General features: G+C 38.9%; 2 protein-coding genes across 2 annotated transcripts; one reads left to right on the top strand and one right to left on the bottom strand.

Moving 5' to 3' along the window:
- Nucleotides 1-33961: 33961 nt before the first annotated feature.
- On the top strand, nt 33962-83934 carry LOC129775913 (protein borderless). The gene is made up of 8 exons (XM_055781162.1): nt 33962-34832; nt 70591-70813; nt 70881-71165; nt 71223-71371; nt 71429-71689; nt 82700-83135; nt 83198-83425; nt 83495-83934. Exons 1-8 carry the CDS (start codon nt 34614-34616, stop codon nt 83731-83733), a joined length of 2040 nt encoding a protein of 679 aa, XP_055637137.1. The 5' UTR covers nt 33962-34613; the 3' UTR covers nt 83734-83934.
- Nucleotides 83935-93836: 9902 nt separating this feature from the next.
- Nucleotides 93837-97217, bottom strand: LOC129773321 (uncharacterized). Its single transcript, XM_055776923.1, has 2 exons — nt 96860-97217; nt 93837-96601 (listed from the first exon to the last, which is right to left on the bottom strand). The coding sequence occupies exons 1-2, from the start codon at nt 97215-97217 to the stop codon at nt 93837-93839; spliced, it is 3123 nt and encodes a 1040-aa protein (XP_055632898.1).
- Between the last annotated feature and the right edge of the window lie 46962 nt (nt 97218-144179).

Below are 144179 nucleotides of genomic sequence, written 5' to 3'. Positions count from 1 at the left end.
AGAAAAGTAAGTTATAACAGCTTCTCGGAAAATCATCCATCGTACACACAGCAAAAGTAGGAAGGTTTCGATGAGCAGGACATGTCATCAGGATGCCGGATGTCATCAAAATGATTGTTCTCTACATCCCAGATGGCACCCGACGGATAGGATCATTGTGCGTTAGTTAGCTTGAGTCGGATCCTACTCCGCCTATGCATTTGGCACGACCACGGCACGCTGAAAGTGAAATAAAGTAAGATCTCCCGGTGGAGCATTTACTGTAGCCAATTTTGCCACATTTTAATCTGTACCAGAGGGGTTAAAAATCTGTACCATCGAAAATATTCGTTGTAGAAATTTATCATGAAAAACTACTCATTTATTTACTACAAATACTACATTTCCATTTGTAAGTCCTTTGTGTGTTTTATAATGCTTATACATTGTTTTTTTTAATCTACACCCAAAGTTAATTTTTAGCACAAGCTATGGCATCTCGATTTATTACATTAAATGAGCTGGAAAATAACAGAAAATGTTCTACTCCCCAATACATGTATATCATTAGTATAATATATATGCTAGAGCCAATATGAGCGAGCGAAACAGGAGACACATTTATATGAAAGCATATGAAAGCTTTTCGTATAGTTTGCCAAATACACGGACCAGACAGAGAAAGGTATATTCTCGTTCATGTTCTTGTTTATCCTCTTATAAAACACCTTCCAACTTCATTTTATGATGAGGTGTAATATTATCACGCTTTCATATAGCAGCACTGGCAGCTATACGGATAGCTTGGTTGTGTGAAATATCTTTGAATTCCAGCCGGCCTTGGTTCGATTCCCGTTGACGTCGTATGGCCTTTTTTCTGGCACAATCCCAATAGAAAAAGAAAAGAAAACAGAAAGAGATGTCTGCTCGCATACATACAAACCATTTTGAAGCTTTTAAAACAGCTCATTATTTGCGCATTTGACTCTCCAGCACACGAAATGGCATCATTTCTGCCAAATATGAAATGTTTTCTGCCAACGCTAGTTTGACTGTAGATTGAGTACTATCATGAATTAAAATTTAAAAAATCGCTCCAAGCGATACTGCGGCGTAAAAGTCGTCATGTACCTTTATGTTGCTTTGTTCGAATGTAAGAAATTTCACACGCGGAAATAATCTGTACCAATTTGTTCTTTTTGAAGAAAATCTGTACTCTGTACCGTACAGAATCTGTACCATAAATAACGAAAAAATCTGTACCTTTCCAGAAAACTCTGTACATGTGGCAACACTGACTGTAGCTGCGGAATCCCAGAGACCCAGGTGAGGAAGTTGTCGACACTTTTAATAATAATAAGTTATCTTAACCATTCCCTTAAGAACCTTGCTTACGCAGCTCAGAAGCGTGTGAGCTGTCAGGAAAAAACGTTCTTTCCGGGTTTCGAGATGAGAGCCAGTAGTCCTTTTTTCCAGTCACTGGGGATTTCTCTCTGGTCCAATATTTTGTTGAAAACTATATAATTCCGGATACTTTAGTGTAAACGAATTTTGAAGTTGGTACTATCGGGCGATAGTCTATCTAAGTACCACTCACACCAAACCGTGATAATACGGTTCAATAATTATCTCATATTTTGTATAACAAAGGGCAGTAGTAGAAGAGCAAGCATCCGCGCAAGACCTCTTTTACCGCGTATCCGAAACTTGGACAAGGTGTCTATTCCGCTGGTTGGTAATCGGGAAGTGAGTCCGGAAAGTAGTGGGCCAATAGTGGAGATTGGCCAGAATCCGAAAACGGACTAAGTTTATATGCAGTAGACAGGATATACAGCCGCGCGAGTTAATAATCCGGAGTGAGATACTGCACAAAGAACTTCTGCTTGACAATTGAAGGAGTAACAAAAGGACCGCATGGGTGTGCACGCAGTTGCCGAAGGTTAAACTCTAAATTGTGTGTCCTGGTGATTAATGATCCAAGGAGATCAAGGTTCAGAGGAGTACGAAAGTGGTTCGAAAGTGGTTCAGATTCACCACGACCGGTAGATCAATTTGTGACGGTGCAAAAAACGGAAAAGATGGTGAAAACTTCAGATGAAGGGGAGGACGCTGCTCGACTACGAGAGGAATTGGCCACAAAAGAAGCTGAAATTACACAGTTGCAGCAACGCCTAGCACTGACTACCAGTAGCCATGTGAGGGCGGTAGACCGGCGGTCTGATTTTCGAGAGTTGCGCGAACTAGTGAGTAAATTCGATTCGAAACAAGCCACGTGTTTTTCTGCAGAAGAATGGATAGGGGAGATCGAGACTACCGCTGAACATCACAGATGGGATGGGCCGACTAAATTTCATTGTGCTCGTCTGAATTTGGAAGGGTCCGCTAATTTATGGTGGACTGGTGTGCAGAATGAAGTAGCTACATGGGCACTGTTTTCGGCGAAGTTGACGAGAGCTTATCCATTGGCTCGTGATCCAATCTACTATCACACGCAGATGAACAAGCGTGGGAAGCTGAGAGATGAGACAATCAAGAAGTATGTCTACTCTCAGGGGGCTTTGGGGAAAAGAGCTGGATTTGATGAAGGTGTAATAGTAAAATACGCGATCGCTGGATTGGGAGAGTTCGCATCCAAATCCCGAGTGCAATTGGGTGCTCGAATTGAGACTGTGGAAGAGTTAATAGCGCAGTTGAAATGGATGGAGAAAATGAACAGATCTTCGTCAGATCTGGGTGGAGTATGTGTACCTGAAAGAAATAAGGAGAAGGTGCTATAGGTGTAGGCAGACAGGGCATGAAGCAATATCTTGTCCGACGGTGCCTGAGAGTTGCTGCTACATTTGTGGTGTTAGTGGTCATATGGCGAAAAGTTGTCCGAATTCGAAGCCGCCGAAGGCCGGACTATCACGGATGCAAGTAGTGGATGAAGAAAACAACTTCGTGCGAGTCGTGGAATTGGGAGACATGAAATTGACTGCGCTCATCGATTCCGGGTGTAAAGTGTCCACGATTCAAAGTCGACTCGCGGAAGAAGCTGGCAATATTGAAACGACCAACACGACATTAGTTGCTTTGGGGGAAAGAAAAATGTGGATCAATTTGTAAAAACGGTGGTGAGACTCGATGAAATAGAAGTGCCAGTAAAGGTAAACGTAGTTCCAATTGGGCTAAAAGGCCGGATTTTTCCGAAGATTTGTTCCGCAGTTCAGTGTGGTTGCAGCTCTATTATTCTCGCTGTTGGCAAAAGATGCCAAGTTTGAGTGGAAAAGTTACCAGACAGACGTGTTCGAAAAACTGAAAAACGAACTCAGTGAGCGACCAGTATTAGTGTTGTTTGACCCGAATCGTGATTTGGAACTCCATACAGACGCATCTCAAGAGGGCCTGGCTGGTATTTTGTTAATGCGTATGGATGAAGGTTGGAAACCGATCAGCTACTATAGTAAGCGTACATCAGGGGCCGAACGAAAATACCACAGTTACGAATTGGAGGTGTTAGCAGTAGTGGCCAGTGTTGAACGATTTAGACATTATTTGATCGGGAAGTTTTTTGTGCTCCGTACTGACTGTAGTGCAGTGAGAGATACTTACGTGAAACGTGATATAAATGCCCGAATCCTGAGGTGAATTTGAAGTTGACGGAATACGATTCTTGCATGGAACATAGGCCAGGGAGCTTCATGAGGCACGTGGACGCTCTGAGTAGGAATCCTGTTGGAAATGGTGAAAGTATTGAACCCCTTTCTTGTGGCACTACAGAGACAAGATCCCCGACTTTGTGACACTATTGATATGTTAGGGAGAGCCCCGTTGACCGATGAAGAGAGACAAATTCAGCAGTTTTATCAGTTGGATCGGCATCGTCTGATAAAAGTGGTTGACGGAGAAAAATGTTTCGAGGTCCCAAACCGCGTTCGTTGGCGTCCAATGCATGCAGAGTATTGCAGAGTGAACACTATTGAACACATTGAAACAGCAATAGGATCGCCTAGATCGAATGGACAGGTTGAGAGAGCGAACAGAACAGTGCTCTACGTAATTCGTTGCATGGTGGGCGAAAGAGTACGCGTTGGGAAGCAGCTTCCGAAGATTCAGTGGTCGATAAATAACATGCCGAGTTCGACCACAAACCTTACTCCAAGTGCGTTGGTGTTGTCTTATCAGCCACGTGATTTACACCAAAACATCATCATACTGACTCTGCAGGACGAAGCAGATAACATGGTGGGGGATGATTCTGAACAATGTCAGCAAGCGACGAGAGCGATCGAAAGGAAACAGCAACTACAAAAGCGTTATTTTGACAAACGCAGCAAAGAGCCGGTGAGCTACGAAGTCGGCGATATAGTATTAGTAGAACGGTCTTATAGCGATGGGTCATAGTCGGAAATTAGAGTCAATGTTCAAAGGACCATATATAGTGAAGACGACACTGGGAAACGATCGGTATGAGTTGGAAGACATGCCGAATTTGCACGGATCGCGCCGAACGAGAACGGCGGTGTGTGCAGCAGATCGAATCAAGCGTTGGTGCCAACTTGAAGCTCGAAGAATACGAGGCGACGGTAGATGAGACGTCAGGCAGTGAAAGGCAGTGATTTAGCAGTTTTTGATTGTTTTTGAATTTTTCATTGCATTATAAATGAATTGTACCTAATTTGAAATCAGGTTGTTCAAGTCTATCACCACTCACACCAAACTGTGATAATACGGTTCAATAATAATCTCATATTTCGTATAATAAAGGGCAGTAGTTGAAGAGCAAGCATCCGCGCAAGGCCTCATTTATCGCGTATCCGAAACTTGGACAAGGTGTCTATTCCGCTGGTTGGTTATCGGGAAGTTAGTCCGGGAAGTAGTGGGCCAATAGTGGAGATTGGCCAGAATCCGAAAATTGGACTAAGTTTACATTAGGTTTTGCTGATTTGAGGAGTATATTTGAGAAGAAGATAACCGACATCACCAGGGTCGACGGAAAAACCATGCATATCGCGAGAAGCCCACTTTAGCTTCTTTTTTGAGTATCTCTTATTATACTCAGCGTCATGACCTGTATCAAAGGAAGAGGGAGACCTTCTGTGGCACCGCACCATTATTGCTACGCTCTCCATCCATCCCGCATTACAAGTTAGATAATAATGAGAAAAATTAAAGTTAAGTTATCCCACCCACATCCGAGTCTTGAATGTCAGCAATTGGCCTCATGTTCGAGCCTCCAATAAAGGAGGCTTTGAGACGTCAATCTCAAAGATTTCCGAGACTCAGACTAGGAACCAAGGTATTGCGGAAGGTTTGTCTGACTCCCGAGGAGTAGCAGGAAAAGTTAGAGAATTCCTTCAAAATCGTGAAAAATAAAATCGTTTTAACTTTGTTGTGAACATAGAAAAACATCCTGCATATGGGTGAAAAAATAATTTCAAATACGAATGATTACGTTTACCAGAAACTATTTTTGTGTTGTTTTTTTCGTCTCGATTCTTTCAATGAATGGAACATTCCATTCAAATACATTCAAAAACCAAGTATTGAACTGAACTGGGTATTCGTTTCATCCACACGAATCGCTGGGCTCCATTCATTCCCACCGTGGTAGCTGTCACCATCAATTGATCATGGGTGGATAGTAATCCGGTCCTCTTTCAAGTTCTGTGGACGAACAGCCTCGGCTAGGGCGGATGAAACACCCAAATCACCCTTTCATCCAGCGTACCGCTCCGGTTTCAGAGTTAAACGCTGAAACGCGAACCAAACGACCGAAAATGTTTTAATAACAAAAGCCAGGTTATAAATTTTGCGGTGTGACACATATAACATGTTAGCGATTCTGCATAGTTTTATGGCCGCGGATGTTTTATACAATTTTTTTCCAACTTCGGGGACACTGAAAATACATTGTTTTACTGCAGCTTGACTAGTTGATGTGCGGTGGATGTGAGCGGAAGAGTTCGTGTGGCTGCTGGTTAGAATAGAAAATGGGGATTAATTTCCCGCAAAAATGTTCGACTGAATCGTTTTGGTTTGCATGTGGAACGAAGTCATTCTTTTTTGTCGGCTGCGGAATTCCGTAGGGGCAAAAAATTGAGAATGAAATTGCTGACAATAACCATAAGAAATATGGCAGCTTGAATTGGTTTGTTTTGTTTCGTGGCCTGGATTTGCGATCTTTCAAGTCAGCACAATAGACGCAAGAGTTAATAGAATTAATTCAAATTAGCTATCCGCGAAATGAGGCTATGAGCAATTGTAAGCTTTAAAACTGCCAGGGTCAACCAACCAAGTGGGTGTATGTGGATGAGCATACGCATCCGAGACCGCTAATCAAATCGGCCATCTCGCGGTTCCTGTCTCAACAGAACACGATCAACCGTTATACTGAAGATACACGATTGCGTCACTACGAGCCAATTGCACTAGTAAGCAAAATCGTTCACAATAATAATTGAAGGAACATCCAAAGGGGCGAAATGTATTGCATTTAAGCACACGTAAATTAAGCTAAACAGTGGAGCAGTTTAGGACAATACCTCGGCACGATCCATTCATGACTGCGAACACAACACACTCATTGAGGAAAAATTCTGTGCAAACCGTGGAGCGATAGGGAGCCGTCGAGAATGCTGATATATGCTGCTCTAGCGGCTTGGGCCGCGGTGGAGATGATCTAAGCGAGCACTTTTCACGACCAAAACTATGTACAGAGAGCTCCGGTACCAATTTAAAGTTGTTTTCTAGAAATTGAATTCAATAATGATAAATTATTCAATGCGAAAGATGTACCAGAGTACACATCTGGGGGAGGATATGATAGTTACTGGAAGGAAAAGGTGAACGGCAGCCATATCGTAGATGAAGTGTTGAGAGGCTGGTATGAATTTTACAGCAGGGCTGGCAGTCAATATTGTATAGTTTGTGATGTGTGATAGTTTCCAAAAAAAGGTATAGTCAACGGAATTATGCTGTTCTTCGAGTGTTTACAATATACCATTTAATGTAAATCCATCGGAAGCAGTACATTTCCCCATTGTATCCAAAACCCACATTAATTTCGCGAAAAAGTACCATTTTGAGTACTGAGACACTGTTTTATGGCCAACAAAGCTTAAGTGTTCGGAATTTGAGACAAAACGGTAACTCAATCGTTTCCTTGACCAGTCATGCTCGGTGTGACGGGGCATTGTCTTCAAAAAAAATTCATTTTGTATTGTCTTTTCTGATACTCCAGTCATTTTCGAGCAAAGAAAAAGCTCAATTCGATTATTTTTTGACGTAGGATTACGTCTTTCGGGAACATATTGGGGTACAAATTGAAAATCGAAAATAGAGCACATCGTGAAAATTGTCCAATTTCAAACACTTATTGCTCAGTCATTTCATGATGGATTGTTGGGATTTTTGTGTCAATCTATTTCGGCACCCCATAACAATTTTGTACATTTAATAAAATTATATATATATCATGAAACTAACCATCGAAAAATTGGAATACTCAATCCCTATCCTAACGGAAATACCCACTTCTGATTGGTCGTAATTGACGACACATGCGGTGGCTTATGTACTTACAATTATTGGTCAGTTTTTTCTTGATGGGTTTACGAGACATGTGCATCAATTGATCTGAGTACTCCATAATAATTCATCACAATTGATTATATATTAATATCATATGAAACTAACTAGCAAACAATCAAAAAATCTCCAAACGGAAATACCTCTTTCTGATTGGTCTACATTGAAGATACGGAGAAATCGGCACATCAAAGTAGAGGGAACTTTTGTTCCCTCCGAAGTGTATTACCTAACAGAGACATCAAAACCAAGCTGCCTAGGGGAAATCGGTATTGCAATTACATGAAAGTAGGGGGAGCTTTTGTTTCCACCGACATGTATACCCTAACAGAGATTTCAAATCCAAGGTGTCTGGGGGAAATCAGCATGTAGATACCCTCGTGGTCGATAGTTGAACTAACGACGCGCATAAATGGATAGTGCTCATTGCAACTAGCATGGGCATTGCTGATTGCATACGTGCTGGCGAATATATAGGGAGCGATGAATGAGTGTTTTTTTAAATTTTCGTTCCAATAAGAATCTTTCGATGGATTAATTGAAGAATGATATTTCAATGAACTTAATAGAACTTATGTTTGATAGAAAATAAATAAAATTTAAATTTGGAACTTTTATGTTGGTTGCTTCGCGAAATTTTATATCAATGACCGATATCAATGTCCAATTGAAATTCGCATTGAAGCATGTGGCATCGTATTCCGTTGGGTTTAAAGCGAAAATTGAAATGCGTTGAGTAAACACTCTGAAAGTAAAAATTATAAATGAAATTACCTTTTCCACTTCAAACATATTTTCCCTATAAAAAAATAACACTTTTTTTCTGGTGAGAAAACTTGATAATTGTGTTCGATAATAAAATTATCTTATATTACATTGATGAGGTTTTTTTTTCTTTATTTCATCCATACATAACACAGAAGCCACTTCGTCCGTGCCACAAAGGGCGGCTTTCATCATCTCATTTCATTTAGGCATCTTTTATCGTAATACGCACCATCAAATTACTAATCACCATCTTTCTATCATTATCACTCGGTTATGAACATTGGTGGAGTGAACAAACAATACCTAGCAACTAGACAAAACGGCCTTTTTCAGGGCCACCAAATCACTATCGAAGAGCTTAACAATGTAATTTTTCAAACATATCCAAAACCAGCATGTAACAGATAGTCTAACGAAATCCTACGTCAACTATGCGGTCGTGTCTCGGACACAACTCTCCTGTGACTTTTTAGGTAACGTTCATTATTAACAGCTTGACTAGTTTTAGTCCCATAGAGCATGTCCACAGATCGTAGTTCGTAATATTAAACTATTATCATATTGAACACAAAATAAATTGTGGCTGCATGAAACTTTTAATAATTGGATATTGTTTTCACCCTATATTTATATAATTAAGCTCGAGTGAATAAAGAGCCATCACCTAGCAATATTATCCTTGTGTGGAGCAGTGTTGCCACACGTACATATTTATCTGGAATGGTACAGGTTTTTTCGTTATTTTTGGTACAGATTCTGAACGGTACAGAGTACAAATTTTCGTCAAAAAGTACATATTGGTACGGATGCTTTCATTTGTGATTTTGACGTAGGATTACGTCTTTCGGGAACATATTGGGGTACAAATTGAAAATCGAAAATCGAGCACATCGTGAAAATTGTCCAATTTCAAACGCTTATTGCTCAGTCATTTTATGATGGATTAATGAAATTTTTGCGTCAATCGATTTCGGTACTCCATAACAATTTTTTATATTGGAGAAAATAATATATGTCATGAAACTAACTATCGAACAATTGAAAAACCTCAACCCCTATCCTAACGGAAATACCCACTTCTGATTGGTCGAAATTGACGACACATGCGGCGGGTCCCTAACAGAGACATCAAAACCAAGCTGCCTGGGGGAAATCGGAATTGTAAATACATGAAAGTAGAGGGAACTTTTATTCCTACCGAAATGTATTCCCTAACAGAGGTAACAGAACCAAGGTGCCCGGGGGAAATCGGCATTGCAAATATATACAAGTCGGGGGCATTTTTATATTGCAAGTAAGGTGAGTTATACGATTAATTTTAGCAAATAAAATTTAAATTTGGAACTTTAATGTTGGTTGTTTCGTGAAATTTCATATCAATAACCGATCGTGGATTTTGATTAATTTACCACAATTGTAAGTGTAAAATTATATATGGTAGCACTTGTGTTAAAAATGACTTGATGTATGAAACGATTTATTCCAATTTTCAGAAATAAAAACCAAGGTGTGTTCCCGCTCGAGAACGAGTCGTTTGGTTTAAGCTTTCTGTTTTGTTGTGTTCATTTTCACCCAAGAAAAGTTTATAGGGCGAGAAAAATTGGAAAAGTGAAGAAATATTAGAAAAAGTGATTTCCCATATGCTCTACATATAGTATTAGTTGTTGTTAGTCCAATTAAAATCCGCATTGGATTGAATAAACACTCAGAAAGTGAAAACTATAAAAGAAAATTACCTTTTCCATTGCAAATATGTTGTCTCTGTATTGAAGTAACATGTTTTTACTGATGAGAAAAATAGATAATTGTGTTCGGTATTGGTAATTATCTTATATAACATTGGTGAGTTTTTTTTTACTTTGTTTCATTCATACATAACACAGGAGGCATCTCGTCTAGGATCACAGAGGGCGGTTTTCATCATATATCGTTCCATTTCGGTATATTTTATATGATTCGCACCATCCAACAACTGTTTACCGTCCTTCTGTCATCATCACTCGATAAACACTGGTGGAGTGAACAAACAATACCCAACAACCAAACAAAACGGCCCTGATTCATAGCCACCTAATCATTATCAAAGAGTTGAACGATGTAATTCTTCAAACATATGCAAAATCAACAGATCGCCTAACGGAATCCTACGTCGACTATGCGGTCGTGTCTCGGACACAACCCTCCTGTGACTTTTTTTTACATTTGAACGAAGCAACTTTGAGCTACATGACGACTTTTACGCCGCAGTATCGCTAGGTGCTGCTGATCATAAAAGCAGTTACAATGCAATTATTGATCAGTTTCATAAGTACCGTTTTGTCTCAAATTCCGAACACTTAAGCCTTGATGGCCATTAAACAGTATCTCATTATTCAAAATGGTACTTTTTCGCGAAATTAATTTGATTTTTAGATACAATAGAGCCTTCTTTTCCATTTGGCTACAAGGAAATTAATTTACAAATAAGATAGAAGTACCTATCATCGCAATAGTACCTATTATGGTAATACGATTGAGTTTTTTATTAGTTTAGAAAACATATCTTTTATAGGCTCAAATATGATTTTTAAACATCAGGAATCTCTTCTTTGTCGATTTTGGTACTTGATTTCATGTGAAATATTGTTCTTTTGTTGAAAAATTTAGTTTTTAGTATTTTGCTAAGGAATATGCGGTCAAAATAATTAGATTTTTATGCTGTGAAGTGGCTGTTTTGATGCAAATACAGTGTAGACGCATGCATTACAATCTTCTTGATGTTGTGATCCGACCAATTTATCGATTTTATCGAAATAAACATGTATATTTGTACTACCATAATTGGTACAATTTTACATCTGCGTGCCAATTATCGCAATATTGAAAGCTGCCTTGTTCCTATTATGGTTGTATGTTGTTATGTTATGGTTGTTATGCTTTTCAGGGCTCTGCATAGTCATAGTCAACTGAGGATAGTCAGCTGACTATCTGACTGGCTATCTCCCTCTACCGACTCGACTATATCATTTCATTCTTCCCAGTCAAATTGTCCTCATTGCATTTTAAAGCGGCTTTCCCCCAAAATGAATTCGTTCCTCTCTTTCTCTACTGTCTCTACTCTCTACTCCCATGTACGTGTGCATACCAGCCGGGTGCTATGATTGGTGCTAGGATCGTTAGCAAAATCTCAAGCAGAACTGTCAGTGGATAGGCAGATTTGTATTCATTCGTCGAGTCAGTTAAAATAACCACTGACTGGACTAGTTCATCCTCGCTAGTCAACGCTAGTCAATTCATTATCTAGTCATGTCACTTTTTGTTGTGGACGACTGCCGAAGCAGTTCTAGTCGAAGCGAAGCTACTGAGAGTAGAGTCGGTCTTCATTTTTCACCTTCAAAGATTTCGGGCCCTGATGCTATTATGGTTGTACCTCACGTTTTCACGCTGTGTAATTGCATATCATAGGGCACTTTTAAACTCTCAGTAGTGTTGTGGAATAGCACTATGCGTGTCCGATCGAAGCATAGGTTAAAATGAACGGTTAAAATGAACACCCTAAAGAAGGTGCCCGTTTACTGCATCCACATACCGCTACAATTTCCTTTCGATGAATATCTTCATATTCCTCGTGAACGGGCACTTGTATCTTGGCAGTCAAGTTGGAATAGTAGTGATAAAGGCCGATGGCTATATTCTATCATTCCTAGGGTTTCTCTCAAACCATGGTTTAAAGGATATAATTTTTCTCGTGATTTTATACGGGTAGTGTGCAGACTCATGTCTAACCATTATTCTTCGAATGTACATCTTTTTCGTATCAACATCAGTGATAGTAGCCTATGTGTGTGTGGTATAGGATATCACGATATTGATCATACTGTGTGGTTTTGTTCTGAGTTTCAAAATGACAGGTTATCTTTAATAGAAAATTTTCGCAATAAGGGAATGCCACCTAATTTTCCGATTCGCGACGTTCTGGCTACTCGTAATATCGATGCTATTTCTTTAATTTATGATTTTCTCATGCATACACATTCAAATATGAATATATATGTTTATTTTTCCTTTATTGTTTTGATTTTTATTATTAACGTTTCCATTTCTCTGTTTCAACTTTTTCCTCAGAATTCGAAAAGTGAGCAGATTTTCATTCCTTCCCAAGTCCCAAGGATATAACTAGTTCCAAGGAGTTGGTCATCTCTGCAACAAGAAGTCTATAATATTATCTTATTGTGAATTTTGTCATTATCTACATTGTAACTTTTTTTCGAAAAGATAATAGGGTTTTTATGCCTTTTTGAGAAAGAACATTGGAATTGTTCTACTCACAGAGGCTTTTCCCTATTCATAAACACGGATCATTGTTACTTTATGTTGCTGAGCCATTTGAAAATAAATTTAGAACAAAAAAAGACGGGTGGGTAATGTCGAGGACATAACCGGAGTGACGTAGGACTATACAAAGGGGACAGCTTTTGTTAAATATATATTTTAAATATATTGTTTTATTTTCTTCTCCTACGTGAATGCCTACCTATCTACCTGAAAAATGGATTTGTTTACTGTTTACTCTTTATGAATATGTTGATGGTTCTGAAAAGAACCTTTGGTGTTGTGTTTTTGTTATCACTCAATATTTCCATCTTGTTCGGTTAAACCTTCCTGTTTAGCTATTGCGTTTGCCACTCGCCACAGCTTTCACAGTTGGAAAATTCCCATCCAGCTTGTGACATGTTGTTCAGTAAATTACATTTAATGCGACGTGCCGGAGAAACACTTTGCCACTCACTGAAACTAATTGTTGCCTTGATGAGCGCCGAACCGAAGCTGGTCTGTTCTTGATGCGGGTTTTCTGATTGTCGTGAGCAGCTTTGCAAGCCAACTCGAGCACTCCGACGGCCGAAACTCTATAATCGCTGTTAGGTATACTGGTGCTCCGGTACCAATCCGTTCGGCCTAGTTACCCTTGCGGAGCAATCAGTGAATGCGACCAACAGGGAACTGGAGACCTGCACGGCTCGAGTGAGACTTTGCCTTTCCGTTAACTTGTCCTCCTTTGTTACGTCCACGATGCCGATGCCGTACAACCACACGGGTTTACGGTTTGAAAGAAAATAAGATATTTTTTTGGGGTCCGCATGTTTTATACTCTAGCGGTACACACTCACAGGATAGAGACAAATCGGCAGACTCAGCCAGAAGGACGAGTCCAACGAGACGAACGAATGAGCCTTAAAAGGGAGCGATGGCAAAAAAATATATTCATTACGATTTGTTCGCTCGTTGGATTCACATGCAGGCAAAAAGGGTCCTTTTCAGGATCACAAAATTATCTTCAATCTAAAGAGTTTATTGTTTTGTTATCACTCGATATCCCCATCTTGTTCGGCTAAACCTTCCTGTTTAGCGATTTTTTGCCACTCGCCACAGCTTTCACAGTTGGAAAATTTCTTCCCATCCAGCTTTGTGACATGTTGTACAGTAAATTACATTCAATGCGACGTGCCGAAGCGCCACTCAGTGTCGCATTGGAGGCGATTTTAACCTGTAATTGAACATTTGCGATGACAGTGGTACAGTGTCGACTTTCAATGTGGGGTCATAATTTGGATCTCTATGTTTACAAAAATGTCCAACTAAATATGTCGCATTACATGTCCGTCCAATTAGCTAAATGTCGAACTAATTGTAAATTACTGTACTTTCAATCTGGAAACAATTTAAGGAAAGTCCCTAACTATCAATAGGCTCAGAACAACTGCCAAATTCACATACTCATCAGATTCTGGCAAACAAATTATGAAAAAATCAATTTGTGTTTTATTATTATTTTGGATATTGTTTTAGAAAGCATTGAACTGTATTTCCTAAACTCTTTTTTGGAAGGTTTAATGGCCCTGAAAAGCGCCTTGTTTTATGGAATGGTTCCAATTTAGAAAACTTAGTACTCGTGGTTTTGAAAAAAACCATTTCGAACGCCCTCGATGCCGCCTTGTTCTGGATTTGCCACCAAAGCAGTTTGTATAAAGAACAAACTTTTTTCTTCTGCTACCTGATGCCGTTTTGCGATTGCGTTTGCCACTCTCTACAACTGCCTGTTGTTGTCTTGATGTATTCTGTTCTGAATGCGGGTTTTCTTATCGTCGCGAGCAGCTTTACCAGCCAACTCGATCACTTCGGCGGCCGAAACTATATAACGCCGGCTAGGTGGACTGGTGCACTGGTACTAACGCGCTCGGCCTAGCTACCCTTGCGGGGAACTCCAGATCAGCACGGTTCGAGCGGGGTTTTGCCTTTCCCTTCACTTTTCCTCCTTTACCATGTCCAGACATTGCTTGGGTTGGTTTGTTGATGTGTTGTGATGCGAACCGATGTGGTGTACGGTTTGAATGAGAATGATCGTTACGGATGGAAGGAAGGTATTGTATTATAGAGACTTTAAACTTTTGCAGTTCATTCGTCTCTAGCCTTGAGAAAGGCCCTTTGAAAACTCTACTCTACTTTACTCCAGCGCTACCACCTCCGCCCTCTTGCCTTGAGAAAGGCACTCGATCTCTCGCCGTCCAGCCCGTCCAGCAACGATGTTGTCCAGTCGGTGTCCACACAAAGAATGATCGTTACGGCAGCGGAGCGGGGATTTTTAAGCTGACTGGCTGGCTCGAGAATTATGCATGTGTGAGACTGCGACCAATGTTTCGTTCATTTTTTTCTTTTTCCTTTCCAACCGTGCTTCATTCTATTTCGCTGCTGCTCTGGTTGCCCGTTTTGAGGAGCATAAAATGGACCAATCAAAAATGGGCACATAGTGCATTTTGACAATGCTTGATATTTCACAATTATTCAATTATTTATCTCAAGAAAAGTGAAATGTTATTCGTTATGATAGATGCGTAGATATATTTCCTATCAATTGATGCAAAAACCTTTGCGATCTATTGAGAAATGCTCGAGTTATAAGCGTTCCAAATCTTGCATTTTTTCCTACTTGTTCAGTGCCTAGATTTCCATTTCACCCCCTATATCTTCCGGTTAGACGTAGTCCTACGTCAAAAAAATATACCGCTACAATCTCCGTTCTTCGAAGAATATTATAGCTTAACTAATTGTTGTTCTAGACACCAAACGGATTTTATTATACAAAATAAAAATAGTACATATTTCATTAGAAGAGAAAAAGTAGTAAAATCGAACATTTTTTAGCGTGCGGTTCAAATGATCACCTGGTGGTGGTAAAATGAACCACTGTACATATTATGCTAATTGTGTCGATTTTGCAGTCAAATTAATAAAGATAGAAGTTGGGTGTCAAAGAACAAATTGTAGAGCGGCTAGAGAGCTTCAATTTAATTGATAGAAACAATCTAGTTTAATATAAATTTTTAGGATGAAATTAATAATAACATATCAAATTATCAACTTTTAAGTTTTTCACTTCCAAAATGTTATTAAAATCCACTAATTTAGATGTTCCACTACTATATCCTGTTCTAAATTTTCTCATCTTTCCAATGAAAGCAACAAATCGACTTCCGTAGCGTACTTTGTAATGTAGATACAGTTTGAGGCAACAGAGTCCGAAAACAAAAAAAAAAGTTCAAAACTCTGTCATTGTTGAAATTTGAACATATGCGTAGAAGGTTTTTTTTCATCAAATATGATCGCCTATCATCTCCTGAGAGAATCTGGATAAATTTATTTTTTTCATATGAGAAAGGTGTTTTCTGACTTGAAGGGGATGGATATTTTTTGACTCGATTATATACAGGATTCGATTATATACAGTGAAAAGAAAACAGTAATCGAGTCCGCGCTGTAGTAATAGTCTAATCTAGAGATGAAACAGATATTCGGTATCCTGCCTATCCGGTCAATATTTGGTATCCGGCCGGATACCGGTTATTAGAAGAAAAAAAAACAATATTTTCTCATTAACAGAAGATAAATCATAACCGGAACTTGTGATGCTTGTTAATTCTTTTTTGATTTGTAGTTTATTAAGCGTACTCTCTCAGATAATCATCCCGGAAGTTCTTATTTTTTTAAATTTTGAATACAAATCATTGGTTGTATTCCATTGTATTCCATATGCAAAGATGCATATGGAAATTATGCGGCACAAAGTCTGTCTGGAAGACCATGGTTATCGTAAGAGCCAGAGTTATCGAAAGAGAATCGATCAAACCAAAATTATTAGAAAATAAGAAAAAAGGAAATTTTTCATTCTATCAAAACTTTTTCCTGTAGTAAAATGATCTACAAAAGCGTTCTTGGAATCAAATGAATGCTGATTGATAAGGTTAATTGGATTTACCATTGACATGGTTAATAAAGCACTGTGTTAATCTACAAAATCTTGAAAAAAATTGAAATAATCGATTTTTCTTTCCAGTATTGTTATCCACTAAACCTACACACAAAAAGATAGAAGCAGTCAAGTACCATATCTCGAAACTTGAAGGTTTAAATGAAGTTTTAAAATGACGTCCCATCTTGGTGCGTTGGTTTTTCACAATGTTACAGCGTTTCTGAAATCAGTTAAAAATTTCGACTTCGCGCTCCGTTCCCATAATTTTTGCCGAGTGTGGAATCAACGACATAGTATTGCATACTAGGAATAAGATTCAGAGACATAGTTTTATTTAAAAATAATTATTGAGGTATTATTTTAATCATATTAACACTTCTTCCATGTGACACCAACTATTACCATAATAGGTACACTTATTACGAAACTCCAGAAACACTATTACCATAATGGGTACATGGAAGTGGCATTTTCAAACATGGTTTTTATACAATTTAGTCAATTAATCATCAGAATATCAGTGAGAATCTTCAAGAACAGAGTTCGAACTGCTAAAAAAAGTATACTTTTGTATACTTTTGAACTAAAATATAGTATTTATTCGCCAATTTCTGCAAGTTGGTGACATATGTCCTCCTTATTCATGGTGAAAAACTAAAAATATGTTTAATCACATTTGTCTCATATTCCGAACGGCATTTTTGTCACTGACTCATATTCCGAACACTTTTGTCTCAAATTCCGAACAGCGAAAATGCAATTTAAAAAAAAATTAAAAATTTTGAACTACTGAATCGATTTATATGATCGATATATCAAATTGAAGCCAATTAGCTGGTCTTTTTTGAAAAAATGTTATACTCGCGAGAAAAAAATGGATTTTGTTTTCGTAATTATTGATTGTATTTGTTTTTTATAGTTCAAATGGCTTAGAGACCAAGGGCGCTGTATTTTTTATATTTTTTCTTGAAACCATAACATAACTCATCCTAAAATCAGAGATGGTTTTCTGGTTTTTGAGTTATGATTTTTCAAAGTTAAGATGTAGCTTATTGGACAGAAGATAGGAACATGGGAAATCTAAGTTTCTTGCAAGTCTAATATTTTTTTTTTCAAAAAATTAGCCGACTAATTAGCTTCAATTTCATATGTGGCTGAATCGGTCCAGTAGTTCAAAGGATATGAATTTTAAGAAAGTTCATTTTTGGAAAAAATATTTTTCGGATAAAAATCATAATTCAAAAACGATAAAAATCACATCTCTGATTTTTGGATATCTGATCTGAAAAAACCTCAGCTTACAAGAAAACCATGGACCGTTTTGCCACAAATTCAGAACACCCAAGCTTTGTTGGTCATTAACACTTTCGTCGCCCCGGCGCCCAGATATGAGTGACACTTTCTTCGTTCAAATTGAGTAGGATTTTTAAAAGGAATTTGATAGAATAGGCAGCCAAGCGTAACTATAGGATATGCAGGAAAAATAATAAAATTATAACCATATCATTATAATGTTTATACTATACTTTTCATTAATTTATAGTGCGGATGGTTTGCATTGCAAATTTTTGCGAAACTCATATAATATGAATTTGGCATGTATTATTGTTGTCAATTCATCTTCAAATTGAATAAAATATTGCTATATCATGTAAAAGTTGTCTACAAACTAAATTTGATCTTCATTTAATAATTTGTCCGCAAGTTGGGCTCCGCAAGAAACTCATGAAAGTCGTTTTGGGCGACGAACGTGTTAAACAGTATCTCGTTACACAAAATTGTACTCTTTCGCGAAATTAATTTCATTTTTGAATACATATATATATATCCACCCAACTCCACCCAACAACTAGACCCAAGCGCCCTTTATTAGGTGACTTCCAGGTCCGAAGTCTTTGGGAATCGAACCGCTGACGATTTCATACGTCATTCCACACAAAACCTGACCAAGAAAATCAATTTTACTCTCGTTGATTAACATCTTCTGTTCGGAGTTTGAATCATGCGTTAAAACTTGCTTCAAATTCCGAACACTACTTGAATGCTTATTTTAAGTAATTTTCTGCATAAAAGAATTTTTTTTCATCCATTTATAGTAGATTCTTACCTTTTCTAGCGCTTAACATGAAAACAGCAAACAAAATAAAAAAACCTACAAAAACTGAAAATTTTTGACATGCTTGTTTTTTATGTAAACTTTTTATCACTGATTGACAGTCACATTTTCTGCAAATGCTTGGTATTATAATTTATAGGCTGTATCGATACCTGTAAATGATGCTAAAATGAAGCCTATAAGCCAAAGAATGTCAGGGTTTTGATTATTAAATTATTTATAACATTAAAGTTCATTAAATTTTCTTTAAAAAATGAAGTGTTCGGAATTTGAGTCATGCGTGGGAATTAGATTCATATTCCGAACACTCCTTTAATACTAGTTTTAATGAAGATTCCTGCATAAAATATATTTTTTTCATCCATTGACCGTAGATCCTTACCTTTTTTGGCACTTAACATGAAAACAGCAAACAAAATAGTTGAAACAACTGCAAAAACTGAAAAAATGACCGATGCTCGTTTTTTAAGGAATTTGCTTACACAAACATTTTATCATTGGTTTTGACTGTCCCTTTTTTGCAAGTGCTTATTATCATAAATTATAGGCTGTTGTCGATGCCTTTGAATAATGTTAAAATGAAGCCTCTACCCCAAAGAATGTCTGGGTTTTGATTATTCAATTATTTATAACATAAAAGTTCAGTAAATTTACATTTGAAAATGAAGTGTTCGGAATTTGAGACAAAACGGTACGAAATTCCTTACAAGGATCGTCTGAAAAGATTCATGCGGACGGTGCAACGTATGTTTTGCCTCAGATCAACAGATTGAATCGTTTGTTCTAGGCTGGAAAACCTGAATTCAGGCTACAAGAAGAGCTGAAAGATTTTCATTTGATCATTCTCACTAATATCTGCAAGGAATCTCACGTTGTTTCAATGTCCAATGCTATTAAATATGAAGATCATTTGAAAAGCGACAGAAATATTTAAATATTTGGTTGGGCAAATGAGAAAAGGATTCGATTTTGATGATTCGACGCTCAAGAGAATTAATTCCGTACTATTAGGTGTACCGGTAAGTTTCTTCGGTTTTACAACAGATGGCGTAACTTAAATATTATTCCAGAGAATCAAATTTCTAGAAATTCGTTGGAGAGCTACTGTCGTTGCGCGTCTTTTTCAGTGTATGCCAAAAAGTTGAAGCGTAAACAACATAGTTTTTTGCCATTTCGAATATGTCGAGTTTCGTACCAATGAGAGTGTTTTGCGGGGATTGTTACTCCATTACTTCAATATGAAGAAAAAAGCTGCGGAAAGTCATCGCATTTTGGTGGAAGTTTATGGTGACCATGCTCCAATTGAGCGAACATGTCAGACGTGGTAGTGGTAATTTTGACTTGGAAGACGAAGAACGTTCCGGACCACCAAAAAAGTTTGGAGATGAAGAATTGGAGGCTTTACTCAATTAAGATCCGTCACAAACGCAACAAGAACTTGCACATACACTTGGAGTAGCTCAGCAAACTATATCCGAACGTTCAAAAGCAATAGGAATTATCCGAAAGACATTGAGTGCCGTATGAAAAACGAAGAGCGTTCCGGACCACCAAAAAAGTTTGGAGATGAAGAATTGGAGGCTTTACTCGATTAAGATCCATCACAAACGCAACAAGAACTTGCACATACACTTAGAGTAGCTCAGTGAACCAAATCCGATTGTTTGAAAGTAATGGGAATGATCCTAAAGATAGGACATTGGGTGCCGTATGAATTGAAGCCACGAGACGTCGAACGCCATTTTTTCAAGTGCGAACAACTGCTCCAACGGTTTTTTGCATCGAATCGTTACTAGTGATGGAAAGTGGGTCCATTACGACAATCCTAAACGTCGGGCAACGTATGAATACCCCGGCCATGCATCAACATCGACGGCCGCGCTAAATATTGACGGGCAGATGGTTATGCTGTCTATTTGGTGAGACCAGCTGGGAGTGGTGTACTATCAGCTGCTAAAACTGAATGAAACCATTACGGGGAAAACGAGGATGGTGGACAAAAATTCGATGATGATGTCTTGTTTGTAACGTTCTTACTATGCCTCACTCCTCGGCAACAGTCGAGCGATTTTTTTCTGAATATAATCAGAACAGCTTCAAAATCGGCTCAGCAACGCCACGATGAACGCTATTTGAGATCGAAGAATTTGATCAAACATCGTAGCAGCAGCTCGAAAATTTTGATAAATGATAGTATGGAATCTAGATTCAGAATAAAAATATGTACAGGGAAACTTCGATATAACGTACCCTCGTTATAACGTACCCTCAATATAACGTCACTCGATATAACGTACATTTTACCTCGATATAACGTACATATTTCCAAAGTGTAAAGGATTTTTTTTTCTGATAGAACAATGAATTATCTGTATTGTGATGCTAAAACAAGTTTTGTACTTTCAATCAATCTCGAAATACAGCTGGTTTTTTGATTCCGGATTCTAAATGAATCAAGCTTTAATCACCAGTACGAAGGGAAACATCATGAGAAAGGCTGGCTTCGTCTTCTGATTGAAGTTATTCATTAACTTTTACTAAAACAGCAACACAATAATGTCTTATAGACTACGTTTGTGAGTACTTTATTATGCTTCGATATAACGTACAATTCGATACAACGTTCAATTTCGAAAGTGAAATGTACGTTATATCGAAGTTTACCTGCATAAGCATCATCAAACATACGAATGACTTGCAAATGTAAATGTAGTATTCGTAATAAATGAATGAGTATTTTTTCATGCTAATAAATTAGTTTTTTCTCTTTAATGAATATTTTCGATGGTACCGATTTTTGGTATAGATTTTTGGAAAAAAAGTACAGATGAGGAAGATTTTTAACCCCTCTGATATAGAAAACAGACATGTTAAGAAGAACTTCAATTATATCTTTGGAAACTCATGTTTCCCAAAACTTCGATGCAGTATCTTGCAATTCAATATACTGTTCTTCTACCTAATTGGCCAAATATTTTACAAAAAGTTGTTTTTCAATGTTTTTTACTGAAAATAAAACAGACCGAAAAGTACAACATTCTTTTTCGATGCGGATAATATGGACATATAGTGGGGGTAATATGGACTGATTCGTAATATATAAAGCGTAGAGGTTTATCGATCGCGAGAGGAATGATTTTATTCAACCAAGGTCTGAACTCATCACGAATGTCCGTTAAATGATGAAAAAATCGAATTAATCCACCTAACAGTGATATCGTGCTTTTCAGCCTCAACTATTCTACTTTTGGTTCCAGTCAGCTTCTAAACAGTCTACATTTGGTGATTTAATCTCCGTTTATAGATGCAGGGTATTCCTTAGGAATAGATTAAACAGACTTTTCACAGTCTATCTCACTCCCACTGGCAACTGTTCATTTTACCCACCAGTACAATTATTTCAATAACTTTAATTTTCCATCCAAAAATGAATTAACTTTTCCGTACATACCTTATATCGCTTCTCTGTTAACTAACAAACCGAAATATAACCATCAGCGAATTGAATTTTCATATTAAACCGCTCAAAATGTTTAATATCGAAGCAGCTAAAATTGCATCCTCACGCGAAATCATGTATGATTTTCGGTGTTTGTTTCCCTTTTCCGCTTTCGATCTGTATTCCTTGCCATAGGGTGGCTCAAATATTATAGAATAACATGTAGAAGGTGTTCTCATTAACAGAAATCTGAAATTCAAAATTAAACTATACAAATCAACCACCTGTCCATATTACCCACATTGTCCCACATTGGATGACCCGCGGTTCCCCAACATCTAAGAATGTTTGATCGATTGGTTTTCTTCTCGGATTTATTCACTCAACAAAATTTTCCAAATAAAAAACTATAACCGTTATCCTCCGTTTCTTTTTTTCGTTTTACTTGTCCCGTTTTTATCTCTGAACTATTTGGTCAGCCTAATTTGATATTATAGTAAAAAATCAATGATATCCGCAGAATGTAATTCGTAGGCTCAAAACCCATTTAACCCCTTCGCGTACAACATCGAGTCTCACTCGTGGTGTACTTGCATAACAAAGGGCGCTAGAACGCTCAGCAAAGTAGTGAAATTACTTGATGTGTGACGTATTAAATAATACGCTAAGGGGTTAAACATAAAACAAAATGACTGCATGCTCCATATGCATGCATTTAGTATTGTATCATTGATCAATACAACAAGTTTCGTAAAAGATGCGAAACAGCATGAGTACACCTAAAAGATCTGGCACTCCGGCCGCACCGATTACAGCTTCTGGGCGTCGCATGATATGCAAAACTTTCTGCACGAAGCTTATTTACATGCAAATTATTGATTGTTGAAATGCAAACGATCGTCTGGGATGATTTTTCTGACAAACAGGCTGCGATCCGATACGTGGTGTAGAGGCCGTCGTGGCAGAGGCAATTACATATCATCTATTAGTCTCACTCGTGGCGGGCAGCCGGCCGGCCACCAACTGCATAGGAACTGAATTAGACAAATGAAGCCGGAAATTATAAAACCAAACCGATTTGCATCACATGTGAACACACGTGTCACCCGTCAACTACCGTCACACGCATATCGTGTCCTGCTGAAATATATGTGAAACCACTGCCGCCATATGGCGTAAGTTTGGCGAATGTTTGCCTGACATTCGGAGAGAACTCTGGAACGAATGCTGTGTATGATTTATGGGAACAATATTGGGCAGAGTTGTCTCTGTTATGCTGTCATCCCTCGAGACACAACGAGCAACGAACATAAAAATGGAAATAACATCATCAAAATTTCTACACCTACTATGGATTCAACATACATCCAACTGCTGTCTGTCTGCTAATAACTGCGTACGCAAATGAGCCGTGATGTCGTCGAGCTGTTATCTTAATAGAATAATTTAAGTAATGGTGGTCCACCGATGAAAACAGTTCTCGTCGCCGTCGTCGTTACCGTCATCGTTGTTGAAGTTCGGAACGAAAATGATTCGCTTTACCAACCGACCGAAGCTGGATAGACAAAGCCCTTGCTGTCTCCTGCCAATTGGGTTCAGTCAGAAGAGTCTGAGAGTTAAACTTATTGACCGAAATTTAGGCTAATTGACAACATAATTACATACGTTAATTGGTTCAACACTGAATTTTGGGTGGGTTAACGGATGTCCACCCGTCCACAGTATCGATATCCAAAACTCAATGATGGAGAGTGATGATCTCTACAGTTGAACAGTCGGAGGAAACCTAATACTTTAAAAAATCGACAGTATATGTTGTAAGGGCAATGCGGAATATGATTGAACTAAATATCTACACTACGTATCATAACGTTATGGCGGGTTTACATTAGGGAGATCTATAGCTATAGATGGATTTATTCACGTGAAAATAGGTGTAAACGGGTGAGAATAAATATGATACACTTATTCGAGGTATATATAACTTGAATAAATTCAGCATATGTATACGCTTGTGAATTTCTCACTGGTGAGAAATCACTAAAGTTGGGTGCAGTTCTACTTCAGGTGAATAAATTCACCGAAGATATGAATATATTCATTATAGAAGTTCACGCTAGTGTAAACGGTTGATGCTCATCATATTTCTTCACATGAATATATCACTAGTCTAAACCCACCCTTAGAACCATACGATTTTTTTGAGTTCCATGGAGGTGTAAGGGATCGGTTTAAATGATGTATATAGTGTATGGTATAACTACTATTTTCATTTTAAAGACTGGTCATTTGAGCTTTATTGTTTTGTTCAGACAAGAAACTTTCAAAAGAAGAAAATTCCAGTGTTTCATAATCATAATTTTTTTTCAATTCGTAGGTCATCCTTAGTTCTCAATCAAAATCAGTCCCCAAGAAAAGTCACAAAAACCCGGAAACAGCTCCTCTAAGCGAATTGGCTCCGCTATAAGCGTCTTTACCCAGTCCTGGTGGTACTCGGGACGTAAAGCCGCAGTATCACGATGGTCCTCCTGCGAGATAGTGAGGTTAGTCGCAGGCCTTGCAAGCCGCACCACTGAAACACTAAGCAACGAACGATACACAAGAAGCTTGTGAATCAGGCCATGTTGTATGGACGTTAAGTCAAAATAAATAAATAGAAAGTTCTCGACTGGATTTTGAAGTGGCAAATTAACAGCGTAATCCGGAATCTGAAGCCACATTTCAATAAATATGTGATGTATCATGTATGTGTCAGATGTACTTCCTTGAACTCCTGACTGTTCATTTGTGTTGGTGGCAAAGTCATCTGAGCCAATCCTCTCTGAGAAAGTTCTCCATTAACAATCGTAAAAAATTGTCAACTGGATGACTGTCGAATCGTTATTGCTGCAGAAAAATTGAAATCACAGAGGGGAGAATTTCTACCATTCGCTCGGTGCAGTTTGTCAAATCATATAAGAGAAATAGCAAACATATTGTAAGTACAATCCATTATTCTATTCAACAAGCGTATTTTAAACTGCAACGGAATGCTTCCATTGCACGGCGCGAGCAATCCGCACTACAGTAATATTTTTCAAATTCATTCTCAGCTAGGTGTTCGATGATCGCTGTCTTGAGTGAAACTAAATTTCGAAACTACTACTACTTTTTGTTTTCAAGAGCTTGAGGTTGAGCTTGGGTAGACTGTACAATTCGTAGGTGCTCTCCGTGATGGACCTAAACCAACCAAATTGCGCAAAGAACACACAGAATGACGCTTGGGACTAGCAAATCATTCTCGTTGTGCAATTTTCGGTGATTCGAGCTTTAAATGGTCAATAACGACGCCGGCCACGTCCTTACAGTCACCAGGGTAAGGGAAGGAATGTTAGTATGATATTTGCTGCCCGAAGGCCAGAAGGGTCGCCTCTATAGCGTGGTTCCCTAGCGTTTATCATGGAAGAGATAGTTGTTAGTGGGAATGGTTAAGAAAAATCAGGATTCACTGCGGTAGGTGATGTGACTCTAAAAACGCGAACTCTCAACTATTCGGCGAAATGAGTTTTGAAGAAATACTACTACTTTTTGTTTTCAAGAGGCTTCAAACTTTGTAGTTCATTCGCTTCGAATTTCGAAACCCTCAGAGCGGACAATTTATACCGCTCTCTCTCTCTCTCTCTCTCTCTCTCTCTCTCTCTCTCCATAATTAACTACCAGCCCCCCCTTTTAGAGGGGACCCCTGTCTGGAAGGACAAAAATAATGAACTTTCGTGATTTTTTTTTCGGATGTTAGGAATAAAGTGAAGTGTACGGATATTTTGGTTATTGTTTGAAGATGATTTGAAGATGTATTTTTCATTTTTTGAATGCACGAATTTATAATTTATTTTAACATGCTGATAAAAATTTTCAGCCGCATCGGTCGAGTATATCCTGAGATATCGATACCACCAGGTGAAAAAATATGGTTTCGAGAAAAACGCGTTTAATAATTCGAACAGCAATACTACGAGGGTCGTTCAAAAAATAAGTTTCAGTGCCTCAGAAATCGCGGAAAAATAAAGTTAGAACAAAAAAACAAGGTGATTTTCGTAATCTACGTTTGATTTCCTATTTTTCTACATACACGCCGTAAAGTTCGAGGTATTTTTCATAGCGTGGCACGAGTTTTTTATTCCGAGCGTGAAGTGCGTAGTTTACGTAAATTACCTTGTTTTTTTGTCTTAACTTTATTTTTCCGCGATTTCTGAGGCACTGAAACTTATTTTTTGAACGACCCTCGATATCCCTAGAGGTGACCTTATACTTTTGGCTGTAACTTATCAACAAAATCAAATATCGTAAAATACTTTTAGGACAACATTTCGGAGGGCATAAGCTTTCCAAAAATCCAAAAAACAAAAATACGATTTTTTTCGAATTTCTAGACCTAGTTATTCGTTATTCCTAGTATATAGTTATTCTAGTGTAGAGTTATGATTTTACGACGTTTTTTCGAGAAGAGAAGTTTTTTTCAGAATAAATAAAACATAAAACATTTTTCACATCCATTATTAATTTTTTTTGTTTCTTAATTTTTCAAGAATGCAAAAATAATTAAATGAAAAAACAATCAAAATTAAGAAAAATCACAAGCGTGTGAAGTGTGGGGCAAAGGTGCGCACGGGGCAAAAGTGCGCATTGCCCATTTTGAAGCAAATGAGCATAAAATTTCGACAACAGTGTTTTCGTTTGATACATTATTACACCAGCAGCTCACACATACATACATAAACAAAATACATTTCATGAAAGTGGCAAAAAGTTATAAGGTGAAAAGAGTTTTGCGATGTTTTGATCTATTTTTTTCAGTTTTGGAGATGACGATTAACTTGCCTCAAAAAACTGGAAAATTCGAAACCACACTGTCAAGGAAACCTTTATTCTATAGTAGATGATAGTGCGTATTGGTTTTTGTGGAAAAGTTCAAGAGCGATTTGTTAAAAAATTGCATGTGGGGTAAAGGTGCGCAGTGGCTGTGGGGCCAAAGCTCACATCAGGGTTTTGCTCTGAAAAAAAATATTATAAAATGTTTTCAACAAAATTTTCAACGGGACCCACAAGAAGAAAACTGATTTGAAGAAATGCACTCCAGAAATGATCAAATGGAAAAAAAAATAGAGCTCTATGAAAAAGAAATAAAGTCCTTGTGGAAAAATCATTCGGATTAATGAGAAGAACACTTAAAAAAATTCGAATTGTTTTTATTTTTTTTTATTTTAATCTTACAAACCACGAATAAAATAAAATAATCGATTTCAAGAAAATAAAACTAATATTGCAGACGATGAAGAAAATTATTTTTGTGTCTCGCAATGCTCTTAAAAGTTCAGGAAAAATTACGCCACATGTAGAAAAAAGAGACATACGAACGCATTTAAACAAAAATTAGAGCAGAAGTGTTATATTTTTTTTTAAATTTCGAAATGCCAGAAAACATATTAAATTATTTTGTACTGCGTATTTAATTTTACTTTATTATTAGAATTTTTGATGAAAGCATAGTTTGAAGATATTTATCGATACACCTTAGTAAGATGAACTTTCAGTATTTTTCATATTTTTGTCTCAAAGCTATTGAGAATGGCGTGAACAAAAAACGAAAAGGTGCATTTTTCACCATTGATCCTATGGTGTACCATATACGGATTCAAATATATGGTACTACTGTCAAAATGTTTTATTTAGTACCCTATATAATATTTTATATACAGCTGGTGATTTGGTTTGGGGGACTTTTTACTCCCTTACCCAGCCAGACCCTCTGGAAATATAAAAAAAGTGTTTTTTTTGTACCGCGCAACACTGAAAAAAATCACACATATCTGGAAAAGCCGTAGGAACACATTTAAATATGAATTAGAGTAGTACTGAATCTCTAAATCCCAAAAAAATTGTTTCCTAAATTCCAATATTTTTTTTAGTACTAAAATTTTTGATCAATTTTTTTTTATAATTTTCCTTGATGCACCGTAGTAAGATGCACATTCAGTATTTTTTTCAAATTTTTATCTCGAAGCTTTTGAGGATGGCGTGAAATAAACGAAAAAGTACGTTTTTAATTAAAGAGCCCATGTTAAACCACATAGGGGTTCAATAAACCGTCAAAATTTCTTATTTAATATCCTATACAATATTTGCCATACATCTGGTGATTTGGTTTGGGGGCACTCTTCACTCCCTTACCCGGCCAGACCCTTTGAGGTTTTTTTTTCTGAGTGTGCATTAAAAAAACCTGAACATCTTTCATTTTGTAGATGAGTGTTTCTGCTCGGGTAACGCGAAAATTCAAGCTTCTCGCACCCGGAATTGGCAAATGCGAATTGGAATTCGATTGGTGAACTCCGTTTGCTGGATGAGCATCAGCGATGGATCGGATGTATTTTTCAAGACATGAGTGAAGAGGAGTAGCTGGACAGGAAGAGTTTTTGCCCAGGGCCTTCTTCAAGGGTAGAGACGTTTAAAGTCTATATAATGCAACAACCCACTAACCATATATTTTGCTATGTAGATTTCCCCAGGCTTATTAGTTTTGAAAGCTGTGTTAGAGAAACACAAAGATTCCAGCGATTGTACAGCAACCGCTACACAATCATAACTGAGTGGATTTCCGAGTGGGCATTTGTTTATAGGAGGATTTGTGTGATTTTCATAGCCTGTTTTCAAAACAATTTTCAAGCTTTTGAAACAAGTTTTCGGGTCAATAGTTAACAATCATATAACTCTTGGACATTTTGTCTTTCGAATGAAGTGATTATCATACCACTCAGTTCAGTCGACAAATAGGTATTCAGCCATTTCATGCCAAACCGATATAGTGGTTCTCAGATTTTTGTCAAAAGTGGTAACTTTGTTTTTATTGCAAAACATTAGACCCGTATGATTTCACTGAAATAATCCCGATTTATCCTGGTTTTTGACGATTTTTTACTTTTTACATCATCGGAAAAAAGAATATCCGTTATTAATATACTGCCAATGTTTTCCTGGTTGGAAATAAGGTTTGTCATAAGAGCCTACATAAAAATTCTCTCCGATCCGCAATTGTAGAATGCTTATGACCCATTCCATGAGGTTATGCACCAGAACCAAATTTCAAATTTTGTTTTAGGAGAAAATTGAAAACTTTATTTGAATAAGCACTAGTTATATCATTAATTCTTTGAAATGAATTTGATTTTTATGCAGCGAGTTTAAAAAACTATATAATTATATTTGAAATATTTTAGGTTTCAACTATTTTTATATTTCTTGAGATATCTCTGCACTTGCTTAACAAAACTTCAATGTCTATATATAGTTGGATGTATAATTAAATACTTGTTTGAAGAACCGGTGGTAGACCTAGGTTTCATTTTGTAATTTGTGAGAAACAAGGATTTGAAAAACAGGTCTTTTGAAGCGTTGTCACGTCACAAAAATAGAACATTTTTTTAGTTTATCAGATGAAGCTAAGTTCAAACATTTTTATACTTGGGTTTCTCTGAGCAAACAATGAGGGTCAACAACCCACAAATTTGGTTAAGATCGGTCCACAAATAAAGGAGAAACAAGTGTCTCCAGAAGTTGTTGTCACGTCACGCAAAGTATACAATCCATTGCAGCGTGATGTGACAACATTTTGACTCACTACAAACATTTTTTTACGTTTTCATGTATAAATCACATAAAATTTAACAATGTTATAGTAAAATTGAGGAACTTTCCTACAATAATCAAGGAGACAAAAGGAGAATATTCTATAGTTAGATTGTTGTCATTCAATTACTTTTGTGATGTCGCAACACCCGACTTTTGAACATTATTGTTGTATTATCAGTTCCGTTTCAAAACATACAATTAGACTTTCTTCTATGTTTTGTCATGAAAATATGAACGTAGATTCAAGAATATAGAATATAATGTTGTTTTGACTTCCAGTTTACTGATAATAGTATCGAATGACAAAAAAATATATGGAAAACCCATACGATTTGGGTATTAGTTGCAAGTCGAATATCGTATTCCGATGTCATTTCAAAATCGAGGATGGTTACTTCCGGTTCGTTAAAAGTGGATCTAAAAGACCGGAAATGGCATGAAATCCCCCAATACGAATGGGGAATGGTAGCGTTGGTATATATCAATGGGTACGCGAAGAAGAATAAAAAAGGGAATAAAGTTTGATAGTGAGCAGATAGGATTTAAACGAGAGGGAGATAATATTTGAGTGGTAAGAACTTAGAGAGATGCGTGTGGAGTTAGACAAAGAAATTTGTATTTGCACACGCAAACGTCAACGGTCAAAGATCAAAGTCAATGTCAAAGCCAAAGTCATCTCCAACACTCAAACATAAACGCCCTTGCGCACATGCACACGGATGCATACGAAGAGTTTATTAGAATTATCTGATAGCAAAATCAGATGCGCTCCCCCGGGGGTGAGCGCCACTCGATGAACCAGGCGTGTGCAAGCTATTGATGGCAAGCGCCAGAGAGAACGTGTGAACAATCACGGTGTAAAAACTGGGGGTCGATTTAGGTCCACCCCGACTTTTCTCAAATAACGGCATGCCGTGTACTACAGATAACAGGTAGATTCAATTTATATAGCTTATTTCGATAAACATACCATCAGCAATTAAAATTGCTTTATTTTGTAATGTTTCGCAATCTAAAAGAACGTTTGAATCATTTTCTATACGGATCAAACATATTTCTTCTCTGTTTTTGAAGCAATGAAAACGTAAAATGGCGCTAAAATGCTAGAGTGAAGAAGCCAGAAAAAGTCACCATATTATCAAATGGTGACACCTTTCATTTGACACTACTGAAATTCGGTAGGAAGCATCGTTCCTGAGATACAAATGGGGTAGATTCAGGACCACCAGTCGCGTTTGGACCACCTTCCTCTATAGAATGGACTTTTGGAAAAGGAAGGGGAGATCTCAGAGCAAAGTGAGAAGTATTCAGAGTAATAAAAAACATGAAAAGTAGTATATAGTTTGCTACAATACGGTGGAATTCTTATTTAATCCAACTTATTGATTGTGTGATGTGACAACGCTTCGTGGAGACTGTTTATTCGCACAGAGCGCGTTGTCACGTCACAAAATGCATGCCGATTTTTGCAAAGTTCTTGTGAGTTTTTTGAAAAACTGAGTACACATGAATCTACGTTCATTTTTCGTTTACAAATCATAGAACAAAGTTTTTTTGTATGTTTTGAAACGGAACTGAAAATACAACATTAATGTTCAAAAGTCGGAAACCGCAAAAAGACAGGTGTTGTCTCGTCCCGAAAGTATTGGGCTGGGAACGAGCGTATTCAACTGTAAAATATGCACCAACTGAAGATTCTTGTAGGAAATTTTCTCTATTTTACTTTGATATCGTTGGCTATTTGGAAATCGTGTAATTTATACATCGTTTGTTATCTATGAATTCCGCAGCGATTCCCTTTATCATAAGAACGTTGTCGACATATATTAAAGCATGATGTAGGCATGGAAGAAAGAAAGATACTCTATCAGAATAGCATGTCCGAAGTGAAATTTCATTCATAATTTTCATTTTATAAGTGCGTTTAATCCACTTAAAACATCGCTTCACAATGACAGAACACGAACCTCAATGCTGTCAATACGATTTGAATGAATGAACATTATGCGTAGCGCTGCGAGATCTTTTTTCATCTCACTCCAGAATCTTTTAACAAGGATAACAGCTTCACAGATATTTGGTAGATTTTATATGTATGATGTATGTATTCAAAAACTATATGAGAATATGTAATACGTGTTCCATCAGGGCATTGCCAAACTACAAGTATCTTCGACAACACAACACATTATTTTGGGGCCTAGCTGGAAGGTGCTATCGCACCAGCTAAACTAACTGGATATTTCACCTTCAGATTATCACAGGTTCAGGTTACTGTAAAAAATACCTTGAACAGTATCCGACGTGAAAGCAAACATGTACTGGGAGGATATGATCTTCAATTGTGCATATAAAATTCAACAAATGCATGTCTATCTATTTCTATGGCTATTTAAATGATGCTTTTTTTCCAAAAATTGGCGCAAACCTTCCGGACAACCCAATTTGTATTATCCTGATTTGTACTATCCTAATTTTCTTCCTGATTTTTGAAAATTAAAGCCCTTCACATAGGTCTAGTCTAGTCACATAGGAATATTGTTTGAAGACTTAAACCATGTTATATTGGCAAAATCAATCTTCTACTGGTGGGGAAGAATACTCTTCAGAAGCTTTACTGTGAATTGAACTTGATTGAAAAATTACAGAACGAAATGCATTTGATCGCAGTATTAAATGAATAGAAAACATTAAAATAAACTCTTTTGCTTGAATGTAATTTACAATTCCAATTCCAATGACATCTTCCGAATTCTTTTCGATGCTGGATAACCACCAAACGAAAAAAGTTGCGCGGGTGTATGTGTGTGTGGCGGCTGCTCCGATGCATCAAACGGAACCTATTTTACGATGTTGGTACTTTCTTGGTCGCCTTTTCAGTGGCATTACCTCCTCCTAATGGATTCCCTTCTGGTCTAAGGTGCACAAACATACTCTTGGTGGAACCGTTCATCAGCGCTTTCATTAAGAACGAAGTTAGCTTCCCCACAACAGCGACAACATGCTCCAATCGCTGTTCAATTAAAACTGAGTTGATTTCCGAGCAGTGCTCGCTTATATATAGATTGGTGATTTCAATAGGATGTTTTGAAAGCAATTTTAAGGCTATTGAAACAAGTTTTTGGATCAAAAAGTAACTAGTAGATAACGCGTAGACATTTTATCTTTTGAATGAAGTGTTTATCATACCATTTCATTCAGTTGTTTAGGAGCTATCAAATCTCGGTCTCCGGCGTAACGCTTTCGTTTTCGAAACTTTGATTTTACACCCCGGTATAGAAATGAAAGACGTAGTCCTACGTCAAAATATAAAAAAATCTTCAACCGAGAAAACTATGAAAAACATACTCAATCAATAATCACAAAAGTTATAATCCAAAATATAATTTTTCGCAAAAATAATACTTTTTCAAAGAAAACTAACTCATAAGCTTCAATTTAATATGTCGATCATCTGAATCGGTTCAGTAGTTCAAAAGTTATGATTTTTGTAGTGGAAAAAGGGTCTCAGCTTTCTCAGCTTTCAAGAAAAAATATATAAAATTTTGGGGAAAAGTGATGCTCCATCTCCATCTATGTCCCATCTTCATGCGTTGATTTTTCAGAATGTAACAGAATTTCAAAAATCACCCAAAAACTTCGACTTCGCACTCTTTTCCATTTTTTTTTTCGAGTGTATGTTAGATAACGTCTTGAAGTGTACGGAAAAATGCTGAATTTTCCATAATCTTATATTGTTGTTTCAAAGAAAAAAAAGACTCTCTATATCAAAAGCGAAGGTTATATTGATTTTTATAAGTTTTATATCTTTAGTAATAATGCTCAGATGTCAATTATGAGGTATGGCAAAGATATAGATGGAATATTTTTTGTTATGCACATGACTGAGAAAGTATATTCGAATGAAAACAGTTTTGTTTCGAGCCAATATAAAACAATTATTTCTACGTCTACATGCATCTCTCTATGTCTTTTAAACTCAGAAAAATTCAAAATCACCTCAACACACATCTGGATCGGATCGAGCATATACTGTCATATTAAGTGATATTATAGTAATACCAAGTGCGCAGACAACAGTGACTCGCCTCAGTTGGTATTGGTAGCAGTATCAACAAAAGCCGTCGCCACCGCGCCGCATCTGAGTCAGATCGCGATCAGTAGTAGCAGATCATTCGCGACGAGAACTACACAAAAAGTTCTCCCGAGGAGTGTTACGCGTCGTTTTCTCTTTCGGATGCTTCAAATTAGCGGTTCAGCTGTAACCAAGATTCTCGATTAGCCGACACATGTTTGCTGGATTACACACTTCCGCCAATCTGTGGCTGGAGTGAAAGTTTTGCGGATTTCAAATTACACTTTGTTATCTTTACTGCGTAGTGCTCTAGAACGGACCTATCGATGAATCTCTCGATCGGAAATAGTACGTGAGATGCAGAGGATCTGTATCCATCTGCATCCAGCTGCAGTGATTAAACATAATGTGGTTTAAATTAATGCAACATAATGTGAGAAAAGGGAATTAACAGTAGTAACAATAAAACTAGAGTCGAGTAAATCTGAACGAATACAAGTGATGATTCAATCTGTTCGGTGAATTATTTTACGACGCACGAACGAATCGCATGTCACGTTCTTGCTTTAATACTAACAGTGTTCAAGGAATCTGATAGCCCAGATTTAAACTGCTGATGTGAAAATTACCACTAGACTAAATTGTGTTCAAAAAATACATAAAACAAATAAATTTCGAAAAAGGATAATAGTGATCGAGAGAAGACTTACATATCGACAGAATGGCTCTCAAGAATAACCGAAATCCACACCTGGTGGAGATTTTCCTGCCAGTAACGTTACTTCTCGCCGTATTCGGCATTCCATTAGCCTTTGGATACCTCGAGGATCGCCCACCCGTCTACCTGGAGGCCAAAGTTGGTTCCTACGTAATTCTCAACTGCCCGGTTGACTTCCCGAAAAACGACCCAATTCCGTACGTGCTGCACTGGAACAAGGACGTAAGTTCAAAACACTTTCCGCTTGACTGCTAACCCCACAGAGTCCTCCACCGCGCGCGTTGCATGACTCTGGCGCTGGGCACCGCTTGCGGTGTCAATCGTTGTAAACATAAACATATCGGATGTCGTAAACTGATGGATTGGTACCAGCTTACGGCGAAACCGATTAGATATACATAGTTGCCTCGCAAATGCAGTTAGTGCATTGGATCGGGTTGCATAAGCCCGAACACGGTTAGATGTGTTACGTAGCGGTGTCGTGTCACTCTAATAACACGGCAGGCAGAGTTTAAGGTCAAATCTATTATGGGATTTACGTGCGACTGTTTTATCCGCGATGTCCCATGCGCTTACAGACGTATGGAGTGTGGGCATAGCGCGAGGCGTATCTTGATGGAGGATGGGCCGGTGTAATTGGGTTTATCGTTTGGTTATCAGTCGGAACGGTATTGGAATTGTCGAGAAACGCATGAACCTACTCCTATTGAAACCTATTATTGTTTTATATTTTGGTCAAAATATTGCATTGCCGTTTGGCTAAACTCGAATAAAAACAAATATTAATCATATCCCAGCATGGTTTATCGATCAAGATAAAGGGTAACATTTGATTTATCTCTTAACACTGATTCTAACCTATTTGAATATCAGTGATTTAATTTCCTACAATTTTTTCCACAAGTGTCAATTGATAATCATTAAATTTTATTTGAACGTTGTGAACAACATCGAACGAAATTATTCAGCCTTTGTTAAATAAGTGTTTGTCGTTTTTGATAAATGTTGACCTTTGCCATCTTTGTCCGTTTAATTGAAATGGCTATTAAAATAATATTGTTATTTTCAGTAATAATTAGATAATATAGAAAGAGTGTAGTGAACGATTGATAAACGAAACTTACCTGATGAAATAGGAGATTTTATGGTATTTCTTCATTCTATTCATTCCCAATATTATACTGAAACACAAATCAGGTTCAGAGAAGTTTCATAATCGTGGACTTTCACCAATTCTTAACAATTTCCTGTACAATTTACTGTCAGAAAGGCACATGATTTTCTCTCATGGCAGCTCGAAATCTTCTCGTTACAGTTTTATGAGCCTACCATAAGGCTCCTGCCTAAGCCCCCTTTTGTACAGTTTTTACGTCAATGATATGGATGATTGTCTCACTAGAGACTGCACGCTGAGACAACTTGCAGACGATGGAGTTATTTCCATCACGGGTACTAATCCCGTCGTTCTGCAAAAGTCGTTGCAAGATACCCTGAACAATCTGTTCACGTGGGCCCTCAAGCTGGGTATCGAATTCTCTACGGAGAAAACTGAAATGGTCGTTTTGTCTAGGAAGCACGAACCCGCCCAATTCCAGCTTCACCTATCCGGCAAAACGATCCAACACTCTATGTTTTTCAAATACCTGGGTGTATATTTTGATTCTAAGTGTACCTGGGGGAGACACATTGCGTATTTGAAACAGAAATGCCAGCAAAGAATCAATTTTCTCCAAACAATTACCGGAACATGGTGGGGTGCCCATCCAGGAGACCTCATTCAGTTGTACAAAACAACGATATTATCAGTGTTAGAATATGGCAGTTTTTGCTTCCTATCAGCTGCCAGGATTCATATTCTCAAGCTGGAGAGAATACAATATCGTTGCCTGCGTATAGCCATGGGGTGTTTGCATTCGACACATACGATGAGTCTCGAAGTTTTGGCAGGAGTACCCCCGCTTACTCTTCGGTTCACAGAATTATCCTACACATTTCTCATCCGTTGCAAGATCATGAATCCATTGGTAATTGATAACTTCGAAAATCTACTCCAGCTGACTCCTCAGTCAAGTTTTATGTCTTTATACCATGAGTACCTTACCCACGACGTGCACCCTTCACCAGGCATCTCCAACCAAGTTTGCTTCCCATACTTCTGCAATTCCTCTGTCATTTTTGATCTGTCCATGCGACAAAAAATCCATGGAATCCCAGATCACCTACGCTCCGATTCTATTCCGCCGATATTTTCGGCAGAATATGGGAAAGTTAGATCTGATAAAATGTTCTTTACTGACGGTTCATTCATAAACGGGTCCACTGGCTTCGGCATCTTCAATGAAAATTCCAGTGCCTCTTTCAAACTCAAATATCCTCGTTCCGTGTATGTCGCTGAAATGGGTGCGATATATTACGCATTAGGGATCATTGAAACATTGCCCATCTACCACTATTTTATTTTTTCAGACAGTCTCAGCTCAATAGAGGCAATCCGCTCAATGAAAGTTGATAAACGCTCATCTTATTTCCTAACAAGAATAAGACAACTATTGAGTGTTTTGGTCGAAAAATTATTCAAGATTACCTTAGCATGGGTTCCCTCTCATTGCTCGATTCCGGGAATGAGAAAGCGGACTCGCTAGCTAAGGTGGGCGCTTTAGAAGGCACACTTTTTGAAGGGCAAATTGCTTATAATGAATTTTTCCACATTCCTCGTCAGTATACGCTCGTAAGTTGGCAGCGCATGTGGAGTGGTGATGCGTTCGGTCGTTGGTTACACACGATTATCCCTAAGGTCTCGACGAGTGCATGGTTCAAGGGATTGAATGTAGGTCGTGATTTCATTCGCGTGATATCTCGGTTTATGTCCAATCACTACAACCTAAACGCGCATCTCTATCGCATTGGGCTCGCAGCAAACAATCTTTGTGATTGTGGCGATGGCTACCACGACATCGAGCATGTTGTCTGGTCGTGTATCCGGTTCCATGCTGCTCGCTCTCAGCTCTCTAGAGCACTGAGAGCACAAGGCAGACAATCGGATATCCCCGTCCGGGATATCTTAGGTAGCCGGGATCCTGATCTTCTGCTTCATCTATACCTGTTCCTCAGAAACGCCGATGTCAACGTTTAATGATGTTTTCTTCGTTGTGTCCCCGTTTCATATCCCTCCTATCCGATCGATAAATTTTTACTTAGTCGCGGCAATACATACACACACTCTTTACAGATGCACGGGCCGAAGGTTGTGCAGTCCACTGATCATTCAACAAGAGCCAAAGGTTGTACCGCTCATGACAACTCTACACGAGCTGATGATTGCGCCGGCTAGTGACCATTCTATCCTGGATTCCTCGAGTCGAGAAAGACGCACCACGCTAGATATGGGGTACAGACTAGGGGGGCGTTGCTGATTAATGGTCAGCTGCATCCCAATAGGAAGTATCCCGTGTCGGGCACACGTACAGAGCATCGAAGACTGCGACATACCAATTATGAGAACACTTGTAATACTAACCTCCCGGCCCCGTTAGGCTGACGCCATATGAGCCTTAATAAAATATATATTTTGGATAAAAAAAAAACAAATCAGGTGATTTTGTTCAGTTCCCAATTATAATTATAAAGTTAATTTTGCCAAGACACTGTAACGTTTTTCCGCTGTCAATATTTAAAAAAAAAGAATCATTGCCGAATATTAAAAAAAAAACCACAACAACGACATCTATTAGGGGTCCAGTTTTCCTCAGGTATCCATTATCGATAATGAATATCGATAATGGAACGTCGTACAGTTTCACGGCGAAATCGTTTGCAAGAAACTTTCGGGCGGAAATAAGTCGCCATTTGGCATACTACGGCTACGGCTTTCTATCTTCAGAAACTCTCATCCATTTCGTTTGTGGAGCGGTCAGAGAGTGGAACATATTTTTTAATAGTGCGCGATAGTACAAAAAGGTACTAGGTGAAATGTACTCTCAGTAGATAGTAGAAGTGACAGAAGTAATAAAGAAAAGAGTTATTAATTCAGTTAACTTTCAGTTTGAAAAAAAAATCCAGTTATTAGAACAAATAAATATTTATTGCTCCGCTAAATTTAAGTTATCGAAAATAACAGGTAACTACGCTCCTCTCATTCCTAATCAAAATTGTAACACATTATTACCGTTGAACAGAAAGCCTGTTCAACAGGCGGCGTATGTGGGATAAACGATTTCCCAGGCTTGAATTTGTGGGATGCTAGATTCCCCAACATTTTACGTCGAAGCTCGACAGGGATTGTGAACCGCAACGAAACGGACTGAATTGACCCCAAGATCCCGTGCGGTAGCCACTCGAAGATACGGTGGTTAACCGACACCAAACCGAGCATCAACTGTATTCAGTCGGCGCACACAGCATTTTACGCAACCAATCATTATCAGTCCGGTAAAACCCTGCGCGCAGGTAGGTGACCGTTATTCGCATGGCCATGACGTAACCCGTTATCACGTTACACTATTGTTCGTTATATTTATGAAGTGGGGAAACAGAAGAGAGAAGGATAATGTGGATTGTTATAATAGGGGAAGAGAGGAGAACGGAATAGAGGAAGAGAAGAGGGGAATAAATGTAGGAAATAAAATTATAAATAGGGCTCTAAATACATTTTGCTTCTTTCATTGAGACAACATTTCAAATTTGTTTTTATTTCTTTTGAGATTTAGATATCTTCGCTCTCCTAAAGTGCTCATTCGACTTGATGAGGTTTTTGAAAATAATTCTTTGCGCGTTCGCGAAATCCGTGCATTAGCCAGATAAGGTTTCTCGCAAGAGAGTTCACCTGTAATTGTGTGACCTCTTTCTGAGATCGTGCGTGATCGTTCGAGGATAACTTGACCCTGAGCTGTTCTTGTAGTTAGTCGGGCATTAACTCAACACGACAGGTGGTCTCCCTATTGGGAGTGGCGCTAAAGCTACCGTGTTTTACTACACTCGCGAGTCGGGACTTTGAACGGTTACAACACAAGGTTCTCAGTGGTGCCTCTTAATTTCCTCTTCTTCTCATTCTTGTCAAGTTCTGATCAACATGGGTGAACTATATCACTTGTTGGTCAACTATTTTCCTCGTTTCCTCCGTATTTTATGGAAATACTATTTTTACGGAAGCAATGTAGAAGTATCTCTATTTGGCAGCCTTCAGGATGCTCGTAGTTTATATTGCATTCTCTTATAATGAGTGTATTTTAAACAGCAATTCCTCAGAAAAAAAAATTAGACGATTCTTCAGAGTAATATTAATATTATAATATTAATACTGTAATATTATAATATTTGATAGGAAATGATTAGACCCGTATTTTTTATTTCGTCATTAAACCACTCCTTTCCAAGTTAGACTGGCCCAAAGATCGCGATTTTTCAAAATTGTTCAAAATTGTCAAACAATCAGAATTTCCGATATTTGGATGCTTCAATTGCCAAATCGGCTAACTCCATAAAACAAGAAGTCTAGAAAAAAGATAAAATATTATATGTTTTTTTAAAAATTCTTTTCGAATTACAAATTCGAAAATACGTTGTAGACTGTATTATTGCAAATGTATATTTAATCTGACGACATATATAAAGTATAAGATGGAATAAACTTGGGGTATTTGTTATTGTTACTACAATTTTTTCGTGATTAGGGGAGTTAATCGATTTGGCAGGTGAAAGCCAATTATTAATTCAAATTCAGTCTTTGGATATTTTTTGGACGTTTAATATCTGAAAAAACATTTTCAAATTCGTAATAATTTGAAAATGTGTTTTCAGATATTAAACGTCTACTTCTATTTCTGTATCTTAACATCACTCATCATGTTATGCTTTTGGACATTTCGGTCCCATTTATCAAGATTACGGTCCGAATGTTTTGCTGCGATTCCTCTCGTTGCTGTGATCAGATGACGAATCCGAATGAATACAAAACCGTTTCCGGTTTTGCCGAGCTTTCTGCCAGTAATTTTTATTGAAGAACCATCCGATTCATTATTTTCCCTACTCAAATCAAGCATTATTCATTTTAATGTTATAACGGTTTAATTTTTTTTTAACAATTCACGCTAAATTTAAAATTTATAAGTAACTGCATTTGTAGCAGCTCGAATACAACTATTTTACTCTTCTTTAATTTTCATCGAACTTCGTTCGTGTAAGCGATTCGTGATGACAGCGGTACGGTGTCGACAACTGGATACGACATTAGTTTGTATGAGGCAAATTATTCTCTATCAGATAAGTCGGCCCGAAAGCAGTTTTAAATTGCTAAAATTCGAATGAATTTTTTTTTTACGTTATTTAATTACATGAAGTACGTTGTCCTGACCTTAATTCAAATTATTTTCTATAAATTTTCAGATATTCTCACCAAAACCTAACGTTATAATAGAAAAATTATCTTTAGACACAATTTTGGTACGACATTTTTTCGCCACTTGCAGGCAAGAAAGATTTTTTACATAGAGAAAAAATAATTTTCTTTCATAATTTTTATTTTAAGAGTGGGTTCATTTCTTCTGCAAATCCATATTATCATGCACACTCCCACAATTCGAAATACAAAGCTCAATGCCGCCAACGCGAATAATGAAATTAAACGAACAACTTACAGATGACTCCGTAGGAGAGGAAAAATAGTGCAGCGGGTTAACAAGATTTTTATTATAGCATGGAGTTAATCAGATTGGCTTCTGACATAAATTATTTATTATTCAATGGCTAAACAGATTTTTTCATTTAGTGGCGTTAATAATTATTGTTAGAGAAATTTGTTTTGAATATGTACAGTTAGGAGTTAATCAAGTGCTTCGATATCAAAATTTAATAAAATTCAAAAAAATGGAGCTAATCGATTTGGCAAGTGAAGCATCCATTTGTCATTCAACTCACACCTTTTAAACTAGTTTTTGAAAAAAATACAAAAGCTTTTGAAAATATCTCATTTTGCATGGAAAAAATTAGTAAACAAGTTTGTCTAGTTTTCATTGCAATGGTCTGCAACATGTACTTGTTTCAATATTTAAAAATGAAGTGTATGTGATGTGATGTTGTATATATTACGGTTCAATGACATTATATTTTTGAGACAACTGCGTTCTCCGAAACGGCTATGAGTACATCGCTAATTTTTTAATGTGTTATGTAAAATTGAATTATCTTCTCATTCTATTCAATATAACTTTAAATTCTTCAATCTTCAACCTGTGCAGATGTTTACATGAACCGCGGTTCAGTCGAAAAAGTCACAGGAGGGTTGTGTCCGAGACACGACCGCATAGTTGACGTAGGATTCCGTTAGGCTATCTGTTGATTTTGGATATCTGTGAAGAATTACATCGTTAAACTCTTTGATAATGATTTGGTGACCCTGAAAAGGGCCGTTATGTTTAGTTGTTGGGTATTGTTTGTTCACTCCACCAGTGTTTACCGAGTGGTGATGACAGGAAGATGGTAAACAGACGTTGGATGGTGCGAATCCGATAAAAGTGGAACCGAAGTGGAACGATTTTGAGAAAACTGCCCTCTGTGATCCTAGACAGGATGCCTCCTGTGTTATGTATGGATGACATCAAGAAAAAAACTCACCAATGTAAATAATAAATAATTACCAATACCGAACACAATTATCAATTTTTCTCATCAGTATAAACATGTTACTTTAACCCTCTACAGCCCAAGCCCGCCTTTAGACGGGCTTCGCGGATTCTCTTGTCAAATTATTCTGACATTATTTTCAATGTTCACCCCCACTAGAACGTCTTTAGAATATTTTCATCTATCACACATACACATTGCTCATATGCTGGCAGCTTTCTGCTAGAAGTATTTTATGTTGAAAGTCGGAAATTGGAATAAAAGTGGAGTAGGTTTTCTTTAGATAAATAAAAAACTTGGGCGGTAGAGGGTTAATATAGAGAAAACATATTTGAAATGGAAAAGGTAATTTTCTTTTATTATTTATACTTTCTTAGTGTTTATTTAACCCAATGCGAGTTTTAATTGGACTAACAACACCTAATTATATACGTAGAGCAGGAAATAAAATTTCTAATATTTCTTCATTTTCGTATTTCGTATATTTTTCTTGCCGTATAAACTTTTCTTGGGTGAAAATAAACACAACAAAACAGACAGTTTAAACCAAACGACCCGTTCTCAAGCGGGAACACACCCTGGTTTTTATTTATGAAAATTTAAATAAATCGTTTCATATATCAAGTCATTTTTAACACAACTGCTACCATATACAATTTTGCATTTACGCTTGTGCTAAATTTTTCACAATGCAATGCGGTCATTGATATGACATTTCACGAAGCAACCAACATTAAAGTTTCAATTTTAAGTTCTATTTGCTAGAATTAATCGTATCACTCAACTTACTTGCAATATAAAAATGCCCTCGACTTGCATGTATTTGCAATGCCGATTTCCCCCAGGCAGCTTGGTTTTGATGCCTCTGTTAGGGACCCGCCGCATGTGTCGTCAATTTCGACCAATCAGAAGTGGGTATTTCTGTTAGGATAGGGGTTAAAATTTTTCAATTGTTCGATAGTTAGTTTCATGACATGTATTTTTTTCTTCAATATACAAAATTGTTATGGAGTGCCGAAATCGATTGACGCAAAAATTTCATCAATCCATCGTGAAATGACTGAGCAATAGGCGATTGAAATTGGACAATTTTCACTATGTGCTCGATTGGCGATTTTCAATTTGTACCCCAATATGTTCCCGAAAGACGTAATCCTACGTCAAAACTCATTGCAAATTACACAAGAAAATGTTTGTTAGAAGCTCATTTTTGATTGGATGAATACATTTTTGAGAAAATCCGACACATTTGGAGTGAAGAGAATTGGACAGAGCGCGGACCATTGCCATTGTCGAAACACCGTTGCATTGTAGAAAATTGACTGAATGGTGCACTTTATGCGCCGGTGGAATCCCTGGAATTATTGGGGATCGCTAAAGGGTCATGATCTCCGACTTCTTTGTATCACAAATCACTACATTTAGATGAATATTTGAAAAGCTCCAACCTATATAAATAAAAATGAAAGTCAAAATGTGTTAGTGAGTGGAAAACCAGAATATTTGAACTGTCTTTATTTTTATGTGTTCGTTTCATTCCGTAGATAAATATAGCAAAGAAAAAAATCTTTTTTTTTTCAGAAAACTATGAAGGAAGGTTGGAAAATTCGAAAAATTTAATTCCCATTTGTTCTACAATTACATCATGATAAGCATTGATAGTCCATTCGATGTTTGCGCTAACGAAATTGATCTTTTCGTAAGTGGAAATCGATTTTCAGTTGTTCAGTCTTTTTACTATAAATACATTATTTGCTTGGTGAATAGTTGCAATGATAATGCTATGTTTTCACAAAAAAATATGGAAATGATCTGTGGAAGTACTTACCGTGATGAATCGCGCACCTCATTTGAAGTACAGAAGCTATGCGGACTTCGGTTATTCATGGAAACATGATTAGGCTATATATGTTATTGCCCTGATGAATTCCAAAGAAGAATGAAATGGTAAATTCAATCGAATTGTTTGTATTTTAAGACAGCGGAATTTGAAAAGTGAAAAAGAAAGAACAATGTACAAAAACAGTAAAATAATACATGAACTTCTCGGATTGTTTGCCCATGTCTTATTGAAACTAACTTTCTGAAGTAGTTCCTGGAATAAACAAGATATTCTGTAGATTTTCTTTGCCATGTTGTGTTCCAATGTTTAGTTAGAATCAGAGCCAATACACACACGAAAGTTTCCCACAGAGTTGAGTTCAAACTATTGTCAATAGTACAGAAACCAAAACACTTAATACACATCTGAGTCATACAGGTTTTATGATCCTAAAGCCACGGTAGTTTTATTCGTGGAATTCTGGAGAGATCGGTAAGTTCATTCAGTATAACCCGTTGATGTTCTGGAGGTACGATAAAGGACAAAAAGCTAGCAATCATGTGCCAATCAATATTACCTATCCGATCGTCGGCTGCTTCTCCAACGATGCTTCGGTGTGAACGCTTTCCATATTTCATGGAAAACTATTTTTATGATTCCAGTTCATAAATCCGGCAGTTTGAATAATGCTGTCAAGTATCGAGGGATTTCGATTCTCAGTTGTTTGGTTCTCGAATCTCTAATGCATTACGTCTTGATAAATGCAGTACCAGTGATCTCTGATTATTAACACGGATTCATACCACATAGCACTACGGTTACCAACTCAATTTGCTGAAGTTTCATAATATAGAAAGGCCTATTCAAGTGAACTTCATTCTAGTCGACTTTTCGAAAGCTTCCTACACGATACCGGCACGCTTAAGGAGTGTATCGACAAGTAGTACTGAACATTTAACACGTTATTACACACAAACGGGTGAACTTTTTGACGTAGTATTACGTCTTTCGAGAACATATTGGGGTACAAATAGAAAATCGAAAATAGAGCACATCGTGAAAATTGCCCAATTTCAAACACTTATTGCTCAGTCATTTCATGATGGATTGTTGGGATTTTTGTGTCAATCTATTTCGGCACTCTATAACAATTTTGTACATTTAATAAAATTATATGTATCATGAAACTAACCATCGAAAAATTGGAAAATCTCAATCCCTATCCTAACGGGAATACCCACTGGATTGGTCGAAATTGACGACACATGCGGTGGCTTATGTACTTACACTTATTGGTCAGTTTTTTCCTGATGGATTTACGAGACATTTGCATCAATTGATCTGAGTACTCCATAATAATTCATCACAATTGATAATATTTTAATATCATATGAAACTAACTAGCAAACAATCAAAAAATCTCCAAACGGAAATACCTCTTTCTGATTGGTCTAAATTGAAGATACGGAGAAATCGGCACATCAAAGTAGAGGGAACTTTTGTTCCCACCGAAGTGTATTCCCTAACAGAGACATCAATCAAAACCAAGCTGCCTAGGGGAAATCGGCATTGCAATTACATGAAAGTAGGGGGAGCTTTTGTTTCCACCGACATGTATACCCTAACAGAGATTTCAAATCCAAGGTGTCTGGGGGAAATCAGCATGTAGATACCCTCGTGGCCGATAGTTTGACTAACGATGCGCATAAATGGATAGTGCTCATTGTAACTAGCATGAGCATTGCTGATTGCATACGTGCTGGCGAATATATAGGGAGCGATGAATGATTGTTTTTTTAATTTTCGTTCCAATAAGAATCTTTCGATGGATTAATTGAATAATGATATTTCAATGAACTTAATAGAACTTATGTTTGATAGAATATAAATAAAATTTAAATTTGGAACTTTTATGTTGGTTGCTTCGTGAAATTTCATATAAATGACCGATATCAATGTCCAATTGAAATTCTCATTGAGGCATGTGGCATCGTATTCCGTTAGGTTTAAAGAGAAATGCGTTAAGTAAACACTCTGAAAGTAAGAATTATAAAATTACCTTTTCCATTTCAAATATATTTTCCCTATAATTTTTGTTTCTGGTGAGAAAACTTGATAATTGTGTTCGATAATAATAATTATCTTATATTACATTGATGAGGTTTTTTTTCTTTATTTCATCCATACATAACACAGAAGCCACTTCGTCCGTGCCACAGAGGGCGGCTTTCATCATCTCATTTCATTTAGGCATCTTTTATCGTAATACGCACCATCAAATTACTAATCACCATCTTTCTATCATTATCACTCGGTTATGAACATTGGTGGAGTGAACAAACAATACCTAGCAATCAGACAAAACGGCTTTTTTCAGGGCCACCAAATCACTATCGAAGAGTTTAACAATGTAATTTTTCAAACATATCCAAAACCAGCATGTAACAGATAGTCTAACGAAATCCTACGTCAACTATGCGGTCGTGTCTCGGACACAACCATCCTGTGACCTTTTGTTATGTAATCAGAGCACGCTTTGTTTACGTGTCAAAAATCGAAATACAAGTCATTTATTCGCAGTCACAAAGTTGTTTTCGAAATGTCGCGGATTGATTTGGAAACTAAAAATACTATACAGTACAATCCACTAATGCCTAAACAGTTTAAATTAATGAAAACTGGAAGCATTCTCATTTTCCCATACATTTGTTCTGCCGATTTGCGTGCATTCCCGAACAGAGCTGTCAATAACGAGCAACCGATACATTCGTTTCTGCCCGTTTTCAACATATTTGGTTTAAATAGCCTATCCGCGATTTGAAGCCATCATTCTTTGTGTGGACACCGACTTGACAAAATCGTTGCTCGACGAGCTGGACGACGAGGGATCGAGTGCCTTTCAATGTGCAATGAGGGTGGAGGTGTAGTGCAGGAGTAAAGTTTTCCAAGGGCCTTTCTCAAGGCTAGAGACGAATGAACTGAAAAAGTTTGGAGTCTCTATAATACAAAACTTAACCTAACCTTGAAGCCACACATTCAAACCATTCTTTATGAGCCACACCACTTCTCGTTTGGTGGTCATGGAAACAACATGGTTACCTCAGATGACTGGTGATGGAAGAGTTCCACAAGGGCTCTTATCAGGGCTAGAGGCGGAAACCAAAAATAAAATAGAATGAAAACACAGATGCGAGTGAGCTAGCATAACACAACGAGCGGATATCATTCATTCCTAATGCTGATTTCACACACATACATACACAGCTCGATACAAGGAGAGGAACCCCTCTGTTTCGAGGTATGCTATGACAAAGAAGAGCAGCATACGAGAATTGTTTGTGCTAGTGCAGATATGGAAGAGTATCCAGAATTTTGGAATATAGATATACATTGCATTTATTTTAGAGATGTTCCATCCGCTCATGAGCTGTTCCGAAGAATCGACTCTTTGAAGTGAGTTGACGTGGAACAGCTCGCAAAAAAAATCAAACAGCTCTTCAGCTCACTTTGATGATGATGAAGGAGAGAAAAGAGCTGTAGAATTGAAGAGAGTGTGTGAGCTGTAAGATTCAAATGAACTGACCGTCTCTCGCTCTTCGTGTTAAGACATCAGTTTAGTTTCATTTGTCCCTCGTCTTTTCAACTGTTATATTCGCGTTGACGGCATTGAGCTTTGTTTACCAGTTTAGGGGGCGCCAAAAATAATAATTGGCTCTCAGGCAGAATGAACACGTTTTTAAAATTCAAATTATTAATGAAAATTAACTTCTGTGTATCAAATGAGTATTCTATTTCAATGAAAAACACTTTGTTTGCAGGCGGTGCAAAAATCTCATAAGATTTTTTTTTTTTGAAGAAAACTTTCTATTGTAATGTAAAGCCTCAGTAAAAATGTCGGAAATGTTGTACTCGCCGAGTCTGTTGTAAATAATAGTCTGGAATACGTGTTTCAAGTAATTAATAATATGGTGTGAAAAATTTCATTTGAATTTTAACATTTTCAAACTGGCTTTGTGGCTATCGAGTTTGGGACCCAAATTGAAAGTCGGCACTGACAACTGAGCTGAAGAGCTGTTCATAAAGAACAGCTCATTTAGATGAGCTGATATGATCAGAGCTGTTCATCATGATGAGCTGATTTGCACACCTCTAATTTATTTAGATAAACGTATATTTCATGAAAGTATGCCTTCAAATTCCAGCAGGGTAACCTTACTGTTGCATGTTGCGGGGTTCGATCACATCTCAAGCAAAATATAGGAGCAAAAGGGTTCATAGTTTGCTATCGATATCTGAGTGGGAAGGAGAAAGTCTGATGCGAGTTGAACCAAATGAACGATAAGTGCTGATAGCTTTCGACTCTACTCTTTCGAGTCTACTGAAGTAGTAAAATGTAATAGCTTAAAAGTTATTTCAAAATTTTCGATGCATTCTAAAATAATATCCGAAGTGATAAACAAGTGAATTGAGTAATATAATTCCGTAGTTCTGCGTCGAAAACTGCGGTCGTGTCCTAGATACAACCCATTACAATTTATTTCGCAAAAGGGACTATAAATGTTCAAATTTATGTGGAAGAATGCTTGAAGAAGAGATTGCTTCCACTTTCTAGAAAACACGAGGTTCCTCCCCTATTCTGGCCGAATTTGGCATCGGCACATTATACCAAATCCACTCTACAATGGTTTTCGGATAACAACATCATGTTCGTCGAAAAAGACCCCAACCCATCTAGCTGTCCCCAGCTGCGGCCAATTGAACGTTACTGGGCAATTGTCAAGGCCAAGTTCAAGAAGGAAGGTACAGGTCTAAAAATATGTCAGAGTTCAAGAAGAATTGGCCTGCAGCATACAGAAAGCGTAAAAAGACTGTGCAGAATTTTATGAGTGGAGTTAAATCTAAGGTTCGATCATTTTTTAGGAATCAACAATGAGCTTGATTGTTTCATTGCATTGCTATGTAAACTTAATATTCTTTAATAAAATTCACTTTTGAAAACACTTTCTGAACGTTTTCAGTTCTATTTTGATGTTAGAATGTTTAAGGCTACTCTTTGATACACTCCTTACGCAGTGGAGAAATTGCCAGACTAAGGCCTCACGACCAGGATTGCGGACTGTCTACAGTCGTACCTATCATATCGAAGACATTCGTTCAGCTGAACCCCTCGTGATCCAGTACATTCAACATACTATCTGGTGTATCGCAGGATGGTATGCTGGGGCCGTTGATATGTGTCCTTTTCATATGAAGGATATCTTCGTTTATCCTCCGTATATATTTCGAATCATCGCATTTCCAATGACTGCATTTTATTGCAAACCGACATCGAGATCGTCATGAGCTGACGCAAAGAGAATGACGTGGGTGTGAATATAAAAAAAGTCAATCTTCACTCTCACAATAATATCGGATCGACAATAGTTCAGTGGAACGCACACAGTCTAAATCTCGAGTCTTCTAATATCTATACACACTGTTAATTTTAATGCAGCGCTTCAGTGGTCGGATCTGGAATTATTTGACAGCAGTTTGTTTTGGAATGTTTCCAGTGCTGAATAGTTTAGCAAGCATAGCAAGCGTCGTTGTGGAACTAAGGTTGGGAAGCTGCATCTGGAGGTGTTGAGGTCAACGTCAGCCAAAGCACCATCAGAAGGATCCTTCTTCGAGAAGGATTTCGAGGACCTCGAGCAAGTAAGCAACTGAACAGGACACTGAAGCGGAAACTTCGATCGACACGTCTTACTTAATATTACTCTTCTGATTTGCTTCTGCCCGTCAGTTCAAGCTTTGCACTATGTCTTATTTTGTACGTCCGTTCAACAAGGAAACAAAATAGAAAATGAGGTTGGCCAGGGAGAGCGCAATATTTATAGTGCTTTACGGTTATCATGCGCAACATGTACCAACCAATCTTGACTTCGTTGGACTTTCAAGCATATTTTTGAATTTTGTTATTACACCAATACTTTGTGATTTCAATAGTTTGCTTTCGGAGCAGTTTTTGAGCTATGGAAGAAATTTCTTGAGTTTTATTTTTTAACAAAGATGAAAAGTACTTCCTCGTGTAAAAATTATTTTCTCTGAAGTTTTAGTCGATTTCTTGCCAAATTTCTATGGCCTTATAGAGGGTCAAGCCAGGGTTGCCAGGTGTATTGAAAAAAAACTGCATGTTGAAAAATCAAAAGTTTTCACGAAAACGTGGTTTGAGCAATGATAATGAAGCGTCTTCTTCAAGGCATGTGAAAAGGAAATTTGGATTGAGTTTGTCCACAAGGTCCTTCTCAAGACTAGAACTGCAAATGTCTCTATACTTCAACACAATCAATCAATCAACATTTTCACGTCTGATGTGTAAAACATGGTTTAACAGTTATTTCTTCCTATCATATATATTCTGAAACTTGATGATTGCAGACATGTACCCCACACCACTATCTTCGGTGTTCAGTAAATTTTTGGGATAAATTTTCTTAAATGCGGGAATGCCATTTCACCACCACGAGAAGTTGTGGCTGGAACTTTACCCCAAAACATGACTACATTGGTTCGTTCATCCGGAGAATAGTCTGAAAAATTAACATTGCGCAGCTCTCTGAATTCCAATTGGTTGAATCATTTCTCTGGGAATCAGATTAGGAAAATTTTCAGTAGGCGGTAGAATGGTTTGATGTTTTCTTCTGATGACATTGGACGGGTCCAGCATGGTAATATTTATCATAACCGAGTCGTTGAAGTTAGCCTTAAATTCGTTGAGCCGATCAACAGATTTTTTTTCCATCGTTTACGTACTCCCTAATGAGTATTGTCAGCTATTGCCGCGACCTATACATTTTCTAAGCTCTCGTAATTTTGTTGTTCAAAAGCAACTTTATTCAGATCTTTCAGCATTTGCATGAACACATTTGTGAGAGAAACATCCAATACCGTGCGAAAATATCGTGAAATACTCGAATGAAGAATCGGTAGGACTCTCACTTTGAAATAGTTTGTTCATATTGTTAATAACTTTGAGTATGTATGACAAAAATGTAAAAAAATATGAGCTTTTCCTACATGCAATTTTGTCCCTCTTGAACAACGAACCCATCTCGTTATAAAACGTTCTAGAATCCGTTTCGGTAACCTGTATACGGCCTGGCCTGGTATACGGACATCATTTTCTGACCAAAATTGAACAAAGTAAATCGATGTAAAATTATATAAATATTAATTTAATTGTAAATATGGTAATACAAATTATTCACACATACAGGAGTAGGCAATTAATTTTTGGAAAAAATATAAAAATCGCACTTTAATGATTAAAAAAAAAATAGTGCTATGAGATGAACCTGATTACTTTTTTCTATTTCTTCTAATGTAATCTCTTAAATGAAATAAGTAAATGAATGTATTCAAGTTCCAACAAAATTTCAGAACGCAAATGCCAAATGCAAATTTCTCATCTTATACGAATTTATGCGCGCTCATTTATTTGTTGAGTTTTTGAAAAGTACAACAACAATACTTTCTACTAAAAACAAGTTGGATCACGTTATTCAACTTATACTGTATCTTGAAAGTTTCAAACAAGAAGTGTTTATTAATGGGGGTCAATGTCGACCCCTGAGAAACCAATATCGACCCCTAATGGTTGATATCGACCACTTTGGGAAACCCTTGGGCTAAACAATGACGAACATCGATTGAGGAAGCTACTGAAAATCGCAAAGCCATAGTGTTGATGTTTTTTTTTTTTGAGAAATCAACGTATTATTGATTTGTCGGACTGTGAGACTGATGCGCGAGTATAGGAAGGTAGATAGACTTTTACATGGGATTCCCGTAAGGTTTCGGAGGTTGTAGAACAAAGTTCGATGGCAATCTTTGTGAAATAACCGTAAATAATCGTATTAAATATGATCACGTTAGACAGAAAGGATACAATGATCAGTGAAATTATTTAACGGCAGGGGAAAAGATAATATCAATGTCTGTGAAGGAAATAGTGTAAACAAAAAATGAAATAATTGGATCCAGTTCTATAACACGAATTTAATTGGAACTCTTTTTTGAGAACAATCTCATGTAATCAATTTGTATTATTTCGAACATATGAACATCGTGTTGTACACGATGATCAGTCCTCGTAAACAGTAAAATTTATAGTGCTCTTAATTGAACCCTGCTAGGGCCATTCATCACAGGTCAGCAGCGGCTGATATCGTTGTTTACGTTCGTCAACGATGGGGTCGCATTATTTAATAAAACCATTTCCAATAAACCATACCCACAGCATAGCACACATTCCGTCCGTCCACTAAGCGGAGAACGCGTACCACACCTACACCCGCGAATTAGAAATTCGTTAATAGCTGCAAAGTTGACGTCAACATAAAACACAAGCGCTGGACGGTTGGGTAGTGTAATGGACAATGGAAAGAGAAAATCCACTGAAATATATAGAGTGCAATTTTAAGCCCGATAGCTACGGGAGCTTTTCGATAAACAGCGGGGAATGTGTCACGATGACAGCTTCAATTAATTTCATCTATATCGGGATAATTCGGGACGTTATTATAACGTGCAATTACTGTGTGCGCCGGCCGTGGACACAATTGATCTTGTTTGGGGCACAACTAATCCGTTCCGTGCTTCGATGGCGTGCTCGTCCAACTCCGGTGATCCGTTTGGTTCATTAAAGCGAACACGTTGGCTGTATAATTTGGTCACATGGATTGACTGTATCACACTGGATAGACAAACAAATGATCACTATTGAGGAGATGTTCCGTTTTATGAAATAGCTGTGGCCGATGACTGCCATATGAAATATTTTATTTGTTCTTTATAGCAATATGGATTTGTACAATTTGTCAACAATTAAAACCATGTCAACAGATTAGGTCAAGTCATAAATTTGAGTGTTGCAGAGCATGTTTACCACGCCCGTACACACGGGTCACGAACTCGAATTAATATGATGTCTGATTCTTAATTGATATTGTTGCCACGAACATCTTCTTGCCTTTGTGTAGGAAAGGAAGAATTATATAATGGATGACATTTTTTTTGGAGACTATTTGAGTGATCTCAATTTGATTATTATTATTGTGCCGTTGACCTTGTTTAGCGCATCCCACAGTTGCATGCGATATGCGTTTATAATTAAACATTGTGCCTAGTCGAATACTCAGTTGGACTGAATTTTGGGAATCGCTTCTGTTCGAAGTAATGCCCATCTGAAATAAGTATGGAATAATTTATGAGAAGCATGTATAACGCTTGCGATGCGTGCGAATTGCGTGCATTGATCTCGTGAGGAAAAGAATGAATCTTAACTCAAACATTTTCAGATTCTAAAAAAATACGACACACCACTAAACAATTATTTTCATAATTTCGATGGATTCAAAATAAAATTAAATCCGAAGAGATAAACAAGTGGATTGAATAATATAATTCCGTAATCCTACGTCAAAAATGCGGTCTTATTCTAGACACAATCTATTACATTTTTTTTAAAATAACTTTATTCAAATAGTTACGATTTGACTATGCATTGAAATTATTCTTTTTTGCGTTTGCTTTTTTGCTTTTTTGCATGCATTGAAAATATTTCTTTTTTATTAGATTTTTGTTTTTTTTAAATCTGTATTATGATAAGTCCAACACGGCATCACTATATGTAATAAAAATATAAAAAAACTAGAAGTGGGTTATATCTTTGATATAACCGCAAGGTGGACGTAGGACTAACGTTGACTTAGCAATCAACAAGTAACAAACAAATAAATCTTAGACGTTTCATCTTTCGAATAAAGTGATTATCATACCACTTCGTTTAGCCGGAAAAGAATTATTAACGTTCAAAGGGGGAATCGATTCCTCCTCGGAAATACCCAGCGCAAATTATACCCACTCCCCAAGCCCCGACAATTGGAATCATCGTTGATCCGGAGCATCCTGCTCCTGCTTAACGCTTGAGAAGGAATGGATTCCTCCTCGGAATTACACAGCGAAAATAAGACCCCCTTCTCAAAAATTCCAACTTCCCAAAATCGATGGTCGATTGCAGCATTCGTAAACAAATTATTTTATAACGCTGCTTTTATAAATGTGATTTCTTCGATATGTAATATAATATCCACTTTGGATATGATCACTACACCGTATCATACCATATCAAATGCATAGTCAATCCGAGTACAATAGTACTCGCTGCTTGCATCTAATTTTCTATGCCAATTTTCCCTGGCTCCATGGTTTTGAAAGTTGTGTTAGGGAAACATTCCCATTTGCAGAAACGCAAACGAGTACAAAAGTACCCGCCTCTCACATCTGTTTTGTAATGCCGATTTCCCCAGGCTTCATGATTTTGAAGTCTGTGTAAGGGAAACATTCCAATTTGCAGAAACGCAAACGAGTACAAAAGTACCCTCTGCTTACATCTATTTTGTAATGCCGATTTCCCCTGGCTCCATGGGTTTGAAGTCTGTGTTAGGGAAACATCCATCCATTCCAGCGATCGTACCTCAATCGTTGCGCAATTAAAACTGAGTGGATTTCCGAGCGGCACTCGCTTATATACCGATTGGTGTGATTTCAATAACCTGTAATGAAAGTAAAAAGTAACAAATTTTTGGATCAAAAAGTAACAAGCATATAACGCGTAGACATTTTATCTTTCGAATGAATTGTTTATCATACTATTTCGTTCTGTTGTTTAGGAGCTATTAACGCTCAAAATCTCGTTCTCCGACATAACGCTTTCGTTTTCGAAAGTTTGAACTTACACCTCAGTATAGAAATGAAAGACGTAGTCCTACGTCAAAAATATCTAAAGGGGAGTGTTTTGAGTTATAAAAAATTCTAATATCAAATTATCCATATCTCCATTCTGGTTTGTCCGACACGACATTATTATATGTTCAAGCTCTGTTAAATTAAAAGGCTTCCCGAATAAAAACATAGACATAATCAAGCAAACCATTTGTCATGACAATTGTCATGCGTAAATGCGAAAACAGAATAGAAACATACGGTATGAGGCATGTTGTCGACGCCAACCTCTCTCAGTTTCTATTCTGTTTTCGCATTTTCGCATGACAATTGTCATGACAAATGGTTTGCTTGGACATAATATATGAAGGAGGGTGTTTTGAGATATAAGAGTTTTTGATAATAAACTCATTTTTTTAAGTAAGACGGAGTATTTAAAATGTTTTTTTTTACAAAAAGTTAATTGATTTCCATGAAAAATATTCTAATCGCATATCTAGATTTCGAGTTTTGATTTTGATGTAGAACCACGTCTTTCATTAAGGGTGCCAAATCAGAAAACAGGTTACGTTTTTTATGAGATAAAGTTAACATTAGTAACTATCTTTCCTGCGACCGGATTTTGACGATTTGCATACCAATCGAATCCTCTAAGTTTTGTATGGTATGCTATAGATTACAATCTCATAGTCTGTAAATGGTTTAAATTGATGAAAACTAGAAGCATTCCCATTGACCCATACATTTATTCTGTCCATTTGTGTGGCTACCTAACTCAGATGTTAATAACGGGCAACCTATGCAGCCGCGAGAATAAAGACAACGAAGGGGGATAACTAAAAGAGAATATTGTTGTCAAAATTCAGACATTTTGGAGACAATTAAACGGTTTTATTTAGCTTGCCCTGTTCGTATGTTCGTAAGTTCGTATGTTTGTATGTTTGTATGTTTGTATGTTTGTATGTTTGTATGTTTGTATGTTTGTATGTTTGTATGTTTGTATGTTTGTATGTTTGTATGTTTGTATGTTTGTATGTTTGTATGTTTGTATGTTTGTATGTTTGTATGTTTGTATGTTTGTATGTTTGTATGTTTGTATGTTTGTATGTTTGTATGTTTGTATGTTTGTATGTTTGTATGTTTGTATGTTTGTATGTTTGTATGTTTGTATGTTTGTATGTTTGTATGTTTGTATGTTTGTATGTTTGTATGTTTGTATGTTTGTATGTTTGTATGTTTGTATGTTTGTATGTTTGTATGTTTGTATGTTTGTATGTTTGTATGTTTGTATGTTTGTATGTTTGTATGTTTGTATGTTTGTATGTTTGTATGTTTGTATGTTTGTATGTTTGTATGTTTGTATGTTTGTATGTTTGTATGTTTGTATGTTTGTATGTTTGTTTTTTTTTTTTTTTTTTTTTTTTTATAGAGGTGAGGAACGCTCTTCCAGCCTTATCTGGGAAGGGATAACCCAGACGTCGAGTGGGGATCGCACCCACAAAAACCAAGCCCTCTACTCGTAGCCTCATTCCCCCCGGGACCACATCTAGGCGACTACTTCAGGGGGCGGCTGTGCTCATGCACTTCACGAGTTTTCAACGCTAACTAGCGTTGATCCTTCCCTTTTTCTCTATACATCTCATTTACGTTTCCGTTGTACTCCGCCACGCACATCCGCAGCACAGGCTTCCTTTTACCCGTCGAGACGTGTACCGATTAGGAATTGCCCTCCAACTTGACGCGCAACCCGTCACAGTCACCCTCGCGGGGTTTCTCACCTGTCGAGACGTGAACCGATTAGGAAGCGCCCTCCATCTTGACGCGCGCCCCGTCACAGCCACCCTCGCAGGATTTCTCTTCCCAACGGAGCGCCGATTAGGCAGTGCCCTCCAACATAACGCGCACTCCGTCACAGCAACTCTCGTGGGGGTACCCACCGATTTGATGATGCTCTCCTAGGCTCTCGCTCCGCCGAAACGACCCTCGCAATGTTCCTCTCTCAATCCACCAACAGGCATTGCCAGCATTTTCTTGACCCTGCTCTCCAGATTCCGCTTATCCGTCGAGACGTGTACCGATTAGGAATTGCCCTCCAGCTTGACGCGCAACCCGTCACAGTCACCCTCGCGGGGTTTCTCACCTGTCGAGACGTGAACCGATTAGGAAGCGCCCTCCAACTTGACGCGCGCCCCGTCACAGCCACCCTCGCAGGATTTCTCTTCCCAACGGAGCGCCGATTAGGCAGTGCCCTCCAACATAACGCGCACTCCGTCACAACGACTCTCGTGGGGTACTACACTTTGCAACAGCCCTCGCATTTGTTCCTCTTCTATGGTCAGGGGTTATTACTACGCTGGTCGGCCCTCCACTTCCGCTGTAGCTCGGACATGATGTGTATGATTACACTGTTCACAGCGTTCCAGGTGCCCTCGTCGCGACACATTTTCTCTACTATGTTCCCGGCATGAAGGGCAGGCAGCCCCTCGCGTCTTGCGGTGAACCTGGGACACACAAATACCACGTGTTCTGGTGTTTCCTCCACATCTTCACACTCCGGACAGAGTGGCGACGTTGCGTGCCCGAACCGGTGCAAATATTGCCTGAAGCAGCCATGTCCAGACAGGAACTGTGTCAGATGAAAATTCACCTCCCCGTGCTTCCTGTTCAGCCAGGTCGATAGTACCGGTATGAGCCCATACGTCCACCTGCCTTTCTCCGCCGTGTCCCATTCCTGCTGCCACTTCAAGAGTGATTCTACTCTCGCTGTTTTCCGGATACCCCTGATTTCCTTTCGTCTGTAGCACTCTCTGTCTTCCGCCAGAGTGATGCCAATAGGGATCATGCCGGCGATAACGCAGACTGCCTCCAACGAGATCGTCCTATACGCGCTCGCAACTCTCATCGCCATGAGCCGAAACGTACGGTCCAGTTTTCTACGATTCCGGTGGGTTTCGAGAGCCGCCGACCAGGCTGGTGCTCCGTACCGCAGTATGGACGAGGATACAGCAGCCAGGAGACGCCTTTTGCTACTGCAAGGTCCTGCGTTATTCGGCATTATTCTCGCTATCGCGCTAATGGACTTCTCTGCTTTCTCGCAGACGTAGTCGACGTGGTTGTTGAAATTCAGCCGGTCGTCGATCATAACTCCCAAGTATTTCAACCTACGCTTAGAAGTTATCACGTGTTCCCCGACTGTGATTTCCGCTCGCTGCACGGCTTTGCAGTTACTCACCAACAATACTTCCGTTTTATTATGAGCAATCTGCAGTTTCGCTGCTTGCATCCAGTTCTCTACTGAGACGATGGACTCGATTGCAAGCATCTTCACTTCTTCGAGTGTCTCGCCTGCCACTGTGAGAGCGATATCATCCGCGAAGCCCACGATCTCCACGCCTTTGGGAAGCTTCAGATTCAGTACTCCGTTATACATTACGTTCCAGAGCGTTGGGCCCAGGATAGAGCCTTGTGGTACTCCGGCCGTTATATTCAACGTTGTCTGCCCCGTGCTCGTCTCGTAGACTAGGACGCGGTTCTGGAAGTAGCTTCCTAGAATTCTGCACAGGTACCCAGGAACCTTCATACGGTGTAGGGACTCGGCAATGGCTTCCCAGCTAGCGCTGTTGAAAGCATTCCTCACGTCGATCGTTACTATAGCACAATGTCGGTCGCCCCTCCGCTTTTGCTGTGACGCCTTCTCTGCCTTTTCAACCACTGTCCGGATAGCATCAACGGTGGACCTACCTTTCCGGAATCCAAACTGCATCTTTGACAGACCATGGTCACTCTCCGTACATTTCGTCAGTCTGTTGAGGATAATCCTTTCCAAGAGTTTCCCAAGAGTATCCAGCAGGCATATAGGCCTATAGGATGTTGGTACCCCCGGGGGCTTTCCTGGTTTTGGCAGCAACACTAACTTTTGGATCTTCCATTTCTTAGGAAAGTGACCATCATCCAAGCATTTCTGTAGCACTATCCTGAAAATGTCCGGGAACGCCTGAATCGCCGTTTTCAAGGCCGCGTTGGGGATTCCGTCGGGGCCGGGCGCTTTGTTTACCTGCAGTCTCTTCGCCACTGCTACCAGTTCTTCACTGGAAACTTGAGAACGTTCGGTAGCTATTTCGGCGTACGGTGTCGGTGGCCATATCGTAGGATCATGCATCGGAAATAAACCCTCCACAATGACCTTCAGCTTCTCGGGACACGATTCGACGGGCGTCACAGGTCCTCTGATCTTCGCCATCACGACTCGATACGCGTTGCCCCATGGGTTGGCATCTGCATCTCGGCACAGCTCCTTGAAACAGTTCGCTTTGCTCAGTGTAATTCCCCGTTTCAAGGCGGCTCTAGCTGCTCGGTACACCGTATTTCGTTCCTCTCTATCAGCGCTATTTCGTGCTCTCTGAACGCGTCTTCTGGCTTGAAGACAGCTAGCGCGAAGGTTGCGAAGAGAGTCGTTCCACCAGTAAGCTGGGCGTCTTCCATTTTTTTGGTACAACTTTCCTCGGCATGGTAGTGTCGCATGCTCTCACCAGTAGATCTGTCAACTTTTCTGCGTTCCAATCTGAAGCTCCGCCTGCTAGACGAAGTGCTTCGACGAAAAGGTCATTGTCGAAAGCATTCGTCTTCCACTTCCGCTCACCGCTTGTTGTCCTCCGAACTAGCACGTGGTTTCGTTGACCGATTCTGTACCGGATCGCCTGGTGATCACTGTGCGTATACGACTCGCACACTTTCCACTCCGTACTCGCCAACAGCGACGGACTGCAAAAAGTAACGTCTATGATGGATTCGCGCCCATCTTTCCGGAAAGTGCTAGTGGTACCTTCGTTTAGTAACGTTACTTCCAGCTTTGCTAGAGCTTCCAGTAGACTGTACCCTCTGATGTTGGTGCATCTACTTCCCCACTCCACCGCCCACGCGTTGAAGTCGCCTCCAATGACGATCGGTGTTCTGCCGATTAGTTCCTCGGTCATTGCGTCTAGCATCTGGTGGAATTGCTCAGTTGTCCATCTCGGGGGTGCGTAGCAACTACACATGAAGATTCCATTAATTTTGGCGATTACGAAACCTTCATGTGAACCTCCAACCACTTCCTGGATAGGATATCTGCCCATCACCTGTATTGCAGCAATCCCTAAGCTATCCGTCGCCCAGCTGCCATTATCACGGGGTACTCGGTACGGCTCCGCTATGATTGCAACGTCGCATTTTGTCTCTGTTGTCGACTGCCACAACAGTTGCTGAGCTGTGTTGCAATGGTTCAGATTGATCTGAATTATCTCCGTTACTGCGATTCTGCTAACGCCTTCTTATACGAGGGACACTTGAAGCTTCCTGTCGCATGGTCGCTGCCGTTCTCTGGTTTGCAGAGCAGGCATTTCGGTTGCTTCGTGCAGTCTCTCGCAACGTGCCCTTTCTCACCGCATCTCCTGCACAGTTCAGACCTGTCGGGGCCTGTGCAGCTTCTTGCCTGATGTCCAAAGCCCATGCACTGGAAGCATCGCTCCATCCGCTTGGTCACCCGGGGCACCATCTTCAGCGAGCAAACCGACCAGCCAACTTTTATTTTGGTCGTTTCTACCATCTTATTGGCTGCGACTGTTGAGAGCCGTATCGACGCCGTCTGCGTGCCACCATACGCCTTCCTCATACGGATCGTCATTGGTGTATTGTCCAGCTTACACTGTTCTATTAACTCGCGCCTTAACTCCTCGTCTGTCGTGATTTCGTCGAGATTTCTGCATTCGACCACTGATTCCTGGGATAGAGCCCTCACCTTCGCCTCCTCACCGAGCGACTTCGCAACCAGTTCCTTGAAGGCTGAACTTTTGACCGCCGGATCCCTCTTGAGCTCGAAGAGCATCTCTCCTTTCTGGGTGCGCCTGGTTTTCACCACATTCTCTCCCAGTTCTTTCAACTCCGGATCGTCTCTCACTTTCCGCAGGAGTGATGCGTAAGTCACTCCTTCCTTCACCTCGACGATCAGAGCATCTCCCTTACTTCGCTCGCGTCTGGGCCTGGTTTTTTTTTTTGTCTCCTGCACACCTTTCTTCTTTTCTTCTTTCTTCTTCCGTTTCTCCGTCTGTTTTTCGACAGTTCGCCATCCACTGCCTTCACCTTCCTTTTTGTTTTCCAGGTTGTCATTTTTAACCTTCTTCAGGTCTTCTTCATCCCCTGGGGTATCCCTCTTCCTTTTGTCCGATCGTGGGTTTCGTGGCGTCTTAGGCGTCTCCTGTATCTCGACGGACATCTTCTCCCTTGCTTCAGCGAGTGCTTTTTCAACAACCTCTGCTCGCGTGATCATCTCCTTCTGTTCGCGGTCAGCAGCCGTAACGGCGGATTTGATGCTTGTGACTAAATGTTTGATCTTAGTATGGACATTGTTTTTGTCCTTAATGAACTCGTAGAGCTCGTTCACTTTTTTCTTGACCTCCATCAAGCTTGACCTCCCGACCTGCAGCCCTTCTAAAGAAGTGGTGGTGTTGGCTTTATGCACTTGTATCAGGCTAGTCTCTCCTTGTTGTGGATGCTGTTGGTGTCCTATAGGATTCGCTATGGTTGTCTGGTTGCGAATTGGTGATCTCTGGAGCTTACCGCTCCTTGCGAACACGCTCGCCTCTCCCGTTGGTGTGTCTTCATTACCGTCGTTTCGTCTGTTGAATTGTTCGATGATATTCATGTCTGTTGGGTCCCAACTTCGGGCCGCTATCTCCGCTCGTTGTACATAGTCGCTATCAGTGATCCCATGGTTGTCTATGCAAGCAGTGAGGCCATGCAGGGGTTGACACGGTCCTTCATAGGGACCGTGTTCAGAGCCAGATCAGCGCAAGTCAGGAATGTGACATCTGACGCCTAGTACCTAGTGCCTGAGCCTAGACGAGCATTGAACGTACCCGAAGACTTGCCAAGTTATTACCGGGACGGGGGCAATCGCACTATTAGCCTACACGCCGTTTCAGGAAGGTGTCACCCTTCCTTACTCAGGGAACAGGATAGCACGACTGTCAGCCTTTAGCGTCGTGTTGAAATCGTTTCCGTATCGTGTCCGTTTTCTATGTCGTAACCAGTATGTCGTAATCAGGATCTTACTGGCGTCAATCCTGATGTGCTTGGCACTCCTTTCGTGGCTCCTGTACACGGTATTTCCCCCGTGCAATCTCCAATAGGCTTTACCGCGCCCTTACTCGCGTTGTCACCCGATTAGTCGCCTCATACGACAGGGACAGGGACCAAGACCCGAAGTGCTATTCTAGGCCGGCAACTCCACGGCTCATGTTTGTATGTTTGTATGTTTGTATGTTTGTATGTTTGTATGTTTGTATGTTTGTATGTTTGTATGTTTGTATGTTTGTATGTTTGTATGTTTGTATGTTTGTATGTTTGTATGTTTGTATGTTTGTATGTTTGTATGTTTGTATGTTTGTATGTTTGTATGTTTGTATGTTTGTATGTTTGTATGTTTGTATGTTTGTATGTTTGTATGTTTGTATGTTTGTATGTTTGTATGTTTGTATGTTTGTATGTTTGTATGTTTGTATGTTTGTATGTTTGTATGTTTGTATGTTTGTATGTTTTTTTTTGGCAAGGAGGTGGAGATCTTCATAGACTCCCCGTCGCCATGTTGACTGGGTAGTGTGAGATTTTTACTCACTAAAACCACCTCCTTGTACTTCATGCCTGGCCCCCCGGAACCACCATTTGGTATTACTTCGGGAGGGGGCTGTGCTCATGCACTCATCTCTCTAGATTTCCTATGCTGCATCTTTGCTCGTCCCTCCATCTTCGTTGGAGCGTCGTCAACATTTTTGTTATTGCACGATTCACTGCATTCCACGTACTTTCACTTTCGCACATCTTTTGGACGATGTTCTGAGCATTTAGGGTTGATCTGCTAGCGAGGAACATTTCTTCCCTTTCAATAGAAAAACTGGGGCAGTCGAAAACCACGTGTTCTGCTGTCTCCTCTATTGTGTTACACTCTGGCCAAAGCGACGAACTTGCATGGCCGAATCTGTACAAGTACCATTTATATTTCCGGAACCCGAACTGCGTCTTCGAGAGTCCGTTGTCACTTTCTGTGCACTTCGTCAACCTGTTCAGAATTATCTTCTCCAGCAGTTTTCCGAGGGTATCCAGTAGACAGATGGGCCTATAGGAAGAGGGTTCCCCTGGCGGCTTTCCTGGTTTCGGCAACAGTACCAGTTTCTGCTTCTTCCAAATATCTGAAAAGCATCCTTCATCCAGACACTTTTGCATCGTTGCTCTGAAAAGATCTGGATACGCTTCAACCGCGGCTTTGAGGGCCACATTTGGGATTCCGTCTGGGCCTGGTGCTTTATTCACTTTCAGTTCTTTTGTCGCCGCCAGCAGCTCTTCTGTGGACACTCTCTCGACGTGTTCTTCATTTTCACTATATGGTGTTGCTGGCCAGCTCGTTGGATCATGCTGCGGGAAGAGCCCTTCTGCAATATTCTTCAACCGCACCGGACAGCTTTCACTGGGTGTCGATGAACCTTTAATCTTTGCCATCACAACACTATATGCATTGCCCCAAGGGTTCGCATCGGCATCGCGGCATAGTTCTCTGAAGCAGTTTATCTTACTACGTCTTATTTCATGCTTAAGGGCGGCTTTTGCTGTTTTGAGTTCTTCCCTGCGCTCTACTCTGTCGATAGCATTTCTGGCCCTTTGCATCCTCCTCCTGGCTCGGAGACAGATCGACCGAAGGGAGTTAATCGTCTCGTTCCACCAATAAACTGGGCGACGTTCGCCTTTCGGTATTAGTTTTCGTGGCATGGTAACGTCACATGCTCTCACTACCAAATTTGTTAGTTCGCCGGCACTAAGACTGGTGACTGTTCGCTCCTCTCGGAGTGCTTCAATGAATAAATTCTTGTCGAATTTCTTCGACTTCCACCTGCGACGTTTTGTTTTTATACTTCTTGTTTTAGATGAACTCTGACAGCGCACAGTGTAGCGGATTGCTTGATGGTCGCTGTGAGTGTAATCATCACATACTCTCCAATTTACTGCCAACATCGGACTGCAGAAGGTAACATCGATGATTGATTCTCGACCGTTTCTATGGAAAGTGCTGGTGTAGCCTTCGTTGACCAGTCTCACACTCAGCTTCGCCAGGGCTTCCAGTAGACTAAAACCCCTCGCGTTGGTAAATCTGCTCCCCCACTCCACTGCCCAGGCGTTGAAGTCTCCACCGATGACTATGGGACTCCGTCCGATGAGCTCTTCTGTTAGGTTATATAGCATCAGATCAAACTGTTCTATTGTCCATCTCGGGGGGGCATAGCAGCTACATACGAAGATTCCATTTATTTTGGCTATCACGAACCCTTCGTATGTATTGGATACCACTTCCTGGATGGGGTATCTTCCCATCGTCGATAGTGCAGCCATTCTAGCTTTATCGGTCAACCAGTTTCCGTTATCTGGAGGTACTTGATACGGCTCTGCTATGATCGCCACATCGCATTTGGTTTCTGATGCGGCTTGCGATAGCAATTGTTGCGCCGTGTCGCAGTGATTCAGGTTTATCTGGGTTACCTCCATTTGGTTATTGCTGCCATCGCCCTTTTATAGACCGGGCATCTCGATCCCCCTGTGGCGTGGTCTTTTCTTCCTCCGTCGTGCAGAGCATGCACCTTGGGGGCTTAGTACAATTCTTTGCCAAATGCCCCTTGTCGCCGCATCTTATACAGAGCTCCGATCTGTCAGGTCCTTTACAGTACTTTGTTTTGTGGCCAAAGTCCATGCACTTGAAACACCTAGATACTTGCTGTATAGCTCTCAGGGAACACACCGTCCATCCGACTTTCATCTTACCAACCTCCAATAGCTTGCTAGCTGCGGTTCTTGACAGTCTTAAGGTTGCTATTTGAGTATTTCCAAATGCTTTCCTCAGCCTGATTGATATGGCGACTTCTCCCAGCTCAAACTGTTCATTCAGGGCTACTCTCAATTCGGTATCCGTAGTGATCTCATCCAGGTTTCTACATTCTACAACTGTTTCTTGGGACAGAGCTCTCACTTTCGCTGTTTCGCCCAAAGATTTCTCGACAAGCTCTTTATAAGTTGAGCTTCTAATCGTTGGGTCCTTCTTCAATTCGAACAGCAATTGTCCATTTTGAGTTCGCCTTACTTTGGCTACGTTTTCTCCGAGATTTTTCAGGGACGGATCCTCTTTAACTTTTCGCAAAATCTCAGCATATGTTGCAGCGCCCGCTGTAGCCACAATCAGAGCGTCCGGCTTTGGCCTCTCCAGCCTAGGCTTTAATTTTTCTTTCTTCTTCTCTTCTTTTTTCTTTCTTTCGATCTTTTTCCACTCATTTATCTCTTCGTTGTTCTGTTTGCTTTCACCATTAGCCACTTCGCTACCATCTTTCTGTTTCTTTGCTGCCCTTTTCTCTTCAGGAGTTAGTCTTTTCCTTTTCGCGGTTAACGGGGTACTGTCACTCATTGGTGTCGAGATCGCTTCTATCGGCTTACTCTGCACATTCTCTTTCAGTGCGTTCTCCGCCTTTTCAGCTTTTGCTCTCCAGAATTGTTGCTCGCGTTCGGCTGCTGCAAGTGCCGATTTGATTTTAATCGTCAAGGTCCTTATGACGGCGTGAACGTTACTGCGAGGCTTAATGTACTCGTAGAGTTCATCAGATGCCCTTTTGGCCTCTCCCAGCATAGTTTTCTCGTGTTGCAGGTTTGGCTGCTCTCCGATGTATTTATCGCTTATGGATTTTGGTGCTGGTGGTTGGCTCAGCGGCGGAGATCTCATCACCTGTCCCCTTCTGGCAAAGATACCTACCTCTTCGATTTCGCTCTCGATTTCTGTTGAATTTGTTTGGAAACTCATTTTTGTTGTTGGGTCCCAACTCCGGGCCGCTATCTCCGCTCGTTGCACATAGTCGCTATCAGTGATCCCATGGTTATCTATGTAAGCAGTGAGGCCATGCAGGGGGTTGACACGGTCCTTCATGGGGACCGTGTTCAGAGCCAGATCAGCGCAAGTCAGGAATGTGACATCTGACGCCTAGTACCTAGTGCCTGAGCCTAGACGAGCATCGAACGTACCCGAAGACTTGCCAAGTTATTACCGGAACGGGGGCAACCGCGCTATTAGCCCACACGCCGTTTCAGGAAGGTGTCACCCTTCCTTACTCAGGGAACAGGATAGCACGATTGTCAGCCTTTAGCGTCGAAAGTAATTCTCATCCTTAACATGTCCGTTTTCCGTGTCGTACCAGTATGTCGTAATCAGGATCTTACTGGCGTCAACCCTGATGTGCTCGGCACTCCCTACGTTGCTCCTGTACACGGTATTTCCCCCGTGCAATCTCCATAGGCTTTACCGCGCCCTTACTCGCGTTGTCACCCGATTAGTCGCCTTCTACGACAGGGACAGGGACCAAGACCCGAAGTGCTATTCTAGGCCGGCAGCTCCACGGCCACGGTATGTTTGTATGTTTGTATGTTCGTATGTTTGTATGTTTGTATGTTTGTATGTTTGTATGTTTGTATGTTTGTATGTTTGTATGTTTGTATGTCATCAATATGGGTATCAAATGAAAGAGCTTGACTAGTAGAACAAAGTTATTTATAATAAATGCTAATCTAAGATGGCTGCCACCACAAAATGGCGGATTGGGTATCATACGGTTTCGTTCAACTTGACCTGTTTGCATGTATGATTGTATGAATGTAGAGTTGACCCCGTTACTTTTGGTTTATTGAAACGAAATTTGGAATAAACCTTTATCTCTGCTATCATTATAATACTGTGTATTCCATTATCTTGAAAAATCCACTTTGGCCGCCGGTAAAAAATTGCTGAATGGTGTGACTTGGAGAACACACTACAGTATGAACAACATAAATTCGAAAAGGTTTATGTATTTTTTTGTAATCCCCTCAATATCGGTATCGAATGAAATAATTGGACTAATAAAATACAATACATCATCGAAAAATTCTGAAAAAAAATTAGGTAAGAAATAAAAATAAAAAAAAGGTTGAATGGTTTTATTGTAGAGTTCACAGATAATGTACTAAAAACTAGAAAATAAAAAAAGGGAGAAAAAGCTTTTTAAGTTAAACGGTTTAATGTACCAAAAGCTGGAAAATAGTTAGGCAAGTAGCAGTTGGTAGTTATCACATCTTTTCCTTCATTAATCTAGGGCAATGATGAGACTAAAATAAAATCGTGGGCTCATCGGGTTTCCATTATCCACAGTTAGTTGTTTCATCATATGCCGACGATTTTATTTTAGTCTCATCATTGCCCTAGATTAATGAAGGAAGGGATGTGATAACTACCAACTGCTACTTGTCTAATTATTTTCTAGCTATTAGTACATTAAACCGTTTAACTTAAAAAGTTTGTTTTACTTTTTTATTTTTTTCTAAGGATACGATCTTGTTCTACTCATACCGCTTGACGACATCCCGACTGTAATGGGCCAAGTTAGGCCAGAGCTTCACAGGACCTTTGTGTCAACGAATGAATGGCAAAATCCTGTTCTAAAGACACTCCTCTTCGTGAACTTTTCCATTCATTATTGCCCCAGTGATGGATTTGTCTTCTGTGTTCTTCGATGAGAAACCGAAGGTGAAAATTTGCATGACAATGATTCAATCTATTTGTACTCACCAACAGTAATATCGTAGTCTTACGTTAAATATTTGGTCATTTTTTATACGTTTTGACAATCCCAATGCATGATTGATTTTCAATGAATTGATATTCAAAATATTGTTTACTTCTCTCAATAGGGCAAACTCAGGCTAGATTATGAATAAACATTCCTATATAAGAATGAAAATACAACCATTACATGCCAAACCGATATAATGGAGCTCAGATTTTCTTGAAAAATGGTAGCTCTGTTCCTTATCGCAAAATGTTGGTCTCATTTTTTTTTTCATTTTAGGGAGCTCAGAAAAATCATCTTTTTACCTTTTCTCCAAAAAAGACTTTTTTCATAAATTCATAACTTTTTGAACTGATCGGCATATCAAGTTAAATACTTTCCAATAATTTAGATTTTGTTTTTGTTATTGATTGTATTTGTTTTTTATATTTTTTCTCGGAAGCTGAGATTTTTTACATAACATATCCAAAAATCAGAGGGGCGTTTATTGGTTTTTGAGTTATGATTTTCCATAGTTAACCGGAATCGAAAAAAATATTTTTTCACCATTTTTTTTAAAAAGAACCTTTTTTCTAAATTCATAACTTTTGAACTACTAGACCGATTCTGATGATAGACATATAACATTGAATCCAATGAGTGTTCTTTGAAAAAATATTACTATTGCTAATGTTTTTTTTTCGAAATTATTGATTGTATTTGTTTATGATGTTTATGATTATGGGCGCTATATATTTTTTGTATTTTTTCTATAAAACTGAGGGTTATTTTACATAATATATCCATAAATCAGTGAGGTTTTTTTGTGTTTGAGTTATTATTTTTCAATCGATCCTGTAGCTCGAAAGCTATGAATTTTTGAAAGGGAAAAACATTATTTTTCGGACCATTCCGGACTTTGAAAAATCATAACTCAAAAACGAGATAAACGCCTCTCTGATTTTTGGAAATGTTGTAAAAAACCTCAGCTATCGAGAAAAATTAGAAAAAAATATAACGTCCTCTATTCCAAAGCCATGGAAACGAAAAAAAAATCAACCAATAATTTCCAAAACAAAATCAGAATCCGAAAAAACAAATCTCCAAAAAAAAAAAAATTATAGGAGGTTGTGTCCACGATACGACCGCATTGTTGACGTAGAACTACGCTGTTATTTTATATAAGTCGCTTGTTTATACCTTCGGATATTATTCTATAATGCTGTGACCAACGAAACCCTTATGGTGACGGAAAACAAACAATGTTAACTGCTTGGAAAAGACTGAATTATGCCACACAGCTTGTATTCTGCTGTAACACCCATCGATGCGAATTCACTGATGAGTTTGTCAAGAGCGACCGCCTTCACCACCAGCGGGGGGAGCTTGATTTTGGTTGCTGCCTGGGTAACGGCGTTTACATTTTCGACCGACGCGCCGAAATCGCCTACTTCGCTGTTGTTCGATGCGGTGTCACACTCGCGAAGGCTCGGTTCAGTGCGAGCGCTTTTCACTGCACCAACATCGCGTGCATCATTAAATGACGCTTGCCTCGAAATTTTATTGCCCCTGGCAATGCATTCGTTTTTTGCAGGGCTCGAGCCTGCCTTCCACTTCTTCTTGTTCATCACACACTACGCGAAGCGTCCAATTTATGACGCGGAAATAAAAACACACGATACGAATAACGCGAAAAATGAACTGAAAACACACGACGATATCCAAGTTGGATTACCACTGGTGGGGTCCAGTCTTAGATCGAAGCGCAGCGAAAGCAAAGTGAACTGGATTACTCAACAGTCCGATGCCGAATGAAAGTTTGCCTTCTTATCTTCTTTGTTTTTAAGAGGCTTTAAACTTTGCAGTTCATTCGCCTCTAAGGTTTGCCTCAGCGAGATCCACTGTTTATACTCTAGGCAAGTATTCCCCTTCATTCTTCTACTTTTCCTTTGTTCACGGAGACTTTAAATCCTACGATTTCCCCTTCGTTAGTCGTCGATAAGTTGCTCGTTCTTGACAGCTCTGTTCGGGAAAGCACACAAATGGACAGAACAAATGTATGGGAAAATGGAAACGCTTAAAGTTTTCATGAATTTTAACCATTTACAAACCAAGGGATTCTAATGTATAGCATATTAAACAAATCTTAGGGAATTTCCGATTCGTTTAGTATGTAAATCGCCAAAATCCGTTCGCGGCAACAAAAGTTATTAATGTTAACTTTATTTCATAAAAACGTGACCTGTTTTCTGATTTGGCACCCTTCATGAAAGACGTAGTTCTACGTCAAAAAAGAATAGCTCATCGGCTTTAATTTGATTTTTCGAGCATTTGAATCAGCCCTGTAGTTCAAAAATTATGGATTTTAGAAAAAGGTCATTTTTGGAAAAAGTGGAAAGTAATGATTTTTCGGACCTAAAATGGAAATGGCACCCTAATAAAATCATAAAAGATACGTGTCTAATATTTAGCGATAAGGAACCGAACTACGAATTTTCGAGGAATTCTGGGAACCACTATATCGGTTTGGCATGGAATAGCTGAATATCAATATGGATCGTGAAATAAACCTATATATTGGCCACTCTTTACATTCAGCACTCACGACCCACCGAACACTAGCGATTGGTTCAGAGTTTTGTATTGATTCTTGCTACTTTTTATTCAACGCGATACATTTTGGGCACATAACTAGCGAAAATTAAAATTGAAACACTTATTGACTAAAGGAAATTGAGACGGTGCGGTAGGGACACACCTCCCCTCTCCCCTTCAACGTTGAGTCAGAAAGCGCTCAATGCACTGCGTGGCCTGACGGATTACGCCACAAGTGATGACGAGTAAATGACTGAAGCGTGACCGACATTGACACCTCGTGAATAAATTATTATTTGCGTCCCATAATCACGTCGGACAGCATCATTCATCTCCGCATCGCTGGCGGCGTGCAATCAACCGCATAGTACTACATTACGTAAACGCATTTTTTGTTGCATTTTGCACCATATCCGCACAATTGAAAGCCCTACTCATCGCACCATGCCGCCCTTTAATGCGAGGATCTTATCTTTCCCGATATTTGAATGTAAATGCAAATTTAAATAATTATTCCACATTCTATGTTTTTTTTACATCTCAGAACAAACCAGTCTTCGCGTTGTACGATGGCAGCCTGAGCTCGTATGAAAGTTTCATCGGGCGGGTAACCCTGCTTAACAACGATCTCGTGTACGGAAAAGCATCGATAAATCTCACCTCAATCCGGGAAAGCGATAACGGGTGGTATGAGTGCAAGGTAATCTTTCCAAACAGAGTACCCAACAAGCGCAACAACGGAACGTGGTTCCACATATCTGTGCTGGGTAAGAACCATACGCGCAAAGCGATATCAATGCGACGGAAATTGATTCCTAATAAGCTTTCATACAGGTGGAACCCTTTTGAAGATTCCGCCGGTGAACCAGACGGTGCTGGAGGGAGATCCGGCGTTCTTTCATTGTGTGGCACAGAATACGGATACGATGTTCATTCAGTGGTACAAAGATAATGTATCTTTGCTGGAGATGTACGATCTGATGCACCGGTCAACCTTCGGTCCGGACGGAAGTTTGACCATCAACCCAACCCAAATGAGTGATTTGGGGATTTACAAGTGCGAAGTTCGGAGTTTGCTGAATGACACACAAAGTGCATGGGCTTATTTAAATGTGCAATGTAATGTTTTCTAAGTTTATGTTTATTCGAATGATTTTCTGTATTGTTTTGTTACAGATAAAGCGAAGGTTATATACTCCCCTAAGGAAGTATATATGCCGTTTGGGCAACCCGCCGTATTGGATTGTCACTTTCGATCGAATCCACCGCTAACAAACTTACGCTGGGAAAAGGACGGATTTCTCTTCGATCCGTACAACGTGCAAGTGAGTTGAACTAAGAGCCATGTGACACTAATAAAATCTACAAGCAATTCATTCTAGGGAGTTTTCTACAAACGCAACGGAAGTATCTATTTCGAAAAGGTGGACGATTCACATGCGGGCCGATACTCGTGCACTCCCTACAACGATCTCGGATCGGATGGCTCATCACCAATCATGAATGTTATCGTCCAGCGACCCCCGGAGTTCATATTGAAACCGAAGCTACTGTATGTCACCAAAATCGGTTCAACGGTTGAGATGCACTGTGATGCGAGGGATCGTGACGGCACGCACAGACCGCAAATTTCCTGGGTAAAGGTAAGTGTACCGTGCAATAATATATCTTAAATTTGAGACATTCCACCAATCAACACGTGTTTTGAAAGAACTTTTTAATTTCATATTTTAAAAAAAATTTCCTGGCTTAAAATGTTCTCTGAGATGTCTGCTTTACTATAGTTTTTGTCCCAGGTTTGCCCGATGCTCCGTTCCGAAGTTAATAGCGCGGATCCAAAATTCAAAACGCGCTTTTCTCGAAACTATGTTTTGCAAACTGGTGGGAGTTCTACCTCCGGAACGGTCCATCTGATTTAGATGAAATAGTTTTCCCTAGATTCTCCACTAAATTCCCTGTCATCGTAGGTAGGATTTTTTTGATATTTTGAAAAATAAAAAAAGGGTTTTTTACATAACATATCATATAACCTAACATATAATCAAAAATCAGAGAGGTACTTTTTTCGTTTTGAAGTTGATTTTTCAAAGTTAACCAATGGTTCAAAAAATCTATTTTTCCCCTTTTTCCAGAAATGAAAAATTCATAACTTTTGAACTACTGGATCGATTCAGATGAACGACATATCAAATTGAAGTCAATGCACAATGGTCCAGGAGATGCATTTAAGTGGAAATTTGCATTTAGAGCTCGACAGTTATTCTCTAGACAAAAACTGTCTTACAAAATCGTGTATACGATAGAGCGCTCATTTATATGTTATCGAAAATAGGGTGATCAAAATTGTCGATGAAATAAAAAATCTTACTTTCTTATCTTTATAGATAGAGGTAAACATAGTTCGACAATGTTGTAGTCCCAGTTATTTGAGACATCTTTGTAGAACAAAGTTTTTTTTCTATCTCTTGAAATATCCGATATAGCGCATGTTTTCTAAGTTGCGTTAGGGTCACCATAAAAAAATGTTTTTTTGCTCTAACTTTTATATTTCAAATTCTACAAACAAACTGTCTTCGGAAGACTTTTAGAACTATATAAATATAAACATTTTGCGATGCACTTGTCAATATCTCAACTTCACCTAAAGTTATTGATAAGTCTTCCCAAAATAACACGCTCTTTTCATTTGTTTGTCATTCTTTCTGGGGCAAACATAAAAAATGTTTGTTGATGGAATTTGAAAGAACAGATTTCACTCTATATAACATGTGATTTTCAAAACTATGTTATTTTTTGTGTTTGAGTAAATTGAAATTAAAATCAGTTTTTGGGTAACAAAACATCAATAACTTTGAGTAGGATTAATATATTGACAAGTTCTGCATTTGTCTAAAGTTTTTGTCTGAAGAACAAATATCTCCCACAAAGTTGTTTTTGGCGCTTTCTATCTAAGTTGCATTAGTGTAACCATGAAAAAACGGTTCTGTTTGCATTAACTTTTATATTTCAAATTCTACATCAAAACTGTACTCATATGACTTTTAGAGCTTATCAATTCCAACATTTTGCGATGCAGAACTTGTCAATATCTTAATCCTACTTAAAGTTATTGATGTTTTTTTACCCAAAAACTCATGATTTTAATTTTAATTTAGTCAAACACAAAAAATAACATAGGGTTGAAAATCACACATCATGTAGAGTGAATATGCTCTTTCAAATTCCGTCAATAAACTTTGTTTATGTTTGCCCCAGAAAGAATGACAAACAAATGAAAAGAGCGTGTTTTTTTGGGAATAAATATCAATAACTTTGAGTGAAGTTGAAATATTGACAAGTGCATCGCAAAATATTTGTATTAGTAAGCTCTAAAAGTCTTTCGAAGACAGTTTGTATGTAGAATTTGAAATATAAAAGCTAAAGCAAAAAAACAGTTTTTTTCATGGTGACCCTAACGTAACATAGAAAAAAGGCGCTATATCGGTTATTTTAAGAGATAGAAAAAAACTTTGTTCTACAAAGATGTCTCAAATAACTGGAACTACAACATTCTCGAACTATATTTACCTCTATCTATAAAGATAAGAAAGTTAGATTTTTTATTTCATCGACAATTTTGGTCACCCTATTTATGATAACACAAAAATGAGCGAGTTAAACATCTATACAGTTCGGGTCACAAAATAACTCTGATTCTTTATTTCTTGTCTGAGTTTAAAAAGGTACAGTTCGTTTTCAAATGTAGATTATTTATGCTAAACAAAGTGGCCTATTGTCCTGGATCGGTCTGAGAATGAAAAACAACACATGTTTGTAAACACATGCTGCCCAAAATCAGTAATGCTAACATCAGCATGTGGTGCGTCGCGTCGCTGGCTCGGTGGTGGTTGGTGACTCGGTGCATGTTGGTGGTCCGGGTTGTTGATGTTTTCAACATGTGGTACGTCATGCCGCTGGTGTAAGAATGTAGGTGATCGGGATCGTTGCTAACTCGTCCCCCTTTAGTGATTCGGTTCCATCTGAATCACGTCTCTGATTGACAAAGTCCTGAACGTGGGTCGGATGTTGTCCAATGGTAGTTGTACTGCTTCCGGTTTCATTGATGTATTCTGGTCTTGAGATGAGTTGTTGGGATGAGAGTTGTTAAGATTGACTTGTATTGTTCTGTTTCTGTAGATGAGAAAACATAAAAAAGGTAGGGAACCGATTATGAATGGCGAAATGGCCATTCCTCCGAAGATACTCCAATGTGGAAAATGCAGACTGGTGTTGTTTAGACGAAGCAATTCCAATTCCTTTCGAGTTTCTAACTGAAGCTTGTGAAGATGTTCCACACTAATGTTCAAGATTTCTTGTTGCATTTTGATTTCGACTCCATCCAAATGAAGTTGAACTGGATTACCTGGTAAGGTTTGTACTCTCGATGTGTATAAAACGTTGTTGACGTATAGTTGACAGTTGCTGAAGAATATAACAAATGATCCTGAAAGATTCCTTTGAGTTATTCCGCAGTTAGATGATAAAGTGAAATTTTTCATCGTGTTTATAAGTATATGTCGCTCGTCAAGGTAAAGGACTTCTTCTTCGATTGGGTTTGATGTGTAATTGCAAGTCGCAGGTTCTCCTTTTAACAATTTCGGTATACAACTTGTATTATCCAGCTGAATTTCGTATGTAGCGAATATGGTTGGTTCGATTGAACCTATTCGGTAAATTTCATCATCGTGGGTTAGATAAAGCTGATGGAGTGTATGTACTTTCTTATTGTTGTGTATGATGGGGTATAGACGTATCTTGTTGAAAATCCTTGGGTCTAGCTTTGGCATCTTGATGATAAGGGCAATCTCTAAGTTATTCGATGCTACCGACGTCGTCGCATAATTTGTTGCCTCCACAGCAGTGTGAACTCGTATTTACCGCTGTTGATCGAAAAAGCAGTTTTTTCAATATCACATTCTTTAATTTTTATCTGGTGAAAACCAGATGCTAAATCGAGGGTGGTGAAAAAATGTTGACCTCGTTATTGATCAATTACATAATTAATTTCTGGCATCGGGTACCTGTCTGAAACAGTTTTTTCGTTTAATTTACGGTAATCCACTACCATGCGAAATTTCTTTTTGCCTGAAGCATCAGTTTTTTTCGGTACGATCCACACTGGTGAAGTCCAGGCAGAACGTGAAGGTCGTATGATTCCGTTTTGAAGCAGTTCGCTTATTTGTTTATTTACCTCCTCAGCATATGTTGCTGGATATGGGTACACTTTTTGATGAACGGGAATATTATCGGTCGTATTTATGGCACACTCTACTACGGTGCTGCAAGTTAATTTTGAGTCGGGTGTGTGAAATGCTTTTTCATGTTTGTTCAGCACTTCAAGTAACTGTTTTTTTACACTTGTTGAAAGATGAGACGTCCTAAATGTATGTTGTGGGTCATCGTTTGAGTTGTTTCCCTTTTCTTGAGGTAGGTCGGATTTGAATGTGTGGTGTGAATGGTTTTCGTTGTGTGTCATTCCTTGGGATAAATTATTGGATGCGTTTTGTCTTGGGCAATAATGTTCAAGTGGGATATTTAAAAATTCGTTTCTCTTTGAGAGGTAAAACATGCCGCTAGTGAGGTCTATTATTGCATTGAGTGCATTTAGGATTCCAGTTCCAATAATGCCTTTAAAGAAGGGATGGAAATTGTGTAATAAAAACTGAGCTTGATGATTTATTTTGGGACTGAAAAAATTCAAATCGATAGCTGAGGTTGCATTAAATTTCCCGTTGGCGCTAGCGATTTGGTCCGCTGAGAAGTTGTATGGTTTATTATTTTTGCAAGTCCATGCAAGTTTTGGGTTTATAAGATTGATATTTGCTCCCGTGTCGATTAAAAATGGGAAGTTTCCAATTGTTGTTTTCAGATTTATATATGGCAGAGTTGGCTTTACCAACTCATATTCCACTCTAAAAAATTAGCCTGGTTTGAACTAGATTCATTTGAGGTGGATGGCTGCTCGTTAGTTCCTAAATTCTCTTCTTCGGTTGGTAAAGAACAATTATCTATTTGTTCATATGGTGTCTCTTGGTAAGAATAATGTATGTCGTCTTGTTCGTCGTGCTGATCGTAATAGTAATTATGAACTTCATAGTTTTGGGGTTCAGAACTGAACACTACAGGGTTTGCTGACCTCCTAACATTCTGAGCTTGTTGTATGTTTAAAATTGGCCGATTACCATAATTCACCCTTCGAGATCTAATACTCTGATCGACCTCCATGGGTTCTGGGTTAGGAAATGGTCTCAGATTATTAGTTTGCTGTTGTTGGTGTATTGGGTTATAATTGTGACTGTTTTGGTAGCTTCTTTGTTGAAAAGTTGGCCGTGGTGGTGGTCTATAGAAAATTGTTTGAGGTGTTGAATAGTTTCTGGGAGGTGGGAAGGGAGTTTGATATCGATTTGTTTGCGTAAATGTTGGAGCTGTGTGCGGTTAGGGTTAGGTGTATTAAAATCCCTAGGTTTTGGAATTGGATGGTTGCTATGTTCGTTCCTGAATGGTGCTGAACGTAAATCCATATTGTGATATTCTAAGCAAAATTGATAAGCTTTGCTTAGGGTTTGCACATTGGCGGATTTGAGCAATATGTTCAAGGGTTTTTCTAATCCTCTAATAAATGAGTCTAGTGCTTTTTTCCTAAAATAGTCAATATGCGGCGCTGCATTTTTTTGCATAGTCTCATCCACTTGAATCTGAACAATTATGGATGAAAGAAGTTCGTTGACTCTGCTGAAATAAGAGCTTAGACTTTCATTATGCGTTTTTTTCACAGTGGTCAATTCGAAGTCCAATGTTTGAATATCTCTTTGGTCACGGTAATAAAGAAGTAAAGTGTTCTTTATTCCCTGCCAATCGTATAGAATATTGTTGGCGTTCAGCACATCTAATGCTTCGCCTACAATTTTTCGACGTATGCTGCGTATCAAAATTCCATACTCGACCGATGTTCTGGGAAGATCTCTATACAGATCAAATATTCCTTCAACATCTGCAATCCAACTTATCAATTCCGTTGGTTTACCGTCGAATTTCCCTAAGTCTTTCACAAAATCGGAAAGTTTACCGACTGTGGAAAAATTGTCAAGTGCGTATCTCTGAGCTGGTGTGGTTTCCTGCTCAGGAACATATTCATTCTGTTCGGCTGGCTGAGCCATGATGTTTCAACCGTAAAACAAGAAAACTAAAATTTCTTATAAAAATATCAAAACTTCCACAATGTTAGAATCAACAATGGAAGGAAACGGCACTTTATTTCACTAAAGATTTTCACTAAATTATTCTACAAATGCCAGTGTGTGGACTTTTTGGGTTTTCAAAATCTTTTATGATTTTATTTTATTTTTTATTTAATTAGTTTTTTTTTAAATTACTTTATTATTTGTTATTTTTTAAATTTTATTTATTCACTTTTGTTCACTTATTCATTTTGAAAGAAAGAGAAAAAAAAAATTTTTCACTTACATATAGGACCGTGTCCTTGATTCGGCCGGCATTGATGAATCCGGACTTTTTTGGCGGCGTCCACTATCGGGGGAGAAGCGGCAGATAGTCCGGGATGATCCTGTTTGCTCCGCTGCTGTTGCTGCTTCTGCTACTAAGGGCCCTCCTATCGATCGGGTGAAATCCACAGTGTCCGTCTCCTCGCTTGGTGATCTTCTTGGTTCCGTGGCTCCTTCCACCACAGTTACAATGCACTAAGCACTTTTTTAGAATTTTTGAAACACAAATCACTTATACTATTCCCGATGTGGAATCTCGCCGGAGCCTCCAGTTAAACATCTATACAGTTCGGGTCACAAAATAACTCTGATTCTTTATTTCTTGTCTGAGTTTAAAAAGGTACAGTTCGTTTTCAAATGTAGATTATTTATGCTAAACAAAGTGGCCTATTGTCCTGGATCGGTCTGAGAATGAAAAACAACACATGTTTGTAAACACATGCTGCCCAAAATCAGTAATGCTAACATCAGCATGTGGTGCGTCGCGTCGCTGGCTCGGTGGTGGTTGGTGACTCGGTGCATGTTGGTGGTCCGGGTTGTTGATGTTTTCAACATGTGGTACGTCATGCCGCTGGTGTAAGAATGTAGGTGATCGGGATCGTTGCTAACTAGCGCTCTATCGTATGTAACAACTTTGTCGAATACAGTTTTTGTCAGAGAACAACTGTCGAGCTCTAAATGCTAATTTCCACTTAAATACATCTCCTGGACCAATGTGCAATGAGATAATATTCATTGAAAAAAAAATTACACTTGCAAAAAATTAGATTTTTTTTCACGATAGTTGACTGTATTTGTTTTTTTTTTTGTAATTTACATGGTTTCGGGACCAAGGACGCTGTATTGTTTATATATTTTTTTTAAAGCTAAGTATTTTTTACATAACATATCTAGAAACCATATAGGTGTTTTCTTTCGTTTTTGAGTTATGGTTTTTCAAAGTTTAGATAGTTGCAAAAGCAACTAAATGTATTATATTTTTTAGAACAATATTAGCTCATTGGCTTCAATTTGATATGTCGATCATCTGAATCAGTCCAGTAGTTCAAAAGTAATGAATCTTTGAATGAAGACATTTTTGGAAAAAAAAAAGGGGGAAATATGATTTTTTGACCATCGGTTAACTTTGAAAAATCATAACTTCAAAACGAAAAAAACAGCTCTTTGATTTTTGGATATGTTTTGTAAAATAATCCTCAGGAAAAAATATTAAAAAAATTTAGCGCCCTTGGTACCGGGACCATGAAAACTATGAAAAACAAATACGAGTGTCAAAAAATACAAAAAACAAGGTGATTTTCGTAATCTACGTTTTATGCTCTATTTTTCTACTCAATCGTCGTAACGTTCGAGGCATTTTTCATAGCGTTCGGCGGTCAACGATTCGATAACACTGAAGAAATTCGTGACGCAGTTACATCGTACTTCAAAAAGTCGGACGCTACGAACTTCGCTTCCTTTCAGAGGTTTGAGAGGGGCGAGTTCTGTTATTGATAATAACTCTATTTCTGTATTTATATTTTTTCATCAACTTACCAGTGAACAAATTAAATTGAGAAGAAAGCGGACTGGTTATCTCGCAGACATAGATTACTAATCGAAAGAACATTTTAAGCCATTAACTGAAGGTATTTATTTTATGGCATGTGAAGAGAATTTCCAAACCGGGAATACCTTAGACCGATCGGGAATTGAACCCAATACCTATGTAAGTGTTAGCCTAGAATTTACAAGGGAATTCTCGCTTTATCAGATCCCCGGCCACGGTCTGCAAATGCGATCGTTTCCGAGTTCTAGCAGCTGAGCAAACCCAAGCCTAATTCTAGCCGATTCTTCAGGCCCATTACTTATCCCAAGGCATGCCACGAAAACTTCCGACTCGAAAAATACTTTGACCGATCAGGAACTGAGCCCAATACTTTTGTCAGCATTAGCGTTGAATGTACAAAGGAATTTCCGCTTCAATAGATGCTCGACAACGTTCTGTTAATGCGATCGTTTTCGAAACCAGACAGCTACTTATCGAAACCTAAGCTTATTTCTAGCAGATACTTCAGGCCCTACATTCAACCTGATTCATAAACATATCAACCTGAATCTGCAGAGAATGCTTTTGCTTATGATCGATCTCGAGTCTTTCTATGTTTGTCAACACGGCTTTATCAAATACTTCCCGGACCCGGGATAACAAATAAGGTGAAATATGTGGGAAATGTTTGGGGCATTTTCTAGAACTGTTGAATCTGTTTACTCATTTTTCGCTGTCTCAACCCATCGTTGAGATATGTTTCTGAGCCACACAGGCTCAATCTATGTTGGTTGTGATAGGGATATCAGGACCCTGAAGCGTGTCCATCAGTTTTCGGGTTGGAACTAGTGTGAACAGTGTTTGGCGATTGAACTTTTCACTGAATAACTCACTTTGGTTTGTTCAAATATGAACTTGTTGAAGGTGTTTCCCCAGTAGAATTCGTTTGTTGTTACATGCTACGAATCATGACACAAACGAGAACTAGAAAACTCTGCTTTGGTAAGCACTTAGTGATACACTAGCATGCGAACTAGAACGCCATGATCGTTGTCGGTGCGGAATCAATTATATCCCGCTGGCGTCGAAAATATGTTTAAGTTTAATAATAAGCAAATAAAAAACATTTTGTAAACAGCTCGAATTCCTACGATTCTAGGTTACGTCAAAATATTTGAAAACAAAGTTTGAATCGAGGGGTAAATCCTAGATAATGTGCCCCGGGTGTCAATCGATCCTAGAGTCTCAATTTAAAATTTCTCATGTATGCAAAAACCTAGTAAGAAAAGCATAACGTTTCGAGGCTTGGTTTAATTGGAGTTGCATATTTTTACTGAATCAAAGCCACAAAAAGAATCTCTTCAAGAGCAGAATGTGATGAGGTATATCAGCTTCAGTAAACAGAACATTGGAAGTCGTTATTCACCTATGACCACTTTGCCCCCAAACATCAAATAAATTTCTATGCTAATGATTAACACCTTCGACGCCCATAGCGATTCGGTCGAGTTTCTTGCGGGGCCCAAATTCAACTGTCGGTGCGCTAGAGAAATAAGCGGGCAACGATAATAATGAATTCGGGTTCGATTCAGGACTACTTTTCTGTTGAAACCGAATGAAATCAACCGACTGCTGATTAGAAAACTTATAAAAATAAGTTTTCAGTCAATTATACAGTGTTGGAAATGATAATAAAAATGAAATTTAACCGAACGTACTTGCTTTATGTACTATATTCGATCGCGAAGAATAATTACAATTTTATTGGAGAATATGGAATATTCGGTTCAATCGATTGCGAAGATTCTGTGAATATATCATACTGAGAACATGTGTCACATTTGTGGGAAAATAATCGTCATATCACATTTGGCAACTCTGATTTTTCACGTAATTCGTTTTCACCGTTCTTGGCGTTTGATAGTTAAAAATCTAAAAGAAGAAGCAAGTTATATTTTTTTTCTGAGAATGAGAATAATAATTGCGCAACGCGGAGAAGCCCCTGTTTATTCCAAAAAAACAGTATGTCTATTATGTTTTTTTAGACACACGTGTTTTTTCATCCTTAAAATGTTCACCGAACGGCGTAATAGTAAATTTGAAAGCGAGGATATTAGTAACGACGCAATAGTGCGAAGCGTTAGAAGAAAAGTCTCGAGTATTATCTCATCGAGTTCCGATTTGGATATTATGGAACTATACGCAAGTGAAGACCTGGACGATATGTTAGAAGAACTTACTATAGACGACATAAAAATATTGATTTTTCAACATTTTAAAATGTGATTTTTCACAAATAAGTATGTTCTACTATTCAAACCATTTCGTTTGATAGCCATATTGATGAAATGAATAAAATGTCCATTTTGTGATGGCGGTCATTTTGAATTTACATTTTTCATAAATAACTGTGTTCTACTAGTCAAGCCCTTTCTTTGATACACATATTGATGGGGTTTTGATAAAATTTGTAGTCCGCCATTTTGTTGCGGCCGCCATCTTGGATTTTCAAGATCATGAAATACGCAGTTTTATAACGACAGCAGATATAAAGGCGTGCTTCAAATTTCAGATCAATCGGTCAACAGGAAGGAGGTTAAATTTCTGTTTATTGGGACAACCCTGCACATAAACATACAAACATATTTACAATAGGTAATGCTAAATAAAACCGTTTAAAAGTATAGTATAAAAACTATATTATTATGTTTTTGATTTTTTGATTATTCTACATAACCCATATTTACATTTAGGTGCCCATTCTATCAAATTCCGCTGAAAAATCCTATTCAATTTGAACGAGAAAAGTGTCACCCACATCTGGGTGACGGGACCTCCCAGTAAATACACCCGTCACCCAGATCTGGGGCGTTCAAAGTGTTAAACGAAATACCTGTTCACCTCTCCTGGAGTATGTGAACAGTCGTAAAACTGATTATTTGTCCAACATATCAGATTCGTTAAACTAAATTTCACGAGAAATTCCTTAGATACCATGCGCACAGAACTACGGCCGAATTGGAATCGAGAGGACAATTTCTGTTTTTATTTATCTTTTCACTTGCGACAGCTCTACTGGAGTACATGGTGACTCAATAGTCATTAAATTCTCCAAGCATAAGGTGAATATCAATACGGCAGCTATAGTCAATAGTTATACTACCAAACAAGCAGGTGACCACTTTGCCCCCAGTGACCAATTTGCCCCCACTACCCCTATGTCCCTTGTGGTCATCTCATATTTTTGGATGTAACTTTCCAACGAAATAAAATATCGAAAAATTCTTTTAGGACAATAGTTCTGTGTAGTTTGTTTCTGAAAGAATACCAATTTTTGCGTAAAACCATTTCAAAATTTAGTTGTGATCGTATTTTGAAAACAGCATCGTACCTAGCTACGATTTTCTGAACAAGTAGGCAAAGTTTCAACTTAAGCAATGATATGAAATTAGAATGGTTTAATGTTGAGGCGAATGGACTGAAAAATTTTAAAAGCTCTATAATCCATTACGTTCGATTACGTTCGTTCGTGTTTGTGGTGGAATGCCTCATTACTGACCAATGAATCCTTTTCTTCAAACCAGAGAGACGGAAGCCTTCTACCACTCGGTCGTTATCAGCTCGAAGGTGGCAATCTAACCATCGAGGACATCATCGAATCGGATCGAGGAATCTACGCGTGTCAGGCAACGAACGAGGCGGCAACAGTTTCGGCCGATGCCGAGATTATGATCGAGAATGTTTCGCCTAGGGCACCATACAATTTGACAGGGAACAGTTCCGACACCGCTATTACCCTCCGCTGGGCACCCGGCTACATTCGACAGTATCTGGAGTATATCATCTGGTACCGGCTGGCGGAAGCTCCCGAGTGGAGAACATTCAAGGTGAGCAATAAGCATGTTCTCGAGGCGACGATTACCAATTTGCAGCCGGCTAAGGAATATGAGTTCATGGTGTTGTGTCAGGACAACTACGGGGATGGAATGTTCAGCAAATCGTTCAGATATTTCACAAAACGTACGTCTAAAGGGCACTCTAACACTTAGCGAAAGTTTACTGATGGTATGCATTTCCGACAGCGAAAGAATTCGAGCAACCGGAGTCGTTCCAGGACACCCTGCTTCAGTTCAACCAAATCGGATCGCCTATCAATTTGACTATCGAGAAGAAACACAGCAATTATGAGGCCCGCTGGCAGCCTCCGGAGCTGGGATTAGACCAACTGCGCTTCTACATATTACGCTGGTGGATTGAGCCGCAACACAAACTGCATGGAAGTGTAACCACTGCCGAGAATAACTACATTTGTAAGATATTGAGATTATCCACGGAAGAGAGGTTCAAATCCAATTTAATAATTTTTTTTAAATTTACAGTCGAGGATCTGGATGAAGATGAACTGTACACTTTCCAGGTGTTCGCCATGTCCACCACAAATTACACCAGTGGAAGCAACGAGGTGGAAATTTACGTGTATCCCTACCGGAGAGTGAAGGTTATGACAATCGGTGGGGTTTTGATTTTGCTCGTTTGCCTGGCGGTGATAAGCATACTGTTGTACATGAAGCGAAACCGAATCAAAAAGTTACGTGAAGCGGAAAATGTTAAGGCTTAACTGTAGTTCACATTCCAAAGATGGATTTCCAAAGCATTTTGTTTCGAATCAAAGCAGAAGCAGAAGTTGACGCAAATTGAATTATCTCTGTTCATAGGTTTATAACGTGCAGTTGTTTGATTTCTAAGCTAGAGTAAGTTATCTTAAAACATAATTCTGTTAAGCCGCAATATTATTAGATGACGTGTTTCCCATAACAGAGGTAAATGTTTCATTCTTCCGAACAATCCTTATTTTTATTCGAGCAGGAGCAGTATCTGAAAGGATTTAATTTTTCGAATCTCGAACTCATTGCAACACGCTTCACGTACATACTTCCAAAGAATTATTGCAATGCAAGGCATAGGTTGGTTGAGAAAACAATATAGCTTTCCACACATCACCGAACCCATTGCCGGCAGGAGTCCCGTAGGGACGATTGCGGTCGGAATGGTTAGTTCGTTCAAATAGCATGCATTTCCGAGAGAGGGCTCGCATGCCAAGAACTCCCCCACCGGCTTACTTGCACTATGAAATGAACAAATGATAGGCAAACTAGTGTACTCATTTATGCTCAGCACGAGTTTACCATGTGGATTTCCACCACCCCTCAAAGAAAGGGTAAGCTTTTCCCACTCACCTGGGTATTTGTGGCAATTGGAAAGCTCCACACGGAAGCGGGAAAATGCACAAAACCTAGCGAATCTAAATATGTATGTAGGAAACATATTTTTAAGTTAAGGGAGGGTCCGCTTCTCGAAACATACTCCTCATTTGCAACATTTCTCTTTCCCGCTATCGCATAAAGGCAGGCATTGTTAAGGACTTCAATGGGAAAGTTTGTCTTCATTTTCCTCCTCCTCGTCCTCCTATCCGGTTGGAGTATTTCCAATTTCCAGAGCCACTTGGTGCTGTTTATATAGCGACTTTGCAGCTTGACAAATGCCGTACAAGTAACATACAGCATGGGAAGTTTTTATTACTTTGTTCCTGGCTGGGAGATCCCTCGTGCTATTGTTGCAGTGGATGTTTTTCTCTCTATTCATGAAAAGACTTAGCCCGGGACGGATTGTAACCTTTGGAATTTGTTCCTTTCCTTACCGAATCGGAGCCATGAATAATGAAGATGCTGTTGTGTTGTATTCATGAAGATTACTTGATGGTATGCGGAATTTGATGGCAATCAGAGGTTTATAATGAATGTGAGAGTTTTTCCATTAAAATCTTTCGTCTTTTACCAATCATTTTTCCTTTTACTGAGGGTTATTCATTAAGAATTATTTTTAAAAAAAACATTGTCGAAATGGGTGCCATGGGTGTTTGACATTTGACGTACCATTATGGGAATGTATTAAACGATCTGTTTCATAGCAATAGAAGCCCACTTGGGATGTGATATAAATTTATCTGAGTCAATAAAGAATTTAATCTGATTTTATGAAAGCATATCCACGAAGACACTGAGTGACAAACTCAATACATCCGTTATTGTGGTGGTTAAATTGAATAAGTTACATTTCAGTTATCATTCCAGTTGACATATGGAAAGGACATCTAAGACGCAAGATTTGCCTGCAACATGACAGCAGATGTAGGTCTGGTCACGTTCTTATGGGAAATGTTCACTCTGATAAGTGTTTTTCCTGCGAACGGATTTTGATGAATTATTGCCCTCAAATGGTGTTTCCCAAGGCCGATAGCTAGAGAAAAAGCAATTTATATTACACAGTTTTGCTCCTTTCAGCAAGCGGTCAGGATAAAATCACGCTGCGATTTTGTTCGCACCGCTTCAAATCCAAGGTGGATCTCGATGAAATGATACAAGGCGTCGGCTCCATATGTCGTCTTGTAAAGAGCGCTCGTGCATTTCTGCACTGTTTCTGTTCAATCTCTGCATAAAGCGAAAACAGCATCGTAAGTGATTCATTAGCCAATCTGAAATACCGAAAAATAGCTACTTCGCATTCGATGTGATATTTGTTCAACCGTGAAGCAGTTACCAATTAGGAGAAGCAGAATCCGAATAGAAACCGAATAAGTAATGGTCGTATCAGCAACGGGAGTAGTAGCAAAGGACGTAGCGAAGTAGTGTGATTTCCTGTAACGTCGCGAAATGAAGAACGCATCCGTTTTTGCTTCGATCCTGCGGCGGGGCCCTTATTTACCTATTCATCAAGCAGTGCTTCATTCTGATCTAGTTTCCAAAAAAGTTTCCGCTGTGGACTTTCGAATTCAAGCGTCCAAAGGCATTTTACTCTCAGTTAAATTGTACACCATCCGGCCTCCATTTTTTCATTGGAATAATGGTGGTGGATGAAACAAACTGATCGGTCTAACCCTACGTTGCACAATGGTCCAGGAGATGTATTTAAGTGGAAATTAGCATTTAGAGCTCGACAGTTATTCTCCAGACAAAAACTGTCCTCGCCCAAATTGTTATATACAATAGACCGCTCATTTTTATGTTATCAAACATAGGGTGACCAAAACTGTCGATGAAATAAAAAGTCCAACTTTCTTACCTTTATAGACAGAGGTAAACATAGTTCGACAATATTATAGTCCCAGTTATTTGAGACATCTTTGTAGAACAAAGTTTTTTCTATCTCTTGAAATAACTGATATAGCGTTTTTTTTGCGTTGCGTTAGGGTCACCATGAAAAAAACTGTTTTTTTGCTCTAACTTTTATATTTCAAATTTTACATACAAACTGTCTTCGGAAGACTTTTAGAGCTTACTAATACAAACACTTTTCGATGCAGAACTTGTCAATATTCCAACTTCACTTAAAGTTATTGATATTTCTTTTAAAAAAACACGCTCTTTTCATTTGATTATCATTCTTTCTGGGGCAAACATGAAACATGTTTGTTGGCGGAATTTGAAGGAACAAATTTCACTCTATATAATGTGTGGTTTTCAAAACTGTGTTATTTTTTGTGTTTGAGTAAATTGAAATTGAATTTATGAGTTTTTGGGTAAAAAACATCAATAACTTTGAGTAGGATTAAGATATTGATAAGTTCTGCATCGCAAAATGTTGGTATTGATATGCTCTAAAAGTCGTACGAAGACAGTTTTGATGTAGAATTTGAAATATAAAAGTTAAAGCAAAAATAAACCCGTTTTTTCATGGTTACCCTAATGCAACATAGATAGAAAGCGCCAAAAACAACTTGGTGGGAGTTAGACAAAAACTGTCTTCAACATAGTTGTTACATATATTAGAGCGCTCATTATTATGTTATCAAAAATAGGGTGACCAAAATTGTCAATGAAATAAAACATCTAACTTTCTTATATTTATAGATAGAGATAAACATAGTTCGACAATGTTGTAGTCCCAGTAATTTTAAATAACTTTGTAGAACAAAGCTATCTTTTAATATAATCGATTTAGCGCTTTTTTTGAAAGTTGCATTAGGGTGACCATGAAAAAATGGGTTTTTTTTGCTTTAACTTTTATATTTCAAATTCTACATCAAAACTGTCTTCGTACGATTTTCAGAGCATATCAATACCAACATTTTGCGATGCAGAACTTGTCAATATCTTAATTCTACTTAAAGTTATTAAAGTTTTTTTTACCCAAAATCTCATGATTTCAATTTTAATTTACACAAACACAAAAAATAACATAGTTTTGAAAATCACACATCATGTAGAGTGAAATATGCTCTTTCAAATGCCGTCAATAAACTTTGTTTATGTTTGCCCCAGAAAGAATGACAAACAATTGAAAAGAGTATGTTTTTTGGGAATAAATATCAATAACTTTGAGTGAAGTTGAGATATTGACAAGTTCTGTATCGAAAAATGTTTGTATTAGTAAGCTCTAAAAGTCTTCCGAAGACAGTTTGTATGTAGAATTTGAAATATAAAAGTTAGAGCAACAGTTTTTTTCATGGTGACCCTAACGTAAATTAGAAGAAAGGCGCTATATCGGTTATTTCATGAGGTAGAAGAAAAACTTTGTTCTACAAAGATGTCTCAAATAACTTGGACTACAACATTGTCGATCTATGTTTACCTCTATCTATAAAGATAAGAAAGTTAGATTTTTTATTTCTTCGACAATTTTGATCACCCTATTTTTGACAACATGAAAATGAGGGCTCTATTATATGTAACAACTTTGTCGAAGACAGTTTTTGTCTAGAGAATGACTGTCGAGCTCTAAATGCTAATTTCCACTTAAATGCATCTCCTAGACCATTGTGCGTTGTGGCCTAAATTTTTTATTTTCCAGGATATCGGACACTCTCCCGGTCCAATCGTTGTGGACTTCAAATTAAAGCACGTTTGAACATTCAAATTACATAAAGAAACTTTTAAAGCTTATTTAAACTTTATTTCACAATTACGAACAATGAACATAATAGAGCTTATATAACAAAGCGAACTTAATTGAGTGCTTTATTCCTTACAACTAAAAGACAAACGACGCGTACAATGATCTATTGGATCGCGCAGTGCTGCCAGACGACAAGAAAAATCTCGTCTAATTTTGAGGAAGCACAGTCTTGAAATATTTCACGATCCAACATAAACCATTAAGTTATTAAAGTATTTGCTGAGTACTGAGTGTGCCAACCAGTTCATAGCAAACCGAAACATGATATGTGTTCAAAAAATTATGAAAATGGGAATATTCTCTCTTGAAAGAAAAAAAAACAAGAAGTGGATTATATCGGTGATATAATCGCAAGGCAGACGTAGGACTACCGTTGGCTCGGTAATAAAAGTTATTTGAAATTGCAATTGCATAAAATTCAACTCTTTCGAGCTTGTTGGTGGTCCCGAAACGAACCTATGGAATTTGAGTGGCCTTGTAAAAGCAACTGAAGATGTTTGATACATGATTCATTTTTGTTTTCGTGAGAATAACACAAGATTTTTCTTGATCACTCTATTCGCAGAATAGAAACTGAGGGCACCATTTCACGGTGCATAAAATTCATTTCGTTTTTATCGTGATGTGGAAATTTTTCATGAATGTTCCATGCGAAAGCAGAACAGAAACATATGCTATTCGTTTGCATCACGGGAACCAAGTCGAATGCGTAAATGGGTGCGAATATTCCTTCGCTCGGACGCATTCACTCGCAAACAATTCTTCATGACTGTTCCATGCGAAAGCAGAACAGAAATTGATGCGAGTAAAAGTACTCACGCCTTGCATGTGTCCGCTATGGTTTCCCAAACATTAATGCAAGCGAGCAAAAGAAATCACAGCTTGCATGTATTCGCTATGACGGTTTCTCCAGGTGCCTAGATTTTGCGTCCGTGTTCGGGAACACATTGCGATTACCAATCATCATCGATGAGCTAGATTGTTATGATTTCATTAGCTTGCTTTCAAAGCAATTTTTCAGCTATTGAAACGATTTTTTGGACCAATAAGTGACACTCATATAACTCGTTGACATTTTTTCTTTCGGATGAATTGATTATTATACCACTCAATTCAGCCTATAAAGAGATATTAACGTCCAAAACCTTGCAGTCCAACGTCACTCTCTCGTTATCGAAAATTTGAACTCCGGTACAGAAATAAAAGACGTAGTCCTACGTCAAAAAAATCATCTTAATTAATGTTGTCACCTTCAAAATTGTACCAGCGCTTCTTCCAATCCTTGAAGCATTTCTTAAAATAGATCTTTTGAATAGCCTCCAACTCTCACGAGGTTATAACATTACAACCTTATACGATCATTGTTATTATCATTATGATGCAGTAATGGCATTATTATTTATCGTGAAAGAGACGATTTACCGTTAGTTATAAATCCCGGAACATGATTGAACCACTTTGTAGAAATACCCTAGACTAAGGATTCCATCTGGTCGTAGTTAAAAATCAGGACACCTGTCATAGCTACGATTATGACCAACCCTTTGGCATTATTTGAGATATAGGAAAAGAGAAACAATCTTTCTTGAAGTGTACAAGAAACCCAGTTACTCAAATTCATTTTTTGAACATATTTCTCGGTCATTCCACACGGTAAAAATACTCCGAAGATGATGGCACAGGAGTTTCTTTTTTGCGGTTTCCGAGTCATCGAACAGCATGCGCAATAGTTCTAAAGTACAATCCATGGATTTGAAACTGTTTAAAGCGCATCATGGTATGAAACGCAAGAGCTTCATCTGTAACCCGTATCTTCTAAACGACTAGATTTGGTTTCTGCGCCACATAGTTCAGCATGGATTTGGAAGTGGAAACCAACTGAATATCTTTGTAATTATTCGGTGTTTGGATATACTTTTCAAAACTAGTTCTACCTTTAATGGTTCATTGTTGATTTCAAACTTCCCTTTCAGCAATATGACAAAATTTACATACTGCTATTAGCCACCGACACGTATGAATCCCATATGCAGCATTAGCCTCAGAAACATGAAGTTCTTCTGTGAAACAAGGGTAGTTCCTGTGCAATTCGTCGGTAAAATAATATTTCTGTTGAGACACAAGAGCAATACGAATGAAAACAGTTAGAAGATCTTGTGGAAGATTCAACAGTGAACCTTTGACACGCTCGCAAATTTGTAGTCACCATTAAAACAGAATACACTGAAAACAAAATTATGATTCATTAACAACATTGAATTTCTTATGTAAATCAGGACAAATGCTAGAATATGAAAAATAAATTAGCTAAATCTGGACAGATGGTATCCCTACCCTAGACCGATTATAGTTCACCCATTGTTATACAGCCATTCCATGCCAAACCGATATAGTGCTTCTCAGATTTTTATGTGAAAAGTGGTATATTTGTTCTTTATTGTAAAATATTAGGCTGTCACAAAAGTCCTGCGGTATTTTTTTTTGAATTTTCTTTTGTTCATAAAATCAGTTACAATCATCTGTTTTAAGTCAAATATGCGCCATTTTGTTCGATGACTTGTTCCCAACGAGATGCCAACTTCATAATACCCCTTTTATAGAAGCTCGCTTCCTTATTGGCAAAAAACTCGGATAGCCAATTTTCACAGGCCTCTTTTGTGGCTAACTTCTGACTACCTAGCTCGTTCGCCATGGACAAAAACAGGTGGTAGTCACTTGGTGCAAGGTCCGGACTATACGGCGGATGCAAAAGAACCTCCCATCCGAGCTCCCGGAGCTTCTGGCGCGTCACCAAGAAGTGTGTGACCTGGCGTTGTCCTGATGGAAGACAATGCGGCCTCTGTTTATCAAAGATGGCCTCTTCTTCATGAGTGCTACCTTCAAGCGGTCCAGTTGTTGGCAGTACAGGTCCGAATTGAGCGTTTGGCCATAGGGAAGCAGCTCATAATAGATGATTCCTTGACAATCCCACCAAACACACAGCAGAACCTTCCTGGCCGTTAATGAGGGCTTGGCCACTGTCTGAGCCGCTTCAGCGGGCTTCGACCACGACCGTTTGCGCTTCACGTTGTCGTAAGTGACCCACTTTTCATCGCCAGTCACCATCCGCTTCAGAAACGGGTCGATTTTGTTGCGATTCAGCAGCGATTCACATGCGTCGATACGGTTAAAGATGTTTTTTTGCGTCAACGTGTGTGGCACCCATACATCGAGCTTCTTTGTGAATCCAAGCTTCTTCAAATGGTTAATAACGGTTTGATGACTTATCCCCAGCTCTTTGCCGATGCTACGGCTGCTACTATGCCGGTCTTTCTCGGCTAATTCAGCGATTTTGTCGCAATTTTCGACGACAGGCCTTCCGGAGCGTGGCGCATCTTCGACGACCTCTACACCAGAACCAAAACGTTGAAACCATCGTTGTGCGGTGGAAATGGAAACTGTATCGGGTCCATAAACTGCACAAATTTTATTGGCAGCTTGAGATGCATTTTTGCCTTTGTCATAGTAGTACTGTAAAATATGTCGGATTTTCTCTTTATTTTGCTCCATATATGCGACACTATAACTCACGAACGACTTCCCCAAACAAAACACTGTCAAGGACTATATTATAGCGCGTCAAGTACTATAAAATACCTTTCCAACAAGCTATAGTATGACTCGATACAATGAATACAACTAGAACTACGCGCTTACAACGACACCTCGCGGAAATACCGCAGGACTTTTTTGACAGCCTAATATTATCTCATCCAAGCATCAATGATATTCGCTTTTACAGGTTTGGTAATACCTGGTGTCTGCAATGAACCTAAACAAAATAAAACATCTGCAATATCATCGTGATCGACGATTTCGTTGACCTAGTTGAAATCCTTAATTCTTAAATCATGCTAAATATTGTCCGGAATAATTCGTGCCGATTCTAAGGAAGATATCAAAAACATACTGATAGAGCAGGATCGTGATTTCCGGCAGATAACTTATCCCAGGAACCACACTCGGATCACAGATAAAAAAAACCGAACTTATGACAACGAATTTAATTTGCGATCTTTATTCCTCGAAGGTTGGATTAGGAAGAAGGTTGTTTCGATATCTACTGGCTGTTTACCCTACGTTGTGTTAATACAATGCAGTACTAGAGCTGTCAACATTGGGCAACAACAGTCTTGAGAACTGTCATCGCCGCCACCTGAAATTACTGAATTTCACTCTGCCTAACTACTGTCACTTCAATACATTAGCGAATATCGATATAAACAGATGCTTATTTTAATTCGTATCCGAAACATTATTGGTTTCCTCATTTAATTTCTCTTCAATAGGTAGCAAGCAAATTTTAGTGATCGGACGACGAATGATTCCCTTGCTGGTTCGGAGATCGACGACACGGATAAGTCCATCTGGTCCGGGACTGGTGCCAACAATTCTCGCTAGCGGCCACTTTAAAGGTGCAAGAAATTCATCGACGATGACGACCAATCTGCCTGGCTGGATTGCAGTGTTCGGAGGGATGTACCTGTTTTCCTTTTGGAGCTCTTGCAAATAATCGTATTTCCATTGATGCCAGAACTGTTGTACTCGATGTTGGAGACGTTGATAATGATCCAGTCGACTGATCGGAATCTGGCTGACATTGGCGTCTGGAAGAGCTGACAGCGTAGTGCCAATGAGAAAGTGGGCCGGTCGTTTGGGTCCTCTGAAAGCGGTGTCAACGGCCGGGAGTTCATCGCTGCTTCTATTTCTGCCAAAACTGTGGCCATATTTTCAAACGAAAGCATCGCGTTACCAAGATGTCTGTGCAAGTGTTTCTTCGCGATTTTCACGGCTGCCTCCCACAATCCACCGAAATGTGGGGCCTCATATGCCACTTGATTCCCTCGTTCGCACAGTAAGTGGCAATTTCTCCGGATGATTTTTCCTTCTACAGCAGCTTATATAATTCGCGAAGCTCGTTTCGCGCTCCTTCAAATTTTTTTCCGTTGTCGGAATGAATGTGTGCGGGGCAGCCACGTCGAGCGATGAACCTTCGTAGTGCATTAAGAAATGCGGGGGTGGATAAGTCGCTCACAAGCTCGATGTGCACGGCTTTAGTTACGAAGCATACGAAAACGCTGATATAGGCCTTGGTCGGTGCTGCTCGTTTGTGAATTGGCTTCATGTACACTGGGCCAGCGTAGTCAACTCCGGTGACCGAAAACGGACGACTTGGAGTGATTCTTTGAATTGGTAGCTGGCCAGTGTGTTGCCTGGCGGGAACGGGAGAGGCACGAACGCATCGAAAGCAGTTCCTCATGATGCTGTTTACCATCCGGCGTCCTTGAATAGGCCAATATTCTTGCCGAATGGCCGCGAGAGTGGCGCGGCCGCCACCGTGCAATAGTTTAAGATGGTAATAACGGGCAACTAACCTTGAAAATGGATGGGAACTAGGAAGGAGAATGGGATGTTTGGTTAAATAGGGCTGGTCTGAGAGTCTCAGTCTGCCTCCTACTCTGAGAATTCCGTCTGAGTCAATGAATGGATTCAAAAGGCGCAAATGCGAATGTTTCGATACGGCTCAACTATTCTGTGGAGGAGCAACAGTGCGAGTCTCACTATGTTTCCCACCATTCACGCACACCGGAGGGAAGGTACATTGTTCGCCTACCACGTCATTCCAATTTCGATCAAATGCTGGATGAATCGAAATCAACAGCACTTCGTCGCTTCCTCTGTCTTGAAAAACGCCTTTGCAGAGAACCAATGTTGAAGGACCATTACCACTCATTCATGTCTGAATATTTGTAGCTTGGACATATGAGGCTGGTTTCCGCTAGCGAACACGAACCGCACCAGACTCACTACTAGGGGGTCTTTCATTTTCTCTACAAAAACGTCTGCTTGGGCGAGCTTAATTAATTTTAAACGAGCTGTTGACATTTCGTCCACGGTGATAATTTTCGTTTTCCCTGTGCACTCGATTGGTAGTTGATGACGACATGCTCTGATGAAACGCAGGCAATATGCTGTCAATCGAATCAAACGGCTGTACGAAGACGATATGCCAAAAAATGCATTCGTGCTAGGCCTGTTTTGAACCGCCGCCACCATCTTTCGCCTTTCTAGAATGTCTTCAGGTGCATTCTGCTGTTGGGATATCACTGGCCACTCTGCTTCGGGGAGTTTTAGCCACGTTGGTCCATGGTGCCAAAGATCACTGCCGAGAAAGTTATTCACTGTCATTCCTCTCGTGACGAGGTCTGCTGGATTCTGTTTACCAGCAACATGATGCCAATGGGATCCCTGGGTGGTTGTTTGTATTTCGGACACTCTGTTTGCAACAAATGTTGTCCAGGTGTACGGAGGTGAGCGCAACCATTCAAGTGTGACTGTTGAATCGGACCAAAAATGGGATTCGGAGAAGGGCATATCCATTGCGACGGTAACCCTTTTATGCAGCCGGGCGGCAAGTACAGCAGCTGACAGTTCCAGGCGGGGAATAGTGATACGTTTGAGCGGTGCGACTTTTGTCTTCGAGGCAATCAGCTGAACGTGGACATGACCTTCGGAATCAGTGGATCGGCCATATATGCAAGCACCGTATGCTTGCTGGGATGCATCCGCGAATGTATGCAGCTGTACAGTGGAATTAGGCAAGAATGCATAGCGATTGACTCGATAAGAGGAAATGTGTTTGAGTCCAGAACAATAGGTTTCCCATTTTGCTCGTATGCTGTCAGAAATTTCTTCGTCCCATCCACAAGGTTGCAGCCATAGTTCCTGGAGTAGCATTTTTGCGCGAATGATAACTGGTGCTGTTAGGCCAAGTGGATCGAAATGCTTCGATACCGATGATAATATGGATCGCTTGGTCGGACATCCGCCTTCCTCGGTCGAAGTGGAATCGAAATGTAACTGGTCTGCTACCGGTTCCCAGCTGACGCCTAATGCTTTGATTGATTCTCCGTGATCAAATTTAAACATCGGTTGGGTACCAATTTTTGATGGGTCGAGTCCTTCCAGCACGGTTAAGCTATTTGACGTCCACTTTCTCAACTCAAAGCCTCCCTTTGATAGCAGCTCATCGAGTTCGTTGCGGGTTTGGATTGCCTCTTCTGTCGTGTCTGCTCCCCCTATATAGTCGTCTACATAGAACCCCTTCCGTAGCGCTGGACCCCCGAGCGGATAGCAATCTCCTTCGTCCGTGGCAAGTTGTTGAAGAGTGCGGGTGGCAAGGTAGGATGATGGGGCCAAGCCGTACGTTACAGTTTGTAACTCAAAAGTGGAAACGGGTTCATTGGGATTGAAGCGCCATAGAATACGTTGCAGCGGTGTATCTTTTGGGTGGAGCATCACTTGGCGATACATTTTTGCAATATCTGCAACGAGTGCTATTGGGTATTTGCGAAAACGAAGTATTAGCGTTAATAATTCGTCTTGCACGATTGGACCAACTTGTAGCGCGTCGTTTAAGGAATGGCCAGTCGATGTTTTGGCTGATCCATCAAACACCACTCGAACTTTCGTGGTTGTACTGGCCTCTTTCAGAACGGCATGATGTGGTAAGTAGTGAGTCTGGTGCGGTTCGTGTTCGCTAGCGGAAACCAGCCTCATATGTCCAAACGACAAATATTCAGACATGAATGAGTGGTAATGGTCCTTCAACATTGGTTCTCTGCAAAGGCGTGTTTCAAGACAGAGGAAGCGACGAAGTGCTGTTGATTTCGATTCACCCAGCATTTGATCGAAATTGGAATGACGTGGTAGGCGAACAATGTACCTTCCCTCCGGTGTGCGTGAATGGTGGGAAACATAGTGAGACTCGCACTGTTGCTCCTCCACAGAATAGTTGAGCCGACTCTCAATTTCCTCAATGTGCCAGAAACGTTCGAGGGCCTTATGAAGCGGGTCGGAAAGCGTTAAGTGACATGCTACGGGGTGTGATTTCAGCGGGGAATGGTTTCTACCAGTGACGATCCAACCGAAAACACTATCGATGAAGATCAAATTTGGCGCTTGCTCGATACGTGTTCCAGAGTTCACGAAAGTGAAAAAATGTTCTGCTCCGAGTAGAATATCAATTGTACCGGTCTTGTTGAAGGTTGGGTCTGCCAAGAACAGATTAGATGATGCACACCAGTTATCAGTAAAAGTGGATACAACGGGTAAATCAATCGTGATGCGGGGCATGACGAGAAAGTCGAGACCGATTTCAAAATTGCACTTTCTCGATCGAATGGTAGTCCAAACTGAGTGTTTGATATTTGAAATCGCCTCACCTACACCGAAAACAGGAATATTTATCTTGTTGCGCTCCAGTCGGAGGAGTTGACAAAGTCTTTCGCTGATGATGTTCGATTGTGAACCATTGTCCAACAATGCTCGTGCGGGGTGCGCTTTTCCGTTGGCGTCGATAATCATCAAAACGACTGTGGACAGCAGAATGCTTGCATTTGATGATTGGGATGGGTTGCTTATCTGAACGGTGGACGCATTCGTGGTTGATCGATGGCTGGTCGCTGCGGTGTCCCGCCTCTCGTTGGATTTCACTGTATATGCGGCAGTGCGAGATGTGGATGGTTGCTGATCAGCATCGGTTGGGTGATAGCCAGGGTGTAGTAACGAATGATGTCGTTTTTTGCAATGACGACAGGAGAATTAGGATTGGCAATTTCTGGCAATGTGATCACGGCGGAAACAATTGTGGCAAAGGTATTGGTTGTTCACGAGATTTAAACGATCAGAGATAGACATTTTATCGAATCTGGGGCATTGAAAAAGCGGATGATGTTGATCGCAGGAGTAACATTTTCGTTGGAGCGATTCAGCTGCAGTATGAGAGACGGTTTTGTAGAACGATGGTTTGCGAAACAAGGGTGGTTGTTGGCTCAGTGCTGGTTGGGATTGTTGGTTCACAGACATCGATTCCAAGACACGGATGCGACGTTGCAGGAATTCAATTATACAATTGTAGTCGGGGTTTTCTGCAGTGGTAGCGAAATCTTCCCAGGCTTTCAGCGTACCGTCGTCAAGGCGCAAACAAAGTAGGTGTTCTAGCAGTGTGCTCCAAGCATCGATCGGTTCTCCAAGCTGTCGGAGGGTTTTGGTGTGACGTTCAAATTCGTCAACGACGGAATGCAATGCAGCGGCGGTTTCTTTTTTCATCCGTGGGCAATTCAGAAGGGCTTGCAGATGACGCTTTTTAAGCAAATATTCGTTTGCGTAGCGCGAGACTAAGGTTTGCCAAGCGATGGTGTAGTTGGCGGAACTAATGCCGATAGATTCGATCAGCTGTGCTGCCTCTCCCTTAACCGCAGCGCGAAGGTAGTGGAATTTTTGGATGTCATGAACTTCCGGGTTAGAGTGAATCAGAGCAATGAAAGTGTCGTGAAAGGCTAACCACTGATTGTAGTCACCGTCGAACTCAGGTAGGGTTATTGTTGGCAGTTTAATCCCAGAGAGCCCAGAGCATGCAGGTTGAGGGATCACATTTGTTGAAGAAGGTAAAGCGGGAATATAGGATTGCAAGTTGGCTTTTATTTGGAAGAGTAGAGTTTCGTATTATGAACGGAATTGCAGGTTATGCGTCATACCTTCGTCGGTGACTTCTAGGTCTTCGAGCTGGGATTGCACATTCTCCAGTCCGATCCACACGGTGTCCAGATGTTCGATACGTAATTGAACTTGGCCTCGATCCCGTTCCGCCACGTAATTCTGGACGAACTGCTCCGCTCTCTCCAGAGATCCCATCAATATGGTTCGCCGGTTAAGGAGATGTTGTTTCGAGTGCTCATCCGCCATTGCAGAAACGGAAATCTCGCTTTGTTCACTAGATCGGAGTACACAAAGAAAGACCCGGTAGAGCCGAGCAAAAGAAGTAGAGCAATTGGAGCGGTACTAACCTTTTCAAGGCTAGTTTTCTGCCTTGTATAATTTAAATGCAGGAACAATGCTTAGAATTCCAGCGATGCAAGCGGAAATTAACGGGAACTTTTGGTGGTTTTCTCGCAGGGGAAATAAATTCTCCGATTGGCAGCTCAGCAGTGCAGTAGATGCTCGGATTTCCGTAACAGTTAGTGATGCAGATGTCGGAAAATAGAGAAAATCTTAAACCACCTGTGGTTAACTCCTGCACACGTTGGAATAATACGTACCGTGTACCTGTACGTAACAGGCCTTGAATTTAATTCGAAGTTCCAGCTGGAAGGTGGGTGCAGAGTTTTCTCGATGGCGCTATAATCCAATAATCCAGCAATAATCCAGAACAATGGTGATGAAACAAAAGGATGGCGGATGCTGTCGATTTCCAAGTGTGATAGCGGGATTACGGGAGGAAATCTTGATCCTGGTCACGGCACCAAAATGATAGGGCAGGATCGTGATTTCCGGCAGATAACTTATCCCAGGAACCACACTCGGATCACAGATAAAAAAAAACCGAACTTATGACAACGAATTTAATTTGCGATCTTTATTCCTCGAAGGTTGGATTAGGAAGAAGGTTGTTTCGATATCTACTGGCTGTTTACCCTACGTTGTGTTAATACAATGCAGTACTAGAGCTGGGCAACATTGGGCAACAACAGTCTTGAGAACTGTCACATACATTTATTCGAAGCCCTTGAAGCCATCTAGATCGTTGATTTTAATATGTTCAGCTGCGAGCAGTACTTGTTGAAATTCATTGAGTTGCTTGGTAGAACAATATTATTGTTAATGATTTACCCTGCATAATTCGCTTCAAATATGTAATTTCGCCACTCCGTGGCCGAGTGGTTGGCGTCACCCATTATCATATCGGGGGTTCGGGTTCAATTCTCGTTCTGGCCGGGGGGTTCTTCGTCGAAGAAATTTCTTCCGATTTGCACTGGGGTCACGTGTATTCTAGAGCTTGCCACTTTAGAATACATTCAAGGCGTGTCATTCAGTATAGAAATTTCAACTACTACTAATAAAAATGATGCAAGTAATAACTACGTTGAGAAGGGCAAAGTTTCACTGGGAACGTTAGTACCATCTAGGGATTGTTAACCGGTTATATCGTTACCGGTTTTACCGGTAATACTCGATAATTTTTCATTACCGAATTACCGGTAATTTTACAATCAATAATCGGTAATTTCGGTTATTTTCATGTTTACACCATAAAAAATATTTGCATTTATGCCACAAGAATCATAATAAGCTCGAAAAAACACAACCGGCAATGTTACGTCGATTTCACGATCTCCGAACTCCAGTACAAAAATCGCTGCCCGATCTGAAATAGGATTGAGCGATCTTTATAAAAAGACCGATCTAATCGAATCGATTTTCCAAACGGCGTAGGGATCAATCCACTGATTAAATTGGTACCAAAGAATCGATCTTTGCATAATCGATTTTTGAAAAATTAAAAACTTTTTTTTTCGATCTATCTGCTTGTTCTATATGAATGCCGTCTTTTCTTTGAACAGGGAATACAAATTTCATATTTCTATTCAAATATCCAAAGCATTTTGTTCTGTTTCTCACCATGAAGACCATAGCCACAGGCCATTCATCTTGTGCCATCAGGTAGTCGTTTTATTAAATAAATTAATCGAAAAATTATTAGAAATTCATCAACCGCCCATAACTCAGCTGACAATGATCTCAAAAAAGCCAATCGTGCCATACATCTGCCATATAGTCGAAGCCGATTCTCGGTTCTGGCGCCAGATCTAGAAAACAATCTTTCGCCTGTAATTGCAGTCAACATCAGGTTCAGTGATCCTATGCGTTCATCCCCTCAGTAGCTGCCGCTAGTTCTATTTCTGTCACCATTGGTACAGAAGTAAATCGTTGAAGAAGCATTCGGATGATGGCATTATGTTTTAAAAAAATGTTAAGTGGCCTTTGGTGAGATAAAAAAAACGATGTATAATGAGAAACAAATCTACAAAAAAATCGAAAAGATCGAAAGCAAAAAAATCGATTTTCTCGATTATCTTGAGTACAAAAGATCGATCCAAAAAATCGGAAATCGGAATAGAAAAGATCGATCTTCTAAGAATCGATCCGAGATCGCCAAATCCTAAATCAGAAAACGAAGCACAGGATAAGCTTCAGTGATGAAGATCTGAAAGCGACAAAAGAATTGGTGCCTTCGAACCAGTTCTGGTCGCTGTTAAACTGCTATGTCGGGAGAACTGCTCCCTTCATGAAGTTGACGTTGGATTGTAACTTATGCTAGGGCAGCTATCGGAGCAACCATCAGAGATTTCAGAACAGCTGCCTGAAGCCCTGATTGAAAGGACTGCAGAAGAACGTTTCGTATATGCAGATTTGTTCACCTATATGAATAATCATTCTGCTCGTGGCTCATGGCACAATTAATGATGACTTCGGCGTCTTCTATCAAAAGTCTGACTGCAATGATTTAGCAGGAATTTGAAATCATTCGTGACTTGACAAAAATTTACGATGATGGTATTGATTCAGTAGCTGATAACAGGAGGGAAAAATCCTCTGGACGCTGCAGAGCCTGCAAAACAGTTGAGCATCAAGGAAAAACTTGAACCATGATTGCAGCAACCTTTGAACATCCAGCCCAAGCTTAACGTCTATAAACGGATTGGTGAAAACCCTCAGACAAGAGTTTTCGTACAGAGGGCGTCAAAGGCAAATACGTGAAAATGGTTTTCGATGCTCTTCGTACTGTATGCCCAACATCATTGGACTCTGTACTTCTTCTTATGAAAATTTAGTTAATGATATCCGATCTGGATTAGAAGACGACAAAATTATCATTATTTGTGTCCTTAAGTATTACTTTAACCAACAAATTAAGTAGCAAAAATTTGCAAAATGTTTTCTTGTAAACTAATCATTATCAATAAAAGCCATTTCATCAAGAGAATTGTTTATTTGAATGTAATGTTTTTACCGGTTATTTACCGGTTTTACCGATAATAAAATTTTCTTTACCGAATTATTGAAATGTTGGCACGGTAATGCAATCCCTAGTACCATCCAAGTCAAGTCGTATATTTTCGTTGCGTTTATGAAACGAATCGTAGATTGAGATGCGTTCCTTCAAATGATTTTCGGTAAAATAAACCCTTATTCCGAAAACCGATCAGATTTGAATTTAGCACAATGTTGCATTCTTGAATCTGAGCGAGTCAAATACTATCGGGTTTCGCAAATGTTGCGACCTCGGATTGCAGGATGTAAAATTTCATCTCGTTCGGTATGCGATATGTCAAATATGATCGGGAATATCGGATGATATGTAGTCCATACAGTACCATACATTAACGTTTTTTGTTAGCCATCTTTTTTTTTTGTTAGACATCTGTGGAAAATCTACTAATTCATGTGTCGTGTACCAAGGATTAATCTTGATAAGTGTTTTAATTTAATTGTCATCAGTGACAGCATGAACTTTCCAGACAACCCACTAGAAACGTATTACAAAAATATTAACAGATATCAATAAAGAAAAACATCATTGCAAGAAACAGATCTCCAGAGATACGGCCCGTGCACCCATGGAACAATTTGTTGTTCATTTCAATTTTCGGAAAAGAAAAAGAAAAGTCATGATTTTTAATACAACAAAAATTACAACATTCTTTGTGTCTTTGTCCTGACGGAATTTATGGTCATCCATTACCGATTGGAATAAATTAATCGATCCCAGTTCAAGTACGATTTTTTTTTTCAGAATATACATCCCAGGGAAGAAGCCATATGAAAAATTATGGATGTTTGACCGAGCAGCACTCTCAGGCAACACAGTCTTCTTATTGATGGATACAGAGTACTCAGGGTGAACGTAAAGTTTTAAAAATCTTGTATATATAGAGCAGATCTCGGTAAATTTTGACTGTAAACATGAATATTTTACTTAAGAAAAACTATTTTACGCATCCACGTGGACATTATCTAAACCCCTTCCCCCCTCACCATGGACAAGTGTGGACATTTTCGTAATCTGTCATCTGTCACTGGCCTCCGTGTGAAGTTTCATGACACTTTATTTGTTCACAAACTACAGTTGTTTAAGTGTCACTACCTGAACATTCGTATACAAAATGGAAAAAGAGGAATATCGTATATTGATCAAATAATGTTTTTCGATGGAAAAAACTCCTGAATAATCAATGCAGTGGTTGGCGAAATGTTATTCCACTTCTGCTCCTTCGAGAACAACAGCTTATCGGTGGTTTAGTGAATTTTGAAATGGACCGTACAAGCACCGCAGATGCACCTAGCTCAGGAAGGCAAAAGAGGCTACGAATCCAGAAATCGTAAAACAAGTGAACCGACTCGTTTTGAATGATCTGTAGAGTGAAGTTACGCGAGTTCGCTGAGGCCGTTGACAATACTAAAGAGCGAGTGGAATATATAGGGCTGGGGAAAAAAAATGTCGTATTTCTGATCGAAATTTGACGCTTTATTTAACATACTTAAAATTATCCAATTTAAGTCAAATATGCGCCATTTTGTTCGCAAACTTGTTGCCATTTAGAAGGCAACTTCCCATCCGAACTCCCGTAGCTCCTGGCGGGTCATCAAAGATGTGTGAGGCCGAGCGTTGTCCTGGTGGAAAACAACACCATTCCTATTGATCATTTCTGGCCGCTTCTGGTCAATCGCCTGCTACAAACGGTCAAGCTGCTCACAGTAGAGAACCGAGTTGAGGGTCTGGCCATAGTTGAGCAGCTAATAGTGGATGATTCACTTCCAATCCCACCAAACACTCAGCAAAACCTTCCTGGCCGTCAATCCGGGTTTGGCGATGGTGTGGGCCGGCTCACCGCGCTTCGACCACGACTTTTTTTTGCTTTAGGTTGTCGTACGTGATCCACTTTTCATCACCAGTCACCATCTTCTTCAAAAATGAGTCGAGTTCGTTCCGTTTCAGCAGTGCATCGCAGGCGTTGATTCGGTCTAAAAAAATTTTTGGCGTCAGCTCGTGTGGCACTCATGCATCCAGCTTTTTTTGGAATCCAATCTTCTGCAAATGGTTCCAAACGGTTTTATGGTCTATACCCAGTTCCTGGCCAATCGAGCGAGTGCTCACATGCCGGTCTACTTGGATGATTCTTGGATTTCACGACGATTGGCCTACCAGTACGGGGTGTATCTTCGACAGCCACTACACCAGAACGAAATCGATCAAACCAACGCTGTGCTGTGCGAATCGTTACAGTATCGGGTCCATAAACTACACGAATTTTTTCGGCCGCCATCGTTGCAGTTTTACCTCGCAGGTAGTAAAAACGTAAAATATGGCGAATTTCTTGCTTGGTGAACTCCATCTTTGACGCGCTATAACTTGAGACTGAAAAGGACAATCACAACACTGTCAAAACACTAACACTTGTAGCACAGATTGTCGTCTTTAAATAGCCGTATAGCGATAAGTACAACACACGATATGTTCAAGTGTAGCCATATATTGACAATATACGACATTTCTTTTTCACCAACCCAATATTTTGCACGACATTTTGGACATATAAAAGCTATCCGCGCGATGGGTGTCGCGTTTGCTCAAGGTCGACCAAAAATAACAGAGCGTTGATGATTCAACAGCCGGTTTGGCGTTGTTAAAGCGTAATCGAGTGGTAAGTAATCTTCCGACGTTTTGTAACAAAGGATGAAGCGTGGACCAATTACCAGACTCCTAAGTCCAATAGGCAATCTGTAGAGTGGCACTGATGCATATTTCGAAGACTTAGACGTTTCGTACTACAGAAAAGGAATCGAAATGTTGGAAACTCGCTATACCTAGTGTATTTCCCTCGAAGGAAACTACGTTGAGAAATAAATACAGCTTTGCCCAAAAAACGATTGTTTTCATTGAAAATCCCGGGGCTTTTCAGCCCATGTAGAATGTCCTTTAATTGTGGCTGATTCAAACACGAAGTTTCCCATATGGAATAGTACACACATTACATGTAAATGACTTTAACACATAAAAAAGCTCGTAAAAAGTTGTTCTTTACTGTTAGTCATATTGCGACGGCTATATCGTTCGGACAAGTGCTTCAATATTGTGAGGGTTCGTGCCATAAAAACCCCTCGCATCGATCGAACCTTTATTTCCTGAATACAGCAAACTCCCCCACGTTATTATGGAATTATGGATGGTTTGAACGTATGGGAGAATGGTAATGTTTTTGCAGTTGCTGTTTAGCGTTTTGTATCCGGTGTTCATTAAAATTTATAAATTGATGGTACGCCATCAGAATTTATAATGGGCCAGCGATCTTCTAGTGGTTTGGCATTGTCGCTTCGATGTGGGTGTACAGAAGTCTTAACGTTAATGGGAAAATCATCCGCGATGTGGAACATATCGAACGAAGATAGATGAATACATTTACTCATTAATTAGTGCAAACAACATTATGCATTCATCAATAGCCAATTCCGGTGAAGTGGTATAATTTATGTTAAGGGTACCTAGATATTGCGTCGCTGCTGCGTAATTACTCAGGGGAGACCAACGCTCTCGGAACTTCCAAACGGACAGTAGCTAACCATTATTCGTATGAACACGACAGATTGTACAATATTGAAAATTCGCTCCTCTGTACACCAGATTCGGAAACGAAAAATAATTTAACATACTCGCATTCATTCCTATTACGATGGAGATATCTCCCCGTTTGCAGCGTACTTTCAGGTGACGGATGTAATCGAAGTGAAACTTTTTTTTGGTGCTAAATTGGCACCTTTCGAAATTGATACCATTATTCGTCGGATGATGGAAAAAAGAGCAAGAGACCGAAAATATCACCAATGGGTGACGGAATTGACGCTTCCGGGCATGTGTAGCACAGATTGCGACGGAATCGATATTGCTCGATTTTTTTTATATCTTTGATCCCGATTTGATCAAACAGGAACTTTGCGCCGATGGACAAAATTAGTTCCCGCTACGCTCGGAATTTGATTGGATTTGGAAGAGAAGCGAATCGGCAATATCTGAAAGGAACGTTTGATTCATGAGGCCCATGTGAGTATTTATCTGTCATGATTTATTTGCTGCAATACAGAGGAAAGTTTACTGGCGGGCTATAAAAAAATAAAATATTGAAATTATTAAAAAGTGAACGAAGAAAGCCATCGTTTCTCGTATTGCATGGTTCACATTTTTTTTGCCTAAAAGTTTTAAAGTCGTAATTGTTTTCATTTCATTCGTTCAAAACTATTTCCAGCTGCCATATTTCGAAGGTCCCATCAGTCGAAAAGGTTTTTTTTCCGATTTTGAGTAGGAAATTTGAACGAAATCTGACATTGAAAAAAATATATTGACATCCTAAACTATGCTATTATTGATGGCCCGAAATGAACTGTATGTAATCGATATTAATGTTAGCAATAAACTTCATTAAGTTCAACCTTGTGTATTAATCTGTCGACACGGATATCAATCGTTATCAATCCTCTTGATCCAAATGCTTGCAGTACTTCCATAAGAGGATTTTAATTTTCACGAATATAATTGAAATCGATTCAAAATGAAGCCAATGCAACAAAGTGCCATTCAGATCCCATTCTGTAAATCAATTACCAAAGTACAGGAAACTAATTCCCGAAACACACAACGAACTGCATTGCAGGCACCGCAAACGGAAATATGCCCTCCCTTCGCATCCCTTTTATGAATCAGTGAGCATAAATTATGAAGCAACATCAATTTACACTGCTGAATAAATCATTAACCATAATTAAAAGTATGAATAATAACCACTGGCATTGAGTTGACATTTTCCCGAAGGCATACCCCATAAAGATCCCTCCGTCAGCCTGATTCGAGCTTTTTTTTCAGTCGAGTTCCGCCTGTGGATTTACTTGGCAAGTCGAGTCGCAAATTACCCACCTCAAACTCCTGGAAGCAGCTGGACGAATGCGAACGAAAAAAAAAAATCACCGGATCGGAAAGAAATACGACGCGTCTCTTTGCCCACCTCAGCGGCAACCGGACGCGACTCAGGATTATGTTTCCTCCCATTTCCATCGGATCCAGTACTTTTCCTGTTATGTTCCGAGGATTGGTGCGCTTTATTTACCGCGAGCGCGCGTAACTCTTGCACAGTCTCCCTGCTTCATTATAGCACTAATTTGCATCGGACAAATGTGTGACGTGCTTTTCACTGGTTTATCCTCAGCACAGGGTTAAAACCCTCGCGCGGTCCGAATGTATGTTTGTGTATCTGAATATATTACACATAATTTGCATTGAGTGCATCATCCCCGAAAGTACGAACCAATTTGTCATCGAATCAGAGGACGAGCTCGAGTAATATAATTGAGTTTTTCACGTTGTATCATTGATGCTTGATGGCGTTCAGTGTAAATATACAAACATTCGCGCGCCAGTCGATTAACCGAACCGAATGGAAATGACTGTTTGGTAAGTTCGAAATAAAAACATGAAAATCTTTAAAAACTCTATTAGCTTTATCTCATTGTATATTCTGTTTATATCCTCTATCCGGAAGCCGTTTTCGATGACCTATTCGTGCAAATGCTCCCAGTGGAAACATGGCCTGGGATGAATTTTACAGGCTCGCATGCAACATAGGCACCGGAAACGGAAGTGAAAATGTGTACCTATTTTTGTATTGGGTCAAAACGCACTGAGAATTTAACCAGTTTAGGAGGATTGGACCGGTTTAAAAGGTGTATGAGAAAAGGAGCTCGGTCAAATATGAACGGAAAATTAAATCATCGAGACTAGAATGTGAATCGGTGGAGAGCGATCGCTTGTTTTTTTTTACGTAGGATAATCTATCGGGAACGTTTTGGGGGTACAAATTGAAAAACGAAAATCGATCGCACTGTGAAAAATGTCCAATTTCAAACCCTTATTACTCAGTCATTTTATGATGGATTAATGATATGATAGCGTCAATCGATTTGGGCACTCCATAACAATGCATTACAATCTTTGATCTCACATTCAGCGCATCTGTACTCTGTGGAAAACAAAAAACGGGACTGTGTAGTGAAAAATGAGTTTAATGCTGATGTGCGTCACGTACCGTTTAGTATCAAATTCCGAACACTTAAGTTTTAACAGTGTCTCAATACTCGAAATGATAGTGTTTCGCGAATTTAATTTGAACTTCGGATACAATGGAGCCTTTCGAACTTCACTACAATAAAATTGATTTACAAGTACATATTCATGGTAAAAAATTAAAATCAATAACATTTATCTCAAATCACGAACACCATTTTTGTCACTGACTCAAATTCCAAACTAATTTCAATGAAGATTTCTGCATAAAATATCATTTGTTCATCCATTTTCTAGCAGTTAACATGAACACAGTAAACAAAATAGTTAAAACAACTACAAAAACTGAAAAATTAACGATGCCTGTTTTTTAAAAGAAATTTTCTAACGCAAATATGTTATCACTGGTTTTGACACTTTTTTTTGCAAATGCGTAGTATTATAAATTATTGGATTTATCAATGCCTGTAAATGATGTTAAAATGAAGCCTATGCCCCAAATTATGTCAGGGTTTTCATTATTCATTTATTTATAGCATTAACTCTTTGTGGTCGTTTGTCTGCTCTCAGCCACCATAGCAAGAAACCATGCTAATCTTCTATTTCACTCAACCAAATATCAGTTTACGCTTTTCCTAAACGAAGCTTGATGTCTAGTGAACCTATTCACGAATCAATACGGTACTCTTATGAGTAATAGATAAGGGTACTCAGTATCAAACAAAGTAGTCACCCACACAAAACAACGCACAGTGCGTTGAATGAATATGAATGTGGGATAAAAATCAACAGAATTTAGCCATTGTAATACTTTGGTGTGATGGAAAAGATTGTTCATAAGTATCAAAACTACTGTTTGCATAAATGTCTCATATTATATGAGTGATCGCAGAAGTGTCTCAAGCGACGAAACCTTTGTTCATCTAAAGTGAAAAGTTCTGATCTATTCGGATACGCAGAAATCATTATTTGAGTAACTACTGGTTTAAATTATGTTGAAGTATTTGTTTTTAGAGAGCAGAATCATTGTTTGCACAAGTGTCTTATGTCATCTGAATAATCTGTGAAGGCGATCTGGCATAGCGGTAACATCCAAGTTACTAAAATAGAGAAAAAAAAATCTGAATAATCTTATGTAAAAAAATCTTTGATTGTTGAAAGTGAAAAGTTCTTATCTTTTCAGATACACATTACTAGCATTAATTACACATTTATTGCATCGATGGCAAAAGTGTCTCATACTGATAATAAAAATAAAATCAAGTGTTGATTATACTTCATATGATCAATGTTGGAGACTATTTGGAAAGATTCCACACGAAGACGAATTATAAAATATAATTTTACATATATATGGTTCACAAAAAAAAATGTTTATTTTTATGTTCTTGCATGTATCACTGCTTTTCCAAGGAAAAATAATTCCGACCAGTACGACACCCATGCCCAAATTTAATACGACCGCTAAGGGTTCAAGATGTCAATTTACATTTAAAAATGAAGTGTTCGGAATTTGAGACAAAACGGTATGTCACATATTTCTGAAAACTGAGAAATCAGTGTCAGTTGTTCTTCCAAGTAAGCTGCGGTGGCAATATGTGCTCTTAGTAAATATACACTTGTTCGCGTCCGATTCGTCCGCTCCGGAATAACATTATCGGTGCATGCATCGAGTGTATATGAGGTACATTCTGTGTAAAGTTGGGTCACTGACAAGCCAAATAGTTGCATCGCTAGCGAGCGGGAGGCGCTTACGTCGCACGCTTAGTTGGTGTAAAAGGAGGTAGCATTCGTTGATGTCATTTGCTTAGGGGCGAATGCACTGCCATGTTTAAAGCCTCTTAAAAACAAAGAAGTGAAATGAAGGGGCTTTCATTATTAGCGCTTTGTATATCGGACCGAGACGGTCGTACCTTAGCGCTCTTAAAGAGTTCAATGTAATTTTTGGTGTTTTCGCCCACAACTGACGACAACTGAGCAACCGTACGCACAATCCGTACGAAATCGCCTGCATAAGAAAGGTCTTGAGGGCAGAGAAGCACTTAAGAAGCCCGCAAAACATATCAAAACAATATTGAAGTGGACCCAAGACCACAGTTCATGGACCAGTGACGACTGGAATAAGGTGAAAGTTTGAAAAAGGAGTGTTTGCGCCTTACAGTCAAACATGGCGGTGGTGAGTTACTGTACCAACAATGATTATTCAACCAACTGAGCATAACTTTCAACTTTTGCAGCAGGTAAAGTCATAGTGTGGCTATATGGCTACATCCGATGATGGAAAACTTGAGTTCATCGATGGAATCATGACCAAGGAGGTTTATTTGGACATTTTGAAGCGAAAACTACCAGCGTCTGCACAAAAGCTACGGTTGGGGCGCAGATAAACTTCCCCACAAGACAGAGATCCAAAGTACACCTCAAATCTGGTTTCGCAGTGGTTCAAAGAAAAGCGTATCAAGGTTATGGAGTGGTCAGCTCAGTCTCCCGACAATAATCTGATCGAGCACCTCTGGTCAATTTTGAAAATTAAGCTCCAGGAGCAAAAATCATGAAGTATCCAGCAATTGTTGGCTGGTAATCTCAACTGAATGGGACAGAATCACCTCGGAAATAACTGCTGAGCTGTTTGAGTCGATGTCACAACGATGCCGAGCAATTATTGAAGCTAAATGTGGATATACTTTTCTGCGTAATTTTTTAACTTTTATTTTAACATCATGTCTCAAATGCATCATTTGTTTTTCAAGAATTTGTTTTCTATTATGAACTAGCATGAAGTGACCTTGTTTTTACAAAAATAATAATAAACTGAACAACAACTAACCATGTTTGAATCTTCTGGTGGGTTTTTTTGGAAGAAATCTAATTTTTTACTAAGAGTGGATAAACTATTTTTGCATTTTGCGCCGATCCCGTAAGCATGTATCGAAATTAATATAACGGGATCTAACGGGGTGCTGGGCCACAGAGGGCAACATATCATATTCTACTTCGGGCAACATATCATATTCTAATCACCCTTCTTCTGCCTGCATCGCTCGATTGTAACACTGGTGGAGCGAACAAAAAAATCCTAACAATCAAACCACACGGCCCTTTTCAGGGCCTAGTTACTATCAAAGACTTTATTATTTATTAACAACATTAGTTGCTTTAAACATATCCACAATCAGTATGCAACGGATAGTTTACGTAATCCTACGTGAAAGATGCGGTCGTGTCTCGGATACAGCCCTTCAGTAGCTTTTTATGCGCGCAATTGATTGAAGACTCGCCCTCTGAAACACAGGGATACATGAAAACTTTGTTATGAGATAAGAGTAAAAATAACACCATCTTTCCTTCTGACAGTATTACTGCATTTTTGACGTAGGATTACGTCCACTCGAAACCGGTAGAAATTCTGGAAAATGAACTAGCATTATTAATCTCATGGCTTCCGACACATTAAAAGTGTACTTTTTGTCCTATTTTTCAAGAGCCTTATGGAATTTTCGAATTACAGTTAGTACCATCATTACATATATTTATTACATATTAAGTACACCGAGGCAAGTTGAAATACGGGGTATGTTAAAACGCGAGCCATAACTTTTACTAGGAATGATGGATTGATGTGATATATTTTTTCAGTAAACATTATCTTTCAACCCACCTTATGACAGCCATTATCAGAATATTGGAATGCCTTAACGCAATCCGCGCCCTTGTTTACTTTTCTTCGTTTTCGGAATAAAAACAAACATTTTTGCGCGCTCACTCAATCAGTCCGAAAGCTAGAAAATGAACCAGAGAAATAAGCTAGAAACAATAACAAGGTATAAACCAATGATAAGGGAATTGAGAGATCAGTTCAAGACTTCTTTTCACAAAAGTATGGCACACAATTATTCAAATTGTACTCTACTGAAGCGAAAACATGTCCTTCGAAAGTATATCTCGGTGAGATACCAACGGAAGAAATATGTTGGCCTAGCCGAAGACGTCCGCATTCAACTCGCGAATAGAGGGTCTCCGTAGCCACATTGGTTGCGCGTTCGCTTAGTAAGCGATCGATCGTGAGTTCAAAACTCAGGGCCCCCATTGACCATCTTTGTGTTGTTACAGAATAACTACGTCCACGCAACAATCATCAGCGATGGAGATCGATCCACGGTCGAAATAAGATCGATTCATCCATACAACGCTCTGCTCTGCAAGAAACATCGGGCTGCTGTTCTATAAATAACTCAACAATGGATCAACGACTGTCTCCGCTGTCCAGTCTTAACTGGATAATGGAAGAACAGATAGAAAACTCTTACGCCTAAATGGCTACTGTGTAAATGTGTACCATTGCAATGGTATAGAAGGGAATACTCTAACGCCGAAAAATGGCAACTATGTAATGTGCTAATTATAGATATGATAACCATGTGACTTGTACACGATTAAAATTCGGCTCTGTTACAGCTAAAATGCTAATGAGCCTAAAATAAACAAAAGGGATAAAAAAAAAACTCGCGAATAAGTTATTAATTGAAGGCCAAACTTTGTATGTAGACAACTTTTATATGATCTAGCGATATTTGTTTAGAAATTTGGTGACGCATGACAAAAAAAAACACGTTCTAATGTAATATAATATGGGTTTCGTAAGAAACAGCAGGACAAACTATCCGAAATAAAAAATAATAAAAAATATAGTATAAACATTATACAGCCAAACCAGTTTTTGCGCGAGGGATAGGGACCGCACAAAAAAAATCGAACAAGACTTTACCAGTAGCTTCAAAAAATTGTGTTCTCTACACAATTTGAAAACAACTATTTTTTTATGCGGTGGATAGGGACCGCATAAAAAAAGTTCCCCCATGGAAATAACTCGAATCCTCCTTGTTTACCGTTCGATATCCTTTTGTTTTCCTTCTGTAAGTTGGTACTCGTTGCCTTTTCGGTTGCGCGTATAAAATTCGCTGTGCTTTTTTCTGCATGACGGAATTTAAGCTATTAAAAATCATGTCATGCACACCATATTAAATGAGATGGGAGAATGGGAATGATTCTATACGAAAATTTGTATACAAATTTGCTCTTTTCACACTATCAGTTGTGAACAAATTACAATTCACTCTTCGAAAAAAAAATGTTATCGTAGCGTTTCAGAAACGTTAAAGCGTGGAACGTAGACGTCAATTATTATCAGTTAAATAATCAAATCACACGTTATATTATTGTTTACTTTATTAAGCTGCTAACTTGTGTTGATAAAAAATCAACTCATTGCTTTCTTCAATAAGCTTCAAAAAGCAATAATAAGTTAAAATGAACAAAACAAAGCATGAGACTAGTAATTGGTTGACATAGTACCTGTGTAGTGCAATGAAATACTAATAAAAAACTGAATGGCTGATAAATTCATCGAACTGTACGTTGTTCGGTTTGATTATATTTTTCATATAGTCTGTCGTTGAAAAAATTATCCAAAAGTAGACTCATCTGCTATCAAGGTAAATGAATTCCGTTTTTATTGCTCACATAATGCTCAGAAACGCTCACCTTTTTTGGAAAATCTGGAAAAAGCAGGAAAAATCGATTTTTTTGGTCAATTTTGTTTATGTTAGCAATAAAAATTACAATATTTAGAGACTGTGATGGAATTTCGATTTTCCTGTTTGTGATCATTCATTTTAACTTCCGTTTCACGTTTAGTGTAAATTTTACTAATCCTGAATTTGCTTCTTTTTTTTTCATTGTTTCTTATTTCTGCATAATTTTAGTATTCATCGCATAGGTTTTGTCCCTGTTCTACTTCCTAGTTTTGATTCGTTCAAATTGTATACCAAAACAAACGTTCAACGGTTGTTGAGGAATACGGCAAAATCAAACATTTAGAAATTATTTTGGCATACAAATGAAGCATACATTTCTGCATAATTCAAGAACTAATTAAGCAAACTGAACCAAATTTGGCATGTGGAGGTTTTAGGGGGCAAGAAACATTTCACATTGAGGCGGGGGGGGGGGACTGGGGGTGCGTTCTGCCATAGAAATGAAACACGAATTTCTGCATAACAAGCAAATGGAACCAAATCAAGCATATGAAGGTTTGCAATAAATGTTTCTATGATGGTTAGATTCTCCACCCCTCTCTCTAAGGGTGGGCTGCGATACAAATGAAACACAAATTTCTGAATTACTCAACCCCTCCCTCCTCTGGAATGGGGAGGGGGTCCCATAAAAATATTACACATATTTCAACCAAAAATATTCCAACCAAACATGACAATTGAAAATTTTCGGAATACTCTGAAGGAAAAAGGAAAAATTCGGAAAATTAAATTCCCATATGTTCTACAATTACATAGTGACAAGTTCTGTTAGTCCATTTGATGTTTGCGCTAGCGAAATTGATATTTGTTCGAAACTGGAAATGGATTTCAATGTGATGAAACGCACTCCTATATCTTCTTCTAACTATACAAAAACAAGGATCACCGGATGTGTTGATAAGAGCAGAACTCGAGAAAGAAATTGTCCGATTTAGGGCTGTCTTTATTCTATCATATTTTCTGTATAAAACATTTATTCCATGTAACGGAGAAACATGTTGTTTGCAAGTGCTTAAAAAATCGTGAACGAGAATTGTGTTTGAAAATAATCTGATATTATAATGATGAGTTAGGGGGTCTCCGTAGCCACATTGGTTGCGCGTTCGCTTAGTAAGCGATCGATCGTGAGTTCAAAACTCAGGGCCCCCATTGACCATCTTTGTGTTGTTACAGAATAACTACGTCCACGCAACAATTATCAGCGATGGAGATCGATTTACGGTCGAAATAAGATCGATTCATCCATACAACTGCTCTGCTCTGCAAGAAACATCGGGCTGCTGTTCTATAAATAACCCAACAATGGATCAATGACTGTCTCCGCTGTCCAGTCTTAACTGGATGGATAATGGAAGAACAGATAGAAAACTCTTACGCCTAAATGGCTACTGTGTAAATTTGTACCATTTGCAATGGTATAGAAGGGAATACTCTAACGCCGAAAAATGGCAACTGTGTAATGTGCTAATTATAGATATGATAAATATGTGACATGTACACGATTAAAATTCGGCTCTGTTACAGCTAAAATGCTAATGAGCCTAAAATAAACAAAAAAGGGATAAAAAAAATATAACGATGAGTTTTATTAGATATAATAGGAATTTTATAGTAAAAGGTAAATTCAACGGGGTCTAATAGAAGATCAATCAATGAACAGTTCTGCGATAGGACCCATGAACTTGCTCATAGTAAGAAAACGTGAATTTTGGAAGGTAAAATTTTGGGCGGGATGAAGTTTGTCGGGTCAGCTAGTACTACATGAAACATTAACAAAATTGAAAGATTTGGTTAAAGTTCAACTTTTTTTTTTCACAATATATATTTTTATCAAGGCTCATATGGCGTCAGCCTGACGGGGCCGGGAGTTCAACATTTCGACAATGTTTGCCTTACAACTATGTCAGTAATATGTTACTGATTACTCGTGGTTGGCTCGAGGTTAGTATTACAAGTGTTTTTGTAATTGTGTTGTTGCTGTCTCCAATGCTCTGTACGTGTGCCCGACACGGGATACTTCCTATTGGGATGCAGTTGACCATTAATCAGCAACGCTGCCAACTAACGAGTATGTGCTGACGAGGAATGTGAAAAAAATCGTTATAAGCAATTTGCTTTTCAAAAAGTGTGCCTTCTGAAGCGCCCACCTTAGCTAGCGAGTCCGCTTTCTCATTCCCCGGAATCGAACAATGAGAGGGAACCCAAGCTAAGGTAATCTTGAATAATTTTTCGACCAAAACACTCAATAGATGTCTTATTCTTGTCAGGAAATAAGATGAGCGTTTATCAACTTTCATTGTGCGGATTGCCTTTATTGAGCTGAGACTGTCCCTAGTGCGTAGTTTATCGCATCCAGTTCAGCGACATACACGGAACAAGGATCTTTGAGTTTGAAAGAGGCATTGGAATTTTCATTGAAGATGCCGAAGCCAGTGGACCCGTTTATGAATGAACCGTCAGTAAAGAACATTTTATCAGATCCAACTTTCCCATATTTTTCCGAAAATATCGACGGAATAACATTGGAGCGTAGGTGATCTGGTATTCCATGGATTTTTTGTCGCATGGGCAGTTCAAAAATGACAGAGGAAATGCAAAAGTATGGGAAGCAAACTTGGTTGGAGATGCCTGGTGAAAGGTGCACTTCATGGGTAAGGTACTCATGATATAAAGACATAAAACATGACTGAGGAGTCAGTTGGAGTAGATTTTCGAAGTTATCAATCACCAATGGATTCATGATCTTGCAACGGATGAGAAATCTGTAGGATAATTCTGTGAACCGAAGAGTAAGCGGGGGTACTCCTGCCAAGACTTCGAAACTCATCGTATGTGTCGAATGCAAACACCCCATGGCTTTACGCAAGCAACGATATTGTATCCTCTCCAGCTTGAGAATATGAATCCTGGCAGCTGATCGGAAGCAAAAACTGCCCTATTCTAACACTGATAATATCGTTGTTTTGTACAACTGAATGAGGTCTCCTGGATGGGCGCCCCACCATGTTCCGGTTATTGTTTGGAGTAAATTGATTCTTTGCTGGCATTTCTGTTTCAAATACGCAATGTGTCTCCCCCAGGTACACTTAGAATCAAAATATACTCCAAGGTATTTGAAAAACATCGAGTGCCTGATCGGTTTGCCGGATAGGTGAAGCTGGAATTGGGCGGGTTCGTGTTTCCTAGAAAAAACGACCATTTCGGTTATCTCCGTAGAGAATTCGATACCCAGCTTGAGAGCCCACGTGAACAGATTGTTCAGGGTATCTTGCAAGGATTTTTGCAGAACGACGGGATTAGTACCCGTGATGGAAACAACTCCATCGTCTGCGAGTTGTCTCAGCGTGCAGTCTCTTGTTAGACAATCATCCATATCATTGACTTAAAAACTGTACAAGAGGGGGCTTAGGCAGGAGCCTTGCGGTAGGCCCATAAAACTGTAACGAGAAGATTTCGAGCTGCCATGAGAGAAAATCATGTGCTTTTCTGACAGTAAATTGTACAAGAAATTATTCAGAGTTGGTGAAAGTCCACGATTATGAAGATTCTCTGAAAGAATTTCCATGGAAACTGAATCAAATATGCCTCTTTGATATCGAGGAAAACGGAAGCCATTTGTTCTTTGCGAGCAAATGCGATTTGGATTTCAGAAGATAGCAGCGCGAGACAATCATTCGTCCCTTTACCTCGGTGTAAGCCAAACTGCGTATTTGACAGCAAATTGTTCGTTTCAACCCACTTGTCCAAACGATGTAGAATCATTTTCTCTAACAATTTACGAATACAGGATAACATTGCAATCGGCCTATACGAATTGTAATCGCAAGCCGGCTTGTTGGGTTTTCGTATGGCTATCACTCTCACTTGTCTCCAGTCATGCAGGACTATATTCAGCTCCAGAAACTTGTTGAGCAAGTTCAGCTAAAGGGGGTCTTCGTAGCCACTTGGTTACGCGTTCGCTTACTAAGCGATCGATCGTGAGTTCAAACTCAGGGCCCTCAATTGACCATCTTTGTGTTGTTATAGAATAACTACGTCCACGCAACTATCATCAGCTATGGAGATCGATCCACGGTGGAACAAAGATCGATTCATCCATACAACTGCTCTGCTCTGCAAGGAACATCGGGCTGCTGTTCTATAAATAACCCAACAATGATCAATATCAACTGTCTCCGCTGTCCGGTTTGCTGAACAATGGATGAACAGATAGAATGCCCTTACGCCTAAATGGCTACTACTGTGTAATTTACCATAATGTAATGGAACAGAAAACCTATCGCCTAAATGGCTACTACTACTACCGTGTAATTTACAATTTATAGAAACATAAACATATGTACATGTACACGATAAAAACCCGGCTCTGTTACAGATAAAATGCTAATGAGCCTGATAAATAAATGAATGGGATAAAAAAAAAAAAAGTTCAGCTAACGCTGTTTCGCCAAGTCGGGAAGATTCTTCAACAAGTTGAATTTAATCTTGTCCGACCCCGGAGCTGAATTGTTACATGAGAGAAGAGCAATTGAGAATTCTACCATCGAAAAATTCTCATAATCGCCTTGGAGGAGGAATTCAACTTATTTGTTAAAAACGCAAATAAACTATGTTCCAAAATTCAATTCGTCACCGGCACGTTTTCGATGGATTTTAGCCCATTTAACAAAATGAATCTACATGTATATCTCTCTCTTCTTAAGTAAAATCGCAGTGTAAATAATTAAACCATATTACGGTCAAACAAACTTTTCCTAAGTTATGATTGACTTGACATAAGGATCCAGTCATCTTCTTCAGAATTTCTTGTGGATACATTACAGCTAAAGTTTCAAAGCATAAGATGAAGTCTGGACAACTGATATACGTGAAAATAAAAATGATAATTATCACAAATGTCTTATGATTTGAGAGTTCCGAACACACCCGTCCAGTGTTCCAATTTGTTATCCACCTCAGCAAATTATATCCATAAAAACCTACGAGATATATATAGGTCATCCGGATCACAATCGTTGACAAATAAAACAGAAACACACAAAACACGCAACGGCAAGCCAACTCATACCGAAAGACGAAATCCATAAAACCAACCAACAAAAGCCAAACCAATAAATGCTGGAAGCCACACAATTGCACAACAGTAAGGAAGGAGGAAAATCATCGCATTATCTTATCACCCGAGGCAATACCGTATCGGGCTGCGGAATAAAACGTAAGTATGCGGCGGGGAAGATTAGACCAATCCAAACCATTCTCCAACATGTTGTGGATTATCCGAAGAAACTTGGTTGGATACTGTCCGGAATTCACCGGAAGCATGAATGTATTTCGTTGCAGCAATCCCACACATGCACCCCTTGTCCTTTCGGCACGACGAGTTGTTCTAGTTCAGCACTTCCAATTAAATCCGCCTTCCGGCGGAGAAGATAGGCATTCGGGGGCCATCTAACGGCCATTCTCTCCGAGTGTTACCCAATGGAACCGCAAAAAGCTACATGCACTTGTGCTTCCGCTGCTGCCTGCCAACACAACTTTTTGCGAGTGTTGCTTAGCTAGCAGAGACGGAACCGAGTAGTTTGGAAAAGTTTTATTGTATTCCAATATGTTTGTGCCCCTCGGTAACCTCACTTTATGGCCATTGTCGGGCGAGGAGAATATTGTTTCCGTTACAATTTTTTTGCTGTTGTATTGCTGGGTTGGGCAGCGAATTGGGATTTATATCATACGGTCATAGAGCCAGGAATGTGAAATTGGAGAACAATCGAATTTTGCACCATCGAACTGTAAGTAAAACTTTATGTTACAGGTATCGGAGCACGGTTTTAACGATCGACAGTTTGAGCTAAATTTGATTACAATTTAAAGCAATTTTATTCTTCTAATGTTGAGGGGAATTCCCAGTTGATGCATAGCAATAAATTCCACGCCAGAAAATAACGAAATAACGAATGGAGTCATTTATCTGTGCATTCCTTTTCACGGAGTCAATAATTTATTGCGACCCGACTTTCTTCATCTTTCGTCCTCCCACAGCTCCCTGTTTCTGCGTGGAGGAAGTTTTGCCTTCCACAACGATTCAAGTCTAAGGCTAATTTATTTCAAACAATATTTTCTCCCATAACAGAGGATTGATTCTCTTCCACCGTCGTGCGACTGTCATGGATATTACGCGCATAGAGCCTTCTCTATTGCTTCCTCCGCTCATAAAACTGTGAAAGCGTACAATCGTCAGTTGCCTTATTGAGAAAGTTGAAAAGAGCGAAGCGTTGGGCCGGAAAACAGTTTCCCAAAAACAATTCGGAAAACAAGACGATGATTCCGAACGTTTATAAATCTTCGTTTCAAGTTCATTTCTTCTGTAATTTCACGCGTCTTCGGCCTAATCGATATGATTCCAAAAATAGAACAGTTATCTTCATTCGCAGAAATTTCGGCTATGGGTGAACAAAATAAAGGCTACAGTTTTAGGAGCGAATATCCATTAAGGTCACATTTTATATCTATGCCAATGCTTTTTATTTTTGGGCAGAAATAAACAAGATCCTTGATTTTCGACAAAATATTCTCATTTCTTTGTCTGTACACATTGTAAGAAGAATCGACCTTTCGAATCGATAAGTTTTGGAGAAAGTCTACCGACAGAGTGTCTGATTGCTTGTTGGCCCAATTTCATCACATTTGTCACGTATTATGGGTATTCTTGGAACATGTTTCCTTCCTATTATTGCCGAAAATTGTCCGCCAAGAACGTCTGACACTATGTGAGCAACACTATGGAGCGAAGTCAAGTTTGGGTTAAATGATGCCGAAGAATGAAAATAACAAACCTAGTCGTTTTTCTACTTTCGACATACAATATGAATTGATTGTTATTGGCTGTAATCTACATTTATTGAACAAATTATGAGTAATTCCACTTGAAACGAGCTGAAAAGGGCCTGGCCGGGTAAGGGAGTAAAAAGTGCCCCCAAACCAAATCACTACACCCAAACTAGCGTTGGCAGGAAACATTTCATCTTTGGCAGAAATGATACCATTTAGTGTGCTGGAGAGTCAAATGCGCAATAAATGAGCTGTTTTAAAAGCTTAAAAATGTTTATTCGTATCGTGTGTTTTTTTCCGCGTCATAAATTAGACGCTTCGCGTAGTGTGTGATGAGTAAGAAGAAGAGGAATGTAGGCTCGAGCCCTGCAAAAAACGAACGCATTGCCAGGGGCAATGAAATTTCGAGGCAAGCGTCATCTAAAGATGCACGCGATGTTGGTGCAGTGAAAAGCGCTCGCACTGAACCGAGCCCTCGCGAGTGGGACACCGCATCGAATAACAGCGGAGTAGGCGATATCGGTGCGTCGGTCGAAAATGTAAACGTCGTTACCCAGGCAGCAACCAAAATCAAGCTCCCCCGCTGGTGGTGAAGGCGATCGCCTTTGACAAACTCATCACCAAACTCGCATTGATGGGTGTTACAGCAGAATACAAGCTGTGTGGCATAATTCAGTCTTTTTTCCAAGCAGTAAACATAGTTTGTTTTCCGTCATCATAAGGGCTTCGTTGGTGCCTTTGAGAATGCATCAATGCATTAAACTGACGTTATGGCGAAGCAAACGTTAAGGTTGTGCGCCGAAATTTTTTTGGGGAATACCAAGCATCTTGAATGTCTTACTGGAATGTTATAAGTTATTTGGGTTCGCGTGCCAGTCGCAAAACAGCCTTCAACTAGGATTGCATTTACGCTAATATTGATCATAATGAAGCATTGCTACTGCTACTACTCGAAAAGGTTGTTATTAACAAACAGAGTTTATTTCACTTGTTTAGTCACCAAGAAAGTGAATGACGTTCTGGAATTTTGTATGTGATTAGGTTTCGCTTGCCAGTAGCAAAACTTCCTCCACTAGGGGTGACAGCTGCGCTTCTCTCGAGCATGAGAAAGTAATGCAACTTTTTTCGATGCCAGTAATATTAACAGAAGCGTTTCTTTTGAGAATAGCGTAAAATGATGAGAAGTATTTATATTCCTAGTAGTTTCAAGCCACCAATGTATGGCTCTGTATGCATGCTATGGCGAACGCTTGTTTGGCGCTTGGTTTACGTTGTACGAACGATGCCTAGAGGTGCGATTCCTTTGAGGCAATACTAAATAACATGTAGCATGATATTTGATACTTGCAAGTGTTGTCATTGTTGTTGTTTCCATGCGGTGCCAAAGATATATTGATGTAATTATGAGATGTGGAATAATGGTGCTGGTGCAACATGTAAAGCTATCCACATGGCTACTGTAGCACGCTATCCACATGGCTACTGTAGCACTGGTTTCTGCGCACTGCTCTCCGCGCCCGACTGGCTCAGTACTTTTTATTAACCTCTTTTGTTTACAATCACAATTTCTTATTTACTTACTTAATTTTTCGGGTCGCGCTAGAATCGTACGCACACGTTTCCGTGGTGCTGACTCTGCGCGAACCCCTGTTGTACAATTAAAACCGCTATGTTGAACATGCCCCTGGAAATTTGACGAATAAACAAAACTAAAGTGGGGCCGGTTCGACATAAGCGGGACTTATAAATTAAATAAGGGCGCTACAGCTACTGATGCTTCAGCAGTTATTCAGCAAATACGTGATAATATTGCACCTGATTATAAAATGAAGTTGGGAAGTGTTTTCTAAGAGTAAAAAAGGAGCGCATGAAGAAGAACAATATCTATCTCGGTCTGGGTCATGTATAGGTCATGTATATGTATATCGTCGAGTCTATTTCAATTGCGAAAAAGGCCACCGGAATAGCGTTCGAGGTATGAAATAAATTGCGACATACGATCAGGTAGTGTATTGTTTTGCGAGGGCTGGATGAATCATCAATCAATTATCGTCAACTGATTCTACAACGAAAAATCCATTTCAGAGATTATTCTACTAAGCAGTTGTTTCTAAAATTTCACAACATCATAGAATAATATCCGAAGGTATGAACAAGCGACTTATATAAAATAACAGTGTAGTTCTACGTTAACAATGCGGTCGTATCTTGGACAAAACCTCCTATCATTTTTCGTTTGTTTCACGCCATCCTCAAAAGCTTCGAGATAAAAATTAGAAAAAAATACTGAATGTGCATCTTACTACGGTGTATCAAGAAAAATTGACAAAAAAAAGTTCATCAAAAATTTAAGTACAGGCAAACCTTAAAAAATTTAAGTACAGGCGGGGGATAGGGACCGCATAAAAAAAATCGTGCAAAACTTCATCAGTAGCTTCGAAAAATCGTGTTCGGTACACATTTTGAAAAAAAATTTTTTGGTGCGGTAGACAGGGGCCGCATAAAAAAAGTTTCCCCCAAGAAAATAACTAAAATCCACGCCGTTCACCGTTCAATTTCCTTTTGTTTGCCTGCTTTGCGACGGGACAGTTTGCCTTTTCGGTTGCGCGTGGCTGTTTTGTGCTTTTAGTTGCATGTCGAAACGTGTTGCTGTTAGAAATCATCTCATGCAAATACTTAGAAAAACTTAGAGCATTTGATGGGAGGAAGAGAATGATTCCATAAGTGGATAATTGAAGCGCAAATATGCTTTTTTCGCACTGAAATGCATATAAACCATCGAAAAAAAAATACGCGGGTGCCGCGTACAAAAACGCGTTAATTGGAAAATCCGCGTAAAAAACCGCGTTAATTGGAAAATCCGCGTAAAAAACCGCGTTAATTGGAAAATCAGCGTAAAAAAACCTCGTAAAAAATCGCGCAAAAAAACCGCGTAAAAAGAAACCTGGGTGTACAGTCATTGAAAGTGCTGTCCGGTGTTACATTAATTCAGTTCGGATATGCAATCAACAAGCTTCGTTCCACGCTTTACTTGGTGCAACAAAAGTGAATGTTCAAGTATCTGAATCATCCACTCATTTTCGGTTATATACTCGTGAATGTTAAGTAGCATGACACATTGTGCTTCATTGGATTTGACAGATTCCCAAATTCTTCTTCAGGCCTCTGAAGCCAACTTCTTGTAATCAAGTGATTTTGTTTGAAGCTGTGGGAAAATGAACAGACACAAAAAGGCACGTCCGAAATCTACTTGGCTGATATCAATATATCAAAACTTCGTCTGCAAATGACGGATCTCTTTAGTAGCATGTCCGAAAAAGAACCTGAAACTATTGAGAACCAGAGCAGTGGGTCCAAAGCCCCAAAAAAGGAGGATGGTTGTAATAGCTGTTATCCATGGTTATTATAGATAGAAAGTAATGGATAGACCCCTAAGCCAAGGTGTTACGCGACCTGTGCCGAGTGTTGAATGGTATGGGGGGTTTCATCAAATACCTTGTCTATAACGGAGCCTGTGGTGCACCGGGGCGCCCTCTACAGTATTTTCCGCCCTTACTGCATTAAGCGGGTCACTGATGTAGCTGACCTTCTTTACCGCGCAACTCGTGGGACTCACATGAACAATCCTAACAAGCTTTTCGGGTTCCGGCAGCCTCTCCCTGAATAATGGAGACGAACAAAATGCTGGACAGAATAAAGTTTATTCAGGTGAACCTTCATCACGCCAAGGGAGTAAGCAGCGTCCTATGCGGAAGGTTCATTCACGAAACTTTGGATGTGGCTCGTATTTAAGAGCCTTGGTTCTATAATTCTAGGATTCGAGAAATCTCTACACAAGAATGTAAGCTTTTTATGACAGCACACAAACTGCACCAAGAGCAGCAATTCTTATACGGGATAACATTAGGTATGTACCAATCACAGAATTTATCAACCATGACATCGTGGCAATACAATTGGAGGTTCCAACGACCCAAGGGAAAACCGTTATGATCGTCACTTCGGCTTATTTCCCAGGAGACAACGTTGAAGTTCCTCCATTTGAAGTTGCTATGCTGATACAACATTGTAAATTAAATAACAAACAATTCATCATAGGATGTGACGCCAATGCCCACCATACGGTTTGGGGCAGTAGCGACATCAATGTTAGAGGTGAATGTTTGCTTGAATATTTAATGTCAAATTATATTAACACTTGTAACCAAGGAAACGACCCAACATTTGTTAACTCTATCAGACAAGAAGTTCTTGATCTAACACTTTGCAGTTCCAAACTATCAGATAAGATAAAAAATTGGCATGTGTCAAATGAAGAATCTCTATCTGATCATAAACATATAATGTTTAATTATAATTCTGGTGATCTTTTGATCTAACAATTCAGAGATCCGAGAAAAACAAATTGGGATAGTTATCATTCCAAACTTAAGGAGAAAATTTTGATATCAGTGGAAAGTATTTCTTCCACTGAACAGCTTGAAATAGTTTCATCAGATTTTGAAACCAATATTAAATCCACCTTCGAAGAAAACTGTCCACTGAAGCAAAAAACTTCAAGTAAGGATGCATCTTGGTGGAACAAAAAACTTGAAAGGCTTAGAAAATTATCTAGAAAACTGTTCAACAAAGCAAAAATTACCTCTGATTGGACAGATTACAAAAACAGAATATAACAAAGAAATCCGTAAATCTAAGAGAAGGGATTAGAAGTTCACCTGTGAACAGGTAGAAAGTTTACCTGTTGTAGCAAGACTTCATAAAGCCCTTTCTAAGGATCATACCAACGGACTTGGTAGTCTGAAAAAAGGAAATGTCATCTTAAAAATGATGGAAAAGGTCATTGATCTCCATATCAAATCATCATATTTGAACAGGAGACCATTGAACAAATTTCAATTTGCCTACCAAGCAAATAAATCAACTGAAACAGCACTTCACACGTTAATTTCAAAAATTGAGAAGTCTTTTGATGCTAAACAAATCTCACTTACAGCTTTTCTTGATATTGAGGGAGCATTTGACAATGCATCCTACAACTCTATAAATAAAGCTATGAAAAAATTTAGTTTTGACATGTGCATCTCCAACTGGATACATGCCATGCTAACCAACCGACTAATAACAGCTAAATTAGGAGGATCTACTTTAACAACGAAACCAACTAGAGGTTGCCCTCAAGGAGGAGTTCTGTCTCCTCTGTTGTGGTCCCTAGTTGTCGACGATCTTCTTAATAACCTAGCTAATTTTGGATACGAAGTCATTGGTTTTGCTGATGACATAATCATCTTAGTGAGGGGTAAATGTGAGTATACTATTTCCAATAGAATGCAAACAGCCCTTAACTACACACTCAAATGGTGCAACTTGGAAGGACTTAGTGTTAATCCTTCAAAAACAGTCATAATTCCATTTACCAGAAAAAAAAAGTACAAGATTCCACCTCTTAGATTGGGAGGTGTACAATTGGAGCTTTCAAGACGAACCAAATATTTAGGTGTCATGCTTGACCAAAAACTAAATTGGAACGACCAACTGGAGTATGCAATATCTAAAGCCCAGACTGCTCTCTGGAGTTGTAGCAGTATATTCGGGAAAAAGTGGGGACTAAAACCGAGAATGATTCACTGGGTTTACTCGGCAATTGTGAAACCCAGACTAACATATGCTTCGCTAGTGTGGTGGCCTGAAACTACACAAATATCAGCTCAGAAAAAGCTCGATAAACTACAACGTCTGGCATGCTTATCAATAACTGGAGCAATTCCTAGCGCACCTTCCAAAGCCCTAGATGCTCTTTTATACCTTCTACCCAATGTACCAATATGTGCAACTTGATGCGGTAAAAGGTGCTCTTAGGCTGAAACGTATAAAACATTTTCTAGAAGGAAATCTCACAAGGCATTTCTTCTTCTTCTTCAATGGCACTAACGTTCCTAGAGGAACTTCGCCGTCTCAACGTAGTGTTACTTGCGTCATTTTTATTAGTACTTAGTTGAGATTTCTATGCCAAATAACACGCCTTGAATGCATTCTGAGTGGCAAGCTCTAGAATACGCGTGATCACAGTGCAAGTCGGAGGAAATTTCTTTGACGAAAAATTCCCCCGACCAGAACGGGAATCGAACCCGAACACCCGGCATGTTAGTTATGACGCTAACCACTCGGCCACGGGAGCACAAGGCATTTACAAATCCTGAAAGATTTTCAATTGAACACTATAGTAAGCATGAATGAAGACTGGATGGAAACAAAGACTAACTTCAGTGTTCCCTTCAAAGTGATTGAATTCAATCGCAACGAATGGGAAGAAGGTGGTCCCAAAACTCGTCCAGGATCACTAAATCTACGGGAGCTGGTATTACTGGACCAGGAATCGACATGTCAATTCCAATGGACAGTGGCCTTCAGTTTTTCGAGCAGAAATACAAGCTATACTAACATGTACAAATATTTGTTCGACTAGAAAATACAGGTATGCCAATATCTGTACCTTCTCAGATAGCCAAGCAGCTCTTAATGCAGTAAAAGCATACACATGTCAGTCAAAGCTAGTTTGGAAATGTATTTTATCCTTAAATCAACTAGCTGCTACTAACGAAGTTCAACTATACTGGGTGCCTGGTCACTGCGGTATAGAAGGTAATGAAAAAGATCTCTTAGCAAGATTAGGATCTTCAACTAAATTCGTCGGGCCTGAGCCATTTTGTGGATTATCTACATCATGCATGAAATCGGAGCTAAAAACCTGGGAAATATCGATGATTCAAGCCAACTGGAGAGCTCTATCAACACCAAGACAATCCAAATTATTCATTACACCTTGTAACAGAATAACACGCAACCTACTCAGCTTGAATAAGGCAGATTTGAGTACATTAACCGGTCTATTGACCGGACACTGTCCGAGCAGATATCACCTTTAAAAAATCGGAAAACTGGCAGATGATAACTGTCTTTTCTGCAATTTCGAAGCTGAGACTTCGGAACATTTACTGTGCCAATGCAGTACACTAATTCAGCGAAGACTGCGAATTCTTGGAAAGGGCATTCATATGCCTAACGAGATTTGGTCTGCTGAACCAAAACAGGTAAGGAACTTCATAAAGGAAGCCATACCTTCGTGAGGGGATGTGCAAAGTCCTGGTGCGACTATCACTTATTCTCTGATGGAACGAACTGACACTGCATACATAGCAAACTGGAGTGCACTACAATAGATCAAACTAATGGTCGCAGTGGTACAATGCTCCTACAGAAGAAGAAGATCAATATATCAATATTCTGTGCGAAAACCTGGGAGAGTCGATGCTGAAAAGAGGTTGGAAAATAATTAATCATTCCAGCAGAATGACGACCCGGGATGTACGGCGAAAAAATGCAAGCATTATTGCGGTCGAACCACATTTAACACTCCTATACTCGCGCATTGGTCTGTCAGACCGAGAAATCAATAATTCGTTCATTTCTCAGAAAATATCAACACTACGACTTTGCAATTCTCTCTAGCTTCGTTATTCGTCGTTCGTCATCGTTTAGCGTATCGCATGTGTTGGTATAAAGCGGACGTGTGCCACTTTTTAGCACTTTCGGTCTGACACACCGACGCGAGTATAGGAGTAACTTTTTTGGACAAGTGACTTTTTTCATATTCTAGAATATTGTTGAATGAAATGTATAAATTAATGTGCATAAGTAATTAATGCATAAGATCGGGGGGTCTTCGTAGCCACTTGGTTACGCGTTCGCTTACTAAGCGATCGGCCGTGAGTTCAAACTCAGGGCCCTCAATTGACCATCTTTGTGTTGTTATAGAATAACTACGTCCACGCAAACATCATCAGCGATGGAGATCGATCCACGGTCGAAATTAGATCGATTCATCCATACAACTGCTCTGCTCTGCAAGAAACATCGGGCTGCTGTTCTATAAATAACCCAACAATGATCAATATCAACTGTCTCCGCTGTCCGGTCTGCTGAACAATGGAAGAACAGAAAGAATACCCTTACGCCGAAATGGCTACTACTGTGTAATTTACCATAATGTAATGGAACAGAAAACTTAACGCCTAAATGGTTACTATTAACTACTGTGTAATTTACAGTTTATAGAAACATAAACATATGTACATGTACACGATTAAAACCCGGCTCTGTTACAGCTAAAATGCTAATGAGCCTAAAAAATAAATAAATGGCATAAAAAAAATGCATAAGATCATTACCGGACTATTCTCATTTGATTTCAGTCCCTTTTGTAACTGGATTCCATATATTAACTATTCGTCGATATATTCGTCGTTAGATGCATACGTTCAAAAGCAAAATATAAATGTTTGACTTTCGTATAGTTATTCGCTAAATATAATGATCATACATATACACACTTGTGAAAGAATTTCACTTGTGGAAGAATTGTAAACAGTCTAATCGGTAGCTTATGGTAATTTTTAACAGTTACAGTTTCGGGAATATTTTTTTTATAATGGACAATATCGACAAGAAAACAAGAAAAAGAAAAGGAAGTTCCTAGGAATCCTTTTATATCATCTTTTTATGCCCCATCTAAAAAAAGGCATTAATTCTTAGTTTACCAAGAAAACAGAGACTTAGAAATATGCAAACTTCATATTCCAGAACCTTTATCATCTGGTAATTATCTAGAAGGTCGTTATACATTCTTCTTCTCGATAAAATACCCGAAAAACACGCAACAACTGCATGAAATGTAAAACATATATTTGTTTCGAGCATGTAGTTATAACTATGTAATGTAACCGTGAAAAATTCGAATTTCGGTATTTGTGTTGGAGTATCAAAAATTACTCTATTTTGAGGAGGCTGAATTAGATGTCTATTAAAACATAATAAAGACGAAGAAAACATTTTTTTTTTAGTTTTTTCATTCAATCATACCCTCTTCTTCAAATAAATGCCAATAAAGCCTGAAAAATACACAATGGCAACATTACAGAGAAGTTTAATTTTCGGTCTGTGACACCGTGCGCGAGTATACGTGTTATGATTTTGCACGCGAGTTTCGGGGGGGTAATAGCTACCCCAGAGTCTCGATTTGCATCTAACAGGAAATCTTTGGTCTATACACAACAACAAAGTATAGAGCAGGGATGACAAACGAATGAGCATATTTTGCAGGTCTGCAGAAGACATGGGACGATTTGGACCCACAGCACCTCCGAAACCTCGTCGAAAGCATATCATAGCACCTTCAATTGGTAATTGAGGCCAAAGGAGGTCACATTGACTGCTAAATATTTGTTTTAATATTTTGGTTGAAAGCATGAAGTAGTTTTTTGTATCACATTAACTTAACTATGAATTAATGAAAACGTACGTTACTTTAATTAAAAATAAAATTGAAATCACTATTAAATAAAAATCAAATGGCATGGCAATGGCTAAAACTATAAGTAGAAATAAAGAATAGTTTGAAAGAGAGGCTGTATCAGTTTCCTCGACATCTGAAACAATTCGCGCTATTATGCAGTACAATTTCGATCTGCTATAAAATTCACTCTTATCAACAGAATATGTCCCACCATAAAGCTAATTTCGAGTGCATATTAGCATTATCTGAAGTTATTTCCCGAAAGTAAACAGTCGCAGAAGAGACATGAGGTGCAAACATTGTCTTGGGTGATTCACAATTCTTCCTCGCGAGCGAGTGGTGACCGGGGGGCTGCGTCTCACATAAGCATTACGAGACAGCGTAACGTTCCGTGAAGTCGTAAAAGCGTGCGAATAAAAGTGAAAACGACACGTGCTTTCAGCCGGGCGCAATGATACCGAAAATAGCAAATACTAGGTATTATCATGAAAAACCACAACGCTCACACACACAGCGCGACAACTGCGGCATTAGCGGGATCCTTTGGGAGAATAATGATCGTAAAAGAGTATAATAATAAAATCCTCCTCAGTCATTGCTGCTGGCGGGAGTCGGAAAGAAAGTAAAAAGCCACCAGCCAAGTTGTGGCGCCTCTTCTCGGAGTCTCGAGTTTCACTGGTGCTGCAGTTAAACACTGCGAAAAAATACGCAGGAATATCCTTGGAGTCGTTCGTTATTATTCAGGTCGCGGTTTATAGTGGATTTTGATGTGATGTGAAACATACATATTGGTAGGAATGACGTCAATTTGTCTCGGAAGCCGTGCATTCGAAGAATTCAAATCCTGAAGAGGGGACCACTAGCCAGAAGCAAAGCACAAACTCAAGCAGCGGATTTGGAAGAACGGAGAAGTGAACTAATCAATTTCCAAGTACTAATAATAAACATTTTAACGCTCAGCAAACATAAATTCCTACAGGAAACGACGCTGCGGGAACATAATACGCAGCCTTGGAGCGCTTTTCCCTTTCTTTATCTGCCTTTGCCGAGATTTTACAAACGTCATTTCTGTGTTTCGCGTACTCGAGTGTGCTCTAATTATACATCATTCCATTCAGCGGCGAAATGGAAGGAAAATATATACCATATCACTTCCGGATGCGCACAAACATATACCATAGGCACTGGAAGCTCGGAGGCTTGGAAGTGTTCTACATTCATCGAAGAAAAGACATCGGAGAATGCATTGCAAGCTTCACATTGCGGCATTGAAGCTTCGCAAAGAGATCTTGTGCTAGAATAGTTTGCTTGCTCGGTATGTTTGATGGCGCCAAGATGATGATGAAGTACGAATGTATAGAATATCGCTCTGCGGCGAGCTTCAGTTGGATGAAACGAGAAAGATTCACGCTCGAAATCAGAAGAGACACCCAAAGGGAAAGAAGTGCTCACAGCGGGATGAATGGTTTGCTGCAGAGATACAACCAAAGCTAAACAACACTGAAAATAAGCAGGAAAGCCTGATTTATAAATAGCATTGCTTGCCAAGAACAACATACGATTGTATGCAATAATCTAAAATTGATGACTTTCATATCCGCACCATGTTATTCTCCATACGCCTCATATAATCCTATAACACGATGTTTAAACGAAAAACATAGTCTAGGATTGGCCCATAATGGTACTACAAAGTAGTAGTTCCCGCTCGAAGCATCTAGCATCTCTGTTATTACTAAACCTCCCTCAAATTAACTTTCCGAGCGACTGACAATCCAAACGCACACAGAGCACCCAGCCAGCACTGAGGTTCCACGGGGCAGAAAAGCGGTTTGAGAGCAGGGCACCCATGATAACCGTCACTAATCCCAGCAAATTCTCGAACACTCATTTGCTTGTCGTAATGACTTCACCGAGAAAAGTAAGCTTACGATTTCCTCTGCCAAATTTATCTTGGAAGTGTAATTCGTGCGACACTTCAAAACCGCCCCCTCTCGCTCTTTTATCCCGCTACAAAATAAACTGCGCTCTCTCTCTCTCTCTCTCTCTCTCTCTCTTGAGCTTTTGCAGCTTCAGCGCAAAGGGGGTGTGGGAAACGAACCGGGTGAAGCAACTTTAACTTGCCTCGAGCTCATCCCGAATCTAGCCAATTTCCTCTGGTGCTTCCCCACCCCAGGAGTTTAGAGAACCGCATTGAAGCTGCGGTGAAATGATCGCCTCGAAAAACCACCAGCCGGGAACTAATGCGATTTTGAAACTTTGAAGCAAATTCCAAATGATGCAGCGTGTGATGCAGGAGACGTAGCTGACGAGAGTCGAGTCGTTGGAAGAAGGTGGTTGGAATCTTTGTACCGCCGCTTACTTCTGCCAAATAATATGTTATCTTAGTTGAAACAGGGTGGTGATGGATAGCGCAAAATGTATTGCAGTCGGATTTGTTCCACAAACCAGCATTATTTATAGGAGATGGAATTTCGCACACAAATGTCTGTTAAAAGAAGTTGTAAAGCAAATATAAGCATTAAATATAGTTAACTTTTGAAACTGTAGTATATATGATGATGTACATTTTATGCATAAGCAGTAAAACTAAAATGAGCAAATAGACTACAAAACTCTGTGTAGATCGGTAAAAAACTTCCAACGCGCCTTATAGCAGAAACTTTTAATTAGTCCGGGATGGTGTATAAATAGCATTGAAACTGTGTAGATGGTTTATGAGTGAGCAAAACCAGTCAAACCAAGTTCCATTCAGTTCCTATTAGGTGTACCGGTGAGTTTCTTCGGTTTTACAACAGATGGCGTAACTTGATTATTATTCCAGTGAATCAAATTTCCAGACATTCATTGGAAAGCTACTGTCATTGCGCGTCTTTTTCAGTATATGTCAAAAAGTTGAAGCGTAAACGAGTGTGTTTTTGCGGGTGTTACATCATTACTTCAATATGAAGAAAAAAGCTGCGGAAAGTCATCGCATTTTGGTGGAAGTTTATGGTGACCATGCTCCAACTGAGCGAACGCGTCAGACGTGGTTAGCACGGTTTTAAAGAGGTAATTTTGACCTGGAAGACGAAGAACGTTCCGGGCCGCCAAAAAAGTTTGAAAATGAAGAACATGAGGCTTTACTCGATCAAGATCCATCACAAACTCAACAAGAACTTGCGGATACACTTGGAGTAGCTCAGCAAATCATATCCGATCGTTTGAAAGCAATGGGAATGATCCGAAAGATAGGACATTGGGTGCCGTATGAATTGAAGCCACGAGACGTCGAACGCCGTTTTTTCACGTACGAACAACTGCTCTAACGGCTTGAAAGAAAGGGTTTTTTTTTGCATCGAATCGTTACTGGCGATAAAAGAGGGATCCATCACGACAATCCTAAACGTTGGGCAACGTATGGATACCCCGGCCATGCATCAACATCGACGGCCGCGCGGAATATTCACGGCCAGAAGGTGCGGTCTATTTGTTGAGACCAGCTGGGTGTGCTGTACTATGAGCTGCTAAAACCGAATGAAACCATTACGGGGTACCTCTACCGACGAAAATTGATGCGTTTGAGCAGTGCACTGAAGGAAAAGCGGCCACAGTACGAGCAAAAACACGATAAAGTTGTTTTGCAGCACGACAATGCTCGGCCGCATGTCGCGAAACTGGTAAGAACATACTTGGAAGCGCCGTCCGGTTACTGCCTTTTTCGATCGATGCAACATGGCCTGGTTGACCAGCATTTCTACAATTTTGATGAAGTCAAAAATTGGATCGATTCGTGGTTATCCGACAAACCGACCGATTATTTCCGCAAAGAAATCCGTGAATTGCCAGAAAAATGGGAAAAAGTTGTGACTAGCGATGGGCAATACTTTGAATATGAAATTTGTAACCATTTTTGCAGAATGAAGCATTATTTTTTTTTAAAAAAAAGACGACGAAACTTACCGGTACTCCTATTATTTGAATGTCTGATTGATTTTGACTTCTTTCAAACGGTGAATTCTTAACCCATTATGTCCAAGCGTATAAAATTTCATCCCACTGTTCGAAATTCTATTCACTTCTGAATCGCAATATTTCAAAATTGAAATAACAGCACAGAAAAAATAACATCTCAAGCCGATTTGTGTGTAATATCAGTTTCTGTTGTTTCATCTATGTTCAAAACATCATTCAAAGTTGTGAGGAAAAAGTAAGCATATTAACTTCACACTAAAAAAATCAATTTTAAAACTTACAACACACCACAATATATTTCTTATCTGCTTACTTTGTAACTGTCAGTTTCAGTGAATAATGCTCTTCTATGAAAAAGCTCGGTATTAACACGCGTGGCTCAACGTGTTAACACTGTTAATTGTTGTATTGAACAAGCAACGCATTCTCCAGATATGGGCCCGTGTCATTTTTTCTTATTTCCAAAATTCACATTACCACTTCGTTGACAGCATTGAAGACATAAAAACGAATTCGCTGCGTAAGCTGAAGGCAATTTCTGAATACAGCAATAAAAAATGTTGCTATGACTGGATTACTAGATAACCATATCAATATAATGTTTATACTATACTTTTTATTTATTTACAGTGCGGATGGTTTGTTCTGCAGCTTTTTGCGAAACCCATATAATATGACTTTGGTATGCGTTATTGTTGTCAATTCATCTTCAAACTGAATAAAATATTGCTAGATCATGTAAAAGTTGTCTAAAAACTAAGTTTGATCTTCATTTAATAATATATCCGCTAATTGGGCTCCGCAAGAAACTCAGAGAAGTTGCTTTGGGCGACGAACGTGCTAAAAACATAAATTCCCGACATATTTTCGACAGAATGTATCGCCGTTTCAAATTCTTGTAGAGGTGTACTCCCTCGATTGAGCTATCGAGAAGATTACCCAAAGGTATATCTTATATCATCAAATTTTGTGGTTTAGTTCTAGATACTTTTACTGCAGTGAGAAGGGTATTCAGTTTAAATTTATTCAGAACGTGAAGCTAATAGCACAAGTTGCCGTATTCTGTGTAGTTTTCCATTGTGTAGTAGCCTGAATCTTCTAGGCTTCACTCTCATGTATTTCAATTTTGATATAAAAGAAATTCCATGATAAAACTTTTATAAAGTAATTACCTCAGTTGTGTTCATACCGTGTATATTTATCCTTATCACATTACCCACTCTTAACCCTTTGATAGTAAGGGCATCAATGTCATATAGCGACTAAACTGACCCAGAACAATAAAAGTTCGAACCTTAAACGAGGCATCCCTCCAGTTTTGTGCCTTTCAGTGAGAAAACTATTTTTTTCACTGTTCACTGAAAGTTTAAATTAGAGATGAAACGGATAGTATATTAACCGGATACCGGATATCGAATATCCGGCAGACTTCGAGGTCAGTTGGCCGGATATTCGACTCTTTATTCAGTCAAACCGATATAGTGGTTCTCAGCTTTCCGGTAGTTTCGTTTCTTATCGCAAAATATTAGCCCCTATTTATTCATTTGTTCACTAAAGTGCACAATACCATTTTAAGGTGGTCCAAAAAATCATTTTTTTCCATTTTTTTTTTCCAAAAAAGCCTCTTTTCAAAAATTGATAACATTCGAACTACTTGATCGATTCAGACGATCGACATATAAAATCAAAGAAAATGAGGTAAAAGATATTACATTTGCAACAAAATTGTATTTTGTTTTCGAAGTTATTGATTGCATTTGTTTTTTTGATGTGTTCATAGCTTTGGACTAGAGGGCGCTACATTTTTTATATTTCTTCTTGAAAGCTGAGTTTTTTTTTTAAATAACACATCTTGGAATCAGAGAGGGTTTTTTGAACTACTAGACTGATTCAGATGATCCACATATTAAATTGAAGCCAATGAGCTATTTTTCTTTCGATAAAAAAAACTATATTTGAGGAAAATTGGATTCTTGTCAAATAGATAGTGTCTAGTCGCATAGGAATAGTGAACGAAGACCGAAAACATGTTAACTATGAAAAATAATAACTCAAAAACGAAAACAAAAAGAAATGCCAACTCGACTGGCCGTTGGCATCACCATCTCAGATAACAATGAAACGTTGTGGTTGTAAGCACATGGGTCTTTTAAGCAATTTTATATACTTGAAATATTCGAAAAAGAATTTGACTACTTTTTGAAAAGGGCAAAAAAAATTCTAGATTTTTCACAAAAAAATATAACTCAAAAAATATAATACTTGCAAAATTTTGGTCAAAGAATGAAATGTAGGAAATTGTTTAAATTTTCATAAAAAATACTAAATATTAAAAAAAATCGCGGAAAAAAATATTTTAAAAATTAAAATTAAAAAAGGAAAAAAATATATATGAAGACGCATGAAAAAAATAATGTTTTACTCTTGACATTTTTGTGTGTAAATTCTAGCGTTTGACATGTTCTTGTCATGTTAATAGAAAAAAGGTAGTAATTTTTCGAAGGAAAACATGAAAAACTTGTTGTTCGACAAACTTTTTCCTGAAAAAGTGACCATCTTCCGATGTGTGGGTGACTTGTTGGAAATTGTATGCACTTTTAATATTTACTTTTTCAGAATTTTGAAAAACTATGTTTTCGGGGAAAATAATTGGCATGAAATTCGTCAAATACTATAATAATGAAAACAAAATGCATCTTTTTGGTAAGTTTAATATTAATATAAAAATATATTAATAAGACTTGCTTATTAGCTTCAATTTGAAATGCCGATCATCAAATTCAGTCGACCAATTGAAAAGTTGAATGATTTTTTGTGAAATGCCAGTTTTGGAAAACCGGTATAAATTGATTTTTCAAACCATCGGTTAATTTTTAAAAATAGATTATATTCAATTATTATATATTGAAGCCAATTGGCAATTGGCTCAATATATAATAAGCTTCAATTATCATTCCACAGTTGCATTCACTTCTTGACGTAAGTACAAGTTTCATTTATTCTTCTGATTGTTCATTAAATTGTTCTGATCCAGATCCTCTGACAGAATCAATAATTATGTAAAATAAAATCGTATAATTCTAGATTACGAAATTGATTTATGTCTTTTACAAATATTTTTTCAAGCTTTCTTTCGGTAATGCTATTATCATCAGCCATTCTGTTTCATTTTGGAACCGAGTTATCACTTCACAAAAAAGCAACAGCGGATGTCACTGGAGCGATGTACCACGAATGATTTTGGCGTCGTGCACAAATTACGCCACGCTAAAAATGGCATTTTTTGAACACATTTTTTGTGTTTCGAAATGATTCAAAATTTATCGATTCCCCTCATCTATCTCTATATATATAAAAGTTTTCTGTTCGTTTGTGTGCCCGTTGAAAACTCGAAAAGTACGGAACCGACTGAGCTCAAACTATGATACAATATACAAAACAACCAAACACATCTAGGATTGTTGTTACAACTTAAAAAAATGAAAAATTCAACTCAACCATGCAACCACAATGTGCCACTGCAAAGCGTGGCAGGGTACAGCTAGTAGCTTATATTTCTACATCTTCAACACCTATGTAGATTACTTCCGATGCCTTTCTAAATCTCCAAAGTCTGGTTCTGGAACTTCAGATTTGATGTATTCTTGTCATATATTACACAAAAAAGTAAGATAAAATCTTCTGCTGTCCGAATTTATCTGAGTGAATTCAGGTGTTTCAGTTTGTTTTGTTTAATTTAACAATCAATAGCAAAAAATTGTTCAAAACACAGGAAAATAGGATTTCGGTCGTAGTTGAATTTTTTTCGGGTTATGTGTAACGACGGATTTCAGTGAGAGCGGGCGAATTCAGTATTTTTGGTTCGAGCTTTAATATTTCCTGAACTGATTTGATCACTTTTTTTCGCTTGGAAATGTGCATTTCCAATCCATTTGAAAAATATACTTTAAAAGAAAATTAATTTTCACGACAGTATGGAGGCACTTTTCGAATTTACATTCTCTGTACTAAGGTAGGAAAAGGAGAAACGATGTTATTTATTTATTACTAGCTAACCCGGCAAACTTCGTCCCGCCCATTTACTTGATTAATTCTCGAGTAATGCAGAAATTTGTGTTTTATTTGTATGGCAGCCACCCCTAAGAGAGGGGGGAGGGGTATCTAACCACCATAGAAACATTCATTGCACCCTAAAGTTTCCATATGCCTAATTTGGTTTAATTTGCTTGATTAATTCTCGGGTAATGCAAAAATTTGTGTTTCATTTGTACGGCAGCCCCCTCTAATAGAGGGGGAAGGAGTATCTTAACACCATAGAAACATTTATTGCATCCTAAAACCTCCACATGCCAAATTTGGTTTCATTTGTATGGCAGCCCCCCCTTTGAGTGGGGGAAGGACTGTCTAACCATCATAGAAACATTTATTGCACCCTAAAACTTTCACATGCCAACTTTGGTTTCGTTTGCTTGGTTAATTTCCGAGTAATGCAGAAATTTGTGTTTCATTTGTATGGCAGCCCCCCCTTAGAGAGGGGGGAGGGGTCTCAAAATATCACGAAAACCTTCCCCGGCCCCAAAAACCCCTACATACCAATTTTCGATCGGTTCAGTAGTTTCCGAGTCTATAAGAATCAGACAGACATACAGACATCACTCCATTTTTATATATATAGATAACGCTATATGAATAAAATAGGTGAGATGGGAAAATATCATCAACCTAAAGCCATTACTGCAACGTTATTTTGAAAAATCTGTTAATTTTCTATGAAACTCAAAAAAATACACATTATTGGTTTAAAAAAGTCTAAAAAATATTTCTACAGATTTTTTAGACTTTTTTAAACCAATAATGTGTGCAGATTATTATGTAGATATTGTAACTCTGTTCGAGATGCATCTATCGGTGCTTACATACTGACTGATGTTGAATCCATTAAAACACGTGCTTCATCATCTTGGCTCAGGAAACACACCTCATTCGGTCTCCGAATCGAAACTATCTGCTAAAGTATATAGGGGCCCGTGAATTTATTTGGGGATAAAAATTGAATTTAGTTATGTAACGATCACGGCCATCCCCCCCTCCCCCCTATGTCACATTAAGTAACAAAATCTTGATCCCCCTCCCCCCTCCACCCTTCTCGCGTTACGTAATTTGTGCACGACGCCTTTTGAATTTTTACACAGCTACTGATCCTTCGCCAACTTTTTACAAAAAAATTAATTTTTGATTAGCTCCAGATGTTGGATTGGGAATTTCTGAGGAATTCTACGTGCACACTGAAGTTTCAAATATGTGGAAACGATAAATATGCGAATTTCGCGTATTTTGTACATTTCAATTTTTTCCAAATTTGCTTCGCTGGAAGAAATTGATAAAAAATGTCTCCCATGCAAAAATGGACCTGCCTAATGGAGACGCATGGTCACCGACACTTCAAAAACCATGATGACAGTGGATCATCACGTATTATTAGTATTTATGATATTATTATATTAATAATATTAATTTTAATGTGAAGTATCTTTTTTTACCGATATGTTGAGATTCCCTAAATATTACGGGCTCTCGCAATAGCGCCACTATGCTGGATTTTCTGGACGCGTATTTTCTCGAAACTAAGTTTTGCAAAATAGTAGTTCTGTCATCGTACGTAGGATTTTTCTGATATTTTGAAAAAAAAAAAACAATTTTGTCTTGATTTTTGAGGCAAAAACGCAATTGTTTCACAAATGTCGCCATTTCGTCAAAAATCAATATTTTGAAAAAAAATTCTACGTACGATGACAGGAAATATATCCAAGATTACTCCAAGATTACGTAAAAAAATTATCGGTTAAAATCGATTCACTACAAAAACTTGTAGAACTCCCACCAGTTTACAATGTTTTGACTGCAAGGGTTCAACAAACCGGTTGCGACTATTGAGGGGACAGTCCAATTGACACCAATTTTTTGTTCGTTTGTTAAGTAATATATACCTAATTAAACTGTGATATCAGATTAATCATAGTAATTCATTTCCTCGTTGAAAAAAAAAATGCGAAAATCACATACTTTTTGTGATGTTCATAGTGTACTACCCCCTTAAACTTCAAGATCCCAGCTAGAAATTATTCAAAATTTCCACTCACAATTATCCTGTTTCAGCAGTGGACTTTATCTGAACTATTGTCTCATAAAGTCACCATAAATAAATTGATATGAATTGATGCGTCATGATTGACGCTTTCCCTTCTGCAAGCAATAACGCTGGTTGGCTTCAAGATCATATTGTAACATTTATCCTGCCATGTTTTTTTTTACCATTATATCGATACGGTTTAAATCAGCCCTGTAAGTTTCCAGTTTAAAAGCAAATGAACCACTTTCAACACCGTGGAATCATTTCCGTGGAATTATTCGAAGCGTGAGTGGATCCGGATATTATTTCCGCCATACTTCATCGGGGGAGAAAAATTTGAGCGCAATATCCGAATAAAGAAAAAAAAAATCCGCCATAACTACAGTTGAGAAACAAGCATGAAAGAGCTGGTAAAAAGTGTCTATTACTGACGGAACCTCTCAAGCTAAAGATGTAAATTATGCTTCATTTACTTCCAGCACGTTTCACATCTATTCCAATTTCTTCCACCTCGGAGAACACGTTGCATTTTATTTATTCCCATCGCTCATAATTTCATTCCCAGTAAATGCTTTGTGCGCGCTTCAGGATCGATCCGGTGCATTTTCGAGTAGAAGTTTGTTGATTTTGGATATTGTTGTTTATTGCAAAACTGATAAAAATTTTCAAAGTGAGCTTCACTCTTTCCATCTGCGAGCAACAAGCAAAAGCAAACAAGATGAAAACACGTGTCCGTTATAGCTCTCTGTCTGCGGTTACTCCTGCTCTACCTGAGTACTCTCTGTCTCGCACCAACTCTTTTCGCCGCACACCGCTTATTTTGCCGCGAGCTGGACGAAGAACCACGCGAATGACTCTCGAAACTCGCCGAAGCGTAAATTGAAAAACTTGACAACGGAAATGGAAATGCTTCCATTCAGAGTTTCGCTGTGTCGGAATAGATGGTGCAGCAGCCAGCACTTTTCCCGTTGTCCGGAGGCAGCTTGCAGATTTGAATACATAATTTGTTTATGCAGAAGACGCCTGACTTTTTTTTTGCTTCTCTCACTTTTACCCCGTCCTCTCACAGTTTCCATTCGTTGTTATTACTTTCCTTGGAGAACTGTAAGTACTTCCTGTTCAGTGTAATTCCGTTGGGCTGTTTTGTGCTTAACACTTATTTTTCCCATTGTCTTGCTCCGGACAGTAGCTTTCTCCCGAGGGCTCGATGTCCGGTAAGGACCGTTTTCCTTGTGCTGTTTCATTTGTTTCTATTTTTCTTATTAACGGACTTCTGATGGGTTCTTCGCAGAGAGGAAACAAAATTATACAAATCTCAGATCACTGTTTCTTAATATTTATTGACAAACCCATGAACATGGAGTCTGGCGTTTTCATGCTGTATCTTAATTTAGTTTCGGTTGTTCCTTATTCTATACCATCTAAATTAAAATCATTGCTTCTGAATAATTTGTGGAAATGTTCTGGCGTAGAGGCTAAAATTGAAAAACATGAAAAAAAATACTTTTTTTAAGTTTTTAGATTAGAATATCTCCTTAAATCACCCTTCACAATTGAATCGTTGGTTTAAGAAACCCTGTAAACGCCATTTTTAGCAAAATTGTGGTAGTTTTTGAGTCCTTGATTATCAAACTTTCAGAAAAAGTTAGTTCTATGAACCCCCAATTAAGTTTGTTGAAGAAACCCCATAAGTCCATGTTTCTAATTATCACCACGGACAACGCTGCGATAGATATACAATTTTATTCAATGTTTCCAATGCCGTCGCTTGATTTGAAAGGTATTTTATTCGATGATTTTTTTATGTTTTCAATCAAATAGCTACCAAAGTAGAAAGCTTAAAAGTATATTGAAATTTGATAAAAATCGAAAATTTTTTCTTTCATATTTCTGAAGTTCATGCATTTTAGAATATATCATAGAAAGGACATATCGAAAATCATATTATTTACCGAGTTAGAGCCATTTTAGTAATGCGATTTCTAACTTGGTACGGCCATAACATTGAACTTCAAATGCGTTTTTCTCGAAACTAGTTTTATCAAACTGGCGTACACGATATCTCAAAACCTATTGAACCGATTCAAGTCGAATTTATACGAATAAAACCTGCAGACATCTCTCTATCGCATGAACCTCCAAAAAATGATATTTTTAAAATTTTACTATTTCAAAAAAAAATACGGAAAACATTTGACATGTTTGAAATCGCATTTTGTTTTTCGAACGGCCGCCATTCTGTCAAAAAAAATGTTTTTGACTTTTCCGAGGTTCATGCGAAAGCGATATCTTTACTGATTCAGAATCTGTTCGATTTTTTGGTTTCAGATAAACAGAAGGGCTGGAATCGTGTACGCCATGGCATAACATTTTTTTGAACCCTCTCATTTCGTCAGCTCTTAACTATTCTTGTTATGAATATTTTTTCTCCGTTCAATTTTTGTTTTATTGGTAAAAGATAGATGAACAAATAATGATATAATGGATACTTAAAATATGCTTTGTTTTATTTTTACGGAGCACAGAAAAACGTCCGAATTTTATGTCTCTACACTAGAATACCCCTTAAGCGTTCGAAATATGATTCAGAACGGTATGTCCAATTATATTTTACAGGTTTTCCTTTTCAGGATACCTAAAGAAAATCTCTGCCGTGTATTATGACATACCGTTTTGTCTCAAATTCCGATCACTTAAGCTTTGTTGGTCATTGAGCAGTGTCTCACAGTGTGAACAGCTACTAGACCGATTCAGATGATCGATATATTAAATTAAAGTCAGTTAGCTATTCTTTTTTGGAAAAATACTATACTCATGAGAATTGGGATTTAGTGCTTCGAAACTTGATACAAATTCCGAATTTGCTAACGCAAATATATAAACATAATCGTTAGTTTTGACACTCACTTGTTTGCAAATGCTAAGTATTATAAGTTATATGCAGTATTGTGACATGTGCATTCCACATGTCATTACTCTTTTGCCTCCCACGACGCATCAGCAGTTTACAATTCCAGTGCAAGCTGCAAAGCGTCAAATTCACAAGGCACAATAAACCCTTGAACCGATGCATCAGCATGAGGTAATTGAACGATGCACGTTTTCCATACAAAGCAATAAAAAGTGTCGTCTTTCAGCCCGGCCACCGCTAAGTCACAAGCGACGGGTCAATGACAATGCTTTCGTATGATTGGCCGTTTGTTACACGACAATTTCAGAAACCTACAGTTGGACTATATATTTGAAGTTTTAATAAATCAGTCTTAATCCAGACACGAAACCAGTAAGTTTTTTCATCCAGAAACATTCCCAAGATGACAGTATCGATACCTGTAAAAAATGTTAATTAATGTTGTTATGAAGCCTACACCACAAAGAATGTCAGGGCTTTTAATATTCTATTTTTTATAACATTTAAGTTCAATAAACTGAGACCAGTTAAGTTAAGTGTTCGGAATTTGAGACTGTTCGAAGTTTGAGACAAAACGGTATAATATTTAATGAAGTTCATATTTACAAAATCACACCACTAACCTGAATCCTGACTATTACCTCTTCCCACTAACAACTGTCCCTTCCATGATGAACGTTAGGGAACTACGCTATAGAGACGACCCTTCTGGCCTTCGGGCGGCGAATATCATACTAACATTCCTTCCTTTCCCCTGGTGACTGTAAGGACGTGGCCGACGTCGTTATTGACCATTTAAAGCTCGAATCACGAAAATTGCACAACGAGAATGATTTGCTAGTCCCAAGCGTCATTCTGTGTGTTCTTTGTGCAATTTGGTTGGTTCAAGTCAATCACGGAGAGCAACTACGAATTGTACAGCCTACCCAAGCTCAAGCTCAAGCTTCATTTGTGAGTTACAGGGTGTTAGCAATGGATGTCGAATTCGGCAATACACTAAATTCAGACCTCTACAGTCAACAAATGAACCGTTTGCAGCTAGCGATTGTTGAGAAACGTTCAGAATTGGCCAACAGAGGAGGTTTTGTGTTCCATCAGGACAACGCAAGGCCACACAGCTCTCGGAGCTTGATCAGGATGTTTTAATGCATCCCACCATATAACCCGAAACTGGCACCAAGCGATTACCACATTTTTCTCGCATTGTAAAATTTCCAGAGTGATAAGGAATTGGGATCAAGAGAAGATTGTAAAAATCCATTGCTAGAGTTTTACCAACAAAGCTGTGCGTATTTGACCCACATCGGACAATCCGAAGCATTTTAAAAAGGATTTTGAATTCCACCCAAAATTAATGGATTTCTTTTTCCCCAACCAAATATCAATAACCAAAACAAAAAATAAAGAAAATAGTGCTCCCATGGCCGAGTGGTCAGCGTCACACCTAACATGCCGGGAGTTCGGGTTCGATTCCCGTTTTTTAGTTCTGGAAGAAAGTGTTGAAATGGCAAGCAATTACACCCTGTTCTTTACGCGGGTTTTTACGAGTTTTTAGGGAATTTCGCATTAACGCGGGTTTTTACTTTTCAAATTAACGCGGTTGTTTTTACCATGATTTTACCATGATTGGGTAACGAGCACCCCACGATGGTCAAACCTAGCATCTGTTCACTATGTTGCTGCCATTCTGAAGGGGATATGCTGCTACCATTCAAATTTATCGAAAGACTAGCTGACCCGGCAAACTTCGTCACGCCCAAAATTTGTTTTTTATTATCAATACCTTCAAACTTTCACGTTTTTTCACTATGAGCAAGTTTCTGGGTCCAATCGCAGAACTGTTCATTGATTGATCTTTTAATCGAACCCGTTGAATTTACCTTTTACTATAAAATTTCTAGTATTTCTAACAAAACTCATCATTATAATATCAGATTATTTTCAGACACAATTCTCGTTCAAGATTTTTCAACCACTTGCAAATAACATGTATCTCCGTTACATGGAATAAAAATTTAATACAGAAAATATGATAGTATAAAGACAGCCCTAAATCGGACAATTCCTTCCTCGAGTTCTGCTTTTATCAACACATCCGGGGATCCTTTTTTCGGTATAGATAGAAGAAGATATAGGAGTGCGTTTCATCACATTAAAATCCATTTTTAGTTTCGAACAAAGATCAATTTCGCTAGCGCAGACATCAAATGGACTAACAGCACTTGTCACTATGTAATTGAAGAACATATGGAAACTTAATTTTCTGAATTTTCCCGTTTTCTTCAGAGTTTTCCGAAAATTTTCAATTGTCATGTTTGGAGGGGTGTCATACCATCATAGAAACATTTCTCCTACCCA

The sequence above is a fragment of the Toxorhynchites rutilus genome, chromosome 3, assembly GCF_029784135.1.
Source record: "Toxorhynchites rutilus septentrionalis strain SRP chromosome 3, ASM2978413v1, whole genome shotgun sequence".
Taxonomy (NCBI): domain Eukaryota; kingdom Metazoa; phylum Arthropoda; class Insecta; order Diptera; family Culicidae; genus Toxorhynchites; species Toxorhynchites rutilus.
The sequence above is the reverse complement of the archived record's forward strand: the minus strand, read 5'-3'. Positions and strand labels throughout refer to the sequence as shown.

Bases quoted from the DNA above. Each gene is read 5' to 3' on its own strand.
- LOC129775913 (XM_055781162.1), top strand. From the start codon at position 34,614: ATGGCTCTCAAGAATAACCGAAATCCACACCTGGTGGAGATTTTCCTG. The intron at 71,372-71,428 runs GTGAGTTGAACT...AATTCATTCTAG, and splicing joins TCGATCCGTACAACGTGCAA to GGAGTTTTCTACAAACGCAA. The intron at 83,136-83,197 runs GTACGTCTAAAG...CATTTCCGACAG, and splicing joins GTTCAGATATTTCACAAAAC to CGAAAGAATTCGAGCAACCG.
- LOC129773321 (XM_055776923.1), bottom strand. From the start codon at position 97,217: ATGAAAAAAGAAACCGCCGCTGCATTGCATTCCGTCGTTGACGAATTT. The intron at 96,602-96,859 runs GTTACTCCTGCG...CCGCATATACAG, and splicing joins TGAATCGCTCCAACGAAAAT to TGAAATCCAACGAGAGGCGG.